The following is a 144179-nucleotide window of genomic DNA, read 5'->3' as shown; positions in this document are numbered from 1 at the left end:
TCCAAGTTTTAGATTCCTTACTCAGTTACCGTGCTGCAAGCACACAATGAATATTCGTTCTTTCTCCTATACCTGTTTCTCCAAATGCAAAGTGGAAAGAGCTCAATCCTTGGCAATATTTTAAAAAACAATTATTCCAAGTGATTTTCCCAAAGTAGATGATCTGTGAAATTTAAGTACATTTTAAATAAGCTCTGTAAAGTATTTGTTTTCTATCAAAGGAAGTCAGTTTACCAGTTTCAGAATAGCAGATAAGTTCAGGGTTAGTTGAAGACGAGGATCACCGAGATCAGGGGTCTGATTCCCCCTCACCAATATCTGGGCTCTGCTCCTCACCACTTGGTGTGCTGAGAATTTGGAGCCATTATTTTATTTGGCCTGTCAGGAATGCCTGTTGAAATAGACACAAGGAAGGGCAAGGTGAAATAGCAGACAATTTTCAAGGTTGCTTCCTGTATTAAGAGGGAAGTCTGGTAAGATACAAATAAAAATGCAATAGCAAAGTGATGCAGAGAGAAAACATTATTCTCCAGAGCCAGGCTGGCTCTGAGGCAGCTGGGCTGGGGAGGATGGAGCCATTCGGGGTCACCGTCTGCTTGCTCCACGTTTCCTACCACGGTTCCTGTCACCGACTCCCCCATACTTCACAGAGGCCTGCCTTTCCTCTCCAAGTGCTAAGTACTCTCTTCCCCTCTGCGCTGCCCTCAAACCTGGCCCTGGAGCCCTGGGTGTTTATTAAAAGAGAGCCAGGAAAAGGCAGCCCAGGGGAGTCGATGGCTCTGCTTTCACCTTGAGATCCCAGAGCTGTTGGCCCCTTTGATCCTGGCCTCGCTTTGATTTCATCTCCTCGGCTGCCCAGGCCTCTTCGGTTTCTGAAGTTTATTTCAGAACCAGTGGTTACAAGAGATCGAAAGACAACACCCACCCCACCCCCCCACCACAAAGGTATCAGCGTGCCAGGAAAGTGATAAAATGTTAAGAAGCCTTTTTGTTGTTGAGTCAGCATCATATAAATTCAAATAACAAACACAAAACAGATTTGGAACCTAGCCTGTTGAGCTTTTTGAAAGGATGATTCCTTTTCTTCTTTCAAGGATTTTTACCCAAAAGCCTCTGAGCAGGAAAAACTCTTCTGGATGTCTTTCACGATGCTGATTCCCATAGCTGAGAAATGTTAAAAGAAAGGAAACCATACATTTTTAAGTTTATGTCTACACACTCGAAAAGAAAAACGGAAACAACTTAGCAGAGTATTTTGTCCTTACATCCACATTTGTCTGACATTTCTTTCTACAACATACCTACTGAGCACTTTAAATAGGGCTGGTGCCACCAAGGAACTGGATTTTTAATTTTATTTCCATTCAATGATTTAAAATCAAGTGGACACATGTGGCTAGCGGCTGTTGTCTTTAAGCTCTATATCATCCAGCAAAACACTCTTCTTTGATCTTTTTTTTCCTTATAAAGTCTTTTATTTGGTAAGTGCTAGGTTTTGTAGGTTCAGGTTTTGAAAATTTTCATATTTGTCCACAATCTGTATGTCTGTGCTCCCCTTTGTCTTGACTCTATTTATTTTTAGTTGAAATATAGTTGATATTTTTTATTGACATATAGTTGATTTATATTGTTGTGTTAGTTTCAGGTGTACAGCAAAGGGATTCAGTTTTGTATGTTTAAGTTTAGTTACATACGTAAACATATATATGCTTTTTCAGGTTCTTTTCCTTTATAGGCTATTATAAAATATTAAGTATAGTTCCCTGTATTAGACACCAAGACCTTGTTGTATAACTATTTTATGTATATTAATGTGTACATGTTAATCTCAGACTTCTAATGTATCCCTCCCCACTCTTTCCCCTCTGGTAACCAGAAGTTTGTTTTCTACGTCTGCAGATCTATTTCTGTTTTGTAAATAAGTTCATTTGTATAATTTGTTTAGATTCCACCTGTAAGCAATATCGTATAATATTTGTTTTTCTCTGACTTACTTCACTTAGTATGATAACCTCTAGATCCATGATAATTTGTTTTTTCGGTCGTGTCTTTCAGCTTGTGGGATCTCAGTTCCCCGACCAGGGATTGAACCTGGGCCGTGGCAGTGAAAGCCCAGAATCCTAAACACCTAACCAAGGAACTCCCCGGTGGTAATTTTTTATATTTAGATACAAAAAGGTATTCAACTGATGCAAAATCATATACTAGATTTGAATTCTAGAATCTCATTTTTATTGTTTAAACAGAGCTCTGGATCCTCAAAATGATTACCACATTTTCCAGCCAGTCAGTCTCACACAGATTTAACTAAGCAGCATATGACGTACTCCTGTAGCATTCATGAATGGTCTTTCTCCGAAGTGACAGCGTGAGAGAGCACTGCTGATTGAAGGCTTATGATACCATGAGTTTCTTCAATATTGTCATTTGAGTTAAACTCCATTTCATTTTGATCATTCTGTTCTCTTCTAACTAGGTAATGAAATTTAGCTTCAGAATTTCCTGATTCTCTGTGGGGTGTGGCATGGTATTGAATTAATGCATATCATGTGTCTTGTACAAAGTTAAACTGAACCAAGACAAGTAGAGAGGTATTAGGAGAACGCAGAATCTGCCAATACCTGTCTTTTCTGCCCCCAAATAATTTATTTATGTGTTAGCAGATACCCAAAGTAATCTAAGATCATTCCTGGACTCTGTCCCAGCCAGCGTGTACTGGGTCTGAATTTCCAATACATTGTCTTTTACTGGACATATTATAAGCCTATAATAGATGGGGCTTCTTGGGTGGTTCTAGTGATAAAGAACCTGCCTGCCAATACAGGAGATGTAAGAGAGGCGGGTTCAATCCCTGGGTCGAGAAAATTCCCTAGTGGAGGGCACAGCAACCAATTCCAATATTCTTGCCTGGAGAATCCCCATGGACAGAGGAGCCTGGTGAGCTACAGTCCGTAGGGTTGCACAGAGTCAGACATGACTGACATGACTTAGCACACACACGCTGTAACAGATGAGAGATTCTGTGCAAGTAAAATAAAATACCACCTATAGTTAGTCTAATCAATCACAGATTCTTGGTGGATATAGGATATAATAAAGCACTTTCAACCCAGTGCAGTATTTGGGTCCTGATGCCAACAAACCATGTGTAAAAATTCATTTCGAAAACAAGATAGGACATTTAAACAATAGATAGGAGATGATATTAGGGAATTGCTACTAACATCTTTTTCATTATGGTGATTTTGTGTTCTATTTTTTAAAGATTCATTGTCTTTTGGAGATATATGGAAACACTGGCAGATGAAATAAGATGTTGGGGGTCATCTATTTTGGGGGTTGGGAGAAGAGAGGGAAAATATAGCAGAAACAGAATTGGGTATGAATTGATAACAGTTGAAGTTATGTCATTGCTAGGGGAAGCACACTGACTGAAACCGCCCACCCTGGCCAGGCAACTCATTTGCATGAGTTGTCTTATGACAGGAGATCCTGATAAGGGATACGGAATTAATAAGCCACCAAGCATCACTATGAACAAAGCTAGTGGAGGTGATGGAATTCCAGTTGAGCTGTTTCAAATCCTGAAAGATGATGCTGTGAAAGTGCTGCACTCAATATGTCAGCAAATTTGGAAAACTCAGCAGTGGCCACAGGACTGGAAAAGGTCAGTTTTCATTCCAATTCCAAAGAAAGGCAATGCCAAAGAATGCTCAAACTACCGCACAATTGCACTCATCTCACATGCTAGTAAAGTAATGCTCAAAATTCTCCAAACCAGGCTTCAGCAATACGTGAACCGTGAACTCCCTGATGTTCAAGCTGGTTTTAGAAAAGGCAGAGGAACCAGAGATCAAATTGCCAACATCCGCTGGATCATGGAAAAAGCAAGTGAGTTCTAGAAAAACATCTATTTCTGCTTTATTGACTATGCCAAAGCCTTTGACTGTGTGGATCACAATGAACTGTGGAAAATTCCAAAAGAGATGGGAATACCAGACCACCTGACCTGCCTCTTGAGAAATCTGGATGCAGGTCAGGAAGCAACAGTTAGAACTGGACATGGAACAACAGACTGGTTCCAAATAGGAAAAGGAGTACGTCAAGGCTGTATATTGTCACCCTGCTTATTTAACTTATATGCAGAGTACATCATGAGAAATGCTGAACTGGAAGAAACACAAGCTGGAATCAAGACTGCCAGGAGAATATCAATAACCTCAGATATGCAGATGACACCACCCTTATGGCAGAAAGTGAAGAGAAACTAAAAAGCCTCTTGATGAAAGTGAAAGAAGAGAGTGAAAAAGTTGGCTTAAAGCTCAACATTCAGAAAACTAAGATCATGGCATCCGGTCCCATCACTTCATGGGAAATAGATGGGAAAACAGTGGAAACAGTGTCAGACTTTATTTTGGGGGGCTCCAAAATCACTGCAGATGGTGATTGCAGCCATGAAATTAAAAGACGCTTACTCCTTGGAAGAAAAGTTATGACCAACCTAGATAGTATATTCAAAAGCAGAGACATTGCTTTGCTGACTAAGGTCTGTCTAGTCAAGGCTATGGTTTTTCCTGTGGTCATGTATGGATGTGAGAGTTGGACTGTGAAGAAGGCTGAGCGCTGAATAATTGATGCTTTTGAACTGTGGTGTTGGAGAAGACTCTTGAGGGTCCCTTGGACTGCAAGGAGATCCAACCAGTCCATTCTGAAGGAGATCAACCCTGGGATTTCTTTGGAAGGAATGATGCTAAAGCTGAAACTCCAGTACTTTGGCCACCGAAGAGTTGACTCATTGGAAAAGACTCTGATGCTGGGAGGGATTGGGGGCAGGAGGAGAAGAGGACGACAGAGGATGAGATGGCTGGATGGCATCATGGACTTGATGGATGTGAGTCTGAGTGAACTCCGGGAGTTGGTGATGGACAGGGAGGCCTGGCGTGCTGCGTATCGTGGGGTCGCAAAGAGTCGGACACGACTGAGTGACTGAACTGAACTGAACTGACCGGAAGAGTTAGGGAAAGGTCAAAATGAGACACTGCGTGTCTGTCCACTTCCCAGAATCCCTCTTGCTAGCATCCGTCTTGGCTGAGTGATGTGTGCGCCACCAGGAAAGACTCTGAATTAGAATGATTGGCTAAAGACCACCCGGAAACTAATCGCATCACCATAAAACCCGAGACTGCGAGCCACGTGGCAGAGCAGTTCTCCTGGGTTCCCTTACCCTGCTGCTCTCCACCCAGGTGCCCTTTCCCAATAAAATCTCTTGCTTTGTCAGCAGATGTGTCTCCTCGGACAATTCATTTCCGAGTGTGACAAGAGCCCAGTTTCGGGCCCTAAAAGGGGTCCCCCTTCCTGCAACATCACGATCATTTATGATGTTGTCTCTATTTTTGTAAACATTTGAGATTTTTCCAGAATGAAAGTTTCAAAATGCAATAGGCAGTATTTTTGAAAGAAGTGGAAGACAGATGCTGAGCCTGAGGAAAAGAGTATCACTTTGGAGCATCAGGGTCTGCTGGCCTAGAGGTGGCACTTGCTTTATGAACCCGTAGGAGAGCAGAGTCACTGCTTGCAGAGGTGGGGCTGGAGATGAGCAGGGTCTGTAGCTGAGTCTTTCCTCTAGGGAATCTGCCACAAGCGAAGCTGTGCGAATCACAGCCAGCAATCAGTACCTACTGCACAACCATGATACTGCCACGCTACTGTGTCAAAGGAAGGGATGCTGGCTGGGGCATTGGAGGAGGAGAGTACGTGGGGGAGAGCTGAAGGCAGGCCTGGTGGGCTTAGCGGTGCAGAAACAGTTCCTGGGTGAAGAGTGGCTGGGCTGAGCCTCGCAGATTGTTGTCAGGCGTTAGGGAGGCTGTAAGAAGGACTTTGGGGGAAGAGGGTGTGAACCAGGTATGAATGCAGGAATAAGCAAGGGCCTTTCCGAGAGTTTGGATCCCCACCACCAAGCATCAGCCTAAGGACAGGGACCTGGAAGAAGAGCTAATTCACCAGAGGGAAGAAAATCAAGCTGCTTCCACTGCTCTCGAGGAATGTTTTCTTCTTCTATAAGCAGTTCTTCACCCAGAAGGCCCCTTTTTCTTCCCCATCATCCTGTGCAAGTTTCTGGGGCCTCTGAGTTGAGTTCTGGGGCATCCCCCGGAATTTGTTTCATCTGTTGTTAAGTCTTCACCAGAGGAGAAGTTGCTGGAAGTCATGCCCACCGTTGTGGCAGAGAGCCAATGTGAGGGCAGTTTGGGACTGATCCATTTAAGTCTGCAAAGAGACTCCTCAGCTGCAGCCACAGCCCTAAGATGTCTTTGAGTAGGGCTTAAGAAAACAGCCCAGTATGGGATGGCCCCTCTCCGATCTCGGGCCCTGGGGGTTGGTGTGCCTTGGGGTGGACGCTGCTTGGGGACCCTCACCTTCCTGTGCTCCTGGGCCTGGGCCCAAGGGCAGGAACAGGGGTACGGGTGATGGGAAACCTCTCCCAGAGGTGCCGAGCTCAGGAGCCCACCCTGGGAACTTTCTAGAACAGGAAAGACCGCCTCAGCCTGTTGCCAGTTCTCCACGTTGTCCCTGTGGGCCTAGTGGAGGGCTTATCAGAGGCGGCCCGGCCTGGAGCTCCCTGTGCAGAGGCCGTGCAAACCTGATCTCATGGAGCCTTGGCTCCCTGGGGTGCAGGGTGATCCAGGAAGGGGACAGGCCCAGGAGGACCTGGGGGTTGGAATCAGAGCCCGGCTGACCCAGTCCAGAGCCTGTGCCACCTGCTCCCCCTCAGGCCATCCCCCCACCCCACAGCCTCTCAGATCTGCTCATCTATTCCTCCTCCTTCTCTGGAGTAACTTGGTTCCTCCTCCTGATACTTGTTCCAGATCCCACCCCCACCCACTGCCAGACTGGGTGCCAGTCCTCCTCCCCCAGGCCTGCCGCAGCAGCCACTGTTTCTTGGTTGTGTATGTGGGGCTCTCCAGCCAATTCCTGTGAATCCTGGTTTCTGCAGAAGTCAAATGTAAACCACAGAAAAAAGAAAAGACCCAGAAATAAATCTATCAGAGGTCAGCCGTGATCAACTCATTCATATAAAACTTTTTCTTTGTAGCCATGTGTGTGGGTGTGTGTATTTATACATATATAATTTTATGTATAGTTTTATGTAGTTGAATATTGTTTCCTTAGCCAGACCATAATTGCTTCGTTTGATATTACTGTGCCCTCTCCATGTGCTTAGCACCCTGTAAAAATCTGTCATGGGCTGGAAAGTCACAATCTAAAATCTGTGCATGTGCCCATCTGTGCAGGGAGGGGACCTGGGTGGGAGAGAGTGGTTTTCACACTTTACCTTACAGACTTTAGTGGTTGTATCTGTACTTATTGTACAGCTACTGCTGCTAAGTCGCTTCAGTCGTGTCTGACTCTGTGCGACCCCATAGACGGCAGCCCACCAGGCTCCCCTGTCCCTGGGATTCTCCAGGCAAGAACACTGGAGTGGGTTGCCATTTCCTTCTCCAATGCATGAAAGTGAAAAGGGAAAGAGAAGTCGCTCAGTTGTGTCTGACTCTTGGCGACCCCAAGGATTGCAGCCTACTAGGCTCCATGGGATTTTCCAGGCAAGAGTACTGGGGTGGGGTGCCATTGCTATTGTACAGCAATCAATCTCAAACTCTTGTAATCTTATGTTTTCTAGGTTTGGAAGGACTCAGGCAATGCCCAAGGGTGGATGCCCCCAGGGAAGTCCCTAGATTCCCAGTTCTGGGACTAGTCCACTTTACTGGAGTCAGTCCTGCTTTGGAAGCATCTGATCCTGACTCTGCATGAGCCTCTTGATGAGGGTGAAAGAGGAGAATGAAAAAGCTGACTTAAAACTCAACATTAAAGAAACTAAGATTGTGGCATCGGTCCCATCACTTCATGGCAAATAGAAGGGGGAAAAGTGGAAACAGTGACAGATTTTATTTTCTTGGGCTCCTAAATCCCTGTAGGTAGTGACTGTAGCCAAGAACTTAAAAGACAAAAGGAAATGGCAACCCACTCCAGTATTCTTGCCTAGAGAATCCTGTGGACAGAGGAACCTGGTGGGCTGCCATCTATGGGGTTGCACAGTCAGACACGACTGAAGCAACTTAGCATGCATGCACGCATTGAAGAAGGAAATGGCAACCCATTCTAGTATTCTTGCCCGGAGAATCCCAGGGACAGAGGAGCCTGGTGGACTGCCATCTATGGGGTTGCAGAGTTGGACATGACTGAAGCGACTTAGCAGTAGCAGCTTGTAAGAAAAGCTATGACCAACCTAGACAGTGTATTAAAAAGCAGAGATATCACTTTGCCAACAAAGGTCCATATCGTCAAAGCAATGGTTTTTCCAGTAGTCATGTATCAATGTGAGAGTGGGACCATAAGGAAGGCTGAGCACCAAAGAACTGATGCTTTCAAATTGTGGTGCTGGAGAAGACTCTTGAGAGTCCCTTGGACAGCAAAGATAAACCAATCAATACTAAAGAAGATCAACCCTGAATATTCATTGGAAAGACTAATGCTGAAGCTGAAGCTCCAATACTTTGGCCACCTGATGCGAAGAGCTGACTTAAAAAAAGAAAAGACCTTGACACTGAGAAAGATTGTGGGCAAGAGGAGAAGCAGGCGACAGAGGATGAGATGGTTGAATGGCATCACTGACTCAATGGACGTGAGTTTGAGCAAGCTCTGGGAGACAGTGAAGGACAGGGAAACCTGGCGTGCTGCAGTTAATGGGGTCGTAAAAGGTCCACAGGACTTAGCAACTAAACAACAACAACAAAGATGTTCTGCAAACCTTTAAATTAGGAGAGCATCAGAAAATTGAGCACACCTCTCCTTCTTCTGTGACCAGAAAGGAATGAGGGTGAGTAGAGAGTGTGTATCTCTTACTTGGGGTCCATGAGCCACCTTAAGTCTGTGGGCTGAAGGGGTGGAGTCTGCAGGGACTTGGATGAGGAGGGGCTGACTGAACTGTTTGCGGAGCACCATCTTAGACTCTCAAAGGTCACTCCCTGTGTTAGCCCCAGCTTTTCCTCAAAGCAAGAGTCAGTTCGGGAATATTGCTGTCTGTGTTTGAGTGTATTTGACATCCTGGAGCCAGATAGGGATGACACTCTGGCCTGCAGTCCATCTTCATGACTGCTCCCTCCTTCCCACGGAGTCACTAAATTTCCTAATCTGAGCTGGATGGCCTTGGGTTCTGTCCCAGGTAGAAGCGTGGTGTGAACACCCAAAAGGAGAGCTGCGCCCAAGACCAAAGCCCCTGCTCCCAGCCCTCCTGTCTGCATGTTGCCTGGGATGCCTGAGTAAACATCCACCTGCCTTGGGAGACTAGCAGAGCTGAATCTGACTTACTCTCCACTCCCTCAACTCCAGCCTGATATCCAGCACATAGCAGAGACTCAGTGCACTTTTCATTGTGATAAACACCTAGCAGGTCAGGGCACCTTGGGGGCTGGCACACTGCACAAGCGTAGGGGTCCTGCCTGCTCTGGGTCAGGTTACCAAGCCCAGGAAGGGTGCAGATTCTTGTGTTTGTTTTCACTTTAGTCTTGATTAGTCATTGGACCTTGGGCAAGGGCTTTAATGTCTCCAGGCTTTGGTTTTCTCCTCTGCAAAATGTGCCCGCGGAGAGTAGAGGCCCTTCCCTCCCCGCCATCCCCTCCCCACCTCCCAAAAAGGCTTTTTTTTTTTTTAATATTTATTTATTTGGCTGCACCGAGGTCATAGTTGCAGCGTGTGGGATCTAGTTCCCTGACCAGGGATTGAACCTAGGTTCCCTGCACTGGGAGCCTGGAGTCGACCACTGGACTACCAGGGAAGCCCCTTGAGAAGGCTTTTGAAGCTGGGTAGCCCAGGCCTGTGCACGCCTCGGCTGACATGGCAACGAACACTCTAAGACTGCCCATGGAGCCTCTGGCTGGTCCTTAGGACATTACTGGTGGTGGGTGAGGCAGAGGGACCCTGTGCACTCACTTTGGCTCTGCCCACACGCCCTCCCACCACCCATGACCTCCACTGCTGGGTCCCTCACATCTCACATGCTGCTTTGCAGTGTTTCTTCAGGTGTTCTCATCTCGGCTCCCATCTGGCCTATGAGCTCCCGGAGGGCAGGTCCCCTGGTGTCCGCTGAGCTCCGGGGCTAGCTCCAATGTGGCTGCATGGGCAGTGGTTGTACGAGGCTGGGGCCTTCGGCTCCTGAGGGTACAAAAGTAAGGGGGCGCAGCACCCACCCCAGTTGCCGAGACACAAGACGACACAGGAGGCTCTCCAAGCCAAAGCCGCTGTCTGGTCCACTGGCTCTTTCTGGAAGACTCAGTGGGGTTTCTTTCAGCTCCTGCAGGTTTCTGTCAAATGATTTATCTCAAGAGGCACTAGAGAGCTGGGGGACAAGGAGAGGGCGGCAACTGACAGCTTCTTCCAGAGCCTCAGTTTTGCCAGCAGTGAAATGGGGAAAATGGTACCTGCCTCCTACCTTCTTCCTGGGGGTTCTTTGATAGATGCAACTTTTCACTTTTAAAAGGCTCAGATGAAAGGCTCTGATGGGATGAAAGGATCTTGGGGCCATATTAAGTTTCTCCACAGTTTTTGAAGCCTGAGAGAAGCTGCTGGAGGAAGTGGTCAGCTGACAGGTACTTGTGAAGCCGCCCAGAAGGTGATGCTGGGCAGAATTAGCATGCCAATCAGCCACACCTAGGGCGTGAGGGCAGCGGGGAGCGGAGTCCTTATCTGGGGCAAAACCTGTCATTTCCCTGAGGAGGGGGGTTGGGCAATGTTCTGAGGGAGATGGACAAAGCCCAGACAGGCAAAGCCTCAGGCAAGCCCTCCCCTCCCTGGGCCTCAGTTTCCTAAGGTACAAAAGGAGGAAACTGAGGAGAGAAGTTGTCCCCAAACTGGGCCGTACTCACACTGTGATATCATCTCCTGGGGACATCTTTAAAACCCTGTCTCCAGATTGTACTTCAGATGGAATAAACCTGAGCCTCTGGGGTGGGAACCCTGGCATCAGAAGTTTTTAAAGCTACCGGGTGATTCCAGCGTGCAGCCCAGTTCAAGCTCTGGGATAAAGGATTTCCAGGATTCTAAGGTTTGCTGAGCATAACTTTCCCCCCACTCAAGGAGTCTCTGAGGGATTCTGTGAGGGATTTGAAAATTTAACTCACATATCTGAGTCTTTCGGAGCTCTCTCTGTGTGCGGAACTCAGTTATTAATTTATTTCAAACCACTTCGCAAATATAAAATTTTTCTAGTGTTCTTTTTAGTCAGGTTTAGTTTTCTTCCTCCAAATTATTTTTTATTTATTTATTTATTTTTTCTCCAAATTATTTTTTTTTAAAAAAGAGGACCTCCCTGGTGGTCCATTGGTTAAGACTCTGTGCTTCCAATGCAAGGGAGCATGGATTTGATCCCTGGTGGGGAGCTAAGATTCCCCATGCCTTGTGGTGTAACCAAAAAAATTTTTAATTTAAATTTTAAAAAAAAAAGAATAGTTGCAAGGGGGGAGGAGCAATATAGGGCTACAGGAATGAGAAATACAAACAGGTGTAAAGTATGCTACAAAGTAGATAACCAATGGGCTTCCCTGGTAGCTTAGCTGGTGAAGAATCTGCCTGCAATGCAGGAGACCCCACTTCAATTCCTGGGTTGAGAAGATCCACTGGTGAAGGTTTAGGCTAGCCACTCCAGTATTCTTGCCTGAAGAATTCCATAGACAAAGGAGCCTGGCAGGCTACAGTCCACGGGGGCGCAAAGAATCAGACATGATTGAGCAACTAAGCACAGCACAGCACAGATCACTAATAAGAACCTACTGTGCGGCCCAGGGAACTCTACTCAGTACTCTGTAGTGACCTATATATATATAGGAATAGAATCTGAAAAAGACTGGATATATGTAAACATATAACTGATTCACTCTGCTGTACAGCAGAAACTAACACAACACTATAAATCGACTATACTGAATAAAAATTAATTTAAAAAATAAAGTGGAGTGACCTACTTTGAACCTTGAAAAAAAATAAACAAGCTACAAGGTTATATTATACAACATGGGGAATAGAGCCAATATTTTATAGTAATTAAATGGAGTATAACCTTTTAAAAATTGTAAATCATTCTATTGTACTTCTTTAAAATATATTATACAACTATACTTCAATTTAAAAGAAAAAGTTTAATCATTAATTAATTTTGAAAACCAGAGTTGCAACCCCACTAGACTATTTGAGTTTTCAATCTCCTGTCATTTTTCCTGACCCTCTTTGGCGGAAACCTCAGTGAGCAGTGAGATGGGCTCCAAACGTCAGCAGCCAGGAGACGGGGCGCAAGAACGACAGGCTCTCCAGGCATCACCAGTAGGAGGGCTTTCCTCCTGATGCCAGCTCCTCTCCCTCTCTCTGCCACAGGGACTCCATCCCCACCCAGCAGAAACTTGCCGTGGCAGGGACTGGTTTCAGGGTCTCACTGAGTCCCTTGGCTCTGGACCTACACCAGGGTCGTAGGTACAGAGAGCGAAACTGTAGTACCTGAAGGTGATGAGGATCCTTTGGCCTAACTTTAGTCAGGTTCCTGAAACTTCTCCTGGGCTCATCTGTGCACTGGAATCGAGTTTTAGCAAGAACCCTGGGCTTCCCTTGTAGCTTAGTCGGTCAAGAATCTGCCTGCAGCACCGGAGACCCGGGTTTGATCCCTGGGTTGGGAAGATCCCCTGGAAAAGGAAATGGCAACCCACTCCAGTATCCTTGCCTGGAAAAATCTCATGGACACAGGAGTCTGGTGGGCTGCAGTCCATGGGGTCGCAAAGAATCGGGCATGACTGGGCAACACACTTACTTAGCAGGAACCCCCCCACCCTCCATGTCTGATCAGGTTCCTCATCCTTCACTAGCCCCAGGTGATGTCTGGTCACCCTGGCCTGTCTTCAGCAAGAATCTTGTTAGCTTGATTAGCCAGAATACCCTTTCCCCTGATGTAATTTTAGCAATTACCTCTTAGTAATTTTCGGTCCACTGATTCCCATCCTGTTCCTTGCCTAAGCTGTATTTGGAGCTGAAACCAATCTCTCTCCCTCCCTTGCAAAATTCAGTGATTGTGGTCCCTATATCTATCAAGATGTTCCTGAATAGAGTTGACTCTAGCATCTTTAAAAAGTAGCATGAATACATTTTTTTTCTTTAACATACAGGCTGTTCAGAGGGGTAAGGACCTTGGAGATGTGCCCATGACTGCACACTGTGCAGGGACCTCCAGACTCACAGCAGCCAGCAGGCTGTCACCCCAGACATCACGGGAAACAAACAAAGAGCTAGTGCTGTGTTTGGAGTTGCAGGGACCAGAGGGGACAGACAGAGGTGGCCAAATATCCAGTGGATTTTTCATCTGTACCAAGTTCTCTGGCCCTTGGTCCCTCGTATGCTAGGATCACTGCCTGCCCCCTCTGCTGACCCAGACACTCCCCCACCCCACTGTCTGCAGCTCTGCAGCAGTCCCTGAGTCTCATCCTGATTGTGCATCATGTCCACCACAAGGCCTGGCAGAGAGGCGGCAGCAGCCCTCAGCCCCACCCTTCTTGGGAGATGCAGCGGTGGTTTTATTATACTGCTGAGAACAACCCGTGGGACACAGTATGTTGTTGTTGCTTAGTTGCTAAGTCGTATCCAACTCTTTGCAACCCCATGGACTGTAGTCTGCCAGGCTCCTCTGTCCTTGGATTCTCCAGGCAAGAATACTGGAGTGGGTTGCATGCCCTCCTCCAGAGGATCTTCGCGATCCAGGGACTGAATCCACGTCTCTTACGTACTCCAGGTAGACCCACATTAAACCCTCTTATGAGACTTCGCTCTCATACGTTATCTACTTAGAAACAGAGACTCAGCACAATCCAGTTAGGCCCTCTTCAGCCCCACTGAAAGGAGAAAGGAGTTAGTATCCATGCTAGGCCAGCACCTTTTCTAGCTGCCATGCACCTATTACCTTAATCCATTCCTCAATAATCCATTCTTCTTGTGCCTTTTCTCCCATTTTTCTTTTTTTTTTTTTTTTCCTGTTGCCTTTTCTCTCATTTTACAAGTGAGGAAACCGAGGCCCCAAGAATGTAGATGACCATCCCAAGATCCCACAGCTTGTATGTGGTGGGGATGGATCTACCTACACCTCCAAGCCCCACGCAGTTCCCACTACCATCCTGCAGCTGGTACTTCCCTGGAGACGATGGGAAAGCCAGCACCTTCTTCCTCAGCTGCCCTGCCCTCTTTCATCCATCCAGGAACAGCTAGGTGTCAAGCAGTTCTCTCTCAGGAACTCGAAACGGACTGAGGCTTGGGATGACAGCCTTGTCTTTTGGACAACCAGTCAGGACAAAACAGATGTTCCCTGACTTTTCTGGAGCCTGTCCTCTGCTCGGTGTGCTCTCGCTCCAGTTCTTTCTCAGCACACTCACCTCAGAAGTTTAGGATTTCTGAACCCCCGACGTCCCTTGTGAACCTCAGATAGTTTCTGGCCCTGGGCCCCCAACCCTGACACAAATTTCAGGGGAGGCATGCTGGCCTTCTGCCCTGACTCATTCAGAAGTGTTCCAGGGGTACCTACCATCAGCCCAGCACTGTCCCAGGCACTGGGACCACAGCAGTGCACCAAACAGCAAAACTCCTGGCCCCCATGGGTTTCTAACTGAGAGAGACAGACAATGAGCAAAAGAAGCGATTGATAAGATATGACTTTGGGATGGTGTAACTACATAGTTTGGTAGAATTGGTATAAAGAGTAGGGAAGGAAAATCAGGTGGGAAATCTCTGGTGGTCCAGTGGCTAAGGCTCCATGCTCCCAATGCAGGGGGCCCAGGTTCGATCCGTGGTCAGGGAAATAGATTCCACATGCTGCAACTAAGATCTGCTGCAGCCAAACAAATTTTTTTTTTTTTTTTTTTTTTTTAAGAAGGAAGACACTGTGAAGCAGACTAATCAGGGAAGTCTGAAACAAACACTGAAGGTGATGGCTCTAGGTGTCTGGAAGGTAAACGCTAATGCAAAGGCCGTAGGGAGGCAGTGTGGCTGGTGGGTTGCAGGAACCTCAAGTCCAGTGTATGCAGTAGGGGAAGAAGTAGGAAACAGGCCAGGGAGGGGATGGGCCCACATTAGGTCGTAGATGGAGTAATGACTTTGGCTTTTCCTGGGAATCCAAGCCCTGGAAGGCTTTGTTCAAAAGAGGGGCTTTGTAACCATAGCTGACACTGAGTTTTCTGTGCTCAATTCTGCACTCAATGCTTTCTATTCTTTATCTCACTTCACTTTCACAGCCTCCCTATGTGGTAAGTACAGTTACTGTGACCATTTATTTTAAGCAGTGAAATTCACATAACCTAAAATTAACCACTTCAAAGTATACAGTACAGTGGCATTTAGTATATATACAATATTGTACAACTATTGCTTCTATTTCCAAGGGATTTCATCACTCCTCGGGGGAGATGTTGTGTCCACTAAGCAGTTACTCTTCCTCCTCTCCTCCCCCAGCCTCTGGTAGCCATCAGTCTACTTTCTTTCTCTATGCGTTTGGTTATTCTGGATATTTTATAAAAGCCAAATCATTCAGTATGTGGTCTTTTGAATCTGACTTCTTTCACTTCACTGTAATACTTTAGAGGTTTGTCTAATGTTGTGGCGTGTATCAGCACTACATTCCTTTCTCATGCCTGGAAAATATCCCATTGTATGGTTATCACTAGTTATTTCATAGATGAAGAGACTGAGGTTTGGGCACAGGACCAAATAACTTACTCAAGACCTCCTTACCCAAGCTGCTTAAGTGGCCCGGCCTGACCCAAGCCCAGGTCTGCCCGACACCACAGTCTAACCTCCTCACCATGGCAACGCTCCATCACTCCCTTCTCTCAACTCGGGCACATTTATAACCTCCAGCAAAACGATGCATGGTCTTCGGTCATTCTCCCCACCCCACACACCACCCCTGCCAGCCACACAGTGCAGCATTCAGGATCTTAGTTCCCCCACCAGGGATGGAGCCCACGCTCGCAGAGTCTTAACTGCTGGACTGCTGGGGAAGAGCCTCCTCTCATTCTTGATCAGAGTTTGCGGATGTCTGGCTTCCGGAGGACAGGAGCTGTGACCAGCATTCTGCCCTTCCCTCAGCACATGCTGGACTCAGGTGCAGGAAATATGGACTGGGTGATAACTTAACCCCTTTACAGTTGATCTGATTACAAACCAGCACTAGCAGAAGGTTGGCTGGATAAATTATGGTACATTCATAATATAGAACATGATGTAACCATTGAAAACTGTGTTGTGATATAACATTTATTATCATGAGAAAATGATATATAGCCCCCTCCACCACAAAGGGGAAAAGCAAGCTGTGTGACAAAACTTTGGAAAATATATCATTTTCTGAAGATAAAAAGCACACATACACATATAAATTCACAGAAAAATTTCTGGTGGGGCAATCTTTGAAAATATTAATGCTGCTTCTTTTAAGATAATGAGATCATAGGTTGTATTCACTTATTAAATATGGGGGGAAATACTCCAATAAATCCATTATTTTAAAAAAACATCAGTCAGATGGATTCACTCCCCAAAGAAGCTACATCAAAAGCCGCTTGCTGCCCTGACCCCTAGTTCTTGGTAAGGCACAGAAAGGCCCCTCTCAGCAGTTTGCAAAGCTCTTCCCAGACCGAGAGGAAGAAGAGGCCAGGGTGGTGGAATGTGAGGGCAGGAGGATTGAGTCCATAGGGAGGAGTGGTGAGTCAGCTGCACTGGGGGCCTTTGGGTCAAGTACAGGCTTCCCTGGTAGCTCAGCTGGTAAAGAATCCATATGCATTGCAGGAGACACCAATTTGATTCCTGCGTCGGGAAGATCCGCTGGCTACCCACTTCAGTATTCTTGGGCTTCCCTGGTGGCTCAGCTGGTAAAGAATCTGCCTACAATGCAGAGACCTTGGTTTGATCCCTGGGTTGGGAAGATCCTCTGGAGAAGGAAAAGGCTACTCCCTCCAGTATTCTGGTCTGGAGAATTCCATGGACTATACAGTCCGTGGGGTGGCAAAAAGTCAGACATGACTCAGCAACTTCGCGACTTTCACTTTTACTTCTCAGGCTCCTCCACCAGCTGGTGGTGACCTGGGTCAACACAACCCCTCAAGTTTCTCATCCATATGATCTGTGCACTGGACTCTTTGTTGTTGATGTTTAGTTGCCAAGTCACGTCCAGCTGTTTTGTGACCCCATGGACTGTAGCCCACCAGGCTCCTATGAAATCCCACCAGGGATTTCATATGCAAGAATACTGGAGTGGGTTGCCATTTTCTTCTCCAGGGGAACTGGAGTCTAAGGTCCCTTGCAATTCCAGGACTCGAACCTTTCCCCGGCCTGCAATGGGAGAAGAGATAACGACACACAACAGTCACTTTCTAGAAGGCGGCCCCTCCGCCCCACCCTTCCCCAGGTGTGCCTGAGAGGCTGCAGGGCTGAGTGCATCTTGTCAGGTTTGCTGTGCTCTCCACCCCTCAAGTTTTCAGATGGTGCCCATACTCCCTGCTTAAATAAACTGGGGTACATTGGTTCAAAGGCGATCTAGACCCAAGAATAAAGAATTTGTATTGAGTTGGCCAAAAAGGTTGTTCAGGTTTTCCCATAAGATGGTTTGGAAAAACCCAAATGAACTTTTTGGTCAACCCAGTAGCTCTAAATGTACTGTCTGGAAAGAACTGTGAAATGAAAAAAAAGAAATTGCCAAAGAAGACTATATGTGCTGTGTGTGCTGTGCTGAGTTACTCAGTCATGTCCGACTCTTTGAGACCCCATGGACTGTAGCCCACCAGGCTCCTCTGTCCATGAGCATTCTCCAAGCAAGAATGTTGGAGTGAGTTGCCATGTCCTCCTCCAGGGGATCTTCCCAACCCAGGGATCCAACCCAGGTCTCCCACATTGCAGGAGGATTCTTTACCGTTTAAGCCACGAGGGAAGCCCAATGCCGCTTTAAGCACATGTGTGTGTTTCTAAAGAGGTTCTAGACTATATATACGTGAATATATTGCATATGCGTAGAAAAATTTTCAGGGAAGGATACTGGAGAAACTCTAACCTCTAGAAGGTGGGACTGGGGAATTTAGGGGTAGGAGAAGGGAATTTAACTTTTCACTTCATATCCTGCAGTGTTGTGTGAATATATTTTACCACAAATCTGTGTTATTTTGTGATGAATTTAAAAGTAAATGTATTAGAAAGAAGTCAAGAGAAATAATATTTCTCTAAGAATTAATTACTATTGGTATTTATATAATTATTTTAATGATGATATTATAGCAATAGGATGTATTTGGGCTTCCCTGGTGGCTCAGTGGTAAAGAATCTGCTTGCAATGCAGGAGACGCAGGAGATGCAGGTTTGATCCCTGGGTCGTGAAGATCCCCTGGAGGAAGGTATAACAACCCACTCCAGTATTCTTGCCTGGGAAATCCCATGGACAGAGGAGCCTGATGGGCTACAGTCCATGGGGTCGCAAAGAGTTGGCCACGACTGAAGTGACTGAATATGCACAAATGCACATGATGTATTTATCTTTTTTAAAAAATGCACCATATATTAAAGTTTATAAATTAGAATTAAGTATTAATACATAAACCTCATAAGAAATAAAAATAATAAAAATATTGCCTGATACCACTGTCTGTTTTTTGACCACTGGAATGTTCTCTAGGGCTCTCAAGAGCTGCCATCATCACTCTGCTTCTCAGGCAACTTAAAAAAGTTTGCTTTTTCAAATAAATAGATGTAGGCTGGCACACAACCCTGTGCCATGGGGGAGGGTGTACGTATACGTAGCTGGCATACTCCTGGTACTTATTTTAAAGCCCTTTGTGGTGGGGGTTTTATTTGATTATCACCTTTACATCTGCCTCAGCCAGAATCCTGCTGTCTGGCACCTGGAAAGCCTACACCGGGTCCTAGCACTGGGGCTTGCACACCACATTTCTCCTGGGTGTCGGGACTTCCTGCAGTTTGAAGATATGCAGTGTGACTGGGCTGGTTCTCTGCACCCTCCTGTGGCAGCCTCTGGACCGGGTGTTTTTAGTGTCTTCCCTCGAGCATTTTTGCTTTTGTCACCCAAGCAGACAATGAACCCGGCAACTGGTGGGCAGGGCGGGGACACTCCATGTCCTTCAACTCTCAGGTCAGGTCACTCAACTCCCATGTCCCACTGGGTGGTCATGGAGACAAAAAGCCAGTCTGCATTTATCCAAGCACAGACCCTGACTTTCACAAAGAAACACCGTGAATTTTTGCACCAAAATTTCCAGGGTAGTATCTATGCATAATTTCTTTTCAAGAGTCGTTCATAATTTCAAAAAGCTTATTGCCAACAGCAACAATGTCATCCATCTGTATTTATAGCAGATTGTTATAGCACCTTGTTTTCAAGGTGTTACTATGTATGCATGCAAGTATCTGACCACTTCATTACTGTTCTGGAAGTCATGCTTAAACAAACAGCAACACTTTTATTATTAATCGCTTTCCCTGCATTTCTCCTTTATATTAAATTTAGGACACAAAAAATGACTTTATAGATACGCCATTTTATCAACGGATTTTCTCCAGATAAGAAGAATGATACTAAAAATGATTTGTTTTAAGAAGAGGCGTGGGGTCTGATAGAGTTGAGATTCATGGCCTTTGACCTCCAGGTCCTTTAGCGCAGAAACCACGTCTGTTTTGCCCCTGCATCTGGAATACATGATAGATCCTCAGTAAATATTTGTTGACTAAATAATAAATTATCAAAGTAACTGGGGGAAACTAATACCAGCCCCTTCCTCTGCCTTGTACATACAATAAGTGACCAATAAATAGTTCCTAAGTGAAGGTGTGAAAATGTACTTTTGGGTAGAACACCAAGGCCGCAAAGGTTACATTTAAGATAACTTGCTCTGGGACTTCCCCAGTGGCCCAGTGGTTAAGACTCCATGCTTCCAATGCAGAGGGTATGGGTTCAATTCCCGGTTGGAAAACTAAGATCCCATTCACTGAGAGAAATGCACTCCCCACCAAAAAAAATGAATAAAATAAAAAAGATAACCTGCTCTTCAGAGACTATGGGAGAGCTTGAGGGGCTGAGCTCCATAAGTGCAGGAATTTAACCCAGGAAATGTTCTCTGAAGGTAAACAAAAGTCAGAAAGCTATGCCTCCAACCTATTCATGAAAGTATTCATCCAATGAATAGTTTACTCAGCAACTACTATGCGCCAAGCACGAGGAGGGGTGGTAGTCGTGCCAGCAATAATGGCTATCACTTCAAAAATTCCTAAAATAGTCTTTGAATAAATGTTAATTTTTATGAATTTTATTTTATTGAAGTATAGTTGACTTACAATGTTGTGTTAATTTCTGCTGTACAGCAAAGTGATTCAGTCAAACATATATGTATGTAAAAATGTTAATTTTTAATATACAAGAATAGATTATTTGTAAGAGTAGAAGAGCCATGTATTTTAACACAAGAATACACAACAGATAGGTTTTAAAAATAAGCCATTATTTTCCTTCCCAGATAATCTTCAGTGGTATTTTAAAGTAAAGCCCATATAAGATTAGAACATTCAAACAGTACAGAAAGGTAGAAAATGAAAGGTTAAAAACCTCCCTCATATATCCCATATATATCAATTTCTTTAGCCACATAAATATTTTAACCTAAAAGAACCATGCTATAAACATGGCTCTTAACACAGTAATATATTTTTGAGAGCTTTCCATATTGGAACATTTTTTTTAATAGTTACTAGAACTCTACTGAATGGATGTACCCTTATGTATGTTGCTTGTCCCTTATTGCTGGACACTTTGGTTGCTATTAATTTTATTCTACTATAAATGCTGTTGTAATAAACATTCCTGTGCCTGTGATTTGGTACTCTTTCAAGGGACTCTGCACCTCTTGTCAAGAGGCCAGACTCACCCTGTATTCAAACAACCCTAACTGTACCTTATGTCTTCTAATACTGAAAGATAAGGAAGGTTGAACCTGGTTAATACCTGCATGGGAAGCCAGCTTCAAATCTTGTCTCGCTTGGCCTGCCCCAAGCAAAATAAGGGCACTGGGAAGGGGATTTTTGCCCTGGAGGGAGGATGTGCCAAAAAACTTTGCTGCTTCCTTTTTTAAAAAATAATTTATTTTTATGGAGGTAGGGCTTCCGCAGTGGCTCAGCGGATGTGAGTTCATTCCCCGGATCTGGAAGATCCCCTGGAGGAGGACATGGCAAACCACTCCAGTATTCTTGCCTGGAAAATCCCATGGACAGAGGAGCTTGGAGGGCTACAGTCCGTGGAGTCACAAAGAGTTGGACACAACTAAGCACCTAGCCATCCATAGGTGATTTACAATATTATACTAGTTTAAATTGTACAACATAGTGATCCAAAATTTGTATAGATTATACTCTATTTAAAATCACTATATTCCCTATGCTGTACAGTATATCCTTGCAGCTTATCTATTTTATACACCGTAGTTTGTATCTCTTAACACCCTACCCCTATCTTGCCCTTCCTTGCTTTCCTCTCCCCTCTCTACTGGTAATAAGCCACTAGATTATTCACCGTATCTGTGAGTCTGTTTTGTTATATTCACTCATCTGCTTTATTTTTTAGATTCCACAGGTAAGCGACGACATACAGTATTTGCCTTTCTCTATATGGCATTTCACTAAGCCTAATATCCTCTAGATCCATCTGTTTTGTTGCAAAATTTTTTATTCTTTATGTTTGAGTAGTATTCGTGTGTGTGTGGGCGCGCACGTTTGTATCTTCCTTATCCATTCATCTGGTGATGGACACTTAAATTGCTTCCATATCTTGGCTATTGTAACTAATCCTGCTATGAGCATTGGGGTGCATACATCTTTCTGAATTAGTGTTTTCATTTTTTAAACACATACCTAGCAGTAGAATTGCTGGCTCATATGGCAGCTCTATTTTTAAGTTTTTAAGGACCCTCCACGCTGTTTTCTTTGGTGTTTGCACCAATGTACATGTCCACCAACAGTGCACAAGGATTTTCTTTTCTCCACATCCTCACCAACATGTGTTCCTTTTTATTTATTTTTATTTTGGCCATGAGGCTCGGGTGGCAGGATCTCACTTCCCTGACCAGAGACTGAACCCAGGCCAGGATAGTAAAGTGCTCAATCCTAACCACTAGACCACCGGGGAATCCCCAACATTTGTTATTTCTTGACTTTTTGATGATAGTCATTCTTGCAGGTGTGAGGTGGTATCTTGTCGTGGTTTTGATTTGCAAAACCCTGATAGTTAGTGATGTTGAGCACCTTTTCCTGTACCTGTTGGTAGATCTTACCAGACAGAGCCTCTTCAGGGGAAAGGCTGTGCCTATTCTGCATATGAAATGCAAGAGCCAATGGGCCAGCAAGATGCGGGAGATACTGGCAAACAGGGCCGGAGGAACTGGCAAACCTCCAGGGTGGGGTCGGCTGTGGCTTTGGTGTCAGACAGCTTTGGTGCAAATCAAGGCTCCTCCACTTGCTCTGAACAAGGGTTTGTGACCCTATGCACGTGACTTAACCTCTGTGACTTCGTTTCCTCGTTTTAAAATAAGGACAATGATGCCTATTTCAAACAGCTACTGTAAGGCTTCAATGGGAAATGTACATCAAAAGTTTAGCCTAGTCCACAGCACATACAACATGTTCAGTAGCTATTATTGGTGTTCTTCAGCTGTCAGTTCTAATTTTTAGCAAGTCCTTCCTCTTATTGAGCTGAAATTGGTCTCCTGTAACTTCCTTGCGTTGCCATGAAATCTGTAAGTATGCCCTTTCTTTTTTTTAAAAAATTTATTTATAATGTTTTTTATTGTGGTATGTTCTTTCAGTCACTCAGCAAACATGGTTTGGATGTTTCTTGCCTGCCAGGGACTGGGCCAGGCCTGGGAGCACAAATGAGAAAAAGGACGGGTCCCTGTATGTGGGAGAAGTACCCCTCCTCCACATGAGAGTCACTGGAATATGTAAGGAGAACCATCACTTTTTCCTTGACGTACCTTTTTCCCAGACTCAGCCTCTCTCTCCCACATCTATTTAGCTGTACTTCTTGCCCTTGTTGCTTGCTGATTTCAATCAAGGCTCAAAATCATCCCTTCTCCAGGAAGTCTTCCCAAACCGCACTCAGCGCTCAGCAACCATATCCTCCTGCCCCAGTTATCCTATCAGCACGTGAGGACCCCGTTTCCATTCTCCCTGTTTGTTTGCACTTGCCAATTTTCTGGTGGATTCCCACTTCTTTGGAGAGCAAGCCAAGGCTCGCAGGCACCGTGAAAGGAAAGGGAAGACAGCAGTCCCAAGTCACAGCCGGTGCCCCTCAGGAAACCTCAGGTCAGTCTTCAGCTTGGCCACCAGGGAGCTGAAGCGCACGTGCAGGTAAAGTAAGTTTTCGCTGCCCCGAGTGTGTTGTGAAGCTGGACGGAAGCACAGGCTGTATCCGAGATACAGGACAAGTGACCAAACCATCCCGGAAGTTGTGTCTCCAGCTTCAGTTCTATGCTCTTTGGAGAGCAGCCCTCCAGTGCAACCAAGCAAGGGCACATCCTGGCCTGAACCTTATTCAACTTTGGGGGGACAGGGAACTCTTAAAGAAAAAAGATAAACAATTAGGTACAAAAATGAATGCTTAATTAAACTGAGAAATGAAATCACAATGAATCATGAATTTAAAAAGCTGACTAGCAATGACAAAATTCAAAGGACACATCTACAACAACAGTCAACAACAGCTATTACTATTATTACTACTAATACTGTTATTTGATTCCCTGACACATCCTACATTTTTTTGGCTGTCCTCCATTTGATAACAGTTTCATAATTTAATTTTTTACTGAGAGCACAGAAAGATAATTTAGTCTTTTCCTCTAGCATGGCTGATCAAATTTTAGGTTTTACATTCATCATTTTGAAGTGTCATCATCTAGGCAAACCTGCCCAGGGCCCCAGGCTTCGTCCTGGCTCTGCAGCTCCCAGGTGGGGCCCTAGCAGCTGCTCCCCTGTGTGTGTTAGTTGCTCAGTTGTGTCTGACTCTTTGTGACCTCATGGTCTGTCCATGGAATTCTCTAGGCAAGAATACTGGAGTGCGTGGCCATTCCCTTTTCCAGGGGATCTTCCTGACACAGGGATTGAACCCGCATCTCCTGCATTGCAGGCAGATTCTTTGCCGTCTGAGGTACAAGGGAAGCCCAGCTCCTCCCCATGGCTGCCCGCATCTCTCTCCCAACCCAGGAGATGGTTACAGGGCGGCGGCTGAGGAGCCAAGCCTGGCAATCCCAAGAACACCAGTGAGCCCTGCTCAGGCAGCGCTACCTCCTCCGGCCAGCAGGTGGGGCTGAGGGGCCCCGAAGCTTAAGCATTAGTCTCGCATTTTTTGAATAGATCCCTTGCAATCAGGGCATCTCTCTTCCTGAAAGTTTCACCTCTTCTTACTATAAGTGGAGAATATTACTTTATAATCATCATTATTATATGAATATTATTATTTGCAAGACAATGAAATAATGTACCCCACATTGCTAATACTGGTTAGATCTCAGTAATGGGATTATGGAAGAGGTATATTTTTTGATACAAATATCTATGTCTTTGACTTTTTTTAAACATAATGAAACAAAAAATACTCTTTTATTAATCTGATGTCCATTGAATATCTTTGCAGCTGTTCATGAACATTAAGTATCTGGCACATAAATATATACACACTTCCACAATTGAAAGATTCGTGCTGTACACCAGTCATCCCTGTCTTTGACTTCTTTTATTAGACTCACTTTTACTTTTGAATCTGAAGAAATATACATAATTTCATAATGGAAAGTGGCCTTAAAGTGTTTTAGATGTGGAGGCCTGGGAGGAATGGTAACAGCAGCCATGCTAATCATATCTTATCTGTTCAGGAATTTTGCAGTTTCTAAAGCACTTTCACAGTATAATTGAGGCCTTTTCACATCTTGATGGATTTTGAAAGGCCAGGGCAGAAACAATTTCTACTTTTTATAGATAAAGAGACGGACATCCAGAAAATGGCCCTAAGTTCACAACACCTAAAAAAGGATTCAGTCCCTTGCCCTTACTGACTCTGGCTGGCTCTGTTGTACATCTCTTTGGAATCTGTCTCTTCCTTGTCACCTCCTTAAGCTGCTCCTCTTCCTGATCGCCTGGTCTTCACCTGGGCTAACAGCAGCTTCTTTCTGAGCTCCCTACAGCCTGCCTCCCCTCCAGGTTCTCCTTCCACCACTGCCTAAGTTATTTGTGAAACTCCCTTGCATAAAATCCTTCAGTGACCCCCCACCAGCTTCAAGACTGCCTCTGACCTACCCTTCTAGGCTCTGCACATCTGACCCCTCCTATCTGTTCAGGCTTTTCTCCTTCACTTCTCTAAGGCTAACCAAACCTGCCAGCTCTCTTAACCCTCAGGAAGTTAGCAAATGGTATCCCCTCTGCCTAGAAAGTTGTTTCTACTTTCCTTTAATGTAAGCGTGCACAATGATCATACTTATCTCCTCTCTGAGGCCATCTCTAAACCCTCCTGGCAATATGCCATTCTCTTCCTTCTGCATTAGGAAGTTCCAAACACACATGCTTACAATAGCCAGGCAAGTAGCAGTATAGACAGAGTCAATATAAAATGGGCACTAGCCCGAGCTGCAGGCCCACGCTAAACACCAAGAACGGTGTCTGTCCCAGTGGGCTGGGGGGATTGTTGCGAACCTCAGAGCTTGTGTCCCTTCTTAAGAAGGCAGCCTCTACAAAGTTCTAGCTCATGGTTGTCTAGCACCAGTGCCAGGCCAGTGCCGCCAATTTCTTAATTTTTTAGGGTAACTCAGATATCTGAATTTTTAATTTAAAATTCCAGATTTTTAGGGGGAACTCTCTGACAGGCCAATAGTTAGGACTCAGCTCTTTCACTGTCGTGGGCCCAGGCTCGATCCCTGGTTGGGGAACTAAGATCCCATAAGCAGTGCACTGAGGCCAAAAAATAAATAAATAAAGTAAAAATTCTGTCTAAAAAATTCCAAATTTTAAAATGCTGGCAACTGATTCAGATTTAAAGCACTGCAGGGACCAACTTTTGCAAGCCAGGTAGAAGACGTTAGTGGGCAGGCTCCATTTGATGGGCCTCCAGTGTGCAATATTTCTTATACCTTTTTTGTCTGCATGGCCTGTAGCATCTTAGTTCCCCATCAAGGACTGAACCTGTGCCCATGGTAGTGAAAACACAGAGTCCTAACCGGTGGACCACCAGGGAACTCCTCTCTTCTACATTTTAATAAAACATTCTACATAATAGTGGCCAAATTTACTACACGCTTACTAGATGCCTGACAGGTCCTTTTCTAAGTGCTTTACACATATTCATGCATGCAGTCTTCCCAACAGTCTGAGAGGTGGATACTATTATCATCCCGATTTTATAAAAAGCCACCGAATTACTGAGTTCATTCCAGTACTGGCAGCCTGATCGTAATATAAGCACTTCTTTCATGTTCTTAACTACTGGACTGTGATCCTTTTATTACAGACACCAGAACCTCTCATCTGTGTATTTCCTACAATAGCATATGGGGCACTCCTTAAATGTATGCTGAGCTGAACTGCATGTATCAGATGCAATTATACCTTCATTCATTCACTCGGTAAAACATCTGGAGTGACTGCCATGTTTCCTGTCCTGTGTTACGGGCTATGGGACATAGTTTTTGGTCTCCAGGTGGTTCCAATCAAGGAGAACAAAATAATTATCACTGGTGGCTCAGATGGTAAAGAATCTGCCTGCAATGTGGGAGACTCAGGTTCAATCCTTGGGTCAGGAAGATCCCTTGGAAAAGGGAATAGCAACCCGCTCCAGTATTCTTACCTGGAGAATCCCATGGACAGTGGAGTCTGGTGGGCTATAGTCCATGAGGTTGCAAAGAGCTGGATACAACTGAGTGACTCAGCAGCAGCACAAAAGAATAGTATTGATCATTAACAATTTGTTATTATTTTTATTTTTTTGCACTGGGTCTTTGTTGCTGCTTGCGGGCTCTCTCTAGTTGTGGCGAGCAGGGGCTATTCTTCATTACAATGTGCAAGACTGTCTCTGACCTATGGGAGACAGGATTCTCATTGCAGTGGTTTCTTTTGTTACAGAGCACATGGGCTTCAGCAGGTGCAGCATTGGGCTCAGTAGTTGCAAGCGTGCAGCTCTGAGGCATGCGGCCTTCCATACTTGCAGCTCTTAGTCCCTAGAGCACAGGCTCAGTAGCTGTGGTGCACAGGCTTATTTGCTGTGGAATCTTCCCAGACCAGGGATCAAACCCATGTGCCCTGGATTGGCAGGTGGATTCTTACCCACAGGGCCACCAGGGAAGTCCATAATTATCATTACTAAATAAGACTAACTGCAAAATTTTACCAAGGACCAATAATGAATTCACCAGATGAAGCAGGAAACATACAATTCAACCTAGTCTCTGTCTGGTGATCTAATTGGTCTACAGAGAAGATGAAAATATGTGGAGAGAACAAAGGGAAAGGTTGATTTTAGGGAAGATATTTCAAAAGCATTTGAAATTTTTGGTAAATTTCAAATGGTAATACTTCATCTGAATGTGATGGTGCTTAACTGAAATCCACACAACAAAGTTGTTTGGTTAAAAAGCACTCTTTAGTATAGAAACAGACTTAGGGAAGATATTCGAAAGGTTTCAGAAAATATACCTTTTTGCTAACTCTGTGTCTCCTCACATATAAAAGACAGGAGTGTGGTAATAGAGATAGTTTCCTTGAACTTTTTATAGCGATCAGATTCTACTGTGACAAGCACATTCTAACAACTATTTACTGAGATGTCTTGGGGGAGGGAGGCATTAAAGAAAGGGTGATGGACATGTTTGTCATCTTCATTGTGGTAATGGGTCTGACAGGTATTTGCGTATGTTGAAACTCATCAAATTGTGAACTTGGAATATTTGCAGTTTATTTGGTGTTAATTATACCTCAATAAAGCTATGAGAAAAAGTTTCCTAAACACTTGAAATGTAGTCTGTAGACAGCAGCCATCAGCCCAGAAAGCTTAAGAGAAATGCAGACTCTTGGGCCTCCCTCCTAAGTCAGAATCTGCAGTTTAACATGACCCGTGTGTGATTCTCATACACATTAACTTTGACCTCTTATAATGATTGAAAGGAACTCATTTCCCACCATGAGTTGTTAACGGAAAATTATATTCCCTACTCTGTTTTAGTCACTAAGAGCAACTCCCTACTGGGCATTCTTTGATGGTTACATTAGAAAGAGGTTTACATGTTTGCTCTAGAGGATGAGCAGATTTTCAAGAATTTTCAATATGTTAAAGTCCAAACCAATTTTAAAAAGTCAGTAATTACTAGTGTATCATATTTTACCCGTCCATCTTTCTAGGTGTGTTCTTTAGGCTTTAATATTTACAGTGCTTTGGAAAAAATTATTTTCTGATTACAAAAGAAATGCTTATTATAGTGAACTTGGGAAACAGAATCTGTAATTCTAGGAAGTAGAGTTATATTTAACCATCTCATTATCACCCTCAAAAGTTACTAAAGGTAGACCACAAAAAGGTAATGTATAGATGACTTCTTGGAGGCAGCGCCTTGTATTCTAACATGCATATTTTTTAAATAATTAAAGCTAAATCTGAAGATCCCAGCTAAGTGGAAAAACTCACTGGGCTTGGAATAGCAGAATTCATTTTGAGACATGGGTTTACCATAGATTAATGAAGCTTAAGCTTCAGGGTGCCTCACTTGCTCCGGTCACTTCCAAAGCCCTTGAAGAGACCCTGGCAATATATTCACCAGGTCAAATGTTTCCATAGAAGTTTCTAAATTAAGATATTTAAGACCATCGTCACATTGTATTCAAACTTCCATCATTTCTCTTCTGCAGTAAATGGGGCAGGAATAGCTACTGGCTTTTTTGAGACCTGACTAAGGGAACAATGATTGACTTAGGGATACATTTTATTTGGGTTTAGTGGCATGCATTTATGGTTTGCAGTCATTTCCGTCTACTGTTAAATTATTATTCACCGTGGGTGTAGGAATGGCTTTCTGGAATTCACCTACTGCCCATTATGCCAACTCAGCCAGCACCATGTCACAGAGGTACAGGGCTAGAGGCAAAAGAGTTCTGTGATGCCAGGCACAGGAAATACATGGGCGACAGAGAAACAAGGTTTGAAAGAAAAGGAGAAACTAGCCCATTAAAAAATCCTTCCCACTCTCAAAAGTAAAAAACTCTTAAGTGGAGGGATCAATTTTCTCAATGCCTAACCTAAAATGAAGGTTCTCTTTCATCAGGAATCTAAGTGATGCCATATATTCAATTGTAAGTGCACCTTACTTATTTTTGTTTTTGTGTGAAGCATACAAAATGGAATATATTGGATTTCTTATATCTATAGAAAACAAACTTGCAGTTGTTTTACCGAAAGGTATGCGTGGGGAGTCCAGCTGCTTGCCACTCAAATGCCAGTAAATAGGCCAGGTTGGTAGAAAAGAAAGTTCGCTTTATTTCAGATGCTGGCGACTGGGGGGCGGGGGGAGGGTGGCAGACATCTGTCCAAAGACTGACTCCCCCGCTGACAAGCAGGGGGTGAGAGCATTATAGACAGAGTAGGGTGGGGTGGGGGCTGGAGGGCTGCATGAAGAAACAGCACAGTCATCTTCAAATTGGTCATCAGTGGTCTGACTAGCATCATCTTGGTTTTAGGTACAGTTAATCTTGAGTTCTGGGGTGCACTTGTTCCCATTTCTTTGGGGTCAATTCTCAGAATTGTGGCAGCTCAAGCCCTAGGCACAGTCTGGTCATCACGTAGTTAACGTCTCCTCCTGGTTTTTTAGTATCTATAAGACAGCTCACAGGCTATGGCTCAGAATATTATCTATAGCCCTTGAGAAAGAACTAAAGGTCCTTGAGTGTGCCTGATGACTGCATTATTAGTCTCCTTATACTGTTTTCCTTTGTTTCAGCATCTCTCACTTCTCAGATTAAACTTACTCTTTGACTAGTTTTCCACAGACAATAACAGGCAGGCATATTGCCCTGCTCCACTGCAGCTGTACTACAGTAAGTCTATGTGAAGTCACGTTTTATTCATCTTGATTAATGAGACCCTGTCTTAACATAGATAAATCTTGCCCTGAAGAGTACTAGAGATCCAAGAAAAACTAAGCAATAAATTGCCATTGAAACAGCCAAACAGTCCTGAAATATTATAGCTCATACGAGAGAAGCTTCATACATGTTTTCCCAAATTTGACAATAATCCTAAAAAAGTGGTAAGTGAAGCTAAAATTTATAAACAATAACAAATTGTGATCAACATGTTAAAAAGATAATACTGATTTTTCTATTCATAGAAAACATTAAAAAATAACTGTCATAGGAAAGTGATCAAAAGTATACAAAAACGGGGGGGGGGGAATGACCGTAAATGGTGCCCCAACAGTCTAGAGACAGAGACAAATAAATATATATAGTTGTCAAGAGCATTATTAATCTTAAAAAAAATTACGTTTCTGGATTTTTTGACACTCTAGAAGTGCGTCAGGCAGTTACTAAAATTTTTACAGTTTATCTGTGTGACGTTTGTGAATTTTGCTAACCTTTCAAATGTCATTTGTAAATTCTTTCTCATTTTATATATTCACTTCCCTAACTCTCTGCTTCTAACTTTTTGCTTTTTAACTAAATAGGGACCCCACAAATTGTATGCGCTTCAGTTCCCGCAAAACCAGGATGTGCTCTTCTACGAGTCTCAGAAACCGCGGGATTTCTCTGCAGCCTCAGTTTCTTTCTCAGGAAAAAAAAAAAAAAGTCATTTGCTCGGCATCTCCTTAAGAGTTACCAACAGTTACTCCAACCACACAACTCTCTACACCTGGGGAGGGCCTGACCAGAAGGGTAGGGCGCCCGCCAGGAGTCACCCTCTCCGCACAGACTGTACGCGGGTCCCGCCCGACCCCGCCCCTGCCGGACACCGAGAATTGCAGGAAAAAACTGCAGGGCCAGGGCCGCTGGGCGTAGCACGCCCTCCGGGAGGAACGAGGGCCGGAAGGGAACAGGGTGAGGGTGGGGGTGGGGCGTTCGAAAGCCGCCGGGGTGGTGGGCGGGGCGGGTGGTGGAGGGGCGCAGCCCACCGACGACCCCCGGGGTGGGGGCGGGGCACCAGGCCGCAGCCCCTCTCCAGGAACTCTAGCGCCTACTCAGCGGCGGAAGTTCCGGTGTTGGTGAGCGGAGGTCAGAGGTCAGCAGGAAGTCGATACGTGGCCGCCGCCTGTCCCCGCCGAGGAGGCGCAGCAGGCGGAGATGGCGGCGGTGTTAAGCGCAGAGCGACTCGAGGTCTCTGTCGACGGCCTCACGCTAAGCCCGGACCCGGAGGAACGACCCGGCGCAGAGGGCGCCCCGCTGCTGCCGCCGCCGCTGCCGCCGCCCTCGCCTCCAGGGTCCGTCAGGGGCCCGGGCACCGCAGGGGAGCAGCCGGAGCCTGGGGAGGCGGTGGCTGGGGGCGCGGCGGAGGAGGCGCGGCGGCTGGAGCAGCGGTGGGGCTTCGGCCTGGAGGAGCTATACGGCCTGGCGCTGCGCTTCTTCAAAGGTGAGCCTGACAGGCCCCACCCCCGCCGCCTCTGCCGGGCCTTCCTTGGGGAGACTGGACCCGAGTAGCCCTGACCCACCCGTGCGGGACCGTGGCGACTGGAGCTGGGCTCTGTCCTTGGGGGTACTCGAAGTTTGTCACTATCCGCTTGGTCACTAGGTCACACCCCTAGGGGCCTGGAACCTTGGTTTAGCTTTCCGGGTCCGGCCTCCCGGAGGTTACCAGGCATCTTACCTAGATTTAGCTTCTCGGTTTTCCAGGATCCTGGATGGAAGAATGAGTTCTCTTTCCCAGAGGTTCCCAATCTGGGATTTTTTGTTTTTTAACCGTCGCATTCTTTTTCTTGTTTCTTGTGATTGGCACTTAAGAACCACCGATTTTTGCCCTTCTATAGTGAAAGAAATTTTTTCATGGGTTCCATTCTTAACGCTTTCCATTCATTCTGGGGATCCGTAAACTCGAATAGGGCTTAATCACCTGATAGTATTGATATGGCAGAGAGAAAGAAGTTAAGTATCAAGCTAATCCCTTCTAGCTTGTCAAACTCTAAATAAGAGAAGGGATAGCTGCTGTGTTCTAGCGACTTCTAGATGGTTAAAATTTTTCCAGTGTCCAAGAGTGGATTCTCAGATAAAGGCCTAAAAGTAGCCTCTGTATTTCTCACAGAATTAGTTGTAGTAAATCTTGTCATAGAGCAAAATTGTGGTCTTGGATTTTTTTTTTTTTTTAATTAGGTGATTCACTTAGTCAAATGGTGAGTCACATGACCTTGTCAATGGGAAAAACTGATGAGCTATTTAGATCTCGTGGGGCAGACGAACAGAGAGACATCGCAAATGAAACTTTAAAAGTGGTTACTAGGTTCTGTATACATTCCAAAACAGCATATTTATGACCTTTCCCCAGAGGGAGTATCTTTTGGAGTACATATTTTACTAGCTGAAGTTGAGTCGTTGAAACTACTGATACATTCAAAAGTTACTTGTTTTCTCTGAAAATAATTGTGCAAACTGATGATAGCCTTTCTTGTATAAATTTTACAGAAAATTTAGTCATTCTCCATTCATTGCACTAAAAAAACCTTTTTTTTATTGGAGTAAAAGATTGTTTTACGATGTTGTATTAGTTTCTCCTGCACAGCAAAGTGAATTAGCTGTTCATATGCATATGCCCCCTGTTTTTTGGATTTTCTTCGCATTTAGGTCACTACAGAGCATTGAGTAGAATTCCCTGTGCTCTACAGTAGGTTCTCATTAGTTATTTTATATGTGAAAGTGAAGTCGCTCAGTCATGTCCGACTCTTTGTGACCCCATGGACCCTAACCTACCAGGCTCTTCTGCCCATGGGATTTTCCAGGCAAGAGTACTGGAGTGGATTGCCATTTCCTTCTCCAGGGGATCTTCCCGACCCAGTGATGGAACCCAGGTCTCCCACATTGCAGGCAGACGCTTTACCATCTGAGCCACCAGGAAAGCATTTTATATATAGTAGTGTGTATATGTCAGTCCCATTCTCCTAATTCATCCCACCCCCTAGTTCCCCTTCTGGTTGGTATCTCTACTCACTGCATTTTCTATTAAAAGTTTATCCTTGAAATACTCATGGTCATTCCACTATGAGTTAAGCCCTCTGCTAGTTTGGGGAACTGGTAATGGCTAATGAGTTTTGGCGGAGAAGGCAATGGCACCCTACTCCAGTACTCTTGTCTGGGAAATTGCATGGACGGAGGAGCCTGGTGGGCTGTGGTCCATGGGGTCGCACAGAGTCTGACATGACTGAAGCGACTTAGCAGCAGCACCAATGAGTTTTGAAACACTTGACACTTAGATCACTGGCTTGAATTTAGAGTTTCCTGAGGTGATGATATACTACTGCTTACGTAAAAACCTGGTGGTTTTTGTAAAATTTATATGACTATATTTTACTTTAAATTTTTATTCTTGGAACTTATTTTTCTAGCGTATGATAAGATTAAAGTGTATCTTAGCAGAACAATGTGTAAGAATAGAGAAGAATGAACTTCTAGTCCTAACTTTTGCCATATGACTAACAAATAAATGGATAATTTTATCTTCTGAATCTGTATTATTTGAAGATAGTAGTAATATCTTCTTTGAAAAATTAAAACACTGTTAATGTGCAATAAATTTAGCATTGCTTGGGAGTCAAGAAGCTTTGGACTCTTTTTTTTTTTAAGTCATTCAGTCACGTCAGACTCTTTGTGACCCCATGGACTATACAGTCCATGGAATTCTTCAGGCCAGAATACTAGAGTGGGTAGCTTTTCCCTTCTCCAGAGGACTTTTTTTTTTTTTTTTAATATGCTAAGTAGCCTGCGTGATCCCAATTCCCCAGCCAAGAATTGAACCTAGGCCACAGCAGTGAAAGTACCAAGTCCTAACCACTGGACTGCCAGGGAAATCCCTCTCGATTCTATTAACCTACTCCTAGCCAATTAACTTTTCTTTGAGACTCAATTTGTTTATATATATAGATATATATGACTGGATTAAATGAAATTTGACATCTCACATTCACGATTTAGTGCTCTAAACCTCCCATTATTTTAACATGTTTGTCAAATGTAAGACTCTTAGGGGAACCAGTAATTGGGGAACTTAGTTATAGTCACCTTAGAGGGGAGAAGCTACATTGATAGGTATGGTTCAGGAAGTTCCAAAGTTAAGCTCTCAAAGTGGTATCCAAGTACTTAAAAGGAGAAATAACAGTCTGGCAATTAAAAGGTACATTTTTGCATGGGTCATTACATAGTTAGCAGTGAAGAAGCTATTAGTATATGAGGTTCCTGATTTAGGTTGGGGGAAGGGAGGAAGGATCTAAAAGCAGTCAGAAGGGTTATGGAAATGGGGTGAGTGAAGGGTTGCTGCTTTTGAATTAATGTGTGAAAAACCCTTTTTCCTGCATAATACTTGACATTTTAATCAGTCTTGTGGGGACTTTAATAAATCACTATTTTGTGGTTTTATATCTCACATGAATTAGAAATAACATTACATTTTATCTTTTGCTGTGGAATAAATATGAATCTTGAAAACATGAGCATCTTTTTTGATTGAAAATAACGTGAATTAACAATCAGGAACCCTATTTCTTATTCTGTCTCTATCACAGCGATCATAGGCCAGTGACTGAACCCATTGTGTCAACTGCCTATCCTCTTAGTTTTCGATGGTAAAAGTGAAATAATAGATGAAAATATTGGCAAATGTAAGTTAGCATTTTATCATCTAAGCTGAGTTGTTGAATCCTTATTATGGATAAAGTTTTATATTAGGCTAGCACTGTAAATGAATAGTATATTCCCTTTTGCTTGAAACTTATAGTCCAGGGAGTTAAAGCCTCAGTGGCAACTGCAGCACAGTGTGGAGGATCCAGAGAGCGGGTGCCCTTCCAGAGAAGGGAAAGTTCTGTGTGTCTGGGAAATGGCAAGCAGGGATTAGGTAGTTTGCTGGAGAAAACTGGGAAGCTCAGTTGGTGTCATATCCATGTAAGGACTTGAATGGCATTGTAAATAGCAAGATTAAGCTGATTTTCTTATCTCTTTGGGTTAAGGACTAAATCGGTTGCCTTTACTGGAGCCTTATACTTCTTGGATATAGTTAACCTGGGAAGTTGTGTTTTGGTTTTTAGAGTTCTTAGAAGTGAGGTTTTCCTTCTCTAATAACTTTACTACCTCGCTCCATTAGCTGGTAGGTGGTTGCATTCATTTAAAATTGTAGGCTAATAATTGCCACCAGTTATTGAGCAGATGTTCGCTAAATATCAGGTACTGTTTTGAGAGTTCTTATGATTGATGCTCCAATTGTACCATCTTTAGCAAGTGGTAGGTCTCTTCAGATTGGTTCCTAAGTTCCTTTGACATGACCAGTAGTCTTCCATAGCTTCTTTGCTCTCTGGTATGATGAAATAGTCCAGATTCATCACATGCATTTCCTGCCTCCATTGGAATCAGCCATTTCTCCAAAGAGACTTGATTCCTTTAGTGGAAAGTGGCATTTGAAGAGCCATGATCAGGATGTTAGCAGTGGGCACTCACTGCTACTAGATTGGTCATTATTTCAGTAGACAGATCTAGGGGTGTGTGTGGGTAGTGTGTGTGTGGAGTGATAAGTTTTTGAGAGTATGATATGTAAAAGGAAGCTGTAGTCGAATTTGGAGAGAACTAAAGTTTTAGACTCAGTTTTTCTATGAAATTGTTAATGCATTTCCACTAACATCGCTATCTATTACATGGTGTTATATTGCTGATAACAGAGAGGCAATTATATGGACATACTGAGTGGTTCCATTTTCTTCTGTCTTCTTTAAACATATGCACTTCCAAGAACTTTTATGAATGGCTCCATTAATGTTTTAAAATACTGTAAAGCTGTAATTTATTCTTTGGTGACACATATAATTAGTGTGTGCCTCCTGGACTTAAGTGGACTAGCCTCAGATAATTTCAGGTTTAATTGTTACTACTGAATGTCTGTTAAATTTTGAGTTTATTTTCCTCTTCTTTATTGTCTTTAGGTATAAGTGTATAGCATAGAAGGATGTGTAGACCTGAGACAAAGAAAATTATAACCACCAGGAATATAATGCCTTTTAAACATCTCTTCTTATTTGCTATTTCGTATTAGATTTGAACTGAACTAAAATTTTCCTTTGAATATGGGGTATTCAAGGATATATATACATATATGTGTTTATATTTATGGATGTTTTATTTTGATTTTAATATTTGCCTGAGGCCTCCCCTTTGTTTACTACCCCTGCAGAAAAGTACAAATCATAAGTAATATTTGATGAATTTTTGCAAATGAGTACACTTTGGTAACCAACCCCAACCCCCAGAACGAGATAATGTTTACTTTTATCAGTTAGCTAAAATGAGAGCTTCTCTGCTTCAGTATTTAGGAAGTTGAGCTCTGGAGTGAATACTACCTGGGGTACTACTTCTAGTTGTCACTCAGTTGTTTAAATTCTGCCTTCCTTTACTCAGATTATTTATAAACTGTTAGCAGAGTACCTAGCAGTTGGTATCCTGTGACTGCCTATGTTGAAGAGGAGAGATTACCAAGAATTTATTATGGAATGTGATCAACTTTTATTAAGCACTTCAAGCAGGCTAGGCAGTTTACAGGGTTGCATATTCATTAACTCAGAAATACTGCATTTATTATACTTTCTTATAAGTAGTATAAGAATAAATCAGATATAGAAAAAATATATCACTTTTTTTCTTAATTGAACGTGGGGAAAATGTGGTTTTAATTTTAATATTTCTAAAAGATGGATTTTATCCGATGTGTATTCTCTGCCAGGCAACAGTGATAGGGCCACAAAAGAACAGATTTGAGCTTCGGCTGCTTTGGTGGAAATACAGTATCTGGAACGAGAGGAGAGATGGTCCTGCTCTCATGTACGCAGTTCAGACAATCGCTGGATCCTGCTTTCAGTTGAGGGATCATTCATAGAGTTAAAGACAAAATGGAGCTAATTCAGAAGAAAGCAGCTTGTATATTGTGGGAATTTGAATCCCCGCCATCATCATAATAGCTGCTGCTTAGTGAATGTCTGCTTTATGCAGGCACTGTGTATCTGTATTTTGTACTCAGTAAATAACAGAACTGAGATTTAAACACAAGTCTTTAGAAGGTAAGTATGAGTGAATAAGCTGAAAATATTTTGCCTAAAGAATAGAGAACTCATGGCAAGTATGATGTGTGGTATTTTGTGGAATTTGTTTTTTTGTTTTTGAGGTCTGATCTGTTAGATGTGTTTTATTTAGTGCCGAGGACTAGAAATAGACCCTGTGGCTAAAATTGAGAAGAATCTAATCAGGATAAAGAGCTAAAAATTACAGCTATCCATCCAAACATGGAATAGACTGTTTGAGACAATGAATTCTCATCACCAGGAAGTGTTCAAGCATACGTTAACAATTACTAGGTGGCTATGCTTTTGATTTCTTTATCATAATCTTTTATGTATCTACATCAGATTTTTTTTTTTGCTTTTACTGTGAGGCATATATAAAATATTTTATAGTTACATTGTCTAAGCTGATAACTTCCATAGCATACAGAAACTCTATACTTTCATTTCTCCCTTCCTCACATAAGTTGTATAATGTGTCCAGTAACAAATTATTGTAGACCTAGTGGTTATGTAGAGAGGATTTGAACTTTGATTGTGCAATTCAGTCATCTATCTTTAATATCCTTTCCAACCCATAGATTTTATTAGCTTTCATTTCATAAGATAAAGGCTAGAAGGACCATTGAAATAATTTGTTATATTTCTCTGTCTTTCCCTCCAGAGAGATGATAAAAATATTTCTCAGTAAACATACTCTAACAATTGATGTGTGAGACTAATAACCTTTTGTATAATTAATTTCGGGTGAAAGGGTAATCATTCAGTGCTTTGGTCTTGGTTGCTGTGATTGTAACACTATTATCAAAATTATTTATGCTGTCTTATTAGAGCTGTAAAGTTAAATACTTAAAATTTAATAGGAATGTAATCTAGAAGCCTTTTCATACTGTCATGGGATTCTTCTGATGAGGGTGAAAAAGCTGGTTTGAAACTCAACATTCAAAAAACTGACGTCATGGCATCTGATCCCATCACTTCATGACAAATAGAAGGGGGGAAGATGAAAGCACGTTTTTATTTTATTTTCTTGGGCTCTGAAATCACTGTGGACGGTGACTGCAGCCATGAAATTAGAAGATGTTTGCTCCTTGGAAGAAAAACTGTGAGAAACCTAGACAGTGTATTAAAAAGCAAAGAGATCACTTTGCTGACAAAGGTCCATGTAGTTAAAGCTATGATTTCTCCAGTAGTCGTGTGGGTGAGAGTAGGACTGTAAAAGAAGGCTGAGAGCCGAATAGTTGATACTTTCAAATTGTGCTGTAGGAGACTCTTGAGAGTCCCTTGGATTGCCGTCAAACCTAAAGGAAATCAACTCTGAATACTTGTTGGAAGAACTGAAGCTCCAGTACTTTGGCCACCTGATGTGAAGAGCCGACTCATTGGAAAAGACCCTGATGCTGGAAAAGATTTTGGGCAGGAGGAGAGGAGGGTGGCAGAGGATGAGATGGTTAGATAGCATCACTGACGCAATTAAAATGAATGAGCAAATTCCAGTAGATAGTGGAGGACAGAGGAGCCTGGCATGCTGCAGTCCATGGGGTCACAAAGAGTCAGAAACAACTTAGCAGCTGAACAACAACAAATCTAGAAGCCATTTCTGTCCTTATTAACTTGGGAAAATGTGTTACCACAAATGTAGTGGCTTGAAACAACACATACTGTTTTATAGTCCTGGAGGGTTAGTAGTTCAGAATGGGTCTCACTGGCTTAGGATCACAGTGTCAGCTGGGCTGTGTTCCTTCTGGAGACTCTAGGGGAGAATCTGTTGCCTTGCCTTTTTCCACCTTCAGGAGACCAGCTCTGTGCTTGCACATGTGACCCCCTTCTTCCATCAGAGCTAGCAGCATAACACCTTCATACCTCCCTCTGTTCTTTCTCTTCTTCCATTTATAAGGACTCTTGTGATTACTTTATGCCCATATGGGTAGTCTAGGCTAAGGTCAGCTACAACCTTAATTCCCCCTTTTCATGTAACCTAATGTATTCACAGGAATATACTATAGATTGTGGGGATTAGGATGTGGATGTCTTTTAAGGGGAGTAGTATTATGCCTGCCACACGTTGTAATTTCTTATGAACTGATTACTGAAATGGAGCAAATGTTTTTATTCATTTTACCTTTTTATCAAAGTGGAAACCAAGGCAATTAGACCAAGTTGTAATATAAAATTTATAATGAAAAATAGCCATCCCCGTTTCTTTCCGCATCTCCAAGACCTTCTCCCCTAAGGCAGCCACTTTCCAGTATTTTAACTGTCTCCTGGTATTTGTCTTCACTTTCCTGCTGCTGCTTTATTTTTAAAAAGCAACTTATATATATGTGCCTCTCCCTCCTTCCCAAACTCCCAATTTTATGATACCACATTTGTGATTAACTCACTCAGTTGTTTCGATTTGTGTTATTTATAGCTGAGACAGATCATGCACTTTGATTATATTTTGGTTCTTATGCAAACTCTTTGTCTTTTGTGTGGTTAGAAGTAATTATCATTTGTTTTCTTTGTTCCCAGGTAAACTGCTTTTTTAAAAAACATCTCTCCTAAATGTTCTTAAATTTTTGATCCAGTCTTAGCTTTCTCCTTTGTTGAGTCTCTGCTTACTGTCATCCTGAAAATTTCTTTCACCTCTCTGTGATGTTGAAATTTCTGGAATTTGTTTTCTTTTAGACTTTTTTTTTTCCTATTGGAAAATTTCTTTTACACTCCCGTTCGCCCCCAACCATGTTGGGAGCTTTCTCAAATGTTGGGTGATTCTTGGGCATTCATTCTTTAAGGGTAAGGCATTGGAGAGCCAACTATAACCTTGAGTACAGCTTTTATTGTAAGTGATGAGGCAGAAGTTTCATTGAGGATCTCTAAATATCAGTACCTTTCAAACCAGTATGTACCGGTCTTTTAGGCCAGTTTTTTTCATGAAAATATTTTTCTCCTACCTGCAGTGTATGAATCTAGCTGCCAGTATTTTGGCACTAAACAGGAGAAGGGAGCATGGGTGGAAGTCATTTACCATTTACTAGGCTAACGTTCATTTCATTTCTCTTTTTAGTCCTGCAGCTTAGTCTTAGGCTGATGTCCTCCCACCTGAGTATATGTGATTTGTGTTCTCGAATATACCCGTCTGTTAATATATACTGCCTCTGCTAAACTAGGGGCAAGGTAGCCATCTGTGTGCTTGGGGTTGGGTGGGTAAGGGTACCTGCTCTTTAGATAGGTTTTAAGCCAAAACCCCTATTTTTATCTAGACTCCAGCTTTTAATGAACCTGATATCTTCAATTCCTGAGCCTTTTCAGTGTTCTCTAGATTAGCTTCCTTATTCCTTTCAGTGGAGTATCATCGAGGATCAGATGTAATTGTGTATATTCAGTTCACCAGGTTTAACGGAAGTTTGTGCTCAGTTGCTAAGTTGTGTCCGACTCTTTGAGACCCCATGGACTGTTGCCCACCAGGCCTAGACTTTGTCTATGGGATTTCCTAGGCAAGAACTGTATGTTTTCTATCCTTTATTTGAATTTTTTAAATTCAGTATTTAAAATATTGAAGTTAGTTTGGCTTTTGCATTTCTTCCTTTAGTCCAGGGTCAGCAAACATTTTCAGTAAGTCAGTTCAGTTTAGTCGCTCAGTTGTGTCCGACTCTTTGCGACCCCACGGACTGCAGCACCTCAGGCCTCCCTGTCCCACCACCAACTCCTGGAGTCCACCCAAACCCATGTCCATCAAGTCGATGATGCCATCCAACCATCTCATCCTCTGTCGTCCCCTTTTCCTCCTGCCCTTAATCATTCCCAGCATCAGGGTCTATTCCAGTGAGTCAGCTCTTTGCATCAGGTGGCCAAAGTATTGGAGTTTCAGCTTTAACATCATTCCTTCCAAAGAACACCCAGGGCTGATCTCCTTTAGAATGGACTGGTTGGATCTCCCTGCAGTCCAAGGGACTCTCAAGAGTCTTCTCTAACACCACAGTTCAAAAGCATCAGTTCTTCAGCACTCAGCTTTTTTTATAGTCCAACTCTCACATCCATACATGACCACTGGAGAAACCATAGCCTTGACTAGACAGACCTTTGTTGACAAAGTGATGTCTCTGGTTTTTAATATGCTATCTAGTTTGGTCATAACTTTCCTTCCAAGGAGTAAGCGTCTTTTAATTTCATGGCTGCAGTCACCATCTTCAGTGATTTTGGAGCCCAGAAGAATGAAGTCAGCCATTGATTCCACTGTTTACCCATCTATCTGCCATGAAGTGATGGGACCAGATGCCATGATCTTAGTTTTCTGAATGTTGAGCTTTAAGCCAACTTTTTCACTCTCCACTTTCACCTTCATCAAGAGGCTCTTTAGTTCTTCTTCACTTTCTGCCATAAGGGTGGTGTCATCTGCATATCTGAGGTTATTGATGTTTCTCCTGACACTCTTGATTCCAGCTTATGCTTCCTCCAGCCCAGCGTTTCTCATGATGTACTCTGCATATAAGTTAAATAAGCACAGTAACAATATACAGCCTTGACAGACTCCTTTTCCTATTTGGAACCAGTCTGTTGTTCCATGTCCAGTTCTAACTGTTGCTTCTTGATCTGCATACAGGTTTCTCAAGAGGCAGGTCAGGTGGTCTGCTATGCCTGTCTCTTTCATAATTTTCCACAGTTTATTGTGATCCACACAGTCAAAGGCTTTCGCATAGTCAGTAAAGCAGAAATAGATGTTTTTCTGGAACTCTCTTGCTTTTTTGATGATCCATCAGATGTTGGCAATTTGATCTCTGGTTCCTCTGCCTTTTCGAAAACCAGCTTGAGCATCTGGAAGTTCACAGTTAACATATTGCTGAAGCCTGGCTTGGAGAATTTTAAGCATTACTTTATTAGCATGTGAGATGAGTGCAACTGTGCGGTAGTTTGAGCATTCTTTGGCGTTGCCTTTCTTTGGGATTGGAATGAAAACTGACCTTTTCCAGTCCTGTGGCCACTGCTGAGTTTTCAATATTTGCTGGCATATTGAGTGCAGGACGTTCACACTGTCATCTTTCAGGATTTGCAATAGCTCAACTGGAATTCCATCACCTCCACTAGCTTTGTTCGTAGTGATGCTTTCTAAGGCCCGCTCGATTTCACATTCCAGGATGTCTGGCTCTAGGTGAGTGAGTGATCATACCATCGTGATTATCTGCGTTGTGGAGATCTTTTTTGTACAGTTCTTCTGTGTATTCTTACCACCTCTTCTTAATATCTTCTGCTTCTGTTAGGTCACTACCATTTCTGTCCTTTATTGAGCCCATCTTTGCATGAAATGTTCCCTTGGTATCTCTTATTTTCTTGAAGCGATCTCTAGTCTTTCCTTTTCTATTGTTTTCCTCTGTTTCTTTGCATTGATTGCTAAAGAAGGCTTTCTTATGTCTTCTTGCTATTCTTTGGAACTCTGCATTCAAATGGGTATATCTTTCCTTTTCTCCTTTGCTTTTTGCTTCCCTTCTTTTCACAGCTATTTGTAAGGCCTCCTCAGACAGCCATTTTGCTTTTTTTGCATTTCTTTTTCTTGGGGATGGTCTTGATTCCTGTCTCTTATATAGTGTCACCAACTTCCATCCATAGTTCATAAGGCACTCTGTTTATCAGATCTAGTCCCTTAAATCTATTTCTCACTTCCACTGTATAGTCATAACGGATTTTCAGTAAAGGGTCAGATATAAATATTTTAGACCTTAAGGACCGTATGTGGTCTGTCTTCATATTCTTTGTTTTTTATTTGTCTGTTTCTGCTTGTTTTTAAAAGATTTCTTTTAAAAGATTAAAAAAAATTCTTAGTTCACAGGTCTTAAAAAAACAGTTGTGCAGGGGGTGGGGGTGCGGGGAGAACGATGGCTGAGTATGACTAACTGCTAAAGTGGATGTTCTTTGCAGCCAATTAAGCCGACTGTGCTCTTTTCCCCATGGGGGCCCAGTGTGCAATGGCTGCAAATAGCAGGCTCCTTGGTAGTGTATGCAACCTGTTGCCTGTACAGGCTGCCCTAAGGGACCTTGGAGACAACTCTTCCTAGTGGGCATTCATGACTGGCCTGCTGTTTCCCAATCTAGACTCCAGACAGGTATGCGCGGTGCCTTTGGAAAGCCTCAGGGCACAGTGGCCAGGGTCCACATTGGCCAGGTCATAATGTCCATCCGCACCAAGCTGCAGAACAAGGAACATGTGATTGAAGCCCTCCGCCGGGCCAAGTTCAAGTTCCCTGGCCGCCAGAAGATCCACATCTCTAAGAAGTGGGGATTTACCAAATTCAACGCGGATGAATTTGAGAACATGGTGGCAGAAAAGCGACTCATCCCAGATGGCTGTGGGGTCAAATACATCCCTAATCGTGGTCCCCTGGACAAATGGCGGGCCCTGCACTCATGAGCATCAGCACTGTCCCCTCCTTAATCATGCTCACCAATAAATGCTATTTCCTGTCCAAAAAAAAAAAAAAAAGTGGATGTTACCCAAACCAATGGGAAAAAGTTAAAGATAAATTAATATAAACAACTGTGGGCAGAGTTGGTCCGGTTTGCCGATCCCTGCTTTAGTCTGAATCCTTTAGGTAAAATAAAATTTTAACCTGACTTTTGGTCTTCAGTTTTATTGAAAATAAACTTTTTTAATATAATTATCACTGGACAGATGCTAACAGGTGATCCCTTTTAGTCCATTTGATTGAAAATGGCCAGCTTTGTATTCAACTTCTCCAGGTAGTAGTAGTAGTCATTTTCTGCTTTTCATTGGTGTGTTTTCACACGCTTGCATCTGAACAATAGCTCTGCAGCTTCTTTCCAGCATAATTTATATTTGTTTTTTTGGTTGCCATAGAAGGCAGTTTTCCAAATTGATTGGATTAATTAACTCTATAAATGCAGGGACCAGGGGTAATGGCTGTCTTCCTGAATGGCAGGACTGAAACAGCTTTCCTTTAGGGTTGTGGCCCTGGCTAAAGATTGAGTTTCAGCAAGACTTTTTCTATCTATGCAGTTATCGTGGTAACTTCTTTTCTGCTATGTTTAATGCTTTTGGAACCAAAAATAATTTAGGAAAGAGAATTCCCTGGTGGTCCAATGGTTAGGATGTGGCGTTTTCACTGGTCAGGGAACTAAGATCTCACAAGCCTCAGGGCACAGACAAATTTAAAATAAAAGTAATAATATAGTTAAAAAGTAATTCAAGAGAAAATTATTTTCATCTAATGCAGAAAAACTAAATAAACCCTCCTAGTGTGCGAACTTGAGCCATCTGAAGAGTGAAAGAGAAGTAATTTTTTGTAACACTATAATAGTCTGCCCAATGACACTGATCTGGCTGGGGGCGGGGGTTACTTTCTGTTCTCTCTGAGGTTTAGAATGTCAACATGATGTAGGTTGTCCTATACCAAAGGTGGTTGGGATTCTTGGTTTATCCTCCTGGGTTTTGTACAGTTCTCAGGAGAAAATAAATGCTCTGTTACTCTCATCCTAAAGGCTGAAACATTAAGTTCCCTTCACTTTTTAAAAATGTTTGCTATAAAAGGAAAAAAGCATATATGTATTTGATATAAAAGTACATATGCATATTGGAAATCAGAAAATAAAAGTGAGAGAAGAAAAAAAAATCTGTAATCCGATCTCTTAGGAATAAGTATTAACCTTTGGTATGTTTCCCCCGTGGCTGGGCTTCCCTGGGGCTTAGTATTAAAAAAAAAAAAAAAAGAATCTGCCTGCAATGCAGAAGCCACAGGATACGCAGGTTTGAGCCCTGGTCAGGAAGGTCCCCTGGAGAAGGGCATGGCAACCTACTCTGCCCAGGAGCATCCTATGGGCAGAGGAGCCTGGCAGGATACAGTCCATAGGGTCTCTAAGAGTTGGACACGACTGAAGCAATTTTGTAAATTTTGGAGGCTAATCCCTTATCGGTCATATAGTTGCTTATGGTAGTCTCTTAGGAGCCTTGGTATTTCTGTGGAGGCAGTTGTAACATCTCCTTTTTCATTTCTAATTTTATTGATTTGAGTTCTCTCCCTTTTTTTCTTGATGAGTCTAGCTAAAGGTTTATCAATTTTGTTTGTCATTTCAGAGAATCAAATAAGAGGGGGAAAAAAAGAAAAATTAGCAAATGTATAAAGATTCTGTGGAAATGCCAGTAAAATACATAAGAATGGATGTACTGTTTTATTCTCACAGAGATTGACCTTTGCAGTCAGTTTCTTCTTTAGAGAAATTTTTTGGGCATGGTTTTGGTGTGGTGAGTGCCTAATTAACAAAGCTTGTGCTTAGCACTGGCGTTCATGGTGGTGAGCAAATTTGAGTGCTTGACCAGAACTTACACTTAAAAACATATTCTCTTTTGAAAAATCCTTTATGGATTGGCAGTATATTCTTAATCCTGTCTGGCATATAAAGGGCAGATATTAAAATGACATCTAAATATCCTGAAACCCCCCTCCCTCTGTTGAGTCATCTTTTAGGGTCACGGTTAGACTAACACCCCGCTGAAAAATGGGTACAGTTTCTTTGTTGACTCACCCTATCCTGTGGTCTGCTAATTCTGGTTTGCACTGCCTAATATTTGAAGTAAAGGAGCAGATTTATCACCTGGTAAGAAATCGACCCTCCCTCCATTAAAGTAACTTTAGAGTAGTAATCTTTTTTAAAAATATGTGCTTTTAATTTTGGTTTTATTTTTGGCTGTGCTGGGTCTGCGTTGCTTTTCTCTGTTGACAGAGAGTGAGAGCCACTCTCCAGTTGCTGTGCTCGAGCTTCTCGTCGCAGTGGCTGCTGCTGTTGGCAGAGCAGGGGCCCTAGGGCACAAGGAGGCCTAGGGCACAGGGCTTCAGTAGCTGAGGCTCCTGGGCTCTAGAGCATGGGCTCTTAATAGGGAGGCACATTCACTTAGTTGCTTTGCAGCATTTGGGATCTTCCCAGATCAGGGGTTGAACCCATGTCTCCTGCATTGGCGGGCAAATTCTTTACCACTGAGCCACCAGGGAAGCCCTAAAATATTTTTTTCATACCTACTAGTCTTACCTGTTAGCTTCAAATCATCTCCCTGAAGCAAATAAGAATTCATGTGTGTCTGTATTTGAAAATTGCTATATTACATGACTGATGAGAAAAGTGGTCTTCCAGTGAATAAAGTTCCCATTTGATGTTATCTTTATTGATTTTTATCTTTATCTTTATTGAAGGGGTCAAAGCAACCACTTTAATAGAATTTAGATGTTTGTTTTTTTTTTTAAAGGAGAAACAAATCCCAGGGATCCTGATGGAACAAAGCAGAGAGTCTACCCTTGAGGGTATGCTGTCTACCCTTACTGTTTCTCAGGCTTACTATATCTTCTTTTTCTTTATCTCAAATCACCAGCAGCATATTTTTCTTTTATAAGGCTCAAGATAACATGAACAGTTAAGTTGGCACCTGTTTGGTTTACCTTTCATCTCATAAGCTAAGATCAAGGTTGGAGCTGTTTTTCAAATCATCACTTGGTGGAATGTGAAAAGAAAGTTGTCTGGGCTATGTTTCTCTGAGACGTAATTACCATAAGAAAACTTTTGGTGACTAATATGTACAAAATTAAGGTAGATGCTAAAAGAAGCTTATGAACATCTTGAAAATTGAAAAAGGCTTTTTGGTAAAAAGTTGCCACTATTTCACATTTTTTAACACTATTATCTTAGAATACAGAGTTCTGGCAGGCTAATTTTGTTAAAAAGAAAGATGTATATGTATAATCACCCATTTTTACATAGTCGTAAACATAAAATTATTTTTTAATATCTTTTTATTCTGCTTGTTTTCATTAATACATTATAAGTATTCTCTGAAATGATATATAGCCCTTATTTGTCATTTTAAATAGCTGTATAGTCTAATCAGCAGATTACTGTAATTTAAGTATTGTGTTATTGTTGAATAATTAAATTTTAAATAACACAGCAGTTAACAGGTGTAACAACGTTTTTAAGATAATTTTTCAAGGCAGTATTTAGAAAAGAATTCATTAGGCTTGGTGGTTTTTACATGAGAGACAATGTAAAGATGTATTTTGGTTTTCTAAACTCATCTATTTTGCTCTATTTTTATTATATATTACATTGAAATTAAATGTAACTACTGGTCCAACCTAAACAGTTGGAACAAGTCATGTTATTACCTTTTTGACATATTTTTTCCTAAACTCTAAAATAATTGTTCCTTTATCTCAGTATCAGTTCAGTTGAGTTCAGTCGCTCAGTCGTGTCCGACTCTTTGTGACTCCATGAATCACAGCATGCCAGGCCTCCCTGTCCATCACCAACTCCAGAGATCACTCAGACTCAAGTCCATTGAGTCAATGATGCCATCCAACCATCTCATCCTCTGTCGTCCCCTTCTCCTCCTGCCCCAATCCCTCCCAGCATCAGAGTCTTTTCCAATGAGTCAACTCTTCGCATGAGGTGGCCAAAGTATTGGAGTTTCAGCTTCACCATCATTCCTTCCAAAGAACACCCAGGGCTGATCTCCTTTAGAATGGACTGGTTGGATCTCTGCAGTCCAAGGGACTCTCAAGAGTCTTCTCCAATACCAGAGTTCAAAAGCATCAATTCTTTGGCGCTCAGCTTTCTTCACAGTCCAACTCTCACATCCATACATGACCACAGGAAAAACCATAGCCTTGACTAGACTGACCTTTGTTGGCAAAGTAATATCTCTGCTTTTCAATATGCTATGTAGGTTGGTCATAACTTTCCTTCCAAGGAGTGAGCGTCTTTTAATTTCATGGCTGCAATCACCATCTGCAGTGATTTTAGAGCCCCCCAAAATAAAGTCTGACAGTGTTTCCACTGTTTCCCCATCTATTTCCCATGAAGTGCTGGGACCAGGTGCCATGATCTTCGTTTTCTGAATTTTTAATAATTTGTTTGTGGTATATTTATACCTAAAATATACACCTAGACACAATTATATACTGGATTGCCAAGTTACACATTTTTAATTGAGCTCAGTGGTTTGTAAACTCCAAGAGGGTGATGAATCCTGGTGTCTCAGTCAGTTCAGTTGCTCAGTCATGTCCGACTCTTTGTGACCCCATGAATCACAGCACGCCAGGCCTCCCTGTCCATACCAACTCCAGAGTTCCCTCAAACTCATGTCCATCGAGTCAGTGATGCCATCCTGCCATCTCATCCTCTGTCGTCCCCTTCTCCTGCCCCAATCCCTCCCAGCATCAGGGTCTTCTCCAGTGAGTCAACTCTTTGCATGAGGAGGCCAGAGTATTGGAGTTTCAGCTTTAGCATCATTCCTTCCAAAGAAATCCCAGGGTTGATCTCCTTCAGAATGGACTGGTTGGATCTCCTTGTAGTCCAAGGGACTCTCAAGAGTCTTCTCCAACACCACAGTTCAAAAGCATCGATTCTTTGGTGCTCAGCCTTCTTCACAGTCCAACTCTCACATCCATACATGACCACAGGAGAAACCATAGCCTTGACTAGACCGACCTTTGTTGGCAAAGTAATGTCTCTGCTTTTCAATATGCTATCTAGGTTGGTCATAACTTTCCTTCCAAGGAGCAAACATCTTTTAATTTCATGGCTGCAGTCACCATCTGCAGTGATTTTGGAGCCCCCCAAAATAAAGTCTAACACTGTTTCCACCGTTTCCCCATCTATTTCCATTTCCTATGATTTGCACACAAGGGCTCAATAAATATTTACTAAGTTGAATGAATGAATATACAAAAGGTCTTACAGTGTTCATAATCGAAACAGACTTCTAAGAGTTAAATTTTAAAATGGGAACTGCCTTTTAGTTGGTATATATAGACCTATGCATAATCCTGTTCTAAAAGCTTTAGAGGAAGTTCCTACTTGGTACTAATTGTTTAGTGATACTGTTTGCTCAGTAACAAAGACAGATGGCAGGTCCACAGGTTTCTGAGTTGTTACAATTTTTATTAAATATAAATAAAGTCAGTGCCACAGTTTTGTCTTTTTTCAAGTGTTGAGTTCTTATTGAAAAAAATTCTGATTGAAGTATATGTATATATAATTATATAGAAGTACATAGATATAATTCTTTTCAGTCCCCACTCTCTTTAACAGTTTGGTTTGTTCTTCCAAATATTTCCTTTGAAAGATTAAAATATTTTTAATTTTAAGACCTCTGATCACTACTCCTCATCTTAGCCCTCTCCCACTTTCTCATTCTCATCTTTTTAGTGTGACTCCATCTAGATCTTTTTCTTTGCATTTACATGCATGTAAAGGTACCCATAGAATATATATGTGGGTGTGCTACATGCTGGATTTTATCAATTCTAAGACTTAGTATTATGTACTGTAGAGAAAGAAAAACTGCCAGTTAAAACTATAAAATACAATAGATGTAAAAACTAATCTGATTTTAGAGATGTTAAAGTGTAGGTTGGGAGAGTACTTAGAATTGAAGATACTATATTTTGTGCTGTATGATTGTATATAGTTTTCTGCAGCTTGCTTTTTTCATTTAACTGTATTTCCTTTGTGCTTAATCACTCAACTGTCTGACTCTGCGGCCCCCTGGGCTCTAGCCCACCAGACTCCTCTATCCTGGGGTTCTCTAGGCAAGAATACTGGAGTGGGTTGCCATTTCCTACTCTAGATATTTCCTTTACTTACTTCATTTATTCCTTAGATTGACTGTGCCACATTATTTAGCTGTTTCCTTATTGATGAACTTTTAAGTTGTTTACAGTAATAAGAAAAGAGTGCTGCAATGAAAATACTCCTGTGTCCACCTCCTGTGTGTTTGGGAATGCTTATCAAGAGTAGATGATGAGAATTGGAATTACTGGACCATAATGGCACCCCACTCCAGTACTCTTGCCTGGAAAATCCATGGACGGAGGAGCCTGGTGGGCTGCAGTCCATGGGGTCGCTAAGAGTCGGGCACATCTGAGCAACTTCACTTTCGCTTTTCACTTTCATGCATCGGAGAAGGAAATAGCAACCCACTCCAGTATTCTTGCCTGGAGAATCCCATAGACAGAGGAGCCTGGTGGGCTGCTATCTACGGGGTCACACAGAGTCGGACACAACTGAAGCGACTTAGCAGCAGCAGCAGGGCATCTATATTTACAATTTTGGAATATATTGCCTGATTTCCCTCTAAGATAACTAACAATTTATACTTTGAACATTAGTGTATTGAGAATGGGTACCTGTTTGTCCTGTTCTTACCAACTCTTGATGACCTAACTTTTTTGACCTATCTGATGGTAGACAGCATCCTTAGTATCTAATGGTTTCGGTTTCCATTTCCTTGACTAGTGAAATTGGATGTCTTGGGATGCTTATTGGCAGCCTGTATTTTTTTTTCCCCTAAGATTCCTTGAACAGGATATGAACTGTTGTGTAAACCATGTTCTTCTCTTATCATGAGTAATTTTCTTTTGGTGATTGCTCTGTACATGGATAAAGTTTGTAGGCAATAGACGCTACTTTTAACCTCCTTTTTTGTTTTAAAATTTGGTAGTCTCTTATCATTAGAACCAACCAGTAACTAACACTTGCATTTATCAAAGAAGTAGGATTCCCTATTTTGTCAGCACCCAGTTTCATGATACTTTTAATTGTTGCTAGTGGTGGTGAAGTCTCTGTGGGTCATACTGGCTTCACTGTAATTGCCCATTGGCAACCTGCCAGAGCAGAGGAAAGACCCAACAGTTATTACCATTAATACTGTCTTGTTACCTCTGAAGTAGAAAAGACTCTTTATTGATAAACAGACTTAAGAGTTTAAATGGTCCTATAGCTAGGAAGTGTCCGAGATAAGATCTAAATCTAGGATGTCTGATTCCAAAGGCCTTTCCACCGCATCGTACTGTTTCAGTGGGATGGATACATTTTGAATATAGCCTTTCAAATTATATGTACTCTCCTATGCATATATCTCTTATTTAAAATGCTCAATATAAAAATTTTTGAACTTATTTTAAAAAACGATTGCTGAACATTTTTAATATTTGAAAAAGATGTTAAGTGGTACACTAGTGTGTGTGTGCCTTACTGTTGCTTGACATTGGTTTCTCTTTAGTAGGTTTTTTTTTTTTGATTGATTTACTCTTTGTAGTAATTTTAACATAAATATTAGTATTTAACTTTATTTTAAAAAATTAACTCAGCGTGAAGTTTTTTTTTTCATCTTGGCTATAATTATTAAAATTTAGTAGTTGAAATAAAAATATTCCTACAGTGGTTTTTATAGGCAATATAAATTTCACAGGCAATTTGTGATATCCATTATACCAGAATTTCAGCATACAGTGTTGAAAATGTTGTATTTTGTCAGTGCTAATTGTTTTTGTGTTTATTTTTGTTATAGAAAAAGATGGCAAAGCATTTCATCCAACTTATGAAGAAAAACTGAAACTTGTGGCACTGCATAAGCAGGTTCTTATGGGCCCATATAATCCAGACACTTGTCCTGAGGTTGGATTCTTTGATGTGTTGGGGAATGACAGGAGGTAACAGTGTTTTATTGTGTAATGAATTTAATGAGTGAGTGCATGCTAAGTTGCTTCAGTTGTGTCCGACTCTTTATGATCCTATAGCCTGCCAAGCTCCTCTGTCCATGGAATTCTCCAGGCAAGAATATTGGAGTGGAGAGAAGGGTACAGAGTAAATCGGTTCAGATGTAAATAGCTGGCTCATTAGCTTTAGAGTAAGAGCTAAGCAAACATTTTTGCTTGCAGCTTCTGGAGTCGTCAGATGTTTATCTGTTTTTGGTTTGGAGATGTTTATGGCTAAATATTGTGAAAGATGGTTACTCATTGATTATGAAATAAGACAGCTTCATTTGATTCTTCCAAAATAATATTACAACAGCAATTTGCAGTATAGTAGTTGATTCTCTTGTTGGGACACGTACAGAGTTGTGACAGGAAAGAATATATTAAGCATTTTATTCAATTAAGGCTAAACTATAAGAAAAGTAGAACTCTGATACCCTTTTACTAGTATGGAAATTATCAGCAGTGCAGTTAAATTATGGTGTAAGTTTGGTTTGTATGTAGGCTATTTAGTTTAGTAAAGCAGTCCATGCATGTTGAAGTTTTGAATCTGTATAGTCAAGTCATTCTTCATTTTAGTTATAATTGAGACTTGTTTATATTTAGGTTTAAATGAAATCAAAGTTTTACTCTTTTAGGAGTAGCAAGTAACTTTCTTGTTGTTCTTTACAGGAGAGAATGGGCAGCCCTGGGAAACATGTCTAAAGAGGATGCCATGGTAGAGTTCGTCAAGCTCCTGAATAGGTGTTGCCATCTCTTTTCCACATATGTTGCATCCCACAAAATAGAGAAGGAAGAGCAAGAAAAAAAAAGGTGAAGTTTGAGAGCACAGAATACTAGATCCTTGTGCAGCCTGTCTACTGCGTAGTATCCTGATGCTTCTGCTTTATGGAGTGTCTGTTCTCAGGCAGCTGTCTTAACTTCCACTGGATCCCCACTTCTATGGCAGTTGCTCAAAACTTTCTGATGTGAGCAGGTGCTTTTATTATGAGTTTTGAAGGGAGAGGGTTTACTGCTTCCGTCTGGCTATACCTTTAAAAGGAACCACCCATTCATCACGGCAGCATTCCTTTTGTGTTACTGCACTAAATTTCTGAGCAAACGCAGTAAGCTCAGCCATCCCTCCTCCTTACCCTCTGGTCTCACACACCCTTCGCTGCTGCCTCTCTTTTTTTTCTAGAATATTCATACTCTATATCATGGTTATCAGCTATGCTACATGGTATGCCTTATGTAGGCATTACATATTGGCTGTGGCTTCCAGGTAGCTCATTAATTACTTCCAGAGGTTGCAGGGGGTGCTATTGAATGCACTGTTTATGCTTATGGGATTTTCTGTCATTATTGTGAATTCAGCAGAATTATAGTTACCACTTTATTTATCTAGAGATTATATTTCCAAGAACAATCTGAAATTTCTAGGTAATGAAAATAATGCTATAAAGGCATCTGAAACAGTTCTTTGCTTAAAAAGAATTTTGAAAAGGTGAAATTATGAAGTTTCCTGGAAAATGGCAGAAAGTCATAGAATAAAATGGCAAATACGTTGTTCCAGAAATTCGTGATTAAAAGGAAAAAATGAGGTGCCATTTTATAGCAGTCACTGTGAGAACATCCTGAAATGAACATTTTCACATACTGTTGTTTGTAGTGAGTATAAATATTTACAAATAATTACAAACTTTTTAGGAGACAATTTGTAGAATTTATTAAAAGTTCAAAGGCTACCCGGCAATCCCACTTAAACCCATTCTACAGAAATACCAGAATATGTTTGCAGAGACTTACCTTCAAGGGCTTCCCTGGTGGCTCAGACGGTGAAGACTCTGCCTGCAGTGCAGGAAACTTGGGTTCGATCCCTGGGTTGGGAAGAGTCCCCTGAAGAAGGAAATGACAATCCCCTCCGGTAGTCTTGCCTGGAAAATCCCATGGTCAGAGGAGCCTGGCGGACTACAGTCCACGGGGTTGCAGAGAGTCCGACACAACTGAGCAACTAACAGTTTCACTTCATTTTCGAGGATGTTCCTTGTAATTCTATGGATAACAACAGCAAAAAACAAAAAATGCTACCAGTTAGCATCTATAGTGACAGAATGGTTAGATAAACTAAGTTACCTTTAAAGAAAAATTCTGTAAAGCTGATTTTCCCTCGAATTATGTTTTACTTACTTTGGAAACAGTCGGTTCCCTGATTTCCCCCCTAATCCTGGAAATAACATATTAGAAGGGGAAATAGCCTGACAGTGAAGGAAGACAGAAACCATGAAAAATAATTGTAAGAATTATAAAAACATGGCAGTCAGGGGTCATTTAATGTAAAAGTAAACTATCCTTGTATTATAACATGTACTGTATTTATGTTTGGAGTTATAACTCCTGAGTTTTCAATAGACAGAGCACTGGGTATAGTTTGTCTTTAAAAGGATAGAACATATCCTAATGTATTTCCAGAAAATATTTATCCAAAGGAATATAGTTGTTATCCAAAGAAAAAGTTTTCTTATTAGAATGGAAGGAGATTCCTTTACTGGAGACTTGATCTATGTGCTGCAATCCATTGTGTAGTGATTTTTTATCATTGAGGTGTAGCTGTGTCTTTGAAAGGAGTATCCATTGCTTTTTAAGTTCTTTTGTAATGATAAATTGAATATTTAAGTTACTACTGAACATATAAAACTGTGTTTTTCCTTTTAAAAATATACTCTTGTCATGAGATGAGGTCCATGTCGAATTCTTTTAAAGCATTTAAGACAAGACTTCCTCTATCCCGAAGCTTAGCTTTGGCTTTTGGAACATCTTGCCCTGTGTACTGTCACATGTTGAAAGTAGGTCATGTTACTGCTGTATTTTGAGTCTTGGTTGTTTTGTGACTCAGGTATGTTAATCACTTACAGGAGTTTGGGGAGGTAGGTGGGGCAACCCAGACACTTCTCATGGCAGGACCATGAAACGGTGTCTTGTCTGAGAACCTCAGGAGTCTGCTCTTTCGTCATGTCTTCAGCCTCCCTGTCGTCCTCCTCACTTTGAGACCTGTGTGGCTTTCATTCCTAGTGCATCTTGTCTCTCTTGAGAAAGGGGTTGCAGGAGTGGGTGAGAGCTGGGTAAAAATCTAGCTGTACCCAGATGTCCAACTGTTCCTTTTATTTTTAAATTTAAAACTTTAATTTTTTTTTTTAATTTCAGAAATTATACATGAACACATAAACCCTGAGACTACAGTTGTGTGAGACAGGCAGTCTCTGCCCTTATGTAGCATGTACTTCAATGAGTAAGGCAGATATATTGCTACATTTATCACATACATTTATTTGCAACGACAGCAGGTAGTGTGAGGGAAAAGCTTGTGATGCTGTGCGCATATCTTAGACGGGAGCCTTCGAGATACTGTAATGGTTTAAGTGGTACCTTACTGACAGACTCCTTTTTCTGTTGCCGTGTAGCAGTCTCGTTCTTGTTGTGATCTGTATAGTTAGAGATTGATTCCGTATGATAAATTTCTCCTCTTGGAAATGTTCATTTCAAATTGTGATAAAATTATCACGTTTCTCCCAAGAAACCTGGGTTAGTCTTCACTGGGAAAGAGTCTTAAATTATTTTTAAATAGGATTCTTTGTTTAGGGTTCATTCTCTCTGTCCTTTACTTCTTAGGAAGGAGGAGGAGGAGCGAAGGCGGCGTGAAGAGGAAGAACGGGAACGTCTGCAAAAGGAGGAAGAGAAACGTAGGAGAGAAGAAGAAGAAAGGCTCAGACGGGAGGAAGAGGAGAGGAGGCGGCTAGAAGAAGAGAGACTCCGGCTGGAGCAGCAAAAGTACGCTTGTTGGGTATCGTCTAAGAATGCCAGATGGGCCACCACACTGTTGCGCTGACGGTTCACCTTGTGTGCCTTGGAATATTTCTGTTTTGTTCGACTGGGAGGTAGATCAGCATTAGCTATTGCCATTTGTACCAGTGATGTGTTACCAAGGTGAGAGCCTCATCTTAAGCATCATTTGGTTGCAAAAAGAAGAAAGATGTGGGATTTGCTCCCAGAACCCAGACACTAGAAGAGGAGCTGAGGTGGTTTGCTTGCTGTCTGTCTCTGGGTCCATAATGATCTCCTGTCCTTGCTTCTCTCGGCTGTGTCTCTGATGCGTTCTTCCTCTTCTCTACAAATTGTCTCTGTGCTTTGCCATACGCAAGGCTGTCTCAGCCTGGATTTACGTGGTCTTTCTTTTCATGCATCTGACAGAGACTGGCTAGAGTACAGAAACCCGGTTAAAAATTCCCAGGCCAGAGGATCTCTTGGTTCAGCCTATGTCAGATGTCTATTCCTAGTCCCCTAGAACAGGACCTGGGGGCTGAACCCATTTCTTATTCAGTAAGGGCTGTGAGAACCACTGTCTCAGAAGGGATTAGTTCAAGAGGGAGCTGTGGGAATGAGGAGGAAGGGATTAATGGCCATAAAACAAAGAGAAGGCCTGTGGTTCTAGAGGTGGCATAACATGTAGATTAAACCAGACAACATGCAAGTCCTTTGTTTTCTCCCCATTGTTTGTGAATACTTCCTTAGAAGAGCTTCAAACTGACTCAGGGTCTGTGTCTACCTTGGAGAGAAGCTATGAATACTACTCTGTTTTGGGGAGAGGGGTACCCTAGTTGGACCCAGTGTCATGTTCTGTTTAGGACTTTGTGAGATTTAGCTTTGTTATTACCTATTAACAGATGGCTTAGAGGACGTTTCTGTTGAGCATGTGACTGAGTTAAGCACGTGGTTCCTGTATGTGGGGAAAAAAGGAATAGTAATAGTTCACAGAAATCAGTATCTCTAGACCAAGTGTACCCAGATATTGTCTTCAGTGTTCCTGTTTAAGACTTGCTTTACATTAAATGCCAAGGTGCTCAGATTTCCACTGGCCTTATTTGTACTTACCAGAGCCACCTGTACCATCTTTTAGCTATTATTCAGCCTTTTACTACTTTATATATATTTATGTAGAAAAACCATGGCCAGCAGTTAAATATCTCATCTCTGTAATAAATGACAATCCATTTTTCTTACAGCAAAAACTGTAGGCTGGAGCCAGACTGCCTAGACTTGAGTCCTGGCTCTGGCGTCTACTCACAGTGTCATCTTGGGCAAGTCACTGAAATCTTCCATTTTCTGCTTTGTGGAAAGCCCACCTCACAGGGTAGTTGTGAGAACTAGGTGGGTTAGTACATAGAAGTGCCCTGAAACAACTGCATGGCGCATTGTAAGGGCACAATAAATGGTGATGATGATGGTGGCAGTGACAGTGATATGCTTATTATTCTCCTTTTCCATCCCAAGTTGGCCTTGAAAAACCTAAGTGAAAAATTAAAAGCCAGGTTTATTTTCTTAAATCTTTCTCTGGACCTTGGATACATGCTGCTTGGTATACATTACTACCTTAATCGTTTTTAAGAGGTATTCGTTATAAAATGAAATAACAAAGAGATTTTATTTGGTCATGAACAATCAATCTCCTGTAGTCAGACTAGTGTCTATTTTTTAATGTTTTTAGGCAGCAGATAATGGCAGCTTTAAACTCCCAGACTGCCGTGCAGTTCCAGCAGTATGCAGCCCAACAGTATCCAGGGAACTACGAACAGCAGCAGATTCTCATCCGCCAGTTGCAGGAGCAACACTATCAGCAGTATATGCAGCAGCTGTATCAAGTCCAGCTTGCACAGCAACAGGTACGATAGCTAACACCCGATTCAGCCTTAGAAAGGGTTTTTAGTTTCACTGAAACGAAAGTTCTTTTTTTAACAGTTGCTGATGACTTTTACATTAGTTAGCCTCTCAGATATCAAGTAACTTTTAGGTGACCTTTATTAAAAGAGATTTTTAACATTGCAGTGGCAGTTATGAAAGAAAGTATATAATTTCGAAAGAACAGATGATGTGGCCTCTATTATATTGTCATAAGTGTATTTGGAATTTGTATGGACCTAGTGTTATCCCAGTGAGTTTGACATAGCTCTAAATGTGGTCCCAGAACCATGGAGACTTGGGTGATCAGTGTTAGTTCAAGGACAGCCTTCAGGCCAACTGCTGCCATAGTCCTGGCCAGCTTCTAATCGGAGGACCTGCAGTCCCTAAGGCAGAACTTGGTTGGGTCTGTCTTGCCCTTTTGTTGGGTGCAGTAGCTGCGCTGCTTGCCTGCAGCACAGTGGCAGTCCTCCTTGGCTTCCTGCCCCCGCAGTCTTGCCTCCACACAGGAGCAGGTGGTTGAGGGGAAGGACACAGCACTGGAGGTCACATACCACCTGGATTCTGCCCTAGCTTTGCCGTTATCTTGTTTGATCTCAGTCTAGTTACCTACTGCTCTGATATTTCTGCCTTTTCTCCAAACCAGTAAGAATGGGATATGAAATCCTGTTACATAGTCTTATTAACCTCACAGGACTATCAGAGGAATGAAATAAGAAAATAGTTCTGTGAAAGTATTTGATACATAGGGAAGATAGCTGATTAACGTTAATTTTTTTACATCTTGCAGAGGCATAAAATGCCTCCTTAAAGTTAACCTTTAAGTTTTACTTTAAGGTAAGTTTTCTTATTTAATTTTCAGTTACAAAACAGGTACTACTTGTCAAAATATCTGAGTGAAGAAAAGTGTTGTGAGGTAATTCCCTGGTGATCCAGTGGTTAGAACTCGGCGCTTTCACTGCTAGCGGCCTGGGTTCCATCTCTAGTCAGGGAACAGATTCCCGCAAGTTGCCTGCCTTGGCAGCGAGGCCAGAGTAAAAACCAAAACACAAACTGTGTTTCTCTATAAATTTAATAAAATGTCTTAAAATTTAAAAAAAGGAAAAGAGTTGTGTTTTAGTTGCCCCACATTTCTTGTTAGGTGAAGTAATCTTTGTTATGTTGCCACACTCTTTAAAATTTCTTGAAAATTCATATCCTTACCTAAAATATGTTTTTCCCTGAGTCTTTAGCATTAGTGAAGCAGTTTAAGAGGCACTGCAGATTTTGTATAATCCATGAGAAGAGGAAAAGGATGTCAAACCAGAGTTACAAGATAATAAGTGGTATTTTTGAGGAATTTCTGTCCTCCAGAGACTGTTTATACTTGAGTATATCACTCCCTTTTCCTACTTCTTTGATGGGTATTGAGATAATTTATTAACAGGCTAGCTCATTCACACTGTCCTGCTTATAGGTTGCTATCATTTAGTGAGAACAAAGTCAGTCAAATAGGGTAAAACCAAAAATCTTTGAAATAGAGTTGGAAAGCCATAATTTAGATTGCAGTGATCAGACTCAGTTTATCAGACTGATTGGCTGTCTCTGCCAAGAGAGAATGAGAGGAACTGGGGAAGGAACAGAAGTGAAGTATTAGCTTTTATATAAATACTGAGCAAAATGACGAAAAATGGGGACGCTTGTTTAATTTGGGGTGTGGTGACATGAGTGTTTTATTGTTCCTGTGCCTTTCTGTGCTTTTAAAAACTTCCTGGAGTATAGAAGAGAGATCATATAAATAAATAATTGTGATCTGTTATGTATAATAGATGTATACTCATATTCAGTGGGATCACAGGGTAGGGAGTTGTTCATTCTGCTAGAGAGTTTCAGCAAAAGCCTAAAGTGAAGAGGGACCATTTGAGCTGACCAATTGATCATCAACAGAAATTCCTTTTTATTTTTTGCTTTCCTGTCATGCAGTGAAATGTTGTGAGTGTGCTGACTTGTTTTGGTTGTATGCCTATTTTCTGGAAGCTGGTGCTCTTAGAAAACTGATGGGGAAATGACTGAGAATCTAGGCTTTGGAAGAAGGTATTTTAAAATCTTAAGTGTTTTGCTAACCAGCACTAGCAGCAGAGAGAGGTGTTGCTGCTTAAGCAACCGATTTGTAAATGATTAGTAATGTAATGATTTCATTAAATGAAATCTATTTTCAGATAGGCCAAAATGTATCATTATCCCTAACCCATGAAATTATGCAGGCCTTTTTTCTGTATTTTCTTTAAACTGTTGTAAAAATATGCTCACTTATTATATAACTTAATATTTTAGTTTAAAGTTACTTAAATGCCCTAATACGCATAACAATACATTGGGTAAATTTCCTATTTTTACAATAGCAATACCAATGCAAACAAAATACAGTTATATACTTGTGATTTTATAGATAAACCTCTCAAACAAATGTTGAATAAAAGAAGCCAGACACAAAAAAGAGCATATAATATACAATTTCATTTATGGTAAAGTTCGAAGACAGGCAGAGCCAAACCTGTAATTTTACAGGTTAGTTTCATCATTACCCTTGAAGGACTTTCTGGAAAGGGGCACCAGGAAGGGTTCTGGGATGCAGATAATGTCTTGATCTGGATGTTGGTTTTATGTGTATGTTCGTCTAACGAAAATTGATTAAGCCGTACATTTGTGATTTGTATACTTTTCTATATGTTTGTTATAGTTAATTTTATTTAAAGTTTCCCCAAAAGTTATGTAATACTTAGGCATTTCTCATAATGTTAATACTAATATTTGTTCATTTTAATATGAGAGGAATGTCCTAAAGTAGTTGTCCTTTGGATTTAAGCTGTTTTTATTTTCCATTTTTCAAAGGACTTTTAAATTTTACGTTTACGAAAATACATACTTCAATCATAATTATGTAAAGTGATGCATTTTTTAAAAGAAATTATTTTGACCTCAAACTCCATTTTATGAGCCTATTTAATTTTTAGGTCAGTATTTTTTTTTACTTGATGAGCAGTTTTTAGTTTGTGATAATTTTTCTATGTATAAAGGTATCTATCAGTTTTAAGAACAGATGTTTCCATGTTCAGTTTTTACCTATAATAATTTTATTTGGGATGATTATTTCTACCTACTTTAATTTTTCCTAGTTTTTCTAGTGATCTTTAGGACACAAGAATGTGGTCCTCAGAATATTATTATACTAGTATTCGTTATAGATAGGATAAAAACTGATAAAGTGTATTGAATTTCTTGGAGCTACTTGATGAGGCAAAAATTCTGATGGGATCAGAATGCATCTCAGGGTAAATGTCCCATTTTTAGCCTTCCTGGTCAGTGTGTCTTCACTTTTTCTTGACTTATAGGCAGCATTACAGAAACAACAGGAAGTATCAGTAGCTGGGGCTTCCTCTCCTACATCATCAAAAGTGAATGCAACTACACCAAGTGATATGATGTCAATTAATGGACAGGCCAAAACCCACACTGACAACACTGAAAAAGAGATTGAACCAGAAGCCGCCGAAGAAGCCCTGGAGAATGGACCAAAAGGTATGGTTGTGTATGTGCACTTCCATCCAGATACTATAATTCAGACTCATGAAAAGCAAAAATCAGAAAGTCAGATTAATTAGCTTTTGAGAGCAATTACATATTTGTGAGAGTTGAATGCTTTTTCATTCTTTTTAATCTGACTCCGATGCTTCTGGTGACTCTTGGAATAGTTTAGAAGAGTAAATCAGATGTCCTTTGGGTTGTCTTATTTTATATACTGGTTATTTGTTGCTGTGTAACACATTGTACCCAAATTTAGCAGCTTAAAATACTAATTAAACATTTATTATCTCTCACAGTTTCTGTGGGTTAGGGATTGCAGAACTGCTTAGCTGAGTGGTGGGCTTCCCTGGTAGCTCAAATGGTAAAGAATCTGTCTACAATGCAGGAGACTTGGCATTCGATTCCTGGGTCAGGAGGATTCCCTGGAGAAGGAAGTGGCAGCCCACTCCAGTATTCTTGCCTGGAGAATCCCATGGACAGAGGAGCCTGGCAGGCCTACAGTCCATGGGGTCGCAAAGAGTCAGACACGACCGAGAGACTCAAACACACACACACTAACTGAGTGATGGTGGTTCTGGTCTCTTATGAGGTTATGGTGTTGACCTCTTATGAGGTCAAGCCTCATGTGAAGGCTTGACTGGGACTAGAGACTGCTTCCAAAGTGGTTCCCTCACATGACTGGCAAGTTCATGCTGGCCATTTGCAGGAGGACCTCAATTCCTTGCCCCATGGAGCCTCTCTAAAGGGCTGCTTGAGTGTTCTCAACACAGTGGCTGGCTTCCTCTAGAGAGCATGATGCAGAGGGAAACAGAGCAAGAGTGGCAGTGTCCTTCCTGCCCTGGCTTTGGAAGGAATACGTCAGTACTGTTGCCGTATTCTGTTGGTCCTGGTGAATTTTTAGTGGTGACTTTACAAGTACATGAATACCTATGGTGAGGATCACTGGGTGCCATCTTGTAGGCTCTTTACCATATGTTCACAGTATATTTTTTGAGACAGAAGTACCATGTTACCAGTAAGATAATTTAGATTTTCAAAGGTCTACTTACCTTTTCACGGGCAGCTCATTTATTCATTCAACAATTGGTTCCAGATTTTCTGGGTGTTGGGCTACAGGGGTGAAGCAAAATAACACACATACAATGCAAATTGTGGCTTTGGTAAGTACTGTGTGGAGAGAAAAGTCCATTACAGTGTGAAAGCACATAATATGGAGATACAAGCTAGTTAAGATTACCAGAGGTTTTCCTGGGGAAGGGACACTTAAGCTGAGAGGTCTGAATCAAGAGTACCAGTTCCCAAGTAAGAAGGAATAAGAGACCATTTCAGTGACTGATCAGAGATGATGGTAGTATAGTTCATAAGAAAGTTGGTTTCCTTGTCTTTTTAAAACAAGTAATAGAATAGTTGCAGAAAAGACCTTGAAATACCTTGATTAATTCCTCTCTTCCCTTTTTTTCCTATTAAGAGTTTGCCAGTATTTTCAAATAAATCTTTTGTCAAAGGCTCTGAATAACTCTGGAAAACCTGTTGAGTGCACATAGAGATTTCTCAGTAACAAGACATTACCCATTTTTCCTCAGTTGCTAGCAGTTCCATTCCTATCCAAGTTTTTCTCTGAGTTTCCTTAGAGTAACCCCTCCCTTAGAGCTTTGGTTTACTCCAAGGTCAAGACTTTTTTTTCTGACAGAGTCTGTCAAAGCCCAGCATTTGTTCACATCCAAAAATGAATTTATTTCAAGTCCAGATCTCTCTCTGTTTGAATGTTTCCCTGTTTCCAGCTAGGAAGTTTCCAAGGTCGTTCTTCCATGCCCACATGCAGTTAGAGTACTGGAAAAAAATCCTTGTTAAGAATATGGTTTGCATTTGTTACTTAAAACGGGACGTTGACTTCTGAATACCTGTGGTATTATTAAATATAGGAATTTGGGGGGAGAATTCCATGGGGAGGCTTTTAAAGTCCTCAATCTAAGGTAGACCAGACTGCACTTGGTGCCTGCACGTGGCTGGGCAGGTGGTCCTATGTAGGTATTGTTGCCTACAAGTGAAGGCTCATCCTTTTTATCCTTTGTAATTCCTGTTGCCTTTAGAATCTCTTCCAGTAATCGCAGCTCCATCCATGTGGACACGACCCCAGATCAAAGACTTTAAAGAGAAGATTCGGCAGGATGCGGATTCCGTGATTACAGTGGGCCGAGGAGAAGTAGTCACTGTTCGAGTACCCACCCATGAAGAGGGATCGTATCTCTTTTGGGAATTTGCTACAGACAATTATGACATTGGGTTTGGGGTATATTTTGAATGGACAGACTCTCCGAACACTGCTGTCAGCGTGCATGTCAGTGAGTCCAGTGATGACGACGAGGAGGAGGAAGGTAGAGCCATTGGTCCATGTTCAGTAGCTGGGTTGTGCATTTGCAGAAATGGTAGCAGTTCTGATGTCAGCCAACCTCATGCTTCCTGATTAACTTCCTGGACAGGGATCAAAGGTTTCAGTGGTGGGACCTTGGGCTGAAAAGATTGTGAGAGAAGCTAGCCTCCTGAGTGATTGAGGCCTGAATTGTTATGAATGCCAGGGAAGTCTGTTTGACAGTTTATGTTACTGCTTTCTGAATGCTGTTACACTTTTCAGCCGTGTGTGTTGAAAAGCCAAATATGCAAGGTCATTTTGAAAAATTATAAAAGAGCAAGCAAGAAATTCTCCCAACTCTGGAATTTATATTTCTGATATCAGCTTTTTAGGTTGTTATTCTAAGATGTATTTTCTCTAACTAGACAAAATCAAATGTTTCCAGTGACCGTCTCAGCTGTCTTGATGTTGGGACTTCCCTGGTGATTCAGGCTTCCAAGGCAAGGGGCACAGGTTGAATACTTGGTTGGGGAACTAAGATCCCGCATGTCTTGTGTAACCAAAAACAACTATCTTGGTCTAGGAAGTAGGTTGTAAAATGTATTGCTTACTGATTGAGAAAGTAGTCTTCTTAATTTTGTTATTATCCAGAAAAGTTAGAACACAGAGCTTTGGTATCCACCTAATAAGTACTTAAATATTTATTGACTTGATTGAGTAATATGGAAGGAGTGCCCTGACTGGGAGAATGGGAAAGCACCTTCAGTTCTTGACCGTAACTAACCTTTCAGGTGACTTATAAATGAACTGCATATTGAAGAGTGTAGGTAATCACAGAGACTACACTGGGATACGTTTAAAGAGGTAGTTGTTGAAGGTACATGGAGGGAGGCTAAAAGTTCAGTCCGCTTTTGATAGACAAGCTGAATCTTGGTGATTCGGTTATATCACCAAGATACTCTGAGCCCCTTCAGGTCGTGTCTGGCAACACACACACATGGGCCAGTGTCATTTAGGAGCTGCTTTCTCTTTTAGCATTTTGTTTTCAGCAGTCTTTATTCTGAGTATCACCAGCAAGGGAGAGCATTGCACGTGAATACTGCTGACTGAACCAGACCAAAAAATGTCAAAGTAGGGAGAAAAAAGAAACCAGAGAGACCTGAGTGTGCAGGGCAGGCGCCACTTCTGTTGTCTCAGGTGCCCCTCAGCAGCATCAGGACAGGACTGAGCCCTTTACTAGTCTTTCTGATGCACACGGGGACCCCTTACAATCAGGTGATTTGCACATGCTTGGGAAGGGGAGCTTTTAGTATATGCAAATTACTGTATTTTTAAAGAGCTTTGTGAATAATAAGAGAATTCTCTATTAAGTGGGTTGAAGTAATCTATTTCTCCTGGTTTGTAAGCTTGAGAGCTTTTAAAGCAGGATACTTCGTAGTCTGACCCCTCAGCTGATTATCATTGTGTTATTGCTGTTGGGAAGAGCACTGATCAAAATGGCTAGGGTTCAGTGCCTCACTCAAGGTGAGAAGCTAGACATCTTTGACCTTTGCACTAATATATGATAGCCTCAAATGGAAAGTGGCATTACCCGTCATGATTACCTGTAACGTGATTTGCAACTAAAACTGACCCATTGAAGCCTCTGCACTTGTAACAACGGTGAGGGGAGTTCCTCAGTGGCCTAGTAGTTAGGAGTCTGGGCTTTCACTGCCATGGTCCAGGTTCAGGCCAGGGAACTGAGAATCCCACAAGCCACATGCCAGAGCCACGCCCCCCCCCCCCCCCAAAAAAAAAAAAAAAAGTAACAGCAGTGAAGATTTAACTCAAAATGGTTCTGTTTGCCACGTGCCTCCTTATGGAGGCTGCTGTGCTGCCAGGTCTTATCCACATTTTGTATTTTGTTTTGTGTGGGGTCCTTTCAGCTTGGTTTAAGGTGGAAGCAGAGTCCAGTTTTTTGTTTGTTGTTTTAGTTTTTCTTCATTAGGTCTTGAAAGATGGAGGAGTTTGTTTTCTCTGAGGAAAACATGATGGATAATCCATCCTTCTGCTATAATTCTCCACTTGATTGTTTCTAGGTCCCAAGTCTTTGCTTAGATTGAAGAAGGATGCATCTTTCATCTGTCCTAATAACCTTTAATTTTGTAGATTTTTGAGCAAAATTTGGATCCTGAATTAATGGGCCCAGTAATCTATTTCATGGATATCCTTATGGGCAATAGTGTCTACTTAGAACGACTTATATCTCTCATTTGCAAATGAAGGACATTTAATTTTAAGTAGTATTGCTATGATAAAATAGCAATTGGGCCTATTTGTCATCTACTATTGTTGAATAAACTTTTTATTTTAGAATAGCTTTAAATTTACAGAAATATTGCAAGAGATGGTACAAAGAGTTCTGAAACCCAGTTTTTCCCTATTGTTAACATCTTACCTTGTCCCATGCTATATTCATCTTAGCTAATGAACCAGTGTTGATATGTTATTAACTAAAGTCCATATTTCTTCAGATTTCCTTAGTTTTTCTGAATGTTTCAGGATCCCGTCCAGGATGCCGCATTGTAGTAACAAGTCTCCTTAAGCTCCTCTCGGCTGAGAGTTTCTTAGACCTTCCTGGTTTAAATTCCTAATAGTGACCATTGACAGTCATCATATAATTGACTCATGTGCCTGTAATTCATTCTGCCATATTGCAAACCTGAAAGTCTTTAAAAATCTATGCTAAATATTCCCTTGATATGTTTTCCTTGAGGGGCTTCCCTGGTGGCTCAGTAGTAACAAATCTGCCTGTCAATACAGGAGATGCAGGCTCAACCCTGGGTCAGGAAGATCCCCTGGAGGAGAAAATGGCAACCCACTCCAGTAGTCCCGCCTGGGAAATCCTATGGACAGAGGAGTGTGGCAGGCTATAGTCCATGGGGTCTCAAAAGAGACTAAAAACAACAACAGTTTTCCTTGAGGCTGTTTATATGACTATGTTAAACTAAGACTTTCAGCTGGTTCATAAGTTCTCATTCCTACAGGTTTCTGCAGGTCTTTTTTTCCTAACCTCATATCATTACAGTTCAAAAAACTGTTAACCTGGGGCAAACCTAGAATCAAAGCCTATTTTGGGTTAGACAGGCCTAGTGAAAGTGATTGAATTTTCTCTGAATGTCTACCTCTTTTCTGTCTTTCTCATTTTATTTAAGAAAATAGCATCCTCTCTCTTTGTATTTAAGATCAGTAGAAAATAATAGTCCTCATAAGCTCCCTTCTCCCCATTCCCAAAACAAGAGAGGACGTCCATATTGTTGGGAAGAAGAGGGTCACAGCAGCATTTTCCGTGGTCTTACTCAGATGAATGATGCCCTACCTGTTGGGAGGAGTTAGGAACTGAGTGGATGTGGAAGGGGAACAGTGAGGGGGATGTGGAAGGGGAACAGTGGTTCAAGTACAGAGGGAGGGAGGCTGTTGACTGCTGCCGCCACCAGATGCTTGCCACTGGGCTCCCAGGGCCCAGAAAGTGCTGTGCTTGGTACATAGCAGCTGCTCAGATACAAGAAGGAATCAGTACACATTCACATGCCCATAAGTTGTAGAATAGATTGAGAGAATTCCTAATGAGCAATTTCTCAAAGAAAGGATGGAGCTTAAAATGCCTGAGGCAGACGTGTGCTTTTCCTAAGTCTCTTCACTCTGACGTGTCTCTGTTTTCTTTCACAGAGAACATCAGTCCTGAAGAGAAGGCCAAAAAGAATGCCAACAAGCCCATGCTGGATGAGATTGTGCCTGTGTACCGGCGGGACTGTCATGAGGAGGTGTACGCCGGCAGCCACCAGTATCCAGGGAGAGGAGTCTACCTCCTCAAGTTTGACAACTCCTACTCTTTGTGGAGGTCAAAGTCAGTCTACTACAGAGTCTATTATACTAGATAAAGTTGTTACAGAGTCTGGAGTCTAGGGTTGAGCAGAAGATGGCATTTAATTTGGAAATTTCTTTGACTTTTGTGGAGCATTGCAGTCAGTGTTTACCCTGTTGATTTTGGTCTCATGGGTTGGGACTCTTGCTGGGAATCAGGATTTCCTTGAAACTCTTGAGCGTTAGTACTTTGGGGTTAAAGGGACTCCTCAGACTCATCCAGCCCTTCGGTGCTGACCAGCAGAGTCACGAGTGGATGCTGATGTTACACGAGCTACGTGTTAAATCTTTCAAAGTCTCCAAAATAAAACAGCTCAACATTGACCCCACCTGGCTGATGGCTAGTCCATTGCTGCCTGCTCTATGTGTTTTCTGAGAGCCCATAGTTCTTTACAGTGCCCTCTGATTTGAAGTCCTGTAATAGTCTACATGAGGTACATCTCACTTTCATCCAAGGTCACCATTTTTGAAACTTAAGGTGTCACAGATGATAATAGAAAAGAAATTGCCTCAATTTGATCTTAGTCTGAGTGACCCAGATTGTTTTGCTTTGGGTACTGCTGTTTAGTTCAGAGCTATGTTACAGATAATTATTTTCTGAATAATCTTAATATAGAATGTTCAAACCTAATTGATAATTGAAGTATCAAGACACATAGAACACTGAAAACATCCATCTTAGCAAATTAGCAAGCCTCCACAAACCCTTGGCCCTTTTCTCCTCATCTGGTATGTATGCTACCAGTAGCAAAGCAAAAAAAGGAATTCATTTTTGTCTTGATTTACCTTTATTTAGCTTTTTTTTGAGCATCTCAAGTTAAAACTGTTTTCTACACAAGCATATAGTTAGGGATTTTGTAAACAAATTGACACCTACTGAATTAAAATATATAAGTTCATTTAAATATAATTCAGTGTATGGTGAATAACATTGCACTAATATGGAAATCACTGCCAGAGATAGTCCATTTTCTTTTGATTTGATACTACTTAGGCACATATCCTACATGATCCCAGTTGGGAATTACTTAATAGAAAGAATTGGAAATGCATATGGCCATGCTTAAATTTTTTTATAGCTTTAATCTGTATTATGTCTTCACTGATGGAAGGAGGTACATCTTTGTTTTCCTTACTAGAAACAAATATGGATTAATTGCCTCAAATTTGTGTAAGTGATTGACTAGAGATTCTTGTTTTCAGAAGGATGGTATAGATAGAAAATTACAAAGATGGCAATATACACATAATGTTGTTATTATATGTTGTTACTGAAATACTTAGACTTTAAAAATTTTTGATCGTAAATCACTTCTTGTAGGAGGGTTTCCTTGCTGCGGTATACACAGTTCACTACATAAGGGGCTGTTTGTTTTTTTTGTGTGCTGCATTTTTTTTGGTTGTTTTTTAATACCTGGTTTTGTACATATCTAACTCTGTTCTCTTTTGGTTGTTCGGAAACTGGATTATTTTCTCCTAAGCAGTGCTTAATTTGTGTTTTTTAATTTGAATTCAGTAGTCCCAGTTTATAGGTGTTCATTTTGTTACACTCAGAAGGTTTGTCCCATTGTCCATCAGCTCTTGTGTATATGGTATAGAAACCATGGGGTTAGGTACCTCCTGGCTTTTTTTTTTTTAAATGAGAAAATACTGTATTTAAAATGTAAAATAAACTTTTAAAAAGCAGGCACTAATATATATTTCTTCCAGCCTTTGATTACAGATTTGTCCTTACACATGTTAAGATGAATTATTCTCTAAAAATATTGTTCCTGGGAGCAGTGTATGTTACTTCACATAGCAGCAATTCCTGTCACATGTTCATGTCAGAACATTTTTGGTTTTAAACTTTTTTTATTGCCTTTGGCTGTCGAATAGAATATTACAAGTGCGATTTCCAAAAGACCTTAAAAATAATATATTTAATCAATTAAAATGTTTATCTGTAACTTGTTGATGTTTCATTAATATAGTTATTCTTTGAAGCTTCAGTTCTGTATTTCATCATTTGGGTAGGAGGAAAAGAAATGTTTTAAATGGTCTGTTTTAAAAAGTTAAACAATAACAAACTATTGTTGGCTGATTATTTTGTTTCTGCTGTGGATTACCCTAGTTTGTTAAAATGGGTTAACAGTTTTTCAGACTTTTGTTTCGAAAGTGTCCTGTAGCTTGTGAAAGTGTTAGTTGCTTAGTCGTATCCGACTCTTTGTAACTCCATGGACTGTAACCCATGAGGCTTCTCTGTCCATGGTTTTCTCCAGGCAAGAACACTGGAGCAAGTGGCATCCCATCCCAGGATCGAACCCAGGTCTCCTGCACTGCCTGCAGAATGCTCACCATCTGAACCACTAGGGAATCCCTAGATTTCTTGATGGAAGGGAAGACAACCGACTTGTAATTTAAATGACTTACTATATTTCCCCTGTCAAACTGTTGGTATAGCATACTCCTTGAAGACGGAACATGCTACTTTAAAGTGTCTCCTTAGGTGCAGCGCCTGGGGAAGCAGCAGTGCGAGGCATGCCACAGTCAGTGTGATGTGAAATGCCACAGGCTGTTCTTAAAATGACCCCACTGAAATGTCAGGAGACTTGGACATTAAGGTTTTTTTCCGCTTTGGAAATTTGGAGACGCTCACTGAGGTGGTTACCACCTTTTTTTTTCCCCCTGTGTAGTTTGTTGCTACCATGAAGGCAGATCATGGAACAGTTAAAGAGAGTTGTTGATACGTGAGCACATCTTGGAAACCATGCTGCAGAGAGCCTTGACCATAAAAACGTCTATGAGCCCGTATTGGACTGGCTTCTCCATACATTTGCCTAGGGTTCTTCAGCTTTCTTACTGAGAGTCTTTTAAGACCAAGTTAATCATTACTTCAACACCTTTGAGTAGGTTACACTTTTCAGATGCTTACTATGTTACCTGATTTGTTTTATAATTAAAGATGGAGGCACTGACTCTATTTTTGTTAGTTGACATGCCACTTGTAAGGTGTGAATTGATTAGGGTACTTAATTTTGCACCAGAAAACTAAGTGGATGGCATTTCCAGAACTGACATTGGCATTTGGACTCAGGCAGTCCAAACGTAGGTAAAGTATAAACAGCAGTTACTCATCTGTGCTGAAAGCTTGTGTGTGGTGGCTCAGGTCAGCCCTGCAGTGAACTGGTGACTTACCTGTTTCTGAAAAGAGCAAGTACAAATTCGGTCACAGTTGCTGATTTTTTTTAAACCTGTCTGGCATATCTGTACAATTATAACAATTTTTACCCTTTTCTAAGATCATTAATATGACAGATAACATGACTTTTTTGAAAGGGGAGCATGGCAAAATACAGAAATGTAAACATGTTTCCAAACGGTCTACACTTTGCAGCTTATTTTTTCAGGTTGTGTTTGGAGAAGGTTTCCTGTGGTTTAGTATGGGTCTCCTGTGTTCTCTCAGCCTGCCGTGTGTGCTCTGGAGTGACTCTCGCTGTTTTTTGTTAGTGAACGTTTTTCAGTTACTTCCAACTTTTTATTATAAATGATGTTCCAGTGAACACTCTTTTATATGTCTCTGCAAATGTGCATCACTTTTTCAAGAGTAGATACCAAGTAGTGGAATTGCTGGATAAATTTTGTGCATTTTTAATTTTAATAGACCCTACCAATGGTGCTTCCAAGTGGTTGACTACTTTCCCCTCTAATACACTAAGGTTGGTAATGTATGAGAATACTGCTTTTTTCTCTTTTATCAGACTTAATTTTGGTTAATCTGATGGGGAAAAATGAAATTTTGTGTATTTCCCAGTTAACTAGTAAGATTAAGCATCTATTTTTATTGCTTATATGTATTTCCTCTTCTATAAATTGCCTGTTTATATCCTTTACCCATTTTCAACTGGGTAATTTTATATTGATTTATTAGCATTTAAAAATACAGTTTATATACTGATCATACATTATATCTAAGTGTTTTCTCTCAGTTTATTGCTGGGTTGTTAATTTTGTTTATGGTGGGTTTTTTTGTGTGTATGTGTCTGTTTGGTCGTAGATGTTATAAACTATGTTGTCAGTTTTATTGAGTTTTTTCCTTTATGTTTTGGTTATTTCCATATATATATGAGTTTGTTTCTGAATTCTGTTCCATTTATCTATTTGGCCATTTGTGTGCTAATACTATACTATACTATAGTTTTAAAATACATTTTGATACATGGTAAATCTCCTCTGTTCTTTTGATAGTTTTTCTTGGCTATTTTTGCACCTTTCTTCCATATGAATTTAATCTTTAGGTGGTTGTATTTCATGAAAAAGTCTTATTGGGGATTTACATTGGAATACTTCATTAATTTCTAGATTAATTGGTAGAGATTCAGCCACTGATTTGTTAATATAGTTTTTAGATGGCCTTTCTAAAAGACAGTTCTTTGTTCTTAAATGGTAACTTAAAGAGAAGAAATGGAAGGTACAACCTTTAAGTTGTCTTTCCTGCCATTATTAATTAGAATACTGGCTAATCTGGGGCAATAGAGACTCAAAAATAAAGTAGTTCAAGAAAGATAGTTTGCTATCTCAAACAGGCCAGAGAAGGCAGATGTTGCCAGGCAGGTGGGCTCCAGCATTCCCAGAGCCCCAGATTCTTAATGTTAGTGCTCCGTTGTCCTGAGGGACGGTCTTGTTTCTGTGTGCATGGCTGACTCAGGCTTGCAGGGATCACATTCCTGATTCAGCCAGGGGAGGGGGATGGGACTCATGCCTAATTTGAAGGGCAAAACCCTTATTTCCTGGATCATCTTCCATTAGCAAGTACTTAGTTACATGGCCTCCTCTAGCTGCAATGTCTCTTGCTGGGCACTCTTGTCTGTGGTTATTAGGAAAAAGAAATGGATTCTAGTGGACAGTTAGCAGTCTTGAATTTACCAGGTGAGTTTAAAAGTATATAACTTTCGTTGATTTTTTTTTTCCATTATAAATGCCATACTCATTTATTATAGAAGATTTAGACAGTATGCATAGGGGAAAAGAATAAAACTATAAACCTACAACCAGGAAATAATAGTTATCATTTGGGAATCTTCCTTCTGATCTTTTTTTCTCATTTTCAGTTATGATACAATTCTAGTGTACATTAAAGTATAGAACATAATATGAGTACTCATGTAGCTACAACCCCCTTTGGTCACATGTGCCCTTTTACCTTATTTGCCTCAGATCTTGCCAAAGTAATAAAACATGAATGAAAGAGTTGAGCCCTGTGTACCTTGCGTGATTACCATTCCTCTTTCTTGCTCCCAGAGATAATTATAATTCTAATTTTGGTGTTTATCATTCCATATGACTTTTATAATTATTGTGTGTTGCCGGAAAGGTTTGGTTGCCAAAATAGTTTGCTTTTGCAGAATGCTTTTGATTTTATATAAAATGATATCATTGGATAGTTTATTTTTTCTGATCTGCATTTTATTTTAGTGATTAGCTTCATATAGCTCTATGCTGAGAGAAATTCGTCATGTGGATACTATATAACACCATGGAGTCATTCTCCTGCTTTTGGATATTTAGGGTTGTTCTCAGGTTTCCACTACTATAAACATTCTTGTATGTGTCTGTTTATACTCATATGCAACAGTTTCTTATGTATATATCAAGAAATAGAATTAAGTCTTAAGCTGCATGAATCTGCAACTATTCTGCAACTATTCTAGATGATGTGAAATTATTCTTCAAATGATTGTGTCAATTTAAATTCCCAAAAGCAATATAAAAAGGTGTCTTTGTTCCACATCTTTAGTGACAATTGTCAGATTTTGGTATTTTACCAATTGGATGGAGGTAAAACTAAAACCTTATGTGTGGTTTAACTGCATGTCCTTAATAACCAGTGAGGATAAGCATCTCTTTATGTTACTGGCCATTTATGAAGTGCATATTTATATCCTTTATCTTGTGCTTTTACTATTTAGAAATTTTTACTTTAAATTTATTAAACTTTCATGGTTTGTGTTTTCTATATCCACTTTAAGACGTTTTCCTTAGCCCAGAGGCTATAAAGATTCTCTTTAAAATGTGTTTTGTGTCTCAAGTACACATGAAATTTATTTTTGGTGTGAGGCAGGAGTTACTCGGAGAAGGCAATGGCACCCCACTCCAGTACTCTTGCCTGGCAAATCCCATGGATGGAGGAGCCTGATGGGCTGCAGTCCATGAGGTCGCTAGGAGTTGGACACGACTGAGTGACTTCACTTTCACTCTCATGCATTGGAGAAGGAAATGGCAACCCACTCCAGTGTTCTTGCCTGGAGAATCCCAGGGTTGGGGGAGTCTGGTGGGCTGCCATCTCTGGGGTCTCAGAGTCGGCCACAACTGAAGCGACTTAGCAGCAGCAGCAGCAGGAATTACTGCTTTATTTTTCTATAGGGATAACTAAGATTATTCTACTATCTTTCATAGACTAGTTACCCTGTGTGAATTTTTATATTTATTTGTTTATATAAGTCTGATACATAGAGACAAAACATATGTATGTATTCATACTGTGAGTGTATTTGTCTGTTTGGGGACCTTTCTCTATTTGTTTTTTGGTCTAGTCTTACACAGTCTAAATATCTGAGAGAGTGAAGGTCCCATCTCCCCTTAATTTTCAAAATTGTTTTGATTAGCTTTGTGCTTCGCTTTTCCATGTTAATTTTATTTTTCTTAGTTTTTTTTAAAATATTAATGCATTTACATGGTTCAAAATACAAAAGGTACAACAATACATAGGTACAAGCTTATGTAAAAAATACTTCTACCTTGTCGCCAGCCACTCACCTTGCTCTCTGACGGCAAGCAGTATTACAAGTTTCATTTGTGTTCTGTAAAACCAAGTAAATAAGTACATATTTATAAATTCTCCCCTACTGTATATACTCGACAGCTTTTTCAACTTAAAAATTTACTTTCATAATCTATCAATACATAATAGCCTGGCTGCTTCACGCTTCTTAGTCTCCACTGAGCCATAGGCAGAGCTCAGAATGCTGTTTTAAAATGTAATTAAAAGCACTGGTTGTCAACAACAAAAAAATACACAATAGCTTTACTCTTCTTTATAAATATGTATGTCGTTGTAAAGTATACAATTCAGTGACATGTAATCATTTTAAAATGTGTGATTCAGTGATGCTTAGAGTGTGCAGCCAGTGCCTCTAAAATTTTTCCATCTGCCCAGAAGAACACACATAGCTGTTAAAAAATGAGCCCATTCTCTGCTCCTCCCATCCCTTTAGCTTGACAACCACTAATCCATTCTGTCTCTATGGATTTGCCTGGTAGATATTTCATATATAAGGAATCATACAATATGTGATGCTTTGTGTCTTTCACAAAGCGTGTTTTCAATGTTCATCCGAGTTATATATGGGATATATCAAGTACTTCAGTGTTTTTTATGGCTGAATGCTAATCCATTGTATGGATATACCACCGTTTATCTCTTCACTTGTTGATGGACCTTTTGGCTGTTGTGAATAATGTTGTTATGAACATTTGTGAACGAGTATCTATTTGAATATTTTTGGTTCTTTTGGGTATATAGGAGGAGAATGGCTGCATCACACGAGAATTTTAACTTCTTAAGGAACTGCCACATTTGTTTCCTGCAGTGGCGGTACCATTTAACATTCCCACCAACAACACGTGAGAGTTCCTGTTTCCCCACAACCTCTCTTTTCTTTTTTCTTTAAGGCCATCGTAGTGGATGTGAAGTAGTATTTCACGGTGGTTTTGAAATTTGTATTCTATTAATGACCAGTGATGTTGGTTATCTCTTTTAAGTACTTGTTAGCCATTTCTGTATCTTCTTTGGAGAAAGGTGTATTCAGGTCCATTGCCCTCTTTTTTTTTTTTTTTTTAAGTCTTTATTGAATTTGTTACAGTATTGCTTCTACTTTCTGTTTTTGGTTTTTGGCCGTGAGGCATGTGTGATCTTAGCTCCCTGACTGGGGATGGAGCCCACAGCCCCTGCATTGGAAGGCGAAATCTTAACCACTGGACCACCAGGAAAGTCCCTCCATTGCCCATTTTTAAACTGAGTTGTTTGTCTTTTGTGTCTGAGTTTTAAGAGTTTGTTCTGAATCCTGGATATTAAACCCTTATCCGATTTTTAAATATTTTCCCCTATTCTCGAAGTTGTCTTTTCACATTCTTGTTAATGTCCCTTGGACACACAAACTTTTGTCACTTTTTATGAAGTCTGGCTTATCTTATTCTTTTGTTGCTTGTGCTTTTGGTATCAAATACAGGGATCTACTTCCAAATCCAAGGTCATGAAATTTATCTATAGTTTGCTTCTGATGTGCTGTGCTTAGTCACTCAGTCGTGTCTGACTCTTTGTGACCCCATAGACTGTAGCCCACCAGGCTCCTCTGTCCATGGGATTTTCCAGGCAAGAATACTGGAGTGGGTTACCATGTCCTCCTCCAGGGGATCTTCCCAACCCAGGGATCGAACCCAGGTCTCCCACACTGCAGGTGGGTTTTTTACTGTCTGAGTCACCAGGGAAGCCCTTGCTTCTAATAGTTTGATAGTTTTATATTTAAGACCTGTTTTTTTAAGTTACGTGCCTGTATCAAGTCTCGGTTGCGACACACGGTGTCTTCGTTGCAGTGTGCTGGCTAGTTGCAGGCTTAGTAGACTTAGTTCCCCGACCAGGGATTGAACCTCCGTCCCCTGCATTGGAACTACTGGACAGACCACCAGGGGAGCCCCTTGAGTTAATTTTTACATATGAAGTTAGATAAGGGGGTGTCCAACTTCGTTTTTTAGTATGTGGCTGTCCCAGTACCATTTCTTGAAGAGACTGTGCTTTCTCCATTGAATAGCTTTGGAATCCTTGTTGAAAATCCTTGTTGAAGTCATAGATGTTTCAGTTTATTTTTGGCCTCTCCATGAATGGGTTGTATTACTTCACCAGTATAAGATATTTAGGTTTCTAGTCTTTGCCATTAGAATTTGTCGGTTTTAACAAAACTGCTGACTTTGAAAAGCCAGACTGCTTTTCAAAGTAGCTTTACCATTTTGCATTCCCACCGACACTGAGATTTCTAGTAGCTTCACATCCTCACCAGCACTTTGTCAGTTTAAAACACTTTGGCCATTTAATAGGTAGTATCTCATTGTGGTTTTCATCTGCAGTTAAGTGTATGTTGAGCATCTGTTCATATGCTTATTTGCCATCCATGGCCATCATTTGATGAAGTATTAGTTCATACTTTTTGCCCCTTTTCTGGCTTTTTTCTTAGTTTTACTTGTAAGAGTTCCTTATATTTCAGGATGCAACCCTTTTACAGGAATGCCTTGTCTTTTCATTTTCTTAACAGTGCCTTTTGATGAGCAGGCATTTTAATGTAATGAAGTTCAGTTATCAACTTTTTTCATTTATGGTTTCTGGCCTAACTCAAGGTTTTCCTGTTATATTTTCTTCAGAAGTTTTATAGTTTAGGTTTTACATTTTAACTTTACGATCAGTTTCAAGTTGGCTTTTGTACATAATGGAGGTTATTGGTTTTGTTTTGTTTTTAACATAAATGTCCACTTATTGTTTCCTCTTTTGAATTGTTTTAGAATCTTTGTCAAAAATCAGTTGCCCCCCCCCCCCAAAAAAAATTAGTTGACCATATCCAGGTTTCTTCACTGAAGGTAGAGCATTCCTCTGAGACATTTCATAAGCTGAAGTGCATAAAAGTAAAGAAGCAGTTACATTGGGACATACCTTGCTAACAGCTGTACAAAATAAATCAAGATAAAGCTGAGATGCTCAGCTATGATAGCTTGATGCTGAGATGCTGAGTGTAGTTCCCAAGGAAGAGGTCAGCAGTTCCACCCTGACTGCTCGGGGTGCACACTGTCTAAACAGCTCAACATCCTGCAAAACACTCCTTTTGAAAGGAGCGGTAAGAGTGAGACATCTTTCTTGACTCCGTCTTAGAAGACATTTAGTCTTTAACCATTTAAGATTATGATAGCCATAGGTTTTTCTTTATCAAGTTGAGAAAGTCCTCTTCTGTTGGTTTGCTGAGAGCTTATATGTTGAATATTGCCACATGTGTTTCTTCATCTATGGAGATGAGCTGTACATGACTTTTCTTTATTGGCCTGTTGATACAGTGAATTATATTGATTGCTTTTTGAATATTGAACCAACTCTGCTGCATTTTCAAGATAAACTCCACTTGGTAATGATCTTTTTAATATGTTGCTGGATTCAATTTGCTAAAATTATTTCTATGTTTATGAGGAATATTGAAAAGTGGCTTTGCTTTCTGATGATGCTGTTGTCTGGTTTTGGTATCAAGAGTAATGGAGGTCTCCTAAAATGAGTTGGGAAGTATACGCTCATCTGTTTTCTGGAAGAGTGTGTGAGGGTTGTTATTTCTTCCTTAAATGTTAGTGGAATTCTCCAGAGAAGCTATCCTGGCCTTGAATTTTCTTTTTTCATTTTTTCATCTGTGAACTTACTTCCTTTGATTATGAGAGCTATTCAGGTTCTCTTTCTTTTTGAGTGAGCTTTAGCTTTCAGGCTTCCCTAGTGGCTCCTTCCAAGCAGGAGATGTGGGTTTGATCCCTGGTTCAAGAAGATCCTCTAGAGAAGAAAACGGCAGCCCACTCCAGTATTCCTGCCTATTAAATCCCATGGGCAGAGGAGCATGGCGGATTACAGTCTGTGGGATCTCAAAAGTCTGACACGACATAGCAACTAAACAACAGCAGCGAGTTTTAGTAGTTTGATACTTTCAAGGAATTTGCCCCATTTTACCAAACTGTCATTGATTGGCCATAAGTTTATACATAATATTTCCTACTGTTCACTTAATGTCTCAGGATCTATCTTTTCAAAGAATCAGCTATTGGTTTCTTGATTTTTTTTGTTTACTGTAATTGATTTTACCTCTTATTATTATTTCTTTCCTTTGGCTTGTTTTGGGTTTAATTTGTTTCCACACACAATCCCTCAATTTCTTAAGGTAGCTTAGTTTTGTTTTTTAAAAGCTTAGGTTTTTCAATTGGAGACCTTCTTTATCTAATCATTTGAAGCTATGAGCTTTCCTCTAAATGTTGCTTTATCTATTCTATAAATTCGATATATTGAAAGAATTTTTTGTATTTACTTAAAATATTTTCTCATTTCCTTTGTGATGTCTTCTTTGATACATAAGTTATTAATATATATTTTAAAGTGCTTTGTTTAATTTCCTGATATTTGGGAATTTCCCAGATGTTTTCTATTGCTGATTTCTAATTTAATTCCATGTAGCCAAAGAACGTATTTTGTATATTTCAGTCCTTTTTATTGAGACTTGTTTTAGAACCCAGAATAATCTCTCTGGGTAGATGTTCCGTGTTCACTTACATAGAATGTGTCGTCTACTGTTGTCAGGTAGAATGTTTCGTAAATGTCAAGCAGGTTAAGTAGCTTGGTAGTGGTGGCAAAGTTTAGTCGCTAAGTCGTATCTGACTCTTTTGCGACCCCATGGACTAGCCCTCCAGGCTCCTCCATCCATGGGATTTCCCAGGCAAGAATACTGGAGTGGGTTGACATTTCCTTCTCCTTGATAGTGGTGTTAAATAAGGTCTTCTTTATCCTGACTGATTTTATGTACGCTTGATCTATCAATTACCAACAAAGGAGTGTTGAAGCCTTTAACTAAATTCTGAGTTTGTCTATTTTGAATTCTTTTTTTTTTAATCAATTTTTAGATTATGTATTTTGAAGCTCTATTTTAAGATATCCACATTTATAATTGTTATGTCTGGATAGGTTTAGGTTGATTGACCTCTTTTTAAATTATGCATGTCTTCATGCCTAAGTTACATTCCTTGTCCTAAAGTCTGTTTCATCTGGTATTGGTACTACCACTTAACGCTCTCTTTTAATGTGTACAGGATATATCTTACTCCATGTTTTTACTTTCAGTCTGTCCATGTCTTTATATTTAAAGTGGGTTTCTTGTTGATAGCATATAGATGGACTTTTTTTAATCCAGTCTGATCATTTGCTCTTAATGGGAGTGTTTAGGCAATTTACGTTTAATTGTTGTTGGTAGAGTTGTATTTACATCTATAATCTTGCTGTTTTGTCTTTGTTGGGTCTGTTCTTTGGATGATTTTCCCTCTCTTTTACTGCCTTTTTGGGAATTCTCATGTTGACTCACTCATTCATATTTAGCTTTTTTGGTTTGTTTAGTGTTTGTGCTAGGGTTCATATCATGTGTCTTTAATATATCACAGTCTACTTTCAGATATATTATACACTGCATGTACAGTGTGAAAACATTAGAGCAGTATACTTCAGGTCCTCCCTAGTGGCTTTGGAATAGCTTTCTGCCTGGGCTGTGGAGGAAAGGTTTCCTTCGAAGGAGGTGTGTTTCCACATCTGTTCGCCCCAGAGCTGTCGATCCTTAATGGCGTGCATGTGCCGCCAGGGGTGGCTCTCTCTTGCTCTGTACTTTTGGAGACCCAGCCTAGAAAAGAGTTTGCATGTGAGTGTGAGTTCTTTTCTGGTCCTCCCTGCTGTCGTAATTGATAATCTCGCCCACACTTGGCTTTTAAAATCTTGTTAAATTTTAGTTTTTCTTCCTTTTCTCCAGTGGCATCACCTTTTTCTCCCATGCTCAGCATAACATGGCATGCTCAGTACAGCCCTTCTCTGCTTGGATGGGTTTCTTACCCCTTCAAATTCAGTTTATTCAGGTGCTTTATAATAGCTCTGAGATGGGCTCAAGGAAAGTTACTGTTTTTCTCAAGTTTAATGCATTTCTACATCTTAAGAATGGTGAATTGGGACTTCCCTGGTGGTCCAGTGGGTTAAGGCTCTGCACTGCCAGTGCATGGTCAGGGAACTAAGATCCCACATGTTTGCTCATGGCCAAAAAAAACGGAATGGTAAAACTAGGAAATATATGGAATCTCCCCAGACCAGGGATTGAACTGTGTCTCCTGCATTGATTCGTATCAACTGCACCACCAGCTAAGTCCCATATTAACCATTCTTAAGTGTACATTTCAGCGGCATTGCGTATATTCATGGGTTGTGAAACCATCACCAGTGTCCATCTCTAGAAATTTTCATTATTCCAAGCTGAAACTCCATCCCCATTAAATAGTAACTCCCATTTCTTCCCTGCCCCAGCCCCTGGTAATCACTGTCTCACATTCTCTGTGAATCTGACTCCTCTGTGTACTTCATGCAAGTAGAATCATGCAATATTTGTTCTTACTGTTTATGGCTTACTTCAGTTAAAATAATGGCTTCAAGGTTTACCCACGTATGTCTTCTTTGGATAAACATCTGTTCGTGTCTCTTGCCCACTTTTTCAATTGGGTTGTTGGATCTTTTTTGTTCCTGTGATATAGACATTCTTTATAATATATATTCTGGGTATCAGTCCTTTCGCAGATAAAATGATATGCAAATATTTTCTCCAATTCTTTCGATTGAACAGATGGATTTTTTTTTCCAGTTGAAGGAGCCACTTGGAAAGGCAGCGCCACCTCCTGTTTTTTTGTGTTGTTCTGTTTAATAATTCATTTGGCTCCATAGGGCCTTCCTTGGCGTCATGTGGCTCTTTCATTGCAGCACCAGAGACTCTAGTTGTGGCACATAGGCTCCAGAGCGCGCAAGCGCATGGCCGTGGCATGTGGGTGGGCCTGGTTGCTCTGAGGCATGTGGGATCTTAGTTCCCCAACCAGGGATGGAACCCACATCCCCTGTATTGCAAGGCAGATTGCTAACCACTAGACCACCAGGGAAGTCCCCAGATTGATTTTCTGAAGGCTTTTGCTTTCTTGCAGCATAAGCAAAATTGCTGAACCTTTTAAATAGTACAGAGGGAATAGAGAGCAATGATGTTCCCACATCCATCCACTGGACTTCCAGATTATAATGAGAACTATCTTCAGAGTCCAAGGTCTGGTGAGGACAAAAATTTGTCACAGCCAGTCGGTGATTATACATGTGCATTCCGTAAGCTTCTTGTCTGTAGTCTCAAAGACCTTTATTTGACTACCTACCTTCCCAGCATCTTCTGTCTGCCTTTTTTTTTTTTAAGGTCCTTTTCTCAACAATCTGTGAGTTTCCTGCCTGTGTTGTCCCCTACCGTGATTGTCAGGGACTCCTCAGAGTTCAGCCTTTTTGAATAAGGCAACCACAACAATAGCCGGAAGCCTCAGTTAATTGTCTCTGAGGACAGCTACCTGTCCTGAGAAACCTTTCACCATGAAGCTGGCTGTGAAAGGGGAATGGAATCTTTTTTGGAACAGATTCATTTAGCTCTTTAATATAATTAAATCCCTTAAAGAATGAAAAATCCTGTGGCAAACACTGCCTTTATGTTTCATGTATTAGTATCCTGTGAATACTGTTTCTGCCTGAGGGATCATGTGCCTCTATAGCATCTTTGGGAAATCTTCGTATTATACAACAAAGCACTCAGTACACCTGTAGACCAGCTACCCGTGGAGATCACAAAAAATCAAAGGGAAGATTCTGTTTCTTCTGGCCCCAAAATGGGTGTGCCACAGATCTCTGTAATACATTCTGGCTCCATGTACTAATTGCTAGTATCTGAACAGGCTACCTCCCTCTTTCCTCAGTTTCCCAGTCTTTCCAAGACAGCCCTGTCTACCCATCTACCCTGTCCCGTGTGTAGGGCGCACACGTGCTAACACCATCTGTGAAGTTTGCAAAACACAGCTTTTGGGGGGTGACTTGTGTGTCTCAACCTGTGAAATGGGAAGCTTGGACCAGATGAACTGATCTCGGAGATGTTTTATGACAGAACCTCTTCCCTCCCGGGCAGTTCTTTCATTCTAGGACGGGACATAGTTCCCTTCTGGTGTCCGTAATACGAAGATCTCTATCCTGGCCAGAAAGGGCCCCAAATTCTGGAGACAAATTTAAAGGAAAAATGAGTGGCTAAGGCAAGCTCCAGACTCACAACAACCTCAGGGAGAAGGTGGCCACACTGCTGGTGATCTGATGCGGGCTGGGGGCAGAGCCACCAGGCTGAGCCCCTGAGGCTGTTCCCATGGTTGCTGACTCATGGAAATTTCTCAGGCTGGAAGCCTCTGAGCCCAAGGAGTCTGCAGCTGTCTAGTTCCACTGCCTTTTAACAATGCGTTAAAAACAAAAGGAAACAGTTTACCTACCTAAAAGCATATAATCATTTGTAGTAGAACCAAAATTAGATTTGGAGCTAACCGTTCATTCACACAAGACCTGTTTTGATACCTCGGTTTTCTCCAGTCATTTTGCAAGACGCCTTCCTATTATTTTACCATAAATGTAGCCCTGTTGACACTGCCCCCGCCTCTTTCTGGCTTGTGCTCCAGTCACTTCAGTCATGGCTCTTTGGGACCCTGTGGACTGTAGCCTGGCTCCTCCATCGTGGGGATTTTTCTAGCTAGAATACTAGAGTGGAATGCCATGCTCTCCTCTAGGGGCGGTCTTCCTTACCCAGGGGTCTAACCCGAGTCTCCTTTGTCTCGTGCATTGACAGGCAGACTACTGCTGGGCCACCAGGGAAGCTTTTTTTTTTTTTTTTTTTTTGGGCTAGTTTTGCTGTTGCTGGCTTTTATGGAGAATTTTCTTCTATCTAGCTGGTTTTATTGTTAACACTCACTCTCGAGGAACCGCACTGCTACCAAAGTACAGACAAGACTGCTACCTCCATAAAATGAGGGTTTGGAAGAGGAGGAGAAAAAACCCTTGATTTGTTTCTACACTTGGGCTGGCAGGTGCTTCTGGAAAAAGTCCTTCATCTCTGCTCTACATCACCTCACCTCTCTGCCTTGCTTCCACCCGTCCCATTCCATCCCCATCCCCCAGGTCCTCCCTGCATCGCTGAGGTTCTCTTTCCTCCCAGCTGCCTTTCCCTTCCATGTAAGCATGTTCACGTTCCATCCTATGTGTGTGTGTATATATATATATATGTTTGTTTGTTTGGCTCCAATGCAGGATCTTCTATCTTCGGTTCAGCATCATTAGTTGTGGCACACGGAATCTAGTTGCGGCATGTGGGATCTAGTTCCCTGACCAGGGATCTGCCTGGGCCCCCTGCGTTGGGAGCACGGAGTCTTAGCCACTGGACTGTCCCCCTCACGGAAGTCCCGCTCACTTTCTATCTTAAAAAAGGCCAATGTCTCCTGAGTCCTGTTAACTTTTGCCCCATTTCCTTTCCATCACACACACATGGGCTACTCAGGAAGTCCCAGACTTCTTGCTGCTGCAGTGCCAGGCTGGCTTCTGCCCTCACCAAAGATTACCAACTCTCTGTGGTTAACCATTGGCACACGCACCCTGGACTGCTTTACCATACTGATCCTGTTTGCAGCTTCCTTAAAATCCTCTGCTGCACTGGCCTCCAGCATCCTCTCCCGACTTCCTTCTGAGCCTTTAGGTACTTCTATCTTCTCCTTAACCTCCGCTTCTTCCCGTTTGTCACCTAAAGGCCAGTGTTCCCGGGACTCTGGCTGCACCCCTCTTCTGCACCGGGGAGGCACCTACATGATTTAGGGGCCGCCTCTTCTGTAGTCCAGGAAACAGGAGCTCCTCTGTAGTAAACAGTGGTTTAGAGAATCAGAGGAAGGGAGCCTCCTGATTGGTCTTCAGACCCCATGGAGAGGCTGTGAGGGCACAGGGGCCCTGGAAACCTGCATGGGAGATGTGGACTCAGGGCTTTGCTCTCAGCTCTCTGATCTCACAGGACTCAGCAGTTAGTGCTGCTGCTCTGCTCTGCTCTGCCTGGCCCATGCCCCTCCCCTAGCTTCCGCCAGCTCCTGGCTTCACTGCCCAAGTACAGTAGGGGTGGGGGACTCCGGAAAAGGGGTATCATCACCGAGCAGGACTCGAAGCAGACTTAGTCCGTAGGAGAGGAGAGGTGCTGGAGGGCCCACAGGGAGGGAGGGCTGTGCCAGAGGAAACTGCCAGAGAGCAGGGTGGGAACATCTCCCTCAACCTGCCCCTAACCCAGGCTGCTCAAATGCTAGGGCTTGGAGGCAGTTTGGACCAGTGCCCCAACAGCACAGACCCTCCTTGAGCACCTACCCCCACCCCCTGCACCCCCTCGCCAGATGCCGGTGATACTGGGGCATCAAGCCTAGCAAGGACCCTGCTGTCAGACAGCCAACATCCTGCTGGATGCTGGACAGACAGACCAAGGAAGCAAGAAGAAATGTCAGATAACGAAAGCGTGATGAAGAAAGTAAAGATAATGGCAGGGGGTTGGGGAGGGTAGGCAATGGGATAATGAGCAGGGGGCCACTAATCTGGCTTGGACAGGGGTGATCAAGAAGGTTTCTCTCGGGGGTGCTTTTGTCTGAGGCCTGAGTGGGAAGACAGCCTGTGCAGACAGGTTAAACCAAAGTGTGACATGGCCTGCTTTGTGTGTGTTTGGCTGCACCGGCTCTTAACCACGGCACACAAGATCTTCCTTCTTCCTTGTGACACGAAGGATCTTCAGTTGCTGCATGTGGGGTTTAGTTCCCTGTTGTCCAGTCGCTCAGTCGTGTCTAACTCTTTGCAACCCCATGGACTGTAGCCCACCAGGCTCCTCTGTCCATGGGATTTCCCAGGCAAGAGTACTGGAGTGGGTGCCATTTCCTCCTCCAGGGGGTCTTCCCGACCCAGGGATCAGATCTGCATTGGCAGGCAGATTGTTTTCTGCTGAGCCATCTGGGAAGCTATAGAGTATCCACCCCTTGAACTGAGTAGGTTTGCTGGTCTTAGTCACATGGGAGGAGGGGGAGGGAAGGTAAGTCTCTGGCTTGCCTTATCCCTGTTGGGGGAGGAGGGTTGAATGACATCCTTACAATGGGGCAGCTGCTCCTGCTCCTAAGGAGAGATGCCCCAGTTTCACAGTGCTCTCCAGATACCTTCTGGATTCTCCTATGGATGTTGGAAACTTTCCCCAGAGCTGCCCTCTTCCTCAATCACCCATGTCAGTGAACTGTCTTTTTTTTTTTTTGGCCTTGTACCTTGTGGGATCTTAGTTCCCTGACCAGGGATTGAACCTGGCCCCTCAGCAGTGAGAGCTTTGAGTCCTCACCTCTGGACCATCAGGGAATCCTCAGACTGTCCTCTTTAGGTTCTCTCCTCATCAGCCCCCAAGTCCTGAGGATTCCCACCTCCCAAGCACTCTCCGGCCAGCAGGCTCTCCCCAGGGCCAGCCCCCATTGTCCATTCACCTCTCCACCCACCCATGCATTCTCTGCAGGCAGCCAGAGAGCTTTCCAAAAAGCAGATCTAATCATGTCCCAGAGGATTCTAGGTAAAAGCCAGGCTAATTACAAAGCTCACACCATCGCTGCTTCCACCTCCCCATTCGCCTCCAGGACACACCCCTAGAGCTCCTCCCGTTGTTCTGTGGGGCCTTTCCTCTGGGGACGCATCTACTCCCTCCTGAGCTTCGGGACTCCAGAACCCTCTGTTGCCCCTGTCCTCACATGGCTGCCTACCACAGCCCAGGCACGGGTACCGAATCGGCCCTGCCTCGCCCCTCCTCTGCAGACCGGAACCCAGAATCCCTCGAGCACCCTTCATCCCGATGTCTCAGGGTTCCTCCCAGAACCAGGCCTCCATCATCACAGGATGAACGCCATCCCTTCCCAGGAGGGGAGGAGGCAGGATGCTAAGAGAAGGGAGTGAGTCTTTTCGGAAGAACTGACAGACTTGGGAAGTTGTGATGGGATTGCTGGGTAGCCTGGCTGGGGGGAGTGGCACCAGCAGGCGCCACCGGGCACGGCTCACTGCCACCAGCACTCCAGTGCCCACACAGTCGCTAGTCCTCAGCCCGTGTCCACAAGCCACTTTATGAGCATGAATTGGGGAGGGGGTGACAGGAAAGGAAGGGCAGAGGTGGCTCTGCCATCTCCCTGCAGCTCTCCCAGCTGTGAGGCCTCTGGAGTCTGCCCTGGTGGCGGCAGGGTGGGGAGAAGACGGTTTAGTCTGTGTTCACGTGTATCTGCTCAGAAAGGTCTCCTTCCGGGTCAGGGCGAGGCCAGGGCACCCTGGGCAAGCTGGCTCGCTTGAGGCCCTGAGGGCTCCCCTAGCTAGGGGTGCTTCTTGCCCCCAGGGCCCCATTCTCCCTGCCTGACTCACCTCCCATCCCTCTTTCCCCACCCACCAGTCTCTCCCCAGCTTCCCATAGCTCTTTTCGGATTTTCTGAGCTTCACTGCGTGAGGGGTAGGTGAGGAGTACTTACAATCCCACCAGAGGCAAGGGGTCCCTGCTGAGTGAAGTAGGATAGTTATTCAAGCCAGTAAAAAGTGAAAGAGGACTTCTCTGGTGGTCCAGTGGTGAGGATTCAGCGCTTACCTTGCCAAGGGCCCAGGTTCAATCCCTGGTCGGGCAACTGAGATCCCACAAGCAGATCAGTGTGGCCAAAAAAAAAAAAAAATGTGGAGGGAAAGACTAGGGGGAGACTGTTCATGACTAGAGGCTACCATCTGAAGTTCACGTCCGCCTGACAGAAGAATAATAATGGTTAATGCTGATATTCATGGTTTCCCTGTAACCATGGTGCCAAGTGCTGTAAGCCTGCTCTCCCCATTGTACAGAGGTGAACACTGAGCCTGAAGAAGTGAAGTAGTTTTCCCAATATAGAGACCAAATCTCAGCTCTTGCCAGAGCTGAGACTCAGATTCAGCCAAATGCAATGAAGATTGTGGCCTCTAGAGTAGACTGCCTGAGGTCAAACCCCAACACCAACCACTCTCTGTAAACTTGGGGGAGCTACTTAAGTCTCCGTATTTCCATTCCCTCATTTGTAAAATGGTAATTAGGACAGAACATACCTCAGGTCCCCACTGAGGAGAGAAGTTAACACCTGAAAAGGGCTTGGCAGGGGGCCTGGTGCACCATCAGCAATCCACAAACGCGGCTAGTACTATTCACTGTCATGACCAGGCTGCAGACCAGGAATTGGCCAGCTGCTGTTCTGCTGGGCCATGCGGACCTCTGGTTCAGTCGCCCTAGCCCGGACTCAGAAGGCCCTGCCAGATCTGCCGTCTTCCTGGAGCTGGAAGATGATACACATGCCGCCTTCTTATCCAGTCAGCTGCTGGAGGGTATGAGTGGATGTCACTAGCTCCTCAGCTCCTGGACTAAGACTCCCCGCTCTCCTGGCGGGCTGCAGAATTGCTATTTGGACTAGTATTACTGATTTTCCCTTTTGCTTGGAGTTCCAATATGGTTCAGACAGTTCTGAGCCTGACTTTATGTAGAAATTTGATACTTTGTTCATCATGGATTTTTTTGCTTGAGGAAATTTATTTCTTTTTTTTCTTTTGGCCGCCACATCTTTGTTTCCCGACTAGGGATTGAACCCAAGCCCCCTGTGGTGGAAGCAAGGAGTCCTAACCACTGAACCGCCAGAGAAGTCCCCCATGAAAATAAAATATTTATTAAATATTTACCTTGTTTACTGACTTTGCTGGCACCTCCTTAAGTTGGGTTTTTTTTGTTTTTTTTGTTTTTTGATGTTTGTGTGACTCTGCTGGGTCTTCATCACTGTGAACAGACTTTCTGTAGTTGTGACAAGCGGGAGCTACTTTCTAGCTGTGGTACATGAGCTTCTCATTGTGGTGGCTTCTCTTGTCACAGCCCGTGGACTCCAGGGTGTGCGGTCTTCAGGAGTCGTGGCTCATAGGCTCGGTAGTTGTAGCACGTGGTCCTTGCTGCCCCGTGGCATTTGGAATCTTCCCAGACTAGCACATGGGATCTTAGTTCCCCAACCAGGAATCAAACCTGCGCCCCTGTCGTGGAAGCACACTCTTAACCACTAAACCACCAGGGAAGGCCCCACAGCCTTAAATTTTGAGCCTGGGAATTTCTTGGCATTCTAGTGATTAAAACTCTGCGCTTCCATGGCAGAGGGCACAGGTTCGGTTCTGGGCCAGGGAACTAAGTAAGATCCCATGTGCTACACAGTGTGGCTAAGAAAAAAATAAGGAGGGGGCAGTTTAGCCTGAGGCAAGTGCCTCACTCACCCTGGTCCCAGCCCTGCTCCATAGGGCCGACTGATGTCCTTACAGTATGGCAGAGGGCTTCCCAGGGCCCGTGATCAAGGAAGAAGCTGCAAAGCCTGCTAAGGCATAACCTTGGGAGACACTCCATCACTTCTGCCACGTCCTGTTTGTCACACAGGTCAGCCCTGTTGAGTATGGGAAGGACTGCACAGGCCCAGGAATACCAGGATACGAAAATCACGGGGCCATCCTGGAGCCTAGCTGCCATACCAGTTTCCTCCCAGAGACCCAGGGGTTGAGGGAAGCCTCGACAGGCTGGAACCAGGTTTTCCCTTCTTTCCTTATTTCCCTCCACTACGCCCTGAGTGGTACTGACCAGGCTGGGCTACCAGGGCCCACGTAGGCCCCACTCACCTGATCACAGTTCATGGGAGAAGCACCTGACCCAATCAACCCTCCCCGCAGAGTTTAATTTGGGAGTCAGTCCCCATGGTGGCAGGTGTGATCCGTGGGTGATTATTTCCAGCTGGATGGAAACATGAGCCATGAGAATTGAGAGAACTCATCCCAGGCCTCCCTCAGCTCCCACTGTCCATGAGGCCAAATGACATCCTTGCTCTGCTTTGTCCATTGTCTGGGGTTTAGAACCAGTAATAAACTCCCACTTCCTCCCAAGTGTATTTGAGTTTCTGTCACTTCATCATCTCTTTGTCGGTGGCCTGCTGTGAAGATGCTGCAGGATGGCTTCTCAGAGTCTGGCCAATGCTACCTGCATCCAAATCGTGTAGAGCTCCTCTTGAAAATGTCGGTGCCCCAGACCCCACTGCAGACTCTGGGGAGGGTCCGGGAACCCACGGTCTTCATGCAGCAGCCTGGGGCCTGGCTGGGACAAGGCAGCAGCCTCTTTCTACTTTTCCATTGTTCCGGCCTGTGGCTCCCCAGGTGCTGACGTGGATGGGGATGCTCAAGGCATGGAGGGCCCACGAGGGGGGTGTGGGCTTACAGAGTGGGACCAAGTAGGGTGAGGGCCTGTGAGCGTCCAGGCTGAGCTGCAGCCAGAATCTGAGAGGAGGGAGAGCTATCCCAGAAGGTAGCTGGGAGAGGCTTCTGACTGCACCTTGTTCTTGATGGGTGGTCTTGACATGTCAACTCACAGCCTGTCTTCCTGGCTCCCCCTAAGCCCATGTCCCCCACCTCCACCCCGTTAAAAGGTTGACCCAATGATTGCAGAGACCCCCTCTAGCTCTAAAACTATTGACTGGGATTTGGGTGGTTTCCTTTGCACAGGCTTGCTTGCCTTCAGGTTGCTCTCTCTGGGTTGCTTCCTGAAGGGTGGGGACCTGCACGCACCCTCCCTAGCCAAGGGCCGATCTCTACATTTGTTTGTTCACTTCACTCCTCCCCAGGGGCTGAGGTTCCTTCTAGGAAGCAGGTGCTGAGGAGGCTGGGCACTTCTGGGCGTAGCCTTGTTACCATAGCACCTGGCCACCCTGCCAGGCGGATGTGGGTTCCTCCTGGCTGACACTCAGAGGAACTTGGGCTCCCCCATTTCCTGCCACACTGCTGGATCACACAGAGAAATTACGGGACATGCAGTAAGCTGGGATTTGCAGGTACTGAACTCAGTCTTTCAGGCCAGTCCTTCTGGAAGGTGCCCACCAGCAATAGCAATGCACCTGGGAACTTAATAGAAATGCAAATTATTGGACCCCACTCTATACCCACTAATTCTAGGGGTAGGACCCAGCCATCTGTGAGTTAGTGAATCTCCAGCTGTTTCGGATGCACGTGAAAGTCTGAGAACCACCGCTTTATCCATGTGCCTGGACTCCCTCAGTGTCAGCACTGAACATCTTGAGTCCCCAGAAACCTTTTAGTCCCCACCACACTGGGATGGTTGGTCACCCCTACTTTAGGCTTTATGTTTCATTTCCCAGTGCTGTGAAACAACACTGCCCCCCAGGAGGCAGTGACCTAAAACAATATGATTTTGTTAATGAATCTGTTATTTGGGGGTCAAGAAGCAACAGAACCTTGTATGGAACAATCGACTGATTCAGGATTGAGAAAGGAGTACAAACCACAAGGCTATTTATCGGCACCCTGTGTATTTAACCAGGGAAGCCCTCCAAGGTGTTTAAGTGAGGCACCTGACGCTTTGGGAGAATCTCCACCAATGAGATGAAGGGGTCAGGAACTGGAACCCTTGCTACGAGGCCCCCAACGCCCAGGCCTCATCTTACCGGCTTTGGCGCCATCTAGTGGACACAAGTGGGCCGACCTGGCCCGCAGCTTTTTCTGAAGCCGGAAGCAAACCCAGCGATTTACCTAGTCACTCGGTTGCCTTTGGACTTTTTAGTCCCAAATCCACAGGCCAGCCAGTCTCCCACTAGACTTGGCAGGCAGTGGGGTGCCTGCTGGATGCCAAGTCAACAAACACTCCTCCTGAGATGGGCAGGGACTCACACCAAGACTCTCCCCTTTAAGTCCCACCCAGCACTGTACTCAAAGGTGTGCACAAAGTGGGCATAATCAGAGCAGAATGACATGACCCAAATGTCCATCGAGACCGGGAACACTGTAGGAAAACGAAATCCGAGGGGCAGAGGGAAAGGTGGGCAGCTGGCCAGAAAGCAGCATCCTGTGAATCAAGGCTCATTCTCCTGTTCCAGAAGTTGCCTCATGGAGAGAAAAGGAAAGCGGGAACAAAACTGACTTTCCTTTCACAATATTTAGAAAGGGAAAATATTTTTTAATGAGATTAGTGCAAGTAAGAGAATATGCCCTGCAGTGTGAAATGCTGAAGTGAGAAACCAATCAGATGCTCCTTTAACCCCGCAGCCATCAGGAACCCACTGTTGGCAGCAATGGGAAGTTCACAGCTTTTTAATTTCCTTTTCCAGAGTGACAGAAAAACTGAATGAGGATGCTCATACCTCCCCCAGTCGGAACTTTCCCTCCTTCATCACCTTCTCCCTTTCTAGCTTCCTATCCAAGTGTTTTTAATAATTAGAAGAAAAGTTAACCAACCATCTTTCAAAGATATCGTCACAGGTACACTCAGGAATTGGAAATAAGTGGTGCAAACTGGCGGTGGCCCAGCAGGTGCTGGAGGGAGTCCCCAAATGCTTTTGGAAAAGTCAATGAACCCCTTTGATCAAAACTTTGGTTTTTGTTTTGTTTTGGCCCCGCCACGAGGCTTATGGGATCTCACTTCCCTGAACATGGACCACAGCAGTGATAGCGCCAAATTCTAACCACTGTCCCAGGGACGGGGGAATCTGGTGGGCTTCCGTCTATGGGGTCACATAGAGTTGGACACGACTGAAGCGACTTAGCAGCAGCAGCAGCAGACCACCAGGGAACTCCCTATCAAGACCTGGTTTTAACTATAAAAGGAAAATACTGATATTTCATCCTCCCAACTCACAGGGACTTTACAGGGATTCAACTTGAGAGGAACTGAAACATGTTCAAAGGCAGGGGAATTCCCCAGCGGTCCAGTGGTTAGGATACTGCACTTTCACTACCAAGGGTATGATTCAGTCCCTGGTCAGAGAACTAAAATCCCATAAGCTATGTGGCACAGCCAAAAAAATAAAAAAACTGAACATTTTCAAAGGTGGAACAGGACTGCAAGAAATAAACGACCCAAACAGGGACAGGGGGACGTCCCTCCTTCCAGAGTGTGTGGTCCTAGGATGGCTGTGAGGATTGGTGCGTGGATCTGGAGCCAGTGATTATCAGCAGCATGTTAAGCAAGGCACTATCAATTCACTGGTTACGTTTTCTGAAAAGTGAAAGTCTCTGTCATGTCCGACTCTGCAACCCATGGACTATATAGTCCATGGAGTTCTCTAGGCCGGAATGTTGGAGTGGGTAGCCTTTTCCTTACTCCAGGGGATCTTCCCAACCCAAGGATCAAACCCAGGTCTCCCACACTGCAGGCAGATTCTTTACCATCTGAGCACCAGGGAAGCCCAAGAATACTGGAGTGGGCAGCCTATCCCTTCTCCAGCAGATCTTCCCGACCCAGGAATCAAACTGGGATCTCCTGCACTGCAGGCAGATTCTTTACCAACTAAGCTATCGATCTTTCAATAAAATCATCTGGTTAGAATAGGGGAAAAAAAGAGCAAACACTGATTCTATGAAATGTTATGTAGTAGCTCAAAGGAGTATGCAGGACTGGAAACATTTCCAACAAGCATATCACAGAATGACAGGCACAGTATGATTCCAGTTACTGAAAAAGACCAACCCAAACCCGACCTATGGCTTACACATCAGTTTAAAATGTATAAGAGGGCTAGTGAGGACACACACCCTGGTTGGGGGCGGGGCGGGGGTGGTGGGAAGAATGAAGGAGGCCTTTCGTTTTATACAACTTTACTGTTTATCTTTTCAGTTTGTGTGAGTGTGTGTTTCCTTTTGCGTATTTGGCTGATCAGGTCTTAGCTGGGGCATGGGGATCTAGTTCCCTGACCAGGGATCCAACCCCAGCCCCCTGCACTGGGAGCTCAGAGTCTTTCCCTGGACCACTGGGGAAGTCCTCTTTTTCAGTTTTTAAGAGGTAAGTAAACTAACAAAAACCTAACCTGACTTCCTGCTTCTCTCCTGGGAAACAGCCCTGGTCTTCTGATCCAATTCCCAGCCCCACCTCCTGGGCCATCAGGCTCCCCAGTGGCTCTGCTGCCCTGCCCTCAGGATGGCCTTCTCAGCCTCCCACCTGGCAGTTTAAACTCCGGTCAGGCCTTGGCTAGCGGTGCCTGCTTACATCATCATCCCCAGTGGGGGCGGAGGGGTCTTTCAGAGCCTAATGTGGTCCAGCCCCTCCTGCTGGAGACCCCTGAAGCTCTCAGCATCAAACACTTGGTGGGCTGTCAGCATGCACGCTGCCCTCCCACTGAGGGCAACGTGTGAGACATCCTAGGAGGCAGGGCCTTTCCTCCCACTTCAGAGGCTGTAAGGCGCTCCCTCTCCTGGGCAATGGGGTGCAAGAGCAGACCCAGGCTTGGGCAGTGGGAGCTCCCCCAGGAGCAGAGCTTACAGCTGAGTGATGGCAGGTGAGGGGGCTGCGTGTAGCCGAAATAGTGGCAGCAGCCTAGACTCCGTTGGTCCCTCTTTGTTTTCTGAGCCCTCGGAGTCCCTCTCAGGTGTCATAGCTACTACTTGCGTGAGGGACCCTGATGAGTGCACTAACCCGTGACCCGTGCATCCAGCGGCTGCTGCTGATGCGAGCAGTTCCCTCTGGTGTTTTCCCTCAGTAGCTCCTCCCAGATGTTTTTGTTTTTGTTTTTTTTTAATTTTAGTTTTTTATTTTTTAAATTTTAAAGTCTTTAATTCTTACATGCATTCCCAAACATGAACCCCCCTCCCACCTCCCTCCCCATAACATCTCTCTGGGTCATCCCCATGCACCAGCCCCAAGCATGCTGCATCCTGCGTCAGACATAGACTGGCGATTCAATTCACATGATAGTATACATGTTAGAATGTCATTCTCCCAAATCATCCCACCCTCTCCCTCTCCCTCTGAGTCCAAAAGTCCGTTATACACATCTGTGTCTCTTTCCCTGTCTTGCATACAGGGTCGTCATTGCCATCTTCCTAAATTCCATATATATGTGTTAGTATACTGTATTGGTGTTTTTCTTTCTGGCTTACTTCACTCTGTATAATCGGCTCCAGTTTCATCCATCTCATCAGAACTGATTCAAATGAATTCTTTTTAACGGCTGAGTAATACTCCATTGTGTATATGTACCACAGCTTTCTTCTCCCAGATGTTTAGAGTCGAGCATGTGACTGACAGGCTGCCTTTTCGGGGATGTAAGAGGCTTGGTGAGCTCCCACTTGGGCCTTTCCTGGCCTGACAGGGCCTCACCTGGCTGGGCAGGCCGCCCATGGCCACCACTGCTGAGCACTCCTCAGGGAGGAGCTGGAGAGAGGCTTGGGCTGGGGAAACTTTTGCTGGTGATGAATCCTCTGCGTGTACTGCTGTCGAGTGTCACTTTTACAAGCAGTCAGCTCCAGCCCTCAGTGGGGCCGCTTCCGGGGTGCCCTCACCACCCTCTACCAGCCCTCAGACCCTCTTCAACTTCATCCCCGCTGGGCCCATCTTCTCCAACCCAGACAGAGCCCCGAGCCTCTCTCTTCCAGGTGGCTCCTCACTGCCCTCAAAAGCCCCTGGGCTGCCAGGCTCCAAACAGTCCGCTCAGATCTTTCCTCTGCTCAGCTGGACACCTTCACCTGACACTTTAGACATGTATTTACTGAACCTCTGCCGCGTGCCAGGTTCCAGAGCCCGGAGGCAGACAGGCCCTGGTGGTGGGCTCTCTACTCGTCCCCCAGCTGCCTCTGACTCTTCCGGCAGCAACCACTCCCCACCCCGCGCCCGCCGACTTCCTCACCATCTCCCCCTGCTCCCCACGTCCGTCCTGCTTCAGCCTTGCACTGGAAGGCAAGGCCGGAGCCCTGTGCTCGCGGAACGCTCCCCTCCCCGGTCTGGGCTGCAGCCGCCCCTCAAGTAAGAGCCTGTCTTCTCCGGGCAGCACCCAGGAGCTGGGACCAAATCAAATCCTCAGAAGCAGCAGCGGCAACTCCCTCGCCCCGTTCTGACTTCACAGCCCAGGAAGCGGCGCCTCTTGACTGGGCTCTGCAAATAAAGGGCGACTTCTGAAAAGCAGAGGGTGCCGGGGACTTAGGCAGCACCGCCTCCCTCACAGGGACGGGGGCGGCCTTTTCCCCGCCTCTGCGCCTCGGCCCCCCCGGGGGACTGCCGGGGAGGGGTGCGGTTCCCTCGTCCGCCAGAGGCTCACGCTGGCCCCGGAGACCTGGGTTCGGGTCCGGGCGGTGCCGGGTGACTCAGAGCGTCACCTGCCCGCCCGGAGAAGGTGTTCTCGGCGGCAGAGACGGGCGATCACAGCCGCCTGCTCGTCTCACCCGCGAGGGGCGAGGCCCGGGAGGCGGCGGGCACCGGGCCTGGCGAGGCCGCGGGTGCGGAGGGGCGGGGCTCGCGGCGGACAAAGGGCGGCGGGGGGCTGGCGGGGGTCCCTGCGGGGGCTCCTCCTCGCTCACCGCCACCCCCGCCGCCTCCCCGCCCCGGGGCCCCGCGGGCGCGCCCCTCGGCCGGTGGCCCGAGCGGAGCCGCGCGCCGCCGCGACAATAGGCACCATTTCCGCTCGGCGCGGCTCCCCCTGGCTCCTCCCCGCGGGTCCCGAGCGCGAAGGCGTCTCTCCCGTTTTATAGACCAGGTGTTCCTGTCGACTTCATTGATTTTTTTTACAAAAGTTCAGTTCCATCCAAGAGTGCTTCCTCCTCGGAGAAAAGGGGGCGCGCGGGCGCGAGGCCCGGACACCCTCGCGCGCGGGGGGAATCCCAGGCTGCCGTCGCCCCCGCCCGGCGGCGTAGCGGGGGGAACCCGCGCTCCCGCTCCTTGCCCGCGGCGGCCACCAGAGGGCGCCCGGCGCCGGCCCCCTCGGTCCTCCCGCGCCCCTGCCGCCCAGACCTGGCCGAGCGCGCGACCTGGGCTCGGGCAGGGGGTGCCCCCCGGCTGAGGTCCGCGGAGGCGGGCTACCCTGCTTCGGCGCTGGGCGGCGGGGACCTTCTGCCTGCAGAGCAGCCGGCCTGGGCTGGCGGGGAGGGATCGGGGAGGGGGGTGTGTGCCTTGGGAGACAATCGCGCGGACCCTGTCCCGGCCCGAACCTCCGGAGGCCACCAGTCAGAGAACCGAGCCTGGTCGCTGTGTGACCTCGGGACAGGTATTGACCGTCCTGGGGGTCTCGGTTTTCGGCCTGAGGACGGAGAATGAGCACTGCCCCTCAGCCTGCGGGGCGCGATCCCGAGGCGCCCCAAGCTCACCCGTGGAGGCCCGGCGGTGGAGGTGGGCTTTCCCAGCGCGGCACGAAATGGTACCAACTGCCTCCTTATGTATTTATTGAAATAAAACGTGGGTGAGGATGGGAGCCAGATCCTCTCATTTCCAGGTGCAGCAAGCCCAAACTCTGTGATGTCGCGACTGGGCATCCAGAGCAGCTCTTTTGAACACACTCTGTACAGGGAAATCTGGCATCCGCTTAACAAAAGGATTCCTCCCTTTACCAAATCGTTTGCGATGGGATTTCTTTCAATGAATGAACTGTAGGAAAGTGATCCTTGTTAACAGAACATTCATATCAGGCCAGGGGACTTGAAAATTAGTCCTTTTCTAAAATAAATACTTCCAGATACAAGGGCTTCCCAGGTGGTGCAGTGGTAAAGAATCCACCTGCCAGTGTGGGTGTGGGTTGGATACCTGGGTTGGGAAGATCTCCTGGAGATGGGAATGGCAACCTACTCCAGTATTCTTGCCTTGGAAATCTCATGGACAGAGTAGCCTGGTGATCTACAGTCCATGGGGTTGCAAAAGAGTCCAACAGGACTGGGCATACACAAGAGATACAGAGCCAAGGGTAGGCATGTGATGAGGGAGCTGACTAAAGGCTCAGCCCATAGATGCCTTGTTTAATTCTTTCCCATTCACTCTATAGCCTACCTGGCAAGGAGCTGGGATGTCAGGATTCTGTCCCCCATGGCTTGGGGATACTAAAGCTGGGCCCCCTCCTGACCTTTTCCCTCGTCCCTGGCTCCACTTGCCTCTGCTGGAAAAGACCTGGAGTCCACCCAGGGAGCAACCTCACTGGCTAGCCCACTCTTGCATGCTGGCCAGGGCCTCCCACCCTGCCTGCAGGGGGTGCTCCAGATGGGAACTCTGGCTCGGGGGCACCCGCGGATTCCCTACACCCACCCACGCACGCCCACACATTCTTAAAGTCAGTGGGACACCTCTCCAGTTGCTGGCAGATGGGGGAGTTGGCGTCTCGGGCTCCAGGGTGAAGTGTGGGCCCCATCTTGGTTCACCAGCCTCAGGCCACCCTGCCACAAGGAAAGACTCAACCACCCAACTTGGGCAAGGAGGTCACACAAACCTTGCCTTTCCCTTGGCATTTTGGTGCTGAGAGAGACCCACCATTAGCAGATACCACTGCTCACTCACTGTTTTTAAATCCTCTGACTTTTGTGAGTTTTTCATTAAGTCCAAAGAGCCAAGGGAACACACAGGTGCTCACGTGCCTTGGCTGAGGGGAAACTGACCCAGTGAATGTCAGGGTTTGCCAGGGCCCTCGTCACTCCCGTTTAGGTTGGAAAGCCTCCCCGCTCCACCACCCCAGCAGCCCTGGGCCTCCCTGGCCAGAGGGCAGGGGCCAAGCCTGGGAAGCCTGTGGGGAGGGGCACACGACCTGGGGCTTCAGGTGGAAACCACCCTCTGCCTTCACCACAGCTGCCCACTTCCTCTCCCCCGCAACTGAGGAGAGCCTAGAGCCTGTTCAGCAGAGACGGGCTCCATCCTCTGGGCAGCATGTGCAGAAGGCACCTCAGGAGGCAGATTTCATTCATCGTTTCCTATTGAGTCTTCACTTATTTGCTCTACACATAGTTCCTGACACCTATTTTGAGTCAGGCTCTCCAGGAGAGGTGGGAGTGCAGACCTGAAACATTTTTATAGGATCCATGAAGAGTGCTTCTTACTTCCTGATACTGAGGCAAAGAATTCTGACTTCACCACTTACCAGCTGTGTGACCTGGGGCAAGTCACTCAACCTCTCTGAGATTCAGTTTCTTTCATCTGTAAAGTGAGATCAAGGGCACCTTGTCCTGAGAGCTCCCCCATGATTCTTGGCCATAGGGCTGTGAGTAGTCCCTGTGGAACTTTCTTTAGTCAGTGGAAAGACAGCCTGAGGCTCTGGGGGTGGAGATAGCCCAGACCCTCCTCCCAAAGGCCCTGGGTCGCCCTCTGTTTTCCCTCACATGTCCGGGCTCCTCCAGCACCCCCAGGCCTGATCACCATTCCTCCCTTATTGTCTGGAGGCAGCCAAGCATGTACTGCCTGCGTGGTTGGTAACTGATTGCCTGAATGTCAAGGAAGGACCACTGCCCAGGACAGGTGCAGACTTCCCATGAGCAAAGAAAGGGCTCCCCCAGATTCCCCAAGTCAGGAGCCCCCGCCATGTCCCACCTCTGCCTCTGGTGGCTGTGTGCCCGCTCCCGGGTCTCACCCCATCCCAGGAAGGCCTGCTCCTCACACCTCCCTGAACTCAGCCACCAGTCGCGAGAATTCTTCTGGACCTCTCGTCTCCTGCCTCATAGAAATAACCCCCCACCCAGGAAAATGCCCTTTCACAGATCTACTCATCCTCCCCACCAAGAAGCTCCCCCAGCAGCCAGGGTTCCTGGCCCTTAAGAGAAGCTGGTGCCTCCTGTCCCTGCCCCTGCCTCTCCCCTTCCGCGCTCCTCCTGGCAGTGGGCAGCAGCCCAAGGTCAGAGGGGAGACAGACACTGCCGGCACCACCCCTCCCCCACAGCAATCCTGATTTCCGTGATGAGCCTAGACAGAGGCTGCCAGAGGCGAGGAGCCTTGTGTGGGGCTGGCACCGTTGAGAAGATGCACGGTTCAGCTCACCCACGTTCATCATCATTATTCTTCATCTCCTCTCCGTTACTGTCAGGGGCTTCTTCAATGAACCTTCTAGCAGACAGTTGATGCTACCCCTCCAGGAAGCGACAGTCTCCTGCAGGAATGATCATCTGATGAAGGAGAATTACCCCCTCTCCGCACTTCTGACCTAGTTCCCCAAACACTAAAAGTCATCCGGAGTACAACTGGCATTGACCTCCCCCGGCCAAAGGGAAAGAGAGGACCCCCTTTCCCCAGGGACAGGGTCTGTCCTCAGGAGCTCCATGGTGGAAGGAGTCAGGGGGACCCAGTGTAGTGAGATTTCCCACTACTCAGGATCCCTGACCAGTGGAGCAGAAGGGGAATGGGGCTTTGGGGACACACCAGGAGGATGACACCAGGCCTAAGAAAGGAAACATGAGGCATGCGAGGCCCCCAGCACCTGCCCTCCTTGGAGTGGTCAGAGCCACCAGACCCCAGGGAAATTGGGAGCAGGCACATGCTCTCGGTTTGGGCCCACTTAAGCACCACCAGTGCCTTGAGAAAGCCAGGAGGAGCTTGATGGTGGGGCCCAGACAGCCAAGATTCATACTGTTCCAACAGACTGACATCCCCGGCCCTGGGTCAGCAGTGACCAACATACAACTCCCTCATACCTGGTCAGGGTTTTCCCATCATTTCAGGGGTCCTCTCAAGTAGCCCCCAGGCTCCTAGCCCACCCCAGTCTCTCCTGTGCACCTTCCCAGCCAGCCCCCCCTTTGCTCCCAGCCTCTCCCAGGCCCTCAGAGCCACTCGGGCCCCGCCCTCTGCTGGCTTTGGCTATAACTGCCATCCACACCATCAGGTCAGAGCCCGTGTTGCCCTGTGGGGTCTTTTCCTCATGACACATCCAGATGGGGGCATCCTGAGGGCAGAGAACTTACATGCCCATCCAGTGCTTCATATTTGAGAGCTTGACATCATGGACCCATAGGGGATTGAATGAAACAAATGGGCTTGGGGGACTAAAGTTAAAATTCTGGATCAGCCCTGTGATGGATTTAAAAGGTGTTCACAGATGCTTTGGCATATCTCCCTTCTAAACATGGAGCAAAATCCCTTCCTCCTTAAGTGTAAGCTGGACTTGACCTAATGACTGGCTTATAATGAATAGGATGTGGTAGAAGTGACATGGGGCTTCTGAGATGAGGTCATAAAGGGTATTGCAGCTTCCATGTGGCACCCTCTCTCTTGGATCACTGGCTCTGGGGGAGGCCAGCCTGCATGCTGTGAGGCCACCGGAGCAGCTTCAGAGAGGTCCTGAAGGGGAGCTGAGGCCTCCCACCACCAGTGGCACTAACTTGCCAGACACGTGAGTCAGCAGCCTTGGAAGCAAACCCACCAGCCCTACTCAAGCCTTCAGATGACTGCAGCCCTTGCAAGACATCTGGGCTCTAATCTCACGAGAGACCCTGAGCCAGAATGAAGCCATTCTTGAATTCCTGGCCTACATAAAATGTGAGAGATAATAAATGTGCTTTGTTTCAAAGCCACTGAGTTTTAGGGTCCCCAGCAGTATATACCCAAGAAGGGCTTCCCAGGTGGCTCAATGGGTAAAGAACCTGCCTAAAATGAGATGCAGGATCGATCCTTGGGTTGGGAAGATTCCCTGGAGGATGGCATGGCAACTCACTCCAGTATTCTTGCCTGGAGAATCCCATGGACAGAGGAGCCCGGCGGGCTACAGTCCATAGGGCTGCAGAGAGCTGGACATGACTGAAGCGACTGAGTACTCTCACACGCATATAACCAATGAAGCTACTTAGAAGCTGAGTGTCCTTGAGTTTTCTGAGCTTCAGTTACCTTAACTGTAAAATAAAGATCAGGTACCTCACAGAGTTATTAAAAGGATTAGAAATAAGACATGTTAACACTCTGAAGCGGGCTCCTAATATGTAATGGCTGAATATTAATCAAATAAAGATGCTCCCTTGTCAGCCCATCCTTTCCACCAACATTCCCTGGGTTCTTGACAGACAAGGCTTCAAGTTTTGCTATAGTCGAGATAGTCCTGCCTCCAACGCTGGTACTGCAGGTGGTCCCAACAGGTGGTCCCAGAGTCCCGCTGGCCAGAAAATTTTGCAGTGTAGCTGGGAGCAGAAACTTTTCAGCTGGGACACAGGACTGAGTCTGCTTTTACAGAGGAGAGCAGAGTTTCAGGGGCCTAGGAAGGAGGAAGTTTGAATACCACTTTGTGTTTTTTGAATATTGGACAATGTGAATGTATCAGCTACCTGACAAGTTCTTTACCTTCTGAGCCACCAAGGAAGCCCAGTAAGTAAGTCAAATACTTATGCCTTACAAAAGTGAGGCATAACAATAAACAAATAAGCACAACAGAGTAACATTGTGGGGGAAAAAACAAGGCAACAGGCCCAAAATGGAGTTACTTATGCTAAGCCCTATGTTACCAGTGCAAGACTTAATTACAGTTTCCACAGTCCCAGAAATGTAATCTAAAACCAATCCATCAGGAAACAAACCCAGTCAGCACTAGTGAGCTTATCCACCTGACGCACCCCTGCCATCCCTTAAAGAAAAGTGACCTTGTGATAACCCACCTGCTTTCAGCCTCGTATTAACTGTTCCTTCTCCTTTCTGCCTATAAAAGTCTTTCCTTTTGTACAGCTCCGTTAGATTGGATGTTGCCCAATTTAAACTGATTTTTGATCAAATAAACTTAAAAAAGATTTTTAATCTGCCTCAGTTTATCTTTTAACAATACAAATCTTAAAAAACCCACCAATCAAATGACCAAAGTGTGATGATCCACTTTGGAAGTGGAATGAGGCCAGGGGGTTGGGGGACACACCAAGAGCCGGGAGGGGCAAGAAGAGGAGACAGAAGCAGGGGAAGTTGGGAGCTCCCTCGTCCATCAGGGCCCAGCGTCTGCCCACCCACACTCCCACCCTGTCCCCAGTCAACCTCCCGCCCCACCTTGGTTAGGGCACCTAGGGGATTGTCCTAGAGCTAGTCACTTATCTGGCTCTCTTCCCCACCTGAGCCCTCAGTTTCTGGTGCCTGAGAACCTGTGGTCTCCTTGCCCCAGGCCTGACTTGCTCTCTGCTGAAGGGGAGAAGTGGGAAGGCTGTGTAGAATTAGCGTGGAGCAGAAGTCTTCATTTTTCTGTGAGAGCAGGAGGACCCCAGCTCTCTCTTCAGCAGAGGAGCTCAGGCCTCTGGGCTGTGCCTGAGGTCCTATCACAGGCATCCTCTTGGTCATGACAATAAGGGGCCAAACACTGGTGACCAATGTCCTCTGGAGGGGGAGAAGAAGGGGGGCCCTTCTCCTAGGCATCCAGTCCATATCCTCGGTGGTTTGGAAAGGTGCACGCGTGGGCCCAAGGCTGCATCACTCAGGAGAGACCAGAGAGGGCCCTGGTTCTCCACACATCCTTGGCCTGAATGCATGCCTTGCACGCATACGGAAGACACACAAAAGCGCCTGGCAGAAAGTAAAGGCAGGGTCACTTTCACACAACTGCCTGAGCTTTGAATGCATTCCCCTGACCTACACACAGATCTACTGGCGAAGGGCAGAAGCCTTACTGGCTCAAACGTGTGGGCACAAACCTCTGACCCATCGCTGGCTCACAGGGATAGCCTCTAGAAAGGCCAGATCAAAAATCATAACGAGAAGAAAAAATGTAGCAGAGAGAGCAGGAGTGGCACTTTATGGGGAGACAGACTCTGCAGAATTGGTCTGAGCCAGTCGATAAACAAATCCACCCAATGGTAGACTTAGGGGGTTGGGGGGGGCAGGAAAATGTGTCCAAGTCCAGAACCGCTATAATGCCTAACCTAAAATGCCCACTTATTAAAAAAAGAGAGAGATCCACCCAATGGTAGACTTGGGGGGTTGGGGGGGGGCAGGAAAATGTGTCCAAGTCCAGAACCGCTATAATGCCTAACCTAAAATGCCCACTTATTAAAAAAAAAGAGAGAGACGTGCAAAGAAATAGAAAGTGTGTCCTGTAAGCTGAAAAAAAAAGGCACTAAAAACTCTCTGAGGAGGCCTAGATGTTGGGCTTCATTGTCTCTCTCCTTCCCTCCCTTTCTCCTCTGTTCCAAAATTCCAGGGAAGAGCCTGGTAGGGTCAAGGCTCCACCCTGATCCTATCAACTGTGAGAGAGGTGCGGGTCAGGGGAGGGAGAGAATATCTGTAATGTCTCAGCAGGGAGAAACTGCCTCCTTGGATGAGGATCAGTTCCCAGAGAAAAGAGGGGTCACTGATTCCAACACTGTATCAACTGAGACATATTCAAAATTCTAAGAGTTTGAGCAAAAACCCACTTGAAGAGGGCAGGGCTAAACTGGAAGTGGGTAGGAGCACTTCTCCAGGGAGCTGGCGAAGACAGACTTATTTGCAGAAGCAAAGAAAGGAAATTATTTCTTGGCTATAGCTTACAGGCTAGCTGGCTGTTTATGATTTATCTTTACAGGTCTGATTTCATAACCTTGAGGCATTTACAGGCTTAGATTTTAGTCTGCCTAGGTAGCCCCCAATGCATTAGAGCCACAGGCAGTCTAAAGGTCTCCTTGTTTAAGTAATTTAACAGTAGACAACCTGGCTTCCCTTCTGAAAAGGTAAGCAGCGATGCCCCCAGGGAGTCCAGAGGCACTCGGATTTGTTTCCTCCCATGAGAGGAGGGCAGCTAGCTATTTCTCAGCCAGGTGCTTTGCAAACATCCATTCTCCCCAAGGTGGGGCTGTGTTGGACAGGGGAGAGGCAGTGGGAAGAGGGCTCATCACCCCTAAGCTCCTTTGTAGTTATCTCAGAAGTTGTGCCATCGTTCTACTTAACAGTATAAATTGCACTCAGATAAATGACTGTGGACTCCTTTCCCTTTTGTTCCCTCTATTCCCTCTGCTACTCCTGCCAGTGATCAAGACTGGGCGGCACGTCCATCCCTCCGTCGGTAGGACATGGAGCCCTGACAACATTCGGGGTGGGCCCTGTGTGAAACACAACTTCCAAGTTGCAAGGGAAGACAAAAGAACCAGAGACAAGAAAAATAAAAGGTATTAAAATAGGCTTAGCTACTTTGGGGTTTTCCTTTGTATTTATTTTTAGCAAGGATTGTGTGCCTAACTCTGCATTAAAATAGCTGATGCTACCAGTCATTGTTCCAGGCCCTTGCACACTGCAGCCTGGCAGGCTTTCTGCAGCCAAAAGTGAAAGCAGCTGGCAGGGCTGGCCCACCCAAGCTGGGGAGAGGGCATGTGTTTCACCGACAGCACCCCCAGCCCCCATGGAAACCTCAGCGGTGGGAATGCAAACAGAAGCAGGGTGCTTTGGGTATGGCCCAGAGCTGGGGGAGAAAGGTCTCTGAAGCCTCCTCCACAATGCACTCCCTGCCGGCAGAGGGATGGAATTCCTCCACCGGATCACCAAGGCTGGCATCATCGTGAGACAGATGCGGCAGCCAGTTCTCCATTCGGGGGTTTTCTATGAGTATTTTTCCTAGGAGACCTGGTCAGGAAAGATTTTCCAGTCAGCAAGCTCTACCTTAAAATGCCTGAACCTCTCACATCCTCCCCTCTGGTCCATAGGCCAGCGGGGCTCTGGCGATCTGGAGGAAACACAAGTGGCTAGGGACGGGGACGGGGCAAGGGGGAGGATTTCCTGGACACTAGAGTGAGAAGATGCAGGAGCCCAACTGCTCCTTGCCCAAGGGTTTTCAAGTCTTGGCCCTGGAGCCAGTGACCTCCGTGCGGGGATGGCCAGAGTCCCTGAAGAGACTGGTGCTGAGCAAAAAGGCTGCCATGGTGTCTACCAACGACTTTGCAATACTGGGGCCGAGACAGTGCCCTGCTGCTGTGTGAGACGACTTCAGTTTTTACCCTGGGGCTGTTGGCACTTGAAGTAACCTTTTCAGGAGCCCCGCTCCAGAGATGGCGACGTCAACCGCTTCAAATCTCTTTATCTACACATGCACAGGAGGAACGTTACAAATAAGTTTCTTTGGCAAAATGATCGGTGTTCCAGTTGTGTGATTGGCTAGAAAGCCTAAGCCTGCACTTCTGCGGTGAATGAAGGGGATTCTGAAAAGCTGACAAGTCTTGGTGCTGTGGGTCTAGAGTTCTCGTTGCCATGGTTCCCCTTAGAGGGTGATTCTGTGTGTGTCGGGGCAGGGGGGACTATAGGAAGCACAGCGATCAGCGATGCATTTGCTACCAAGGGACGCTTTCTTGCAAGATAAGTCCAAAAGGGGGACCTCGCTGTGTAGCAGGTTATTTAACTTCTCCGAGCTCCATTTTCTGAAGACTGGAGATAATGATAACCTTGCAGGGCGGTTGCAAGGAGTATCCGAGCTTTATAAGGCAGTTTCTGCTGCAGCGCCCTCCCATTCTGTGACCGGACCAAGGTCAGAAAGGGCGTCTGGACCTTGTCGGAGCTCTGGCCCTCACCGTCGTCGGTTCCCCGCGAACGCTGGCTGCGGTTTGAGCTGCAGAGACCCGGCTAGCCGACCCTCCCTCAAGGGGATGCGCCCTCCGAAACTGGGTGCTCCCGGCTCCGCCTTTCCTTCCTCCCCGCTCCCTCCGACGTCCCCTCTCCGGGGGCAGACTCGGGGTCCGCTTCTCCCCGCAGGAACCCCGAGCGCGACGCCCCCAAGAGCACCCGCCGCCGTCGTGCCCGTGGCCCACGGGGGTCCGGGCAGCTCCTGGATGCTGCGAAAGGAACGCGTCCGGGAGACGCGGGCCTGCCCCTCTGCCCCACCGCCTCAGGCCTATTGAGAACACTTGGCCTGGCTCCGCAGCTCCCTCTCCTGCCGCATTGAACTCGGCCCTTCCCCCACGCACCGGCACTTAAAGCCGCTGCCAGGAACTGAAATATTAATAGGTACAAACTTCCTGGAAAGATTTTCTGCTCCAAGATAGATGACCCCCGCCTTCCTCCACCAAAATAAATAAATGAAGGGCAGCTCCGGGGCAGGCGGCCGGGGAGCCTGCGGGCCGGGAGCCGCTCGCGGGCGATCACCCCCCGCCCCGCGCTGGGCCGGGGCCGCGGCAGCGCGGGCGCCCGGGAAAGGCTCTCCTTTGTACGCACGGCCCGCGTGCGCGCCGGCGGCGCAGACGTACCGGCGGCGGGAGAGGGGGGCTCCGGGCGCGCGCCCGCACCGAGTGGCCCCGGCACCGGAGGGCGCGCGCCCGGCTCGGAGCGGTGGCTCGGGCTTGCACCGTCCCGGCGGCACGGAGGACAGGGAGGGTTTGACAGCCGCGATGCGTCCTCAGCTGCCCTCCCAGGCTTCACGGCCCACAGCCCGCCTCCAGCTCCTTTTCCCCAAGCGCGGGTCCTGCGGGGTTGGAGCGGGGAGGTGCCCGCGGGCAGCCACGTGACCCGCGCGGTCTCCGAGCCCTCAGCTCCTCCCCCCGGGACAAAGCCCGGCCCGCCCTCCGCGCTCCTCCGCGGGGGCAGCTGTCATTTAGGATCCTCCGCACAGATCCCCTGCTTGCATTTAAAGACACGTTTCGCTTTTTCAGAGTTCTTCGACATTCGGATCTCCCGGGCTTCCCTGGGCCGGGAGGCGGTTGTAGCGGAGGAAGCCAACCCGCCTCTGCCTTTCTGCCAGCCTCTCGGAAGCAGATCACAGACCCGCCGCTCTCCCCAGACTGAGCTGCCTGCGCCCGCTCCCATCCTGCGGATAGCAAGATTCCAGTGCAGGGAGGTTTCCGTGACCGCCCCTGACCCAGTCCCAAGCCGGGGAGCAGTCTGGGCCCCCTGCCAGTTTCAGCTTCAGGCTTCTCAAGGCAGCAACTGCCCCTGGATTTGCTCCAGTTTTTCTGTCTTCCTGGAAGTCACTCACTTAAAATTTTTCTTGAGCGCCTGATAGGTTCCAGGTACTATTCTAGGCACCCAGTTAAGAGGAGCAAAAACAAACACACACAAAAGTCCCTCCTGGAGCTTATATTATAATGGAAGAGACAGAAGAGCATAAGTGAAATACATAACGTGCCAGTAATTGAGGCAAAAGGCAAAAAATGCAGGGAAAGAGGGTATGGAATGTACATGGAGGGAAATAGCGAGATCTGAGTTTGCCTACAGTGTTCCAGGGGCAGCCAGGAGGCCAGTGTGGCTGAAGCAGGGTGGGGGAGCAGAGCTGGGGCTGAAGGGGTCCGCTGGGGAGGGGTGGGGTAGGGTGGAGGGCAGGGGGAAATCAGATGAGGGAAGGCCTTGTGGGGCCATTGTAAGTATCAGTTTAAAAAATGTTAATTAAAATTAAACATCTGGGCTTCTCTCCTGGGTGAGTTGGGAGCCCTGCAGGGTTCTGAGCAGAAGAAGGGCGCATCTGACTTCTTTTAAAAGCATCATTCTGCATGAGGACAGACTGCAGGGGGCAGGGTCAGAAGCCAGGAGGCCCTTTAGTAATCTAGGAGCCATGAGGGACATGTCCAACGGTGTTGGGAGCTAAAATGACCGGAAATGGAATTTTGGAAATACTTTAATGGGAAAACTGACAAGATTTATTGCCAGGCCAGATAGGAGGTAAGAGAGAAAGAAAGGACAAGGAGAGTGCCAAGGCTTTGTCTCGAGCAACAGGAAGAAAGAGGTGGCCATAAACCAAGATGGAGAAAACTGGCCCTGCTGGTTCAGTGGGTGGGAGTGGGCCTCTCGGGTGCAGTTTTGAACAGGTGAGGTTTGGAGGTGTGCATGAGACATCCAAGGGCAGAGCTGAGTAGACACCGGTTAGACAGGTCTGCAGGGCCAGAGGAAATGTACAGGCTGGAGATAAACATGGGAAGTCATCAGCAAGACCTGCTGGTATTTAGAACCACAGTTTTCTGAGAGGATCTACCTCGGTGCTGTTGGATGTAGTAGCCGCTGGCCACATGTGGCTACCGAGCACTTGAAATTAGTGGAAATCGTGCAGCTGAAGTTCTAAATGTTTAATTTTAATTAACATTTTTTAAACTGATACTGGATTGAGTTACTGGTTAAAAAAAAAAAGATTAGTATGTTTGGAGCAACTTGGGTATATACATCTACTTTTTCAACTATAGAGTTCATGAAATCTAAATACAGATCAAGAATTTCCAATGAAAATTTGGTGTCCACATTGACATATACTGTGTCATATATACACAGTGTTTTGAAGATTTAGTACAAAAAGTTGTATCTCAATAATTTTTATGTTGATTACATGTTTAAATGGTATTATTTTGGATATATGAAGTTCATGAGATGTTATTAAAGTTAGTTTTACCTGTTAATATTTTTACTTTTTAAAAAATGGCTACTAGAACAAATTTAATTGCATGTGTGGTTGATATTAAACTTCTGTTGAATAGTGTCAATCTAGGGAGGGAGTGTGGTTATAGAATGGAAGGGGTCCAGATTAATTGAACCCAAGAGCAGTTCATTATATAAAAGACAGTAAGATGGGGAGGAACTGGCAGAAAACTGGGCAGGAGCAAAGAAACAGGAGGAGAACTAGGTAGGTGTGGCATCCCAGAAGCCCCAAGAGGAGGGTGGCACCAGGAGGAGGGACTGAGCATCTGGTGAAATGTTGCTCCAAGGTCAAGTGATGAGGACAGCGTGGACGCTGGGTCCAAACCAGAGGTCACTGGTAATGGAGGCAAGAGCAGTTTTGGAGGAGCAGGGGGTGGTCAAAGGCTGATCAGGGTGGCTCCAAGAGAGAAGGGGAGGAGAGGGATGGACAACTCTTGGCAGAGTTTGGCTGTATAGAGAAGGGAGGGACTCTGCCTGCCAATGCAGGAGACATGGTCTGGGAAGATCTCACATGCTGAGAGGCAACTAAGCCCCTGGGCCACAGCTACTGAGCACTCTCGGCAGCATGTGTTCCTGCTGATGGGGATTACCCAGTGGGGAGAGGACCAGCTGGGAGCAATGTCCTTGAGTGGACAAGGAGAGCAGAACTCTTTGCTGGGGGCAGGAGGGCTCCGTACATACCAGAGAGAAGGCAGTGTCCTTGAGCACAGAGGCAGGGAGGTGGGTAAGGTGTTGGGAGCTTATGGAAATTCTATTCAAGTTGCTGCAACTGAGTCCATTTAATTTGCCTCTAAACAGGCAGGCCTGCTTTGCAGTCATCTACTTGCGCATCCCTTTATCAGAGCTCTTCTTTTTGGTCAAGACTCAAAGAAACAGCACCCAGAGAAGGAATATGCCATCGCCTTTGCTTCCTGTACATCCCGGGGCCCCAGCACTGCTGGCTCTTCTCCTACATCTGGGATCGCTCTTGCCTCTCTCCACAGGGCCCAGCCCTCCTCAGGACACAGGTCACCTCCTGCCACCCTCCCTCCTGGGGAGTGTGTGGTGGGGAGGAGATGCAGGTTGACTTCTCCCAGGGAAGGCATCTGTGTTCTGATCATCCCTGACCTTGCCTTTCTAGCTGGTGATCATGAGGATTTGGGCTTCCCTCATAGCTTAGTTGGTGAAGAATCCACCTGCAATGTAAGAGACCCCGGTTCAATTCCTGGGTTGGGAAGATCTCCTGGAGAAGGGCTAGGCTACCCACTCCAGTATTCTGGCCTAGACAATTCCATGGACTTTTTAGTCCATGGAGTTGCAAAGAGTTGGACACGACTGAGCAATTGTCATGTTCATGAGGATTTGGGTTTGTTTGTGTTTTTGTCCTTTGCCATCCTCTTCCTAAAACTAGATTTTAGCCTTCTGAAACAAAAGCTGCTTCCTGCCTTTCCTCCGGAGCCTGGTGCCGTGCCTCTTGGTCTGTAATGAAAAAGAGCGAGGTCTTGGGAAGAGCAGATGCTTTAACTTAGTGTTTCTTGAGTGTGTTTAGCAGGTGCTGGTTCAGCAGATGAAATGAGAGTCCCCTGCACGTGTGCTCACTCAAGACCTTAACTACAGAAACTGGTCTTGGGCAGGACCTAGAGCAGTGAGATCTGTGTAGACACTTTTCCTAAATGGATTTGACCCTGAACCCTTTTAGAATCAGAATGCTTATGAACAATACCTAAGGCCATAAAGACACTTGGAAAGATCAGTCTCTTGTCTCTGGGGAGAAATTCCCCCAAGCAGGGAGTCATTTGGACCAGCATACACTGCCCTGGATGCATCCTAGGTTAGAAATGTAGACTTTTAGCACTGTCTCTCACCAACAATACAACTGTCAGTTACCAAGGAAGAAGGGATAAATGGACACTAGGGAGGCAGCCAGCAACCTCCACCACAGTGTCGGAGGTGGGTTCTCTGTGCGATGTCTCAGGAGCCCGGAGGGAAATGTTTCTACATTTGACTTCAGCCCTGAGATGCCCTGTGCCAACCTGGCAGCCAGACACGGAACCGAGTGGTCACTGGGGTCTGGGGCCTGAAGATGGGGCCACTTCTGGAGGTGAGATGATCATGACAAGGAGCAGAAACTAAAATGGAAAGTGATCAGGGTGAGACAGTGTGTGCCTGCCTGGGTCAGGTGCCGTGGGAATAGAAGGGCTCAGAGACGTTAAGAGATGCCTGGGCAGGTCTTCACTGTTGGCCTCAGCTCTGCCTCGGTCACAGGAGAGACCATCTACTTGGCCTCCATCATCATGTCTTGAAAACACGGAAGGCAACAGAAAGACATAGGGGCAGTCTTCCCATGTAAAAGCACTGGATCTCCATGACAACCCCATGTCCTGTGGACAGACAGCTATTTTTATCCCATTTTACAGATGTGAAAACTTGCTCAGTGATACTGAATGTCCAAGAGGCAGTGCCAGCAGATAAAGTCCAGGTCCTGGGGTTCTCGCTGCAGTGAGGGAATTGCAGGTGTGAGGCAGTGGTCGGGACGTCCTCTGGGACCACTCTGGCTGGGCAAGCTGTCCTTCCCTGCCTTTTGTTTCTGGGTGTCTGGGGCCTGAGGAGTGAGGAGGCAGTGGCAGTGCCTCCCAGTGGCAGGGCAGAGCAGCGTGCTGGGGAGCAGGCGGTGTTGGATCACACTCTGCTCAGCAGGCCTGCACCCTGGATTTGCTTTAGAGTCAGCTTTTCCACATGAACCGGGCTTCCCTGGTGGTTCAGATGATAAAGAATTTGCCTGCAATGTGAGAGATCTGGGTTCGATGCCTGGGTCGGGAAGACCCCCTGAAAAAGGGCAAGGGTACCTACCCACTCCAGCATTCTTGCCTGGAGAATCCCATGGATAGAGAAGCCTGACAGGCTACAGTCCATAGGGGTCACAAAGAGTCAGACACGACTGAGCAATAACACTTCCAAATGAACTGGCTTCTGCAGTCATTTCTTGGGAATGGTCCACAGCCAGCTTCAATGCACCTCCCTTGGGTGACCTGCCGTGACAGGTGCTTTGAAGCCTCTCCTGAGTGCCTGCCTCTTCCTCCACTCCCGGACCTATGCCCTCTCTCCTCCACAAACTGGGGCTTTGTCACTCCCAGCTCTGCCTTTTTCGTTGTCCTCATGACTCTGCTTCTTCAGTCTCCGCTTGCTGGGCCCCCACTCACCCATCTCTGGGTTATGGCGCCCCGATGCCTTCCTCCAGCTCTTCCTCCTGCCATTGTTGCCCATCCCCAGTTAAAAGTCTCCGGAGAGGATCTGATTGGCCCAGCTCATCCTTGCAGGCAGACTCCACCTCATAGGCTGCTGCCAGGCAGCATATTGGCCATTTCGAGCCAATCAGCTGATGTCGGGGAGGGGGTGTGGTCACATGATTGGCTTGGAACTGCCCATGGGCTCTACGCTGGGCAGTTTCACTCCCAGGAGACAGTGGAGATGAACTGTGAGAGAAACCTACATGTCTGATGCATAGGTGCTATGCTGTGGAAGAATCTGGAAGCCTTTATGGGAGAGCTGATACTTGAGCTAGGCTTGGAAGAATGGGTGAGATTCCAGTGAGCAGAGACGAGGCAGAATGTTCCAGGAGGGGTAAAGGAAATAAAGCAGATGTGCACAGAGCAGCAGGGAGTCTTGTGTGGCCTGAGAGGGACTCATGGTGGGGGTCAGGGAGTGGAGGAAAATGAGGCAAAGAGCTGGGCTGAGGCCAGACTGGACCAGGATTGTGTTCTGCAGGAGTGGGGAGAAGCAAGGCTGACATTACAGAGCTGTGGTCTAGGAAACAGGGAGCAGGTGGATGGTGGAGGGAACTGGGAGGGAGCCCACACTTCCCTCTGCATCCTTTGTCATCCATCTTTCTGTGTCTGGGCAGGAGCCAACCTGCTCTTCACCCTGGCACTCACTAGGCTGAAAAGACACTGGGCACTGAGTGCCTGCATGGGCTTTCCACCGACCCAAAGTCCTGGCTGCTGGCCAGTGGTCCATCATAGCAGTGACCTATATCAGTTTGAGGTCAGAGTTCTCTATGCCCTCTCTTCTCATGCCCCAGTGACTGGGGATTGTCCAGCTGTGGTTCTTCTAGCAGCCTGGGTCCCTGAAACACTAGGTGAAGCAGAGCCCTGCCCTCACCCTCTCCCCCTGTGCTGAGCGTATAATGTGACTGAGTGAGAAACTTCCTGCAAAGTCATTGAAGTTTGGAGGCTGATTTACTGCAATAGAGCCAAGCCTAACCTGACTAATAGACCAATTGAGGGGACCTCCCCTCTCAGGAGCACAGAGATGGGCTGGCGGTGGGCAGATTGGGGGAGACATCAGGAGTTAGTGCCCTGGGGAGGGTTTGACTGGAAGGTCTCCAAGCACAAGTGCTCACTGCCACTGTGGGGCTGCCACCGGGCTGAGCCTACGTTGCCTGGGCACAGACACCAATGCTGTGGAGGCGGGGGGGGGGGGACACCTAGAGAAGATACAGGGAGCCTGCCTGTAGAGGGTCAGCCATGGGTGGTGAAAGAAGGGGGAGTGTGTCGGATTCACCAGCTACTCAGCTCAGCAAGAACCCTGTCCTGGGGAGGAATGAGGCTGGAGACTAGACTCTGCCTTCAAGGCAACAGCTTCCCCCGCCTTCAGCACCGTGGCCCTTGGCCGGGAGCTCTGACCAAGGTAAACTTGACCATATTTCTTCCCCACTTAAAAACCAAGAGAAGGCCCACGCGTGTTAGTGGAAGTTCGTTTCAAGGTCATCTACAGCCTGGCCCCTTCCTTCTGCTTGGCCCCTTCACATCCAGCCAGTCCCCAGACTCTTGTCTCCTTCAAACTCCGTGAGGGGTTCGCCCCTCCAGACTGTGGCCTGTCATTCCCTCCGCCAGAGTGCCCCACGCCTGCCCCTCCGCAGCCTGACCTGCTCTGGCTCTGCCCCACGCTGACCCTGGTTCCTGTCTCTGCTGGAGGCAGGGCCCTGCTGGTATGGCCTGGGGGTCCCTGCCCACAGTCTCAGTCACCTCTCTGAGGTGCAGACAAGGTATGGTTCTCTCCACCTGTGCAGGCCCAGTGCTGGGTGCTGGTTCAGAAGTGACCAAGATAAACGTGGCCTTGCCCTCCTAGAACTGACCATCCTGGGGGTGGATGGATGTTAAACACATGGTCAGAAAAATATACCTATACATGCTGCCCGGAAGTGGGGTGGGGGAAAGGTGGGGGCAATCTCCTTTGGTGTAGATTGGGGGTTTTGAGGGAAGGTCTCTCTGAGGAGGTGGTTTTTAAAGCTGAGGCTGAACGGGAAGGAGGCCTCGCCAGGCAGGGGCGTGAAGGGTACAGTGAGGGGATGAGCAGTGCTGCGAAAGCCTGAACTGTGGGCCCTGCAAAACCCAAGGTTCTCTCTGCAAAACCCAAGGTTCTCTCTGGCTTCTCTTTCTCTCCTTGCTGTTCTTCCTACCAGCCCCATCTCTCCTGACCGGATTCTAATATGTACCTCAGGGCACCAGGCGCTGTACACAGGCCTTTGCACACATTCATTTCCCGGCAACCCTGGGAGAGAGCTGCAGTGGTGCCCATTTTATAGACAAAGTAACTGAGTCTCCGGGAGGTTAAGAGGCCTGCCCAGGACACTAGTCAGCAAGTGCTGAAGTGCATATTCAAACTCAGGCCGGGTGCTTGTGGTGCCTTCTCTGTCCCACAGAGCTCTGGAGCTTGATTTCTGCCCCAGGACCCTGCTCAGCAGAGGCGAGATGCCCTCCTGCCCCACCTCCTCTCTTCAGGCTACAGGGAGGGGGTTGTGGGAGTGCAGGAGGCAGTGACCCCAGGGCCAAGCCCCCTGGGGCCCCACAGCCAGGCATTGGTAAGGCAAGGCCCTGAAGTTGCAGGCTATGAATGGTTAAATGGTTACAGCCCTAAACCACTCAGCGGGCATTGTTTTCTGCTGCCAGGCCCGATTGTGTCTACCAGAGTCTCAAAGAAAGTAAAAGTGTCACTATAAATCAAGGGGGCAGACTCTCATTCAGGCCTGATGACTTGCTGACAACATAATTTCTAGGATTAAGATGGAGCCCAGGTGAAGACAAAGCAGCCAGGTCCAATTGCAGTCCACACAGAAAGGGGGAGGAGACAGAAGTCTGCCCTGCTGGTACCCCTATCCAGGTTCAGCCACCCCCAACATTCCATCCATCCACTACAGTCCCTGGGGAGGTGCGGTGAGCCAAGATGACTGTGGTGCCTGAAGTCACATGACCGGTGCACTCGAAGCTGGGATTGGAACACTGGGCTCTCTGACCCAACCCGAAGCTCATATTTCTTTCCAGCAGGCCTGGCAGCCCCAGGGAAAGGAGCCCTGGGCCCCCAGGGGCCACTCGTGGGAACTGAGCCAAGCCCACGCTGGAGGCCCTCTTAGAAGTGTCTTTCTGGGTCACGTATTATCACCAGTGTCTGAGCATCTCAACATGACAAGGGTCACTGTGCTGATGTCAGGGTCTCTGGGCTGGTGACCTCCCAAAGGTGAGGATGAGGAGAACATGGGTAGGGCTGCACAGGAGACTCTTGGGGATGAAAGCAGCTTTCCAGGAGGTGAAAGCAGCCTTGATTCTGTTTCTGAGATCTTTAACTGACTCCAAGACCAACCTGGAAAACTGTAGGTAACTGACCTCTTAGTTTGTGTGTATAATGGTGGCAGTGGAGGGGTGGAGGGGAGAGCAGGTTGAGGTTTCTAGTCTCCTAAAGTCCTGTCAGTCTGCTCTGTATAGACAGGGACCCTCTCCCACTCTTTCCTGTAGGATCCTGCACAGCTTAACCAACCAGAGTAGATATTAGAAGCAATGCTTCCTAGTACTTTCCTAGTTACCTAGCTAAGTCACTTCAGTCTTGTCTGACTCTTTGCAACCCCATGGAGTATAGCCCACCAGCCTCCTCAGTCCATGGGATTCTTCAGGCAGGAATACTGGAGTGAGTTGCCATTTCCTCCTCCAGGGGATCTTCCTGACCCAGAGATTAAACCCAGGTCTCCTGCATTGCAGGCAGATTCTTTACCTTTTGACCCTCCTCTGTCCATGGGATTTTTCAAGCAAGAATACTGGAGTGGGTTGCTGTTTCCTACTCTAGGTACATTTTTTAAAAATAACTTTATTGTGTTGTGTTTTACATTTTGTATAATTCATTCATTTTGAGTGTTTAATTCAATTAATTTTTCATTAAATTTACCAAGTTGTACAACTGTCACCATAAATCAATTGTAGAACATTTCCATCACCCCAATGAAATCCATTCGCTGTTTTTTTTTTCTTAATTAAAAAAAAATTTTGGCCATATGCCATAGCATGTGGGACCTTACTTCCCTGACTAGGGACTGAACCCATGTCCCTTGCATTGGAAGGTAGAGTCTTATCCATGGGACCAACAGGGAATTCCCCCCATTCACTGTTAATTCCTGTTTTCTGCCTGCCCTGGGCAACCACTAATCTATTTTCTGTCTCTATATAGATTTTCTTTTTTTGGATAATTTTTAAAAATTGAAATACAGTTGATTTACAATGTTGTGTTAGTGTCAAGTACACAGCAAAGTGATTCAGTGAATAGACATATATTTTCAGATTCTTTTCCATTAAAGATATTACAAGATATTGAATATAGTTCTGTGTGCTATACAGTAAATCCTTGTTGCTTCTTTATTTTATATATAGTAGTGTACATCTGGAGAAGGCAGTGGCAGCCCACTCCAGTACTCTTGCCTGGAAAATCCCATGGACGGAGGAGCCTGGTAGGCTGTGGTCCATGGGGTCACTAAGAGTCAGACATGACTGAGCGACTTCACTTTCACTTTTCACTTTCATGCATTGGAGAAGGAAATGGCAACCCACTCCAGTGTTCTTACCTGGAGAATCCCAGAGATGGCAGAGCCTGGTGGGCTGCTGTTTATGGGGTTGCACAGAGTTGGACACGACTGAAGCGACTTAGCAGCAGCAGCAGCAGCAGCGTGCATCTGTTAGGGGCTTCCCAGATGGTGCTAGTGGTAAAGAATCTGCCTGCCAATGCAAGAGAACTAAGAGACTAGGGTTTGCTCCCTGGGTCTGGAAGATCCCCTGGAAGAGGGCATGGTAACCCACTCCAGTCTTCTTGTCTGGAAAATCCCATGGACAGAGGAGCCTGGCAGGCCACGGTCCATAGGGTTGCAAAGAGTAGGACACAACCTTGCATGCATGCATAGCCAGTTAACAAACAATGTTGTGATAGTTTCACGAACAGAGAAGGGACTCAGCCCTACATATACATGTATCCATTTTCCCCAAACTCCCTCCCATCCAGGCTGCCAAACAACATTGAGTGGAGTTCCATGTGCTTTACAGTAGGTCCTTGTGGGTTATCCACTTTAAATATAGCAGTGCGAAAGGGTTTTTTAGAAAGACTATCTGAAGTTTATGATTCGTTCATTTTGTTGTGAGGTAATGTTCTAAAGAGGTTAATTATACCTCCAAGAACTATGTTGTTTGAAGGGTTTAATAAAGCAATGAAATATGCATGTAGTATACTAGACATAATTATGTTTAAACTTCTCATCAGGTAAAGATTTGTTTGCAGACAGCTCTCTAATAGAAACAGGAAAGAATCTTTCAGGATACTAAACCTGTGAATTCCACATGTTGAATTGAAGCCCGAAAATATTAACTTACATTTAGTTCTACTTTTAAACTGTGTACTATCTCTTCTCCACCTCCCCCCAAAGATCTGGAATCTTCCTGTCTCCATCTTTTAGCTCACTTTCCCTCTATCTGAACTTCCCTTACCCCATTTCCATCTATCCATATCTTACCTTCAATTTAATGCTGCTCTCTCTGTAGGTGTCTTCCCTATTAACTCCTCCTGAAGGCAATTTCTCCCTCTTCTAGGTTCCCATAGACCCCTTGCTGAGACCAGTTATATGGCACTCCTCAGAGAAGACCTTAGAGCAGGATAATTTCCTGAGCCTTGGTTGCAGTTTTCCTCTTTGTGTTTTAATTTCCATTTTAGGAAAGAATATAGGAACTTCTGTGCGCTTTTATTGGGGAAGATTAGGTCACAGGGCTAGAGACACTTACTTCCAATATTATTTGGGTATCACTTGGGTCAAGGCTTCAGTGACAAAGAGAACCCAAAATATAGTCATTCAAACAAGATAGAAGTTTACTTCTCTCTCATGTGCCAATGCAGAGGAAGCCAGCCGAGGTTGAGGATGGATAAGCTGGACTTCCCTGGTGGTTCAGTGGTAAGAATCCACCTGTCAATGCAGGGGACACAGGTTTGATCCCTGGCCTAGGAAGATTCCACATGCCACTGGGCAACTAAACCCATGTCCCGCAACTACTGAAGCCCTCGTGCTGCAACAAGAGAAGCCGCAGCAAGGAGAAGCACTCACACTGCCTCTGGAGAGCATCCCCGACTCGCCACAACTAGAGAAAGACTGCCCACAGCAACAAAGACCCAACATAGCCCTAAATAGATACGTTTTTAAAAATGCATAAGCTGTTCTGCTGCTCAGCCTCATGGACTGTAGCCCACCAGGCTCCTCTGTCCATGGGATTCTCCAGGCAAGAATACTGGAATAGGTTGCCATGCCCTCCTCCAGGGGATCTTCCTGACCCAGAGATTGAACCCAAGTCTCTTGCATCACAGGCAGATTCTTTACCATCTGAGCCACCAGGGAAGAGCCCAAGCTACTCTGTTTCACAACATTTTTCAGGGCCTTAGGCTTCCTCTAAGCGGTTGTTCCTCCATTTCCTGGACTGTTATCCTCATCTGTATGGTTCCAGCTGGGACATCATCCCATCTATATTCCAACCCATGGAAAGGGGGGATTATAGAAAAGCACATGCCCAAAGCTTAGAAGTAGCACACGTCACCCACTTACATTTCGTCTGAAATTAAATTGAGCAGATACATCCAGCTGCAAGGATGGCTAAGAAATGGCATCTCTAGCTGGAGCAACATGTGCTAACCTAACTCGATTACCCTAGAGAAAGGGGAGAAGATCTTGTGAGGCATAACTAGCAAGTTGACACCTTCTCCTTTCTAACTTTAGCTTTCCCAAAGCCTGTGACATTGACGAGATCGTGCTGGGGGCTCTAGGGCTGGGGAGGGGTGACAAACAGTAAGGCCCAAAGGAGAGCATCTGGGGGAAGAAGTGATCTACTGCTCCAGTTACCTGCTGCATAATAATAAAATCCCCCCAAATTCAGTGTTACACAAGGACACCATTTATTTGGCTCACAAATAAATGAGAAGTGTTTGATGAGGACCCCTTGTCTCTGCTCTGCTCAGCATCAGCTTAGACCTGGACTCTACACCTGGGGCCTGGAGTCACTGAGGCCTCAATCACATCTGGCTGTTGACTGGGACCTCAGCTGGACTTGTGGCCAAAACACCTACACAGCCTTTCTATGTGGCCACTGGGATTTCTCACAGCATGGGGCTTGGGTTCTAGGAGCAAGCATCCTGGGAAAGAGCCATGCGGAAGCATACTGCCTTTTCTAGTCTAGACTCGGAAGCTTTGCGGCATCAATTCTGTCACATTCTATTCACTAGAAAGCAAGTTGCCAATGGTGGCCCATGTTCCAGTGGAAGGGAATTAGATTCTTTTTGATGGAAAGAGTGTCAAAGAATATGTGAAGCATGTTTTGGAATCAACACAGGTCCTATGGAGCCTACTTGCTGTCAGTTGCAGTGAAAGAGGCAGCGTTTCTGAGGGCTGGCTGCTTATAACTCCAAGGAAGGCAGGTCCTAGATGAAGGAGGACCAGCTTCACCCTGGAACCCCAGCTTCATAAGTGACATGGAAGCAGTGGTACCTCCAGACCTGCAGGGACCTTGTAAGCTGGGCTCATCGGAGTCTCTGCTGATACCACCTATGACCAAAGTTTGGAGCCACGTGGCGCCTAGGCACTGCACACTACTCCGCGACCCTGCGGGGTGTACTTGCTAAGATGCTTTCCATCTTCAGTAACAGCCAGTTCAATTTAAACTGACCTGAAAAAGAAAGGGACCCACTCCTAGGTATTTACCCTAGAGAAATGCAAACTTATATTCACCTCAAAACTTCTACACAAATGTTTACAGCAACTAGAATAAGTCATCAAACTGGAAACAAAAGTTCTTCAGTGAGCAAATGCATAGACAAATGGTTCATCCAGTCCATGGGACACTGCTCAGTAAAAGGAACAATGGCACATGCTAGGATATGAATGAATCTCAGAGGCATTGTGCTGAGTGAAAGAAGCTGGTGTTGGAAGATTACATAGTGTCTGAGTCCGTTGATATGGCATTGTGAAAAAGGCAGAACTATAGGGATGGAGAACAGATCAGTGATCACTAGTAGTCAGAGGCTGGGAAGCCAGTTCAATTACAAAGAGAGAGCCTGAGGGGTCTTGGAGGGTGATGGAGCTGCTCTGTATCCTGGTTGCGGTGATGGTTACATGAATCTATATTTATGTTAAAACGCAAAAGTGTACACACACACCCTGTGCAAAAGGTCCATTTTTACTGTATGTAAATTCAAAAAATAAAATTATGCTTTTCAACAAATGGTGCTGAAACAATAGGACCTGCAAAAGAGTGAATATGGTATAGTCCTTATACCCTTCACAAAAACTACCTCTAACTGGATCACCTAAACATAAAGCGAAAAACTGTAAAACTCCTAGATTGGGGAAAATCTAGGCGACCTTGGGTATGATGATGGCATTTTCGATACAACACTCAACTCTGGCTTGTGCTATGGAATGACATCTGAGAGGCTGGGCTTCAGTGGATTCAGAAGACACATGTAGGTGGTATGAGCAGGTGGCTAAGATGCCTGTAACAGAGATTCTTTCTTCATCGTCTCTCCTCCCTTATTCATTTGTTTATTTATGTATGGCAGTGCTGGGTCTTTGTTGCTGCATGCAGGCTTTCTCTAGTTCCCATGAGCAGAGGCTACTCTGTTGCGGTGCGTGGGCTTCTCATTGTGGTGGCTTCTTTTGTCGCAGAGCACAGGCTCAGTAATTATGGTGCATAGCTTAGTTGCCCCGCAGCATGTCAAATCTTCCTGGATCAGCGATGGAATCCATGTCACTTTCACTGGTGGATTCTTAACCACCAGACTACCAGGGAAGTTCCTGCCTCTCTTCCCTTAATCCTAGGGCTTCACAGAAAGTTCCTTGTGATCAGATGGCTTAGAAGAGAAAAAAAAAAAAATCAGGTCTGGTTTGCAGAAGTTTCTGTACCATCTACTAGTACCAACAATAACACTACAGCCCCCCGCAAGGGTGGCCCTGAAGGACAATGAAAGGAACTTCTCCGAGCAGGCAGGACTCTGAGAGACATTTGCCTACTTTGTCTGGACTGAGAGATGGCCATAAGTCTGGGTCTACACGATTCATTGACAGGGTATGGAAGGAATATGTTGGCGGGTTGGTGACAAGGAGGTCTGGGGAAGAGTTATTGGGTTGGCCAAAAAGTTCGTTTGGGTTTCCATACGATATTTAAAAAAAAAATCCAAACAAACTTTTTGGCCAGCCTACTCTATGGCTGATCTCTCCAAATGGGCATGGAATGTGAGGATATTTGTGCCCCATGTGACTGCTCACTAAAGGGTATTCACTGCAAAGGAGGCTCCTGTCAATCAGGTGAACAAAACATGTTCTAAAGATGTCAACCAGCCTCTTTTCCCAGACACATCAGTGCTAGCTCAATCAGCCCATGTAACCAAGCGGCCATAGTGGTGGGGTTTGAGTCCAAGGCACATGGACTTCTCCTCACCAACACTGACTTGGCCATCTAATCAGCCCACAGCAGAGACCAACACTGAGTCCCCAGTATAGGCCCATGGGGACCCAACCAGCCACCTAGTGGCAGGTGGGTTACATTGGACTCTTTCCGTATTGGAAGAGGCCAAGATTTGTCCCCAGTGGACTATATACATGTTCTGGATACGCATGTGCCTTTCCTGTTAATAATGTTTCTGCAAGCAACACCATTCACGGATTTGTGGAGTACATTCCTCATGGTCCTGCTGTTCTACACAATATTGCTTTGGATCAAAGAAGTCACCTCATGTCCAAAGAGCAGCAGAGGGCAGCCCATGGGATTAACCAGTTTAACCACATACACTATCACTCAGAAGCAGCTGACCTAATAGAAAGGTGGAATGGCCAACTGATGAGCTAGTTATGGTGCTTGTTGGGAGTCATCACTTTGAAGGGATGGGGTTCTGTTTACAGGCTACAATGGATGCTCTGAACCAGAGAACATTGCATGGTGCCATCTGTCCCTGGGCCTGGGAATCAGGGTGAGAGTGGCTCCTCTCACTGTTAGCACACCTAACATTCCACTCATGGTGCCGATTTCTATACCAGCCAGAAGCCCCAGGAGACAGAAGCCACAGTAGCTCACAGAGAAAATTTAAGATAAATAACGGTTCTTTAACACAACATTGTAAATCAACTGCTGCTGCTGCTAAGCCACTTCAGTCGTGTCCGACTCTGTGCGACCCCATAGACGGCAGCCCACCAGGCTCCCCCTTCCCTGGGAGTGTCCAGGCAAGAACACTGGAGTGGGTTGCCATTTCCTTCTCTAATGCATGAAAGTGAAAAGTGAAAGTGAAGTCGCTCAGTTGTGTCTGACCCTCAGCGACCCCATGGACTGCAGCCTTCCAGGCTCCTCCATCCATGGGACCTTCCAGGCAAGAGTACTGGAGTGGGGTGCTATTGCCTTCTCCGGTAAATCAACTATACTTCAATAAAATAACTTTTTTTCAAAAAGAACTGTTGGGACTTCCTGGTGGTCCAGGGGCTAAGACTCTGCTAAGACCCAATGCAGAGGGCCAGGTTTGATCGCTGGTGGGGGAACTAGATCCCACATGCCACAACTAAGACCCAGCACAGCCAAATAAATAAATAAATTAAATATTTTAAAACTTTTAAAAAGATTTTTTTAAAAAAAGAACTAAGCAGTTACACATTTAACTAGTAAGTGAAAGAGTAAAAGAAAGCTTTGTGGGTGCTAAGGTGCTTCAGTCATGTTGGACTCTGTGCGACCCTACGGACTGTAGCCCGCCAGGCTCCTCAGTCCATGGGTGCCGGGATCCAGCCCCGGTGGATCCAGGGAATTCAAACGTGGGGACAGTGTCGGCGTCCTTGGAAAAATACATATTTAATTACAGATATATAGAGAGATTAGAAACGGATAGTGTAGTAGGAAGATTAGTGGAGAAAAAGAGGCTGAATAACTTGGATTACGTGGAATAGCATCCATGCTCCAGATGGGAATTCAGCCAGAAAAACAGAGAGCAAGAAAGAAACGACATGGGGGAATCAGTCTTTCCGGAAACTGATCCCATTTCTTTATTTTTGGGTTTGCTTATATACCTTTTGTTACATATAGGGATGAATGCAGAGTCACGCGTGGGTCAGCAGTCCTGACCTTTATCAAAATCAGGTGCTTCACATAAAAAGGTCTTAGGGATTTTATGATCCTTTCTTTCTGATAACCAAAAACTTATTTTTTTCCAAGGGTGTTTTTTCTTAAACCAGGCACCACCCTCCAAATAAAGTTACATTCCTATAGGGTGAGGGTGTAGTGAGTTACAATCAAGAAAGGAATTTATTTAACCCAAGGTTAACATGATTAATCTTAAAGGTTAATACTTATTTCTCCTATATGCTTAAAGGTTAATACTTATTTCTCCTATATGTTAGTTATAGTGTTATAAGGGAAGGGAACATGGAGATTTAGCAGCAAACATCAGCCCAACAAATGAAAATCCTTTCACCAATGTTCCCCTTAAGATCTATTTAGTCTTAAGGTAGTGATAAAGTTACATTTTTACATAGCAAGGACACAGTGATTTATAACAAAGCACAGTGATCTATTACAAAAGAGAAAATCCATTAACTCAAAAAGTCTAGTATTGCTAACATCAAAAACTACTATATTTCCTTTTCTATAGTCCAAATACATTGATTAATATATTCCCAGGTGCCTAAGGATATGGAGGCCTGGCGGCAATCCTTGACTCAACAATGAGAAAAGCCCTATGCTAATTAAGACTTTCAAAATACTCCAAAACTCTCTGTGCTGTTTATGGTTAAGAGGTAGTAAACAATCACGTGGCAGGAGTATGGATAATCCTGTCACACAAGCTAGTCTGTCAGCAGAGAGGTTTGACCTGAGACACCCTTGTCCCACCCAGAGCAGGGAATTAGCAGCAATTATTGACATAACAAATGAAAAAACCCTTCACCAATATAATTCCTAACCAACCCACTATACTAATAATTTCTAACTCCCCAAAAGAATTTGCCTTTAGTAAGTCTGAAACATCTTGTGCCTCTCAGGTTGGGAGGCTGTAAACAATCACATGTGGCCGGACGAACCTATACCGGTGGGCTAGATAACCTTCAGAGGAGTCCGTAAGCTGAAACACTCTTGTCACGCCCAGGAATTTTTATTGACTTGGAGCTGCACGTTTACTCCTTCTCCAAGAGAAATGGTGATGGGGGAGAGCCCCCTGTAAAGTCAGAGGTGTAGGTGAGAGCATAAAACAGACTCTGGTTTTGGGGTTAGATGCTCAGGAACAGGGGGTTTCCTGAGGCTTGATCACGCCTTTGCGTATGCCAAGCCTCCTTCCTCATGACCTTTGCCATGGGCGGAGTTCCTCACGCTGGCCCCCAACACATGGGATTGTCCAGGAAAGAATATTGGAGTGGGTTGCCATGTCCTCCTCCAGGGCATCTTCCCAACCCGCATCTGTTACATTTCTGGCATTGGCAGGTGGGTTCTTTACCACTAGAGCCACCTGGGAAGCCCAAAGAAAGCTTTAAGGTATCACAAAGGTAGCAACTGCAGGAAGCAGCCCCTACTCTAGAGCTGGGAGAATGAATGCAATTGGAATGAGGGAAATAAACTCACAGGAGAGGCCTGGAGCTGACACACAGACCTCGGAGGAGGGGGCACTGCTTGGCTGGTGCTAGTGTCTCTGAGTAGGGAAGAGGTCCTGTGGGTCTGGAATCCAAACTTTTGAGGAGAGGACATAGTCCAAATAGGGCTAGGATCTCCAGTAGATGGCGGGAGGTACATGATGAAGGTTTAATTGAGGACTAGATTTAGCTGATGCTGCTGGATTGAAGCACTGAGATGCAGGTATGCTCCCACAAACCGGAACCAGATGGAAAGCCCCCAGGAAGCTTCCAGGAAGAAGCCCTTTGCTCCCTCCTGGCTGGCAGCCTCCTGCTCTGCTCTCCCAGTGGAGCCTGCAGGGGAGCCAGTGGGAACACAGAGGCACCACCCAACACTGCAAAGCAGAAATGAATCAGGGCAACCCACCGGTAGGGCACAGACCATGACAGGGGACCCTGGTCATTCCCATGTGGAAGATACTGCTTACTAAACCTGTGGGTGGGCTCACGTTTATCCTTATATGCTTCACAAAACCTAACATAGGTTTCATCCATTTCTAAATTATCTATTTTTTTTCCTTCTACCAAGATTGAAGTCAAGGCCTATCTTTTAATTCTGACTCTGCCTTTCAATAGTTGTGTGATTGGTGCCTGTCATTTCATAACTCTGAGCTTCAGTTTCCATATCTCTATAACAGGGAAAACAACACCTATTCCTCACAGGGTTGCTGTGTGACATGAGAATGAAAGCTTAGTGTGGTGCCTGGCACATGGTGAAGAAGATATTCAAAAACATCTGTTCATTCCGAATATAAAGCCAAATGTGTGTGTGCCAAGTTGCTTCAGTCATGTCTGACTGCGCGACCCTATGGGCTGCAGCCCAGCAGGCTCCTCTGTCCAGGGGATTCTTCAGGCAAGAAGACTAGAGTGAGTTGCCATGTCTTCCTCCAGGGTATCTTCCCAACCCAGGGCCTGAACCCATGTCTCTTACCTCTTATGTCTCCTGCATTGGCAGAAAGGTTCTTGACCACTAGCGCTACCTGGAAAGCCCCATGAAGCCAAATATCTCCCTTTAAATTGTTTGTCAACCATTTTCAACAGTAAGTTCCAGGATCCTAGAACTCTTCGGTTAAGCCTTTGTTCTTTTTCTCCTAAGAGTGGACCATGGGAGACTTCCACATTGTCTCCAGCCCTCAACCAGCAGAGGGAAGGGAGGGAGGCTCTCAAGAGACCCCTGGTGGCACCTAGTGGAAATCCCTGGGAGTGGAGGTGGCACTCTATCTCTGAGTGTGCCTTTTCCTTAGGAAAACAGCCCCCCTGCTTGGCTGAGAACTGTTTTAACCTGTCCTTCCTCTTGGACTCATTGCCAAGTGCTTGAGTCTGGGAGAATGCAGGAAATGGTTCTGTTAAAACATCTGGCTGGGGTGGTACCCAGACTTGGGGAAACAGCACTGAAAGTGATGTTGGTGCTGGGGTCCTCTCCCCAGCCAGTGGGAGAAGCTCAGCTGGACCTTTAAGGCACCCTTGGGAGAGCTCCTCCATCCCCTTCCACATTTGGTGTCCCCAAGACCTAACTCCTCCAGGACTTGGGATTCCCTCTTCCCCAGGGGCAGCTCCTCAGGTCTTGCCCTGACCTCATAACTGATCCCTTTGCGACATCCCCACACGACTGGCTTCTCAGTATTAATAAAATCCCGTCCTAAAGCCTCACCAGGTGTCTCTGGTCCTGATCCGTTTAAATCCTGCTCATCCTCCAGAACATCAGGAACACCAACCTAGCCGAGAGCTCCCACCTCTAGCCCCTTGCCTCAGTGCTGGCCCCGCTCCCTTCAGTGTTCCTAAGGACTCGCCTTCTCGGGACTGGAGACCGCCTGGTCACCCTTTCTCCTAGTTCCCAGCGGGGCGGCTGAATCAAAGACGGAAGCCTGGGGTAATCAAGCTTAACGCGGAGCACTGGAAATCGGGCCGGTCAGGGACCAGCCAGGGACGCCGTCTCCTCCGTCACAGGGGAGGCTGGGACTCAGTGACTGTGCTTCGGAAGCCTGCGGCGTCCTGAGGTTTCCTCTAACAGCCCTGCTTCCTGATCAGTTTCAGGTCCAGCTCCAGGTGGGTTCGCAGCTGAAGCCCGCCTTTACCCGGCAGAAGGACGCGGCTGCCGAAGACAACTCTGGGCGAGGAGGGACGGATAACTACTGCTCCCCCGGAGACGCGGCAAGAATAAACGCAGTGTTTACACGCTAATGGTTTCTCCGTTCATAAATGTTACGTTTTCATCCACCTACTCCGAGGCAGCTGAGCACTTAAAAATCAGCTTTGTTTTCCAAAGGGCCACGTGTAACCCCTTGGCGGAACGTGTAGCGTGTTCAGCTCTGGAGAAGGTCGCGGGGGCAGGCCGGGGGCGGGGAAGCCCTTAGCTGAAAGCCTTGCGGACAGGCGACCCCTTGTCGGGGAGTAGGGGGGGGCGGGGAAGGGGCCCCAAATCTGAGGGCCAGAAGAAGCTGCGGTGATAGTCTCGGCCCTGCCCCCGGCAAGCCTGAGGACTGGGAAGCAGGCCTCATCAAGGGCGCCTGCGGCTCGGGCAGGGACGGCAGGGGGCATCCAAGGTCATCCCCCCCAGCGGAGCGTGCGGGCAGTGCGAGGCTAAGCCCGGAATCGCTGCAAGAGCGCCGGATTTCGAGTTCGCGGAGAGATACTACCCTGGAGGGGCGTGGTCTCGAAGGGGGCGTGTCGGGATGTCGAGGGGCGTGGTCTGGTGGGGCCGCCTCCGGTGACAACCTAGAAGGCGGTGGTGCTGCCAGCCCGCCTGGTGCTAGGCGAGATGAGGCTGGAAAAGATCAGCTTGGCATTTTAGGCGGGTCCCTCTGGCGCTGGACGGTGGGTGGGGAGGGAGAGATCTCGAAGAGAGAGCCCAGATCAGGAGGCGATTTCAGAAAGGCGCGGATAAAGAAAAGCCCTCATTAGAGCGACCACAGTGGCAAGGAGCAAAGAGGTGGCTCAAGAGGAGAAAGGCGTGGAGGACAGGCCTCCGACCTGAGGTCGACGGGGTGCGGGCGGCGACGAGCAGGGAGGAGCCTGAGCGCTCTGTTCTCGAGGCGGCTTCTCCGGAGGGCGGGCTGGCAGCCGCAGCCTTTCCCGCACCCGATCCCCGAGACTAGGCAGCGCTCCTCCGGAATTCGTCCTTGGCCGGCGCCACTGCGGGCGCTAAGAGCCGCGAGTCGCGCAGGACATGAAGGGAGGACCCGATGCGTGGCCATCTGCTGACCAGTCTGGAGCCAGTTAGAGCCACCGAGCTCTCCAGCACGCCGTCTGGCCCCAGCGGTCCCTCACCAGACTAAGCCCGCGCCTGGGACGCCTTCAGGATGCCTTGAGTCTGGAGGCAGAAATCCTGGTCACCCCTCTCTCTCCCGACTCCGCCTCCCTCCCCTACACTCGGAACCAGAACTGCTTATTTCTAGTCCACATATGATGGTGATAATCTATCAAATCTGCTGTGAACTGAGCACTCAATGTGTGTGTGTGTGTTCTAGCTCTGTGGGAAGCAATTTTTCATGTGTTTCCTCATAAATTCCTCTACTTTCTTACCACTTTCGTCATTTTGGCCAGTACCACCTGAATTATTATTTACTTATAATTTTTAAGGCACTCAAAATTTAAAGAAGTCCTACCTGAAATCACAGGTTTGATGCGCCATGTTTATTTTTACTAGTTCATATACTATACATATGAACTTAATATTCACTCATGGGACTTCCCCGGCTGTCCAGTGGTTAAGACTGTGCGCTTCCACTGCAAGAACTGAGGGTTCGACCCTTGGTCAGGGAAGTAAGGTCCCCGCGGCCAAAATGAGAAAAGAAAGTTCACTGATAAGCCACATGAAATCATCTCATGTTCCACCAGTGGTCCCTGATTTTCGGACCGGTAAACTGAGGCTCAGGGAGATTATGTCCCTCCCACAATTCTGGCATAGGGCCAAGCTAGTGACCTGCTTAACTTCTGAAATTGCCAGCAACCTTGACACAGGATACTACAAAAGGAGGCAGCCTGGAGGGGTCCTAACAGAAGGGGAGCAACAACACAGAGATGTGTCCAAGACACTTAGGCTGGGCAGGAATGGGATACTCTGAGCCTCAGTTTTTCCATCTCTGAAACAGAGGTAGTAACAATCTCCTTCCTGAGATCCTTGTGAGAACTGATATAAAGCAGTGTTTCTCAAAATTCTCCAAGCCAGGCTTCAGCAATATGTGAACCATGAACTTCCAGATGTTCAAGCTGGTTTTAAAAAAGGCAGAGGAACCAGAGATCAAATTGCCAACATCCACTGGATCATCGAAAAAGCAAGAGAGTTCCAGAAAAACATCTATTTCTGCTTTCCTGACTATGCCAAAGCCTTTGACTGTGTGGATCACAATAAACTGTGGAAAATTCTGAAAGAGATGTGAATACCAGACCACCTGACCTGCCTCTTGAGAAACTTGTATGCAGGTCAGGAAGCAACAATTAGAACTGGACATGGAACAACAGGCTGGTTCCAAATAGGAAAAGGAGTACGTCAAGGCTGTATATTGTCACCCTGCTTATTTAACTTATATGCAGAGTACATCATGAGAAACGCTGGGCTGGAAGAAGCACAAGCTGGAATCAAGATTGCCGGGAGAAATATCAATAACCTCAGATACGCAGATGACACCACCCTTATGGCAGAAAGTGAAGAGCAACTAAAAAGCCTCTTGATGAAAGTGAAAGAGGAGAGTGAAAAAGTTGGCTTAAAGCTCAACATTCAGAATACTAAGATCATGGCATCCGGTCCCATCGCTTCATGGGAAATAGATGGGGAAAGAGTGGAAACAGTGTCAGACTTTATTTTTGGGGGCTCCAAAATCACTGCAGATGGTGATTGCAGCCATGAAATTAAAAGACGCTTACTCCTTAGAAGGAAAGTTATGACCAACCTAGATCGCATATTGAAAAGCAGAGACATTACTTTGCCGACTAAGGTCCATCTAGTCAAGGCTATGGTTTTTCCAGTGGTCATGTGTAGATGTGAGAGTTGGATGTGAAGAAAGCTGAGCACCGAAGAATTGATGCTTTTGAACTGTGGTGTTGGAGAAGACTCTTGAGAGTCCCTTGGACTGCAAGGAGATCCAACCAGTCCATTCTAAAGGAGATCAGTCCTGGGTGTTCTTTGGAAGGACTGATGCTAAAGCTGAAACTCCAGTACTTTGGCCACCTCATGGAGAGTTGACTCATTGAAAAAGACCCTGATGCTGAGAGGGATTGGGGGCAGGAGGAGGAGGGGACGACAGAGGATGAGATGGCAGAATGGCATCACCTACTCGACGGACATGAGTCTGAGTGAACTCCGGGAGTTGGTGATGGACAGGGAGGCCTGGCGTGCTGCGATTCATGGGGTTGCAAAGAGCAGATTGAACTGAACTGAACTGGCTTGGCACATAGCAAGCCCTCAATAAATCTATACTGTTGTTACACAAAGTAGAGTAGGGAGTTCTGAGGCCATGCTTGTGAGTGAGTGGCTCCTCTGCCAAATTATCTGAGATTTCACAAACTCAGTTCCCCTTAGGCTACCACTGTTAGCGGTTTGGTGTGTATCCTTCCAGACCTTTGCTATGCATGTGCAAATAGTCTCTGTGTATGTATGTTATGTATATCCACACATGATTTACAAATGATTTGGGGTTTTGTTACCGTTTTTGTTGTTAGACTCGTAGACAAAAATGCTGTACTTACCCCACAGCTTGCTTTTATTTTATTTAACAGTATAGCTTGGAAATCTTTCCACATCAGCATGTATAGGTCTCTCTGCTTCATTCTTTTTTAATGACTACATAGTATTTCTTAATATCACTCTATAACATTTTATTTAGCCATTCTTCTACTGCTGGACATCTAGGATGTTCAAATTTTTCAGTTTTACAAACAGTACTGTGAAATATATGTTTATCCTTGGTTTTGCATTTCTAGGAAACAAGTTTATAGACATGGAGATTTTGAGGAAGAATATTAAAACATTCTATACTATTTCCTTTCAGTTCTCTATTAATTTTCTGGTTGATATTTAATCATTTAATTAGTCTGAAATAAGTTTTGGGGGTATGAAATAGTAATATAATGCTGCCTCATGAATAGAGCAATTATCTTACTATTTAAAAATTAAATAGCTTCACCCTTACCCAATGGGTTTTTAAAAAATTCTTTTTATTTATTTAAGTAATTTATTTAACTGTGCCAGGTCTTAGCTGCAGCATGTGGGATCTAGTTCCTGACCAGGGATTGAACTCCGGGACCCTGAATTGGGAGCATAACGTCATAGCCGTTAGACTGCCAGGGAAGTCGCACCCAATAGTTTTTAATACTATCTTTATCATATCTTGGATTCCTTGGTTCTGTTTCTTGATCATTTATTTAGTTCCATTTATCTATTTATTTATATTATGCAAATATTTTTTAAATATTGTGGTTTGTAATACACTGATATCTGCTTAAAGCAAGTATTTTCTCTTTTCTGTAAAATTTCTTAAGTTTTCTTACATTGTCTCTCTTCCAAATGAACTTTAGAATTAATAAGTAGTTTCATTAAGAATCCTGTTAGAATTTTTATTGAGATTGTCTTAATGTATAGATTCATGTGGTAAGAACTAAAATCTTAACAGTATTGAGTCTTTCCATTCAGGATCATATATCTTTCTTAATTTACTCAGATCTTTGTTATGGCCTTCAACAAAGATTTGGGTTTTCTTTAAATAATTCTCACACTCTTCCTAGGTTTATTTTTTGATGTGTTATAGCTTAGTGAACATTGTAGATAGTATTTTTCATATCACACATGTATATGTTAATCTTATAACCAGAAATTAGTTTTATTATGAATTTTAAGTAGTTATTGTTAATGTGTAGAAATTCTGTTGACTTTTTAAAAATTGGAGTATAAATTGGCATGCAATATAGATTAGTTTCAGGTGTATAACATAGTGATTCAATATTTTTATACGTTAAAAGTTATCATGACTATTGATTTTGAGTATTTTATTACCTACCATCTTATTGAGATCCCATTAAAACCAGTAATTTTATATTGAGACTCTTGGACTTTGTGTTAACAATAACAATTTTACAATAAAACTAGCAGTGAATATTTATTGAGCATTTACTATGTGCCAGGATCAGTTCCAAGTGGTTGACATATTTTAATTAATATAATCCTCACAACACCAACAGCACAAACATACAAAACACAAGAGCAAGCATTCTGTGTCCCCCATCTTATAGGAAAAAACCAAAACCCTCCTGAGCTCCACTTTCCTCTTCAGTTACTTTTCATTTCTCTTTATTTTAACCAAAACTCCTGGAGGTATCAATTCATTTCCTCAAATTCTTTTAAAAAACATTTCCAACTGATTCAAAAATTTTAAGTCTATAGAAAAGTTGAAACAATAACACAATGAATACTCTTCAGGTAAATTTAACAATTACTGTTTCACCATATTTATCTTTTACTCTATATACTTTTTCTTTAAAAAAAAATTGAAGTATAGTTGATTTGCAATGTTGTGTTAATTTCTACTGTACAAGTGCAATTATACATGCTCATATATATATATATGCATACATGCATTCTTTTTATGTTCTTATTATGGTTTATCCCAAGACATTGAATATAGTTCCCTGTGCTATACAGTAAGACCTTGTTGTTCATCCATTCTATATGTTATTTAGTTTGCACATATTAACCCCAAACTCCCAGTCCACCTCTCCCCCACCCCGTCTATATATTTTAGATTAAGCCACAGCCATTATGACTCTTCACTCCTTCAGCTTTCATCTCCTAAGAACAAGTATATTCTCCTCTATAACCATGATTCCATTATCATACATCCAAGAAATCTGAAATTGGTACATTATTTAGTATATAGTCCATACTGAAGTTTGCCCAACTGTCCCTAAAATTTCTGTATAACTTCTTTTTTAATCCAGGACCCAATGAAGGATTAACATGCAATTAGTTATCATGTCTCTCAAGTCACCTTTAATCCAAAGCAGTTCCCCTGCCTTGTTCTGTTTTGTGAAGTTGATGTTTTTCTTTGTGGTTGAGCTGGGTCTTTGTCGCTCTGCACAGGCTTTCTCTCGTGGCGCGCAGGGGCTCCTCTATAGCCGTGCTGCACCGGCTTCTCCTTATGGTGGCTTCTCTCGTGGAGCGCAGGCTCTCGGCGCACGGCTGCAGTAGCTGTGGTGCGTGGGTTTGGTTGCTTCATGGCGTGCGGGATCTTCCCAGACCAGGGGTCGAATCCATGTCTCCTGCACTGACATGTGGATTCTTATCCACTGTGCCACCAGGGAAGTCCCAAAATTGATATTTTTGAAGAGTCTGAGGCCAAGGTTTTTTCTTGTTTTGTTTTGTTTTAATCTGGCTGCGCCGTGTTTTAGTTGTGGCACACCAGATCTTTAGTTGTGACATGTGAACTCTCAGTTGCAGCATGTGGGATCTAGTTCCCTGACCAGGGGTAAAAACCCAGGCGCCCTGCACTGCAAGCGAGGAGTTTCACAGGCCATTGGTTTTGTAGGACGTCTCACTTTGGACTTATCTGATTGTTTCCTCATGATTATACGCAGGTTAAACCCTTTGGGTAAACATTTGGGTAATACGTCCTCATGTTTCACATCAGGGGGTTATATCAGTTCATCTCATTATTGACAATGTGCAGTGTGAGCATTTGGACTAAAGACCCGATTTCTCATGAATCCACTCTAATCAGGTTTTGTTCCGCCAGTGTCACCAACATGGTCCTTAAAAAGATCACCAATTACCTCCGCATTTGCCATATTTAACTGTCAGTTCTCAGACCTTTCTCTCCTTGATGGTTCTGTAGTATTTGTTACGGAGACCACTTCTCTTCCTTGGAGTGTTTGCTTCTTTGGATTTCCAGACATCCCAAACGTCTGGCTTTTTCCTTGTCTGCCCACTCATCTCAGTCTCCTTCGGAATGCTCCCTGGCTCCCTAAACTCTCAATGTTGAGTGCCTGAGTGCTTGGACCTCTTCTCTAATTTCTGTCTACACTCACTCCCTTGGTGACCTCATCCAGCTTTTTGGCTTTCACACCATGCATTTACTGATGACTTCTAAATTTCCGTCTCTAGCCCAAACCTCTCTCCTAAATGCCAGGCTTGTATCCAACAATCTACTTGAAATCTCCACTAAAGTCTAATTAAGCACCTCAATCTTAACATGCCCATAACTAAGCTCCTTTTATCCCCCTCCATCCTGCCCTCTTGGGTTCCCTTTTCTCAAGCAATAGCAACTTCATTCTTGCAGTTTTTTAGGCCAAAAACCTTGGCGCCATAAACTCTTCTCTTTCTCGTGCCCATACCTGTCAGCAAGTCCCAGCGAGCCTACTTGTTAAAAATATCCAGAATGCCACCTCTCACCACCTCTACTGCTACCCCCTGAAATCCAGACCACCATACCATGTCACATTTGCCTTACTGCCATAGCTTCCTAAGGGGTTCTCCTTCCTGCTCTACCCTTATTCTCCTTATTTTCCACACAGCAATTGGAGTAATTTTGTTAAAACTTAAGTCATACAGTTTTATCCTTCTGCTTAGAACTCTCTCCAGAGGCTCCTCCTCTCAGGGTTTTTACTGGGACCTCTAAGTCCTGCAGGATCTGGTTCCCATTGCATCTTTGATTTTCCTCCTACTCTGCCTCCTTGTGGTTCCTGAACACACCAGGCTCACTGCCCCCTCAACAGGGCTCCTAGCAGGGTCTGGATACTCTTCTCTCACATCTGTATGGCTTGCTGTCTCATTTTCTTTAGGTCTTTTTTTTTTTTCTTTAGGTCTTTTTTTTTTTTTCTTTAGGTCTTTACTCAAAAGACACCTCTTTTGAGGTTTATGCCGCCTTCCTGGCCTAACTCCCAGGACCCATTCCCCTTGTATCACAACACTTCTTACCCATGTTACATTTTTCTCTTCAACACCTACCACTATCTAATAAATGACATATAATCATCCTTTGGTGTCTGTAGGGGATTGGTTCCAGGATCTTTTTCCCATACCAAAATCTGCTGATGCTGAAGTCCCACAATGGGGATTCTGCATCTGTGGAACCCAGGCATATGGTGCATTTATTGTATATTTATTGAACAACAACAACAACAAAATTCCAAGGGCTTCTCGGGTGGTCCAGTAGTTAAGACTCCACCCTCCCAATGCAGGGGGCCTGTGTTCATTCCCTGGTTGGGAAACTAGATCCCACACGCTGCAACTAAGAGTTTGCATGCCACAACTAAAGATCCCGGATGCCACAGTGCAGACTGAAGATTCCAGGTGCTGCAACTAAGACCCGACACAGCAAAAACATTTTGTAAAAAATGTGCCTATACGTGGGCCTGCAAAGTTCAAGCCTGTGTTGTTAAAAGGCATGAGCTTAAACTGTGTGGGTTCACTGATATGTGGATATTTTTCACTAAACACACTCCCCAGTATCATGATCAGCAGTGGCTGATTTCCTGGATGTGGAACCATGACTGTGGAAGGTCAGCTACGGGGCTAGAGCATCTGAGATTTTGGTATCCACAGTCAATCCTGGATCCAATCCCTGGGGATTCAGGGGGACTATGGTATTTTACTTCTTCATCCTCTAAGGATTATCCTTGTTGTCTATTTCCCTCACTAGAATGTAGCTCTAGAATATCTATGAGGACAGAGAATTTTGTTTTGTCCACTTCAGTATTCCATCAGTAGTGCCTAGCACACAGTATGTGCTCCATAAATATAAACTTTCTGAATGAACAAGGCATTGGGCCTGAACTTTTATTTTTTTGCTGCTGCACTCCACAGCTTGTGGGATCTTAGTTCTCCCACCAGGGGAGAACCCAGGCCCTAGGCAGTGAAAGCACTGAGTCCTACCCATGGGACCTTCAGGGAACTGCCAGAGCCTGAACTCTTAACTATGAAGCCATGCTGCAAATAATTATTTCCTTAAAAAATATATTTTCTGATTGACTAAAACTTTATGAAGAATGTTTAGAGATAGTGTTGGAAAAAATACTCCTAATGAAATTCGGGAGAGAATGTGGAGAAAAGGAAACCCTCTTGTACTGTTGGTAGGGAGAACAGTATGGAGATCCCTTAAAAAGCTAGGAATAAAAACACCAAATGGATCCACCAATCCCATAAAAGGGCATATACACTGAGAAAAATCATAATTTGAAAGACATATGTACCCATGTTCACTGTAGCACTATTTACAATAGCCAGGACATGGAAGCAATTATTAATAGATGTCATAGACAGAAGAATGGATAAAGAAGCTGTGGTACATATATACAATGGAATATTATTCAGCCATTAAAAGGAATGAATTCAGTCAGTTCTAGTGAGGTGGATGAACTTACACTGTCACAGAGAGGGAAGTAAGTCAGAAAGAGAAAAACAAATATTGTATATTAATGCATATATATGGAATCTAAAAATGGTCCTGATGAATCTATTTGCAGGGCAGTAATAGAGACACTGGAGGTGGAGTAATAGAGACAGTGGAGGTGATGGAATTCCAGTTGAGCTGTTTCAAATCCTGAAAGATGATGCTGTGAAAGTGCTGCACTCAATATGCCAGCAAATTTGGAAAACTCAGCAGTGGTCACAGGACTGGAAAAGGTCAGTTTTCATTCCAGTCCCAAAGAAAGGCAATGCCAAAGAATGCTCAAACTACCGCACAATTGCACTCATCTCACACGCTAGTAAAGTAATGCTCAAAATTCTCCAAGCAAGGCTTCAGCAATACATGAACCGTGAGCTTCCAGATGTTCAAGCTGGTTTTAGAAAAGGCAGAGGAACCAGAGATCAAATTGCCAACATCCACTGGATCATCGAAAAAGCAAGAGAGTTCCAGAAAAACATCTATTTCTGCTTTCCTGACTATGCCAAAGCCTTTGACTGTGTGGATCACTGTGGAAAATTCTGAAAGAGATGTGAATACCAGACCACCTGACCTGCCTCTTGAGAAACCTATATGCAGGTCAGGAAGCAACAGAACTGGACACGAAACAACAGACTGGTTCCAAATAGGAAAAGGAGTACATCAAGGCTGCATATTGTCACCCTGCTTATTTAACTTATATGCAGAGTACATCATGAGAAACGCTGGGCTGGAAGAAGCACAAGCTGGAATCAAGATTGCCGGGAGAAATATCAATAACCTCAGATATGCAGATGACACCACTCTTATGGCAGAAAGTGAAGAGCAACTAAAAAGCCTCTTGATGAAAGTGAAAGAGGAGAGTGAAAAAGTTGGCTTAAAGCTCAACATTCAGAATACTAAGATCATGGCATCTGGTCCCATCGCTTCATGGGATATAGATGGGGAAAGAGTGGAAACAGTGTCAGACTTTATTTTCTGGGGCTCCAAAATCACTGCAGATGGTGATTGCAGCCATGAAATTAAAAGACGCTTACTCCTTGGAAGGAAAGTTATGACCAACCTAGATAGCATATTAAAAAGCAGAGACTACTTTGTCAATAAAGGTCCGTCTAGTCAAGCCTATATGGTTTTTCCAGTGGTCATGTATGGAAGTGAGAGTTGGACTGTGAAGAAAGCTGAGCGCCAAAGAATTGATGCTTTTGAACTGTGGTGTTGAAGACTCTTAAGACTCTTGATTCATGGGGTCGCAAAGAGTTGGACACGACTAAGTGACTGAACTGAACTGAACTGAATAGAGACACAGACATAGAGAACAGGCTTGTGGACACAGTGGGGGAAGGAGAGTGAGACGAACTGACAGTTTAGTTAGCTAAACTAACTTTAGCTAGTGGGAAGTTGTATTAATATAACACAGGGAGCTTAACCTGGTACTCTGTGACAACCTAGAGGAGTGGGATGGGTGGGGGGCTGGAAGGGAGGTTCAAGAGGAAGGGGACATTTGTATCAGTCAGTCAGTTCAGTCGCTCAGTCAGGTACAACTTTTGGCGACACCATGAATTGCAGCACGCCAGGCCTCCCTGTCCATCACCAACTCCCGGAGTTTACTCAAACTCATGTCCATCGAGTTGGTGATGCCATCCAGCCATCTCATCCTTTGTTATCCCCTTCTCCTCCTGCCCCCCAATCCCTCCCAGCATCAGGGTCTTTTCTAATGAGTCAACTCTTCGCATTAGGTGGCCAAAGTACTGGAGTTTCAGCTTTAGCATCATTCCTCCCAAAGAACACTCAGGACTGATCTCCTTTAGAATGGACTGGTTGGATCTCCTTGCAGTCCAAGGGACTCTCAAGAGTCTTCTCCAACACCACAGTTCAAAAGCATCAATTCTTCGGTGCTCAGCTTTCTTCACAGTCCAACTCTCACATCCATACATGACCACTGGAAAAACCATATAGGCTTGACTAGACGGACCTTTATTGACAAAGTAGTCTCTGCTTTTTAATATGCTATCTAGGTTGGTCATAACTTTCCTTCCAAGGAGTAAGCGTCTTTTAATTTCATGGCTGCAATCATCATCTGCAGTGATTTTGGAGCCCCAGAAAATAAAGTCTGACACTGTTTCCACTCTTTCCCCATCTATATCCCATGAAGCGATGGGACCAGATGCCATGATCTTAGTATTCTGAATGTTGAGCTTTAAGCCAACTTTTTCACTCTCCTCTTTCACTTTCATCAAGAGGCTTTTTAGTTGCTCTTCACTTTCTGCCATAAGGGTGGTGTCATCTGCATATCTGAGGTTATTGATATTTCTCCCGGCAATCTTGATTCCAGCTTGTGCTTCTTCCAGCCCAGCGTTTCTCATGATGTACTCTGCATATAAGTTAAATAAGCAGGGTGACAATATGCAGCCTTGATGTACTCCTTTTCCTATTTGGAACCAGTCTGTTGTTTCGTGTCCAGTTCTGTTGCTTCCTGACCTGCATATAGGTTTCTCAAGAGGCAGGCCAGGTGGTCTGGTATTCACATCTCTTTCAGAATTTTCCACAGTGATCCACACAGTCAAAGGCTTTGGCATAGTCAGGAAAGCAGAAATAGATGTTTTCTGGAACTCTCTTGCTTTTTCGATGATCCAGTGGATGTTGGCAATTTGATCTCTGGTTCCTCTGCCTTTTCTAAAACCAGCTTGAACATCTGGAAGCTCACGGTTCATGTATTGCTGAAGCCTTGGTTGGAGAATTTTGAGCATTACTTTACTAGCGTGTGAGATGAGTGCAATTGTGCGGTAGTTTGAGCATTCTTTGGCATTGCCTTTCTTTGGGACTGGAATGAAAACTGACCTTTTCCAGTCCTGTGACCACTGCTGAGTTTTCCAAATTTGCTGGCATATTGAGTGCAGCACCTTCACAGTACCTATGGCCTATTCATGTTTCTGTATGGTAGAAACCAACAGAACACTGTAAAGAAATTATTCTCGAATTAAAAAAATAGCACTGGTCAGACCACCAATGACGAATTTCAAGATAAAAAATAAAAGAACTCATAATGACTTAAAGAGAATGCTTCTTACCTAGTTTCACCATTAGTTATTAATGTTCTTACCGACTCAACTGACTTGATCATGTCACCTAAATCCTATTTCATTTAGAGACCATTGTTTAATGGCATAAGAATGACAGGTATTCGGCAGGAATTTAATAGAAAATGCATACTACCTAGAAAGATGGGAAATTGAAGGCATTTTTCTCTACGACTTTGCAAGAAATAGAATGTATGCTTATTAGCTTTATCAGAATTTAAAATTCTACCCCAGCATTTATTGACTATTATATGCCCAGCCTCGTGTTTTCACGTTTTCACTTAATCTTCAAAATAATAAATCAGTTACTATATTTTAAGGTTTTGGAAATTTATTGTTAAAATCTGAAGGACAGGAGAAACATTTAGTTTAAATCCAGTCATGTCCAACTCTTTGGGTTGTAGTTCGCCAGGTTCCTCTGTCCGTGGAATTTTTCAAGCAAGAGTATTGGAATGGGTTGCCATTTTCTTCTCCAGGGGATCTTCCTGACCCAGGGATGGAACCCATGGCTTCGATGTCTCCTATATTGGAGGCGGATTCTTTACCTGCTGAGTCATCATGGAAGCCCGTATTTTAAGGTTATAGAAGTTTAACTTTACGATCTGAAGGACAGGAGAAACATTCCAGTATGAATCCAACCGATTTTTATTCAGTTTTTCCATGTACCAGTACTGGGGCTACAACAGAAAGGACACTGAACGGCTTTTATAGCTCATTCTAGTAGGGGTTAAAAAAGCAATGTAATTTCAGATTTGGATAAATAAGCAAATAAAACCAAGGGATGTGACAGTGTATGTGGGCAGAGGCTTTGGCTGCAGCTTAGTAAGCAAGTGGTGGAAAGATTGGTAAGGCCAGATCAAAAAGGCCTGCCTCATGAGCCAGTTTAGATGTTACGCTGTAAGGGGAAGCCACTAGAAATTTTTAAGTGGGGAAATGATCTGATATGATTTATGTTTTAGACGCATTCTCGGGGGGCTGTTGAGGCCAGGCGGAATGAGTGGATGAATGCAGACTGACTTATGGTAATAGTCCCGGTGAGAGGATAGCAGCTCGAACTAGGATGATAGAAGGGGAAGTGGAAAGTTTTGGGCTCTTTTAGGGGAAGTCAACAGGATTTAATGGAGGAACGAAGGTGATGGCTCGACTGAGCAGGTTGTAAGCAGCATGTCTTCAAATACAATTTTAATTTCTTGGCTACGCTGGGTCTTCGATGCTGCACGTGAGCTTTGTGTGCATGGGCTTTCTCTAGTTGCGAAGTGAAGGCTCATCTCTGGTTTCAACCAGTGACTTTCATTTCCGAGCACAGGTTCTAGGGCTCATGGGCTCAGTAGTTTGTGGTACACAGGCTGTTGTTTCACAGCATGTGGGATCTTCCCAGACCAGAGATTGAACCCACGCGCCCTGCATTGGCAGGCAGGTTCCCAACCACTGGACCACCAGAGAAGGCCCCTTCTTGTAATTTCTATTATCTGTCCCTCTCATTCCCAGTTTTGTCTCCCCTGCCTGTTTCTGTCAAGACTTCTTCCTAGAGACCTTGCCAAATTAACTGCTTTTGTGTATCTCACACTCGGGCATGGCAATGAGAGCATTGCCTTGGGTTTAGACTACTGGGGAATAAATTCTATCTCTTCTATCTACTATGTGACCTTGGGCAAGTTTCTTCACCTCTAAAATACACAGTACCCATTTCATAGCCAAGGATTTAGTCGTTGAGCAGTTTATATTACTCTGTCTCCAGCAGATTGACATATTCAAATTTGCAGTTTATTTCCTCTCAAATTCTAGGCTGTCAAGATCAGTTTTAGTGTTTTAGCCAAGGGATTCCTCATTTATCTAAGACAAACGACATTTCCAAATTCCTTCCTCCAAGCTCTTCCCATTCCCTGATCTTGCTTTAGGAAGATTTTAATCTTTTCTCTTCCCATGATTTTATAGGGTTTTTCATCTATAAAGTTGACTTGCTTTTTGAAATGTTTTCTGGAAACTTTCAGCTACTAATCCGCTATTTTCATAAGATACTTTATATTCAAGTTAGTTACTACTTTTTAGATGCTAAAAACTGCACAAGAATGGCAAGTTTAACTATGGTCCCCACACATCACTTTGTGCCCAACTCTAATTCACTTTTCCTAGGTCAAGTTCTCATGTAGTCAACTCCAAAGCATAGCAGGTAAAAGGATTTTCAGCCCAAATTAATAAGCATTAACTCAGGGATCAAAGGGAGTGGCAAATCATACTTATATCTAGTCAAAGAATAACCCTGACCTCAAAACCATGCATTGTTTAGACCCTAGTCAACTAAGAATAATCCTCCCAAACTCCACTACCTCTTTTAAGTAGGAATGAACTACCTACCTTATAGGAATAAAGACCATGGTATGAGATAAGCTCTGTAAGATATACATACCTATGTACACACTTTGGAGTAATAAAAGGTAAAAAAAAGTAAAAAAAGTTCCATCTATTTTGCATCATAATCAGAAACATGTTGAAGTTTTGTTTCCTGAATTTTAGGATTTTATAATGACTTACTATCTAAAAATGAGGTTACTGCTAAAAAGGAGCTTAAGGGGACTTCCCTGTGGTCCAGTGGCTAAGACTCCATGTTCCCAATGTAGAGGGTCCTGGTTCCATCCCTGGTCAGGGAACTAGATCCCATATGCTGCAACTAAGAGTTATGCTGTATGAAGATTCAACATGCCGAGTGCTACAGCTGTGACCTGGTGCAGCCAAATAAATAAACAAAATAATTTAAAAAAATAAAATAAAAAGGAGCTTAAGAACAGTGTGTTCATAAGCCCAATGTTATTTATACCTTATTGATGTAAATTTGTTTTTAGTTCATCTCACTTCAGTTTCAGAGCACCTTCGTTCATGTTACTAGTGTCAGTACACTAGGGATGTTAAGTCCACCTTCATTTCACATTCCCAATGCTAAATAAAATGTCGTTTAAGAATGAACTATAGGTGATTGATTAATACAGGGTTAATATACAATATCTTAAAATAGCTCTTCAATGCACTAAGTTTTTGAGCTGAAGACTGTTCTACTTGCAGTTAAATTACCACTAAATATTCAAAGTTTAATAGCACAATTATTTATAAACGTACTTTCACGACTTATACAGATTTAACTATTTTCATGGGATTCTGCTGGCCAGTTAGGTTTGGGAATTGTTAAAAATATCCATATCCACAGAGTTAAAATTAGGAGGAAAGCCAGTAGCTCTAGTTTCCTTCCCATATAAAGTTTACATTTACCTCTCCCCAATAGTCTCAAATAAAATTTAACAACACTTCATACTAAAATTATTCGGAATATGGAACTTTCAAGGAATTAACTGCACGGTTAACGCTGATAGTAAAGACCAAAAGCGGGTATAGTTTAATGTATTTTAATAGCAAACTTACAGGAACAGCACAGAAGACAGACAACATTAAAAACATGTGCTTGCATGTAGGACAACTCAGTTAGAAAAGTATAGTGAATGGATGGAATCTACTGCATGATAAAAATGCTACAAACACCATTTAGTTGCAGTCAATAAGAAATTTACTTGTTTTAAAAAAATCCAAATGCTGGCATTGTCCAGAAAAATTTAACAGGTTTATTTATAATTGTTATAAAGTTGAACTGCTGAAACTTGTTCACTGAAACATTTTGACTTTCATTAATGCTTTATGTCCCCGCATTTATATTAAAAATTCACACACAAATGAAAATGGAAAAACTGCCAATACCTGATTTCTGTCCCCTATTTTCCACTTGCAATCATATACTTAGGTACCTTTTGACCCCATGGAAAAAAATATCTAACGTTCAGAACTACCAATAACAGGAAGAAGAGATTTTTTTTTTTTTTTAAAGAATGAAATGTTTCCCATCATAGTGGATTCTTAAGCACGTTCTCCACGTATGCGGCGTGCTAGCTGGATGTCTTTTGGCATAATTGTTACACGTTTGGCATGGATAGCACACAGGTTGGTGTCTTCAAAAAGGCCAACCAGATAGGCCTCACTTGCCTCCTACAAAAGGAACAGAGAAAAAAAATATTATCAACAGTTAAAGATACATCTATACTAGTTAAAAAGATGTTTTTGAGTCCTTTAAAAACCTACTTCAGAAGATGTTGACCACTTACCAAATGCTTAGTTTAAAATCTGGGATAAGGCTGAAAGGCAGCTTATGAAAGTGAAAAACTCAAGACTGTAAATCTTTGTAAAATACAAAAGTCAATTTCACTACCAAATAGCTTACCTTTTTAAATGTTATATGTGATTTTTAAGCAAACTGAAATGTGTCTTGAGTAAAGCAAAAATCAAACTTCAACTCTAACATTTATTTTTATCCTCACAAAGATAAATGGAATCACATGTATCTATTCCAAGTAATATTCTCCTACCTCGGGATGTCCTTTTTCTGAATCTTACTCCCAATTCATTATATCTGTTTGACTACTGATTTCCATCATATGGGCCTCATCTATCTTTCCTTTTAACACCTCAGAGTTTGACTACCAGGTCAGTGTCCTACTTACATACAATGATCTATCTTGCACCCCTACTAACTACACTTTCCTCTATGCACCCCTATCTGTAATGGCATGTTACCCCCTCAGCATTAACACTGACCTGTTTTTTTCCCATTCCATCATTAAGCTTTTGAAGGTATCCTCCTATTCCTAATTTCACTCTAAACTGCTAGGTATACGAATTATTCAATACTTGCAGAGAAGGAAGAAAAAAGGAGAGCTCCTACTTATAATTAACTCTTAAAATTGTTAGTACACCTTACAGTTGTCTGAAAAGTTGAAGAATTCTTTGGTCTAGGTTAAAACAACTGCTTATGCATTTTGAAATGAACCAGTCATCAGTCCAACTGTTCTAGTGGATTAGGAACACTAAATTAAAGACATTATTTGGCTTCTCTATAAGCAAGTTATTTCTCTGTTTAAGATCTATTTAGGGAAAAAAACCAAAACAGATTTTTAGAGTTGATTTTTGTCCTAATTAAAAAACTATTTCCATTTTGGAACTCTTTAGGCAGTAAGACTAAAAGAGAAATACACAAAATACTTGAGAATTCAAGCCCAGCCCCATAACGCTTCGTAACACACAAGATAGAGACGGGAGGGACCAGATTTGCTTTATAAACACAGACTTTGCTAATAACACTTGAGATTCTGCTTTTAAAAGTGCTAACAACTCCTCAAATGGTTTGTACTATTCTGTCTTATGAAAATATTTTTCTACATTTATACCTTCATTCTTTTTAGCCTCTTCTATAAAAATGTTTCATTCAAATTTTACTATTCTTACGTATCTTTCTGAAGTATGTTATCAACAGGTAAGTCTTATTTGCCTATCCTTTATGGCTTACCTCAAGATTATTCCATGAAGGAGAAAGCAAACATTCCTCTCACCCCTGCTTTCCAGGTGCAGGTAATTTTGAACTCCTAATTTCCATGGCACTCACACGGGCCTTGTACACTAGCCATTTTTTAATACCCTTACTTAAAATACTTACTTTACGCTCACAATGCCTAGCCCTTGAAGGAATAGAAGTTCAAGAAGTTTTTGCTGGCTTGGTTTTTCATATCTAACCT

The 144179-nt window shown here is 44.4% G+C and overlaps 3 protein-coding genes and 1 non-coding gene across 4 annotated transcripts in view; 3 read left to right on the top strand and 1 right to left on the bottom strand.

Annotated features, from left to right (window-relative positions):
* The first annotated feature begins 31401 nt into the window (after positions 1-31401).
* On the top strand, positions 31402-71624 carry ACBD3 (acyl-CoA binding domain containing 3). Its single transcript, XM_012187925.5, has 8 exons — positions 31402-31708; positions 51703-51844; positions 52562-52702; positions 55538-55696; positions 57411-57585; positions 60973-61159; positions 63256-63540; positions 67224-71624. Exons 1-8 carry the CDS (start codon positions 31423-31425, stop codon positions 67433-67435), a joined length of 1587 nt encoding a protein of 528 aa, XP_012043315.4. The 5' UTR covers positions 31402-31422; the 3' UTR covers positions 67436-71624.
* On the top strand, positions 43263-43397 carry LOC114117361 (small nucleolar RNA SNORA70). Its single transcript, XR_003591064.1, has one exon. It is a non-coding gene; the product is annotated as a small nucleolar RNA SNORA70 (small nucleolar RNA).
* LOC106991444 (large ribosomal subunit protein uL16-like) lies at positions 43303-43804 on the top strand. Its single transcript, XM_015099176.4, has one exon. The coding sequence runs from the start codon at positions 43348-43350 to the stop codon at positions 43756-43758; it is 411 nt and encodes a 136-aa protein (XP_014954662.1). The 5' UTR covers positions 43303-43347; the 3' UTR covers positions 43759-43804.
* A 70328-nt stretch (positions 71625-141952) lies between the features above and the next one.
* The window catches only part of H3F3A (histone H3.3A), a 7987-nt gene continuing 5760 nt past the window's right edge, over positions 141953-144179 (bottom strand). The window contains exon 4 of the mRNA XM_004013633.4: positions 141953-142599. Coding sequence (XP_004013682.1) covers positions 142471-142599 — 129 coding nt within the window. The 3' untranslated portion in view covers positions 141953-142470. The remainder of the gene's footprint in view (positions 142600-144179) is intronic.

The sequence above is a fragment of the Ovis aries genome, chromosome 12 (genome assembly GCF_016772045.2).
Source record: "Ovis aries strain OAR_USU_Benz2616 breed Rambouillet chromosome 12, ARS-UI_Ramb_v3.0, whole genome shotgun sequence".
NCBI classification, from domain to species: Eukaryota; Metazoa; Chordata; class Mammalia; order Artiodactyla; family Bovidae; genus Ovis; species Ovis aries.
Note: the sequence above shows the minus strand (reverse complement) of the source record. Positions and strands in the feature narration are given on the sequence as shown.

Excerpts from the sequence above, each read along its gene's own strand:
- LOC106991444 (XM_015099176.4), top strand. The coding sequence starts at position 43,348 with ATGCAACCTGTTGCCTGTACAGGCTGCCCTAAGGGACCTTGGAGACAA.
- ACBD3 (XM_012187925.5), top strand. The coding sequence starts at position 31,423 with ATGGCGGCGGTGTTAAGCGCAGAGCGACTCGAGGTCTCTGTCGACGGC. Across the intron at positions 51,845-52,561 it reads GTGTTGGGGAATGACAGGAG|GAGAGAATGGGCAGCCCTGG; the intron begins GTAACAGTGTTT and ends TGTTCTTTACAG. Across the intron at positions 57,586-60,972 it reads TCCAGCTTGCACAGCAACAG|GCAGCATTACAGAAACAACA; the intron begins GTACGATAGCTA and ends CTTGACTTATAG.